Below are 120571 nucleotides of genomic sequence, written 5' to 3' on the forward strand. Positions count from 1 at the left end.
TATTGCAAAATGATAGACTATATATTCTATATCAAACAATAGTGGATTTAAAGTCCCCCTGTAAGTCAATAATTGTATCCCTTAAAACCCATCTTTGATCACCAAAATGACATATTTAAATGTTTTTTCCTTGAAAAAAAAAAAAATCTTCATGCCTTAAAATAGCTTGAATGTAACTCTACACACCCTTGCCTCATTTACTATACACGGTTCTATGAATATGCAAATTAGCCCTGCCTTCACTCACACACACCTGGTTTGATTGGGTAGGTGTTGGGAAGGTAGTTTGTGACGTCAGAAACAATTTCAAACCGCGTTTTTGGTTCACTGCAGTTTTAAGGAGAAAATACTCAGCAATGGTGTCGACTTATGAATTTACACATTTTGTCTTAAAGCATATTAAAAACACCACATAGACATATAAACAACATTTAAAAGCTGGATTTTCACCACAGCGGGACTTTAAGAATAATTTATGCATTATACTGTTTTATTTAATTACTTTTTTTTAGAGTAACTTATCCAACACTATCATGGGTAATGTAGATTTTCACCACAAATTCAGCTGTTAAACGTGATTATATTAAAAATAAGTGGTTGATGGCAACAAAAGCATATGGAATAAATGAACAACCTCAGAAATCACAGTAGGTGTGTCTTTAAAGTTTTTAACCTAACTGTTCCTATATTCGCCATAATCCATGACAATTCTGTAAAACGAGTCCACTCATCCGGTGTTGATTGTTTTCTAGTGAAAGCAATTTTAAAGTGAAATTATTAAATAATTTAAACTCGAATAAATTCCTGTATTTATTTATTTGTTGAAAAGCCACGTAATAAATGACTTGCCATTGTACAATGACTGTAGATTATTTGTCATATATATATTGCTGGCACAGGTTGTATGATCCTGTCTCTCCAGTGAACACCTGTCTGTTTCCATTACACAGGTGTGTGTGTGTGTGTGTGTGCTTCAGAAGCTTCGGTGTGGTGTCTGATGTCCTCTAATGCTGTTTGATGTCACCATCTTTTCACAGTCTCCTTCATTTGGATTCAGGCAGTTGTGCAGCGTGAATACGATACTCCTACTCGGAATACATCCAAGCATAAAAGTGGCGTAGCGCAGTGAAAAAAGGCAGACATTACCATTACAGTCACATCGGCGCCACGTCTCGGTGCTTCGGTACTGTTACAGCGGCTCCTGCGCAAAGATGATTATGTTGTTTATACCATTTAGAACAACTGTGATCCACATTTAAGTGTTCCCAGATCCTTTTGCTTCATGCATTTTTAACCTGCACTTTCTCTTCCGCACAGCGGTGTGATGTGTGAAAAGCCTGCTGTTTTTAGAGAGCCGTTTTTGTTAGGAAATCAAGCTTTTGAGTATTTCAGATGCAGTTATAGCACAAGGGTATTAAAAGCGCTTGTGTTGAGTCAATAATTGAATCCACAGCGCAGGGGTTTCTGTGTAATGTGGAGTTCAAAAGCTTTGTGCAGCTTCCAGCCAAGACTTATTTACACAGCACCTTTTCTTTCATGATAAGAGTCTGGGTCTGGCCAGAGCATATCATCTTACAACACTGTGTGTATTTGTATGATATACGTATATATGTACGTGTGTGTGTGTGTGTGTATATATATATATATATATATATATATATATATATATATATATAAATATATATATATATATATATATATATACATACACACACACACATATGTACATATATACGGAATACCATACAAATACACACAGTTTATGTGTGTGTGTGTAACAATACATAGTAATAAACAGTACTATTTACAAATAATATCCCAAAAAAATTGAAGCAAGTAAAATTGTTTTTTTTTTTATTCAGTTTTGACTAAGAGTCATTATTTTTTAAATCAGAGTCACTATTAAAATCATGATAATTGCAATGTTAGTTAATTTTATATTGCCAACAAAAATATAAATTATTAAATCACAAACAGTGTTCCATTTCAGTCTGTGCATTGTTAGGGTTTTCTCACACACACACACACACACACACACACGGTTTCACTATCTTTGTGGGGACTCTCCATAGACATAATGGTTTTGCATTTTTGCATTTCCAAAAAAACTCATTCTGTATGATTTATAAGCTTGTTTCCTCATTGGGACCTCAATTTAGGGAAAACTTGGCTTTATAAGATGTTTTCACGTACTATGACATCTAATGTTCCCTTCCATGACTTTGACTAAGCAGCTCTCTATTTCCGGCCAGGGATCGAATGCGGAAACGGACACCCAGTGTAGTCGTGTCTATCTCCTCTCTCATACAGCGGCTGCCAGGAAAGCCAAATAATAAGGAAGGAGATCATTGTCTATAATTAATGAACGGCCTCCGATCAATCTACCGAGCTGCTAAAGAACTGAGACAAATGGAAGGCCAATTTTCCAGTGGGTAATGCAGTAATGAATCCTCCTCACTGACAGGAGTATGCTAAAGGATTCTGCATGATGAAATGCTCATTAGTCTAAACTATATAAGAAACTGGATGGAACTGAAATGAGATCTGAGTCAGTGGACAAAATGTCTGTAATTATCGAGTCTTTCTGCAGGTTACATGACACGCCAGTGGATGCTGACGAGTAGGACATCTTTCATTAGTCATTGAATCATGAATTCAACCGATTCGTTCAAAAACACCTCAACTTCAACTGTGTGTTGTTTGAAGACACGACGGTTTTCACATTAGCAATAAAGTGTGAAAACAATATGCTTTCTCAATAAAACAACGAATGGTTTTAGTTTATATATTTTATCAGTGTAACGTATCTGCTAGTTGCGAAGCTTTAAGTCCCCCAGTGATGAAAATTAAGCTTTTTATGTTGTTTATAATTTATGTCTGTGTGGTGTTTTTAATATACTTTAAGACAAACCATGTGTAAATTCATTAGTCGACACCATTGCTGAGTATTTTCTCCTTAAAACTGCAGTGAACCAAAGACAGTCTCAAAAACGCGGTTTGAAATCGCTGGTGTTTCTGATGCACAAACTACCTTGTAACCAATCAGATCAACGTGTGATCGTCAACCAGTGGATCTCTGAGTGAGTGGAGGCGGGGCTCATTTGCATATTCATAGAACCACGTATACTAAATGAGGCAATGGTGAAGAGTTACATTAAAGCTATTTTAAGGCATGAAGGCATAAGGAATATTTTAAATATCTCATTCTGGTGATTAAAGATGAGTTTTAAGGGATACAATTATTGAGTACAGGACTTTAAGTGTTCTGTCCGTCATAAGAACGGGCCAATCTGAGGCAGTAAGTGCATCTCAGTACGTTTATCAACTTACAGATTATAAAGTTTACAGTGGCCAACCAAGTCTCTGTGCTGGTGTGAGTGAGTGGAGGCGGGGCTAATTTGCATATTCATGGTTCTGCGTAAACTAAATAAAACAAGGATGTAGAGCTATTTTAAGGCATGAAGCTGTTTTTTTTCACAGGAAAAAACATAAATATGTCATTTTGGTGATCAATGGTGAGTTTTAAAGGAGACATATCATGCTTTTAAATTGTTCCTTTTTACATACAAATCATACATTTGTAGTCTATATAAAGCGGAACTGCAATGCTTGGGTCTGAATTCCTCATTATTATAGCTCCACAGGACCCTTTTCTACCCCTTTTCTGATGTGCGTCTGAGAGCAACTCGTTTTGGTGCAGTCTCTTTAAATACAATTGAGACACTTCATACCCCACCCACACTCGGTTCAACTCCACCCCGTTCGGCCATTTTTGTAGTTTGATAGCAGAGATATGATTATCTAGCGGGCAGAAAAACTTTTTATTCACACATTATTAACAAAATGTCAACAACGGAAGACTTGTCCAGCCAGCCTTACATGTTCGAGACAGAGCCGGAGCGAGATGAAAATGAAGACGACGAACCTGCAGAACAACGTCTTCATATGGATGTATCGCAATGGTGTGTACTGTATTTACACATGAAACTTTGGTCTTCCGACCTTTTTTATTTTGTTTTGATTTTTTTTTTGATTAATATGTGCGAGGGAGAGAGAGCAAGACAGCGTCTAGTTTGGAGACGGTGAAGTCTTGTTTACACTTTCGCCTGGCTCTGAAGAGAGAGAGTGAGCGCGCGCGCGACCGGGTCTCTCTCTCTGCTCGCTCTTTCAGTTAAACATGCGTCCTGTAACAAGCGCGGCAGTTCATCTACATTAGACGGTGTAATGAAGCGTGTGGGTTACTACATCCAACAACCGAACATTTTAACTTACCCTCTCGTAACTTCTGCATCCTTTAGCTTGGACTACAAAATTGCAGCGAGAAATAAAAATGGCGGATTGCTCGAAGTGTTGGGCCGGAAGTCAATGTCCTTATTTGGCAGTTCCGCTGCAAATACTGTGACGTAATAGTTCAAAAAACGTCATAGATAACAGAAAAATCGGAACAGGTTGAAAAATATGACCAAAACAGAATATAAAGATATCAACGAAGCACCTGAAGAGAATCATTTCATATTTTCTGTACTTCTAAACACTCCAAATATACAACAAAATGCATTTAAGGGCTAAAAAAGTGCATTTGGCATGATATGTCCCCTTTAAGGGATAATTATTGACTACAGGGGGACTTTAATCATTAAACACCAAAAGAAAGAGATGTTTTTCCTGGTGAGCTTGTCAACTATGTTGCATTTAAATTGTTTGCCACTACATACACTGATTAAGTGCTACACTTTAAGTGACTCAGATAGTCAGTGGTTTTTGGGCTGTTTTGCCATACAGTGATTATTTTAAAAGACTTCTAAGAATGTTATTTTTTGCAGATATTTGTGTAAAATTTATCATAAATCTACTTTAATTACATATATAATTATATGCAGGATTTTTTTCCAAAATCAAAAGACAACACATAACTGTACATTTGTTAAACATAAAAAAAAAAAAAAAAAAAAAAATACAGATTGTCTCAAATTAAATGGCTCCTTCCAGCCCTCCATCCCCCATATAAACTACCAAATTAACACAGAACCAGTAACTAAAACCCTGCATTCAAGGTAGGGGAGAAGTAAAGAAAAAAAAAAAGGAATCAGGAAAAATAATAATAAATAAATAAACAATTCTCCAATGTGAATCTTTTCTTATTTCATTAGTTGTTGCTAGGATTTCATTATAGTGCATCCCAACTAACATTAGGAGAACACAACAAGTCTTTAATGTTGTCTAAGAAAGGTTTTGAAGTCTTATGAAGAAATTTGAGGGATCCAGCAAGTGAACATCTCGAGTCTAATACAACAACAGATTTCTTGGATCCACCTATCGTATGATATGGGGGCAATGTGTTTCCATTTAAGAAGAATGGCTCGTCTGAGACACTTTAAGGGAAACAGTAGGGTCTTAAGGGTCTTATAAATAACTGAAATTAAATGTTTCTGACCTGCATTCAAGGTGAGAAATTGATCAAGGGGGATTTCAGAAGGGCGATTGACAAAGTGGGGAAACAACTTTTGAACAAAGTGTCTAACCTGAAAAAAACTAATCAAATGACTACTGGGTAGATTGTATTTAGTAGACAAAAATGATAAAGATGTAAAGACCTCATGCATGTCTTTAAGCGTGACGAGGCCATTGACTGACCAAATGAGGAATGCAGGATCAAAGCAAGATGGAGCCAAAAGGACTCTTCCAAATGGGTGTGTAGATAAAAGCTCAATGCAAACTGAAAGGTTTCCTGAACGGGACCCAGATTTTAATAGAGCTATATTGACAACTGGATTATTTGAGATTTTAGTAAGAGCTAAAGGAAGCTGAGAGCAAATAACAGAATACTAAGTACCTTTGGATGATGCAATCTCTATGTGAGCCCAAGAGGCTGGTTTCAGCGTGGATCGAGCTGTTCCAGTCGAGAATCTGGTTAATATTACAAGCCCAGTAATAAGTCAGGAAGCGCAAGGCCTCCTTTAAATTTAAGAAGTTGAAGATTTCTTTTTTTCTTTCTTCTGAGAAGCACCGGCTTGTTTCCCCATAGAAATGAACGCAAAGTGCCATCAAATTTACACTCTAAAAAATGCTGTGTTGTTTCAGCCCTCGTTTGGGTCAAATATGGAGAAACCCAACCATTGGTTTAAAATTTTCAATTACATTTTTAATCTAACCATTGGGTTTGTCCATATTTGACCCAAACATGGGCTGAAACAACCCAGCATTTTTTTTTAAGTGTAGAAAAAAAAGAAAAGACTCATTAATACAAATTGGAATATGTTGAAAAAGATAAAGGAATTTGGGCAAAATAACCATTTTAACTGGATTAATGTGACCAACAAGGTCCATCCAGACATTTCTACATTTCAACCACGATAAGTGGTTGAAAATTCAGGTTCTGTATTTTTAATGGTCCCTTTAACACATTTTGTTGACTATAAGTAACATTGCACCTGCATGTCTACTAACTCTCATAAGAGTGTTAGTAGAGTATAAGTAGACTGGTAGGGATAGGGTTAAAGTAAGTTGACTTTAATGTAGTTGCAAAGCTACATATAGTCAATAGAATGTCTGTTGGAGGAGCATCATAATAAAGTCTACTAATACTCAACAGAATGTTCAAAAGGGACAAAAAAATTGTTACCAAAAATTCTTAAATTAAATATTATAGGAATTGGTGAATATGCAGATTTTTATTTATTTTTTAAATGTACAATGTAAAAAAAATAAGTACATTGTGTCAAATGATTAATTTAAATGTCAGTAGACCTACATAGTAGTTAAAGGCACTTAATATAAAGTGGGACCCTCTTCTTTTTCTTTTTTTTTACAATGCTGCTTTTTAAAGTCTCAAGGTGTTAATTAATGCAGTCATGCTGGAATCTGTCAGACAAAACACCAGATAATTCTTGTCAGCTCTGTTGATATGCTTTACTGACCCTAATTAGTGTTTGTAATTGTTTGACAATTCCACTGTAGGTTTGTTAGCACACTGTTGCTATGTGCGTTAATCAGCACTAGACCCTCATGACCAGCAGTGGGCAGTCCTACACCGGCTCAGCTGAGCGTGACGTCACACCGAAAACACACATCCATGAACCACAGCAGTGCCTGGAGGCGACGCTGCCAAAGTGTGCACAGTTCAAACCCATTGATTAAAATAGCTTTATTTGTTTTAAAATATACATCAGTTTACAAATTCAGAAAATAAAATCAGTCCAATCATAAGCATGTTTTTTGTTTCAGGGGAAAAATAATCTGCGCATGGTACATCTACACAACCATGGAAGCTTTACATGATCAAGTAAAATTCAAAATACACTCAGGCATGGAGGAACTGAATGGCAAGGGGGAAAAAAAGCACCATGTTGCTACAGTTACACACATACAAGACCAGTAGACACGGTATGTGGAGCATATGCACCAGAAATCTGCCCGAAGAGTTCAGAAGACAGACGGTAAAAATCACACACATCTGAGATTGTGGGAGTCAACACCATCAACATGAAATTGGTTTTTGCACCCTTAGAATATCCCCTCACAATCATGGGAGATTTCCCCACCATGTTAAAGCATCGGGACAGTAAGATTTGGAGTTTCACAGACGTTAATGTCAAAAACAACACAAGAATAAAATTAAAGTAACAGCAAAGAAAACAAAACAGTGTCCGGATTTCTGAGTCGAGTGTTAAATTACACAAGGACTCTACAACACACGAAGCACAACTAAGAACTTGCTTTCGTAATGTTAAACATTTCTGAGTGAAACAGGATATTCAAATCACAAAATGTGGGGCAGAACTTTATTTTATCTATTAGGAATTGATTGGATGGAGAATAGTCGTTCCATAGCTTTTGAGAGCTTGTTGAACCAATGCTTAAACCCGGCCTTAGAAGTGGCCAATGAGAAACTTTATCGTCAGCTTGACATTTTAAATCTTGTTGATGGTTACATGAAAGTTGGTCTACTGATGAATAAAAATGTTCATATATCAGTTCAAAGGAAGGTCTTGAAGGTTAAAGATAACGTGAATCAAATATGTTTTTCCATCACTGAGACGGGACTGGAGTGTTTGTTGGAAGATAACCTTGACTTGTTTTTGTTAATTCTTTAGATTTCTCAGTAAAGATTTTGCATGACTTGAGGGTCACCTTGTATTAAATAACACGTATGCGTGCAATTAAATTTGAGTTATTAAAGTTGCATGAGAGCAGAAGAGAAAGGCCTATTTATACACTCGGTGTATTAGACACATCCTGACCATTGTCACGTCTTTTTTGTATTTATTTGCACAACCTGGGGCCAGCAGTGTAACATCTGACGAGACTGAATTATTTAAGGGCGTCCATTTCCACATGCAAGAACCTGACAGACTGTACTCTGTCTCTTTAAAGCATCACAGAACTATTTTAGAACATGATAAAATATTAATTATTCAGCATGGTCGGTAGTTACACTTCAATTAATCATGGGCTATTAGTGGTACTCCCATATATTGCGAAGCAAGATTGATAACTACATATGAAGACAAGAAGAGTAAGTGTGGACTTGGGAGCCCTTCCTTCTGCCCTTCATGAGGAACGTATAGCTGTGTTCTTCAAGGCCAGGAGTGCTGTGGCAGACCAGCTATGAGGTGAATATATGGTGAACGTGATTTCACCAAGTGCAACATGTTCCTGGATCAACATTTCAATCAACCAATCTCATTATAGGGACAAGTTTACAGTTCATGTCAAGTTTAGGCTTATTAAATCACCTATCATTTCACACAGATTTTTGGGTAGGGTTAGGTTTAGGGATAGGGTTAAAGGATTAGTTCACTTCAGAATTAAAATTTCCTGATCATTTACTCACCCCCACGTCCTCCAAGATATTCACGTCTTTCTTTCTTCAGTCGAAAAGAAATTAAAGGTTTTTAAGGAAAACATTACTGGATTTTTCTCCATATAGTGGACTTCAATGGGGTCCAATGGGTTGAATGTCCAAATTGCAGTTTCAGTGCAGCTTCAAAGTCTCGACACGATCCCAGCCGAGGAATAAGAGTCTTATCTAGCCAAACCATCAGTCATTTTCTAAAATAAAATAAAATCATATATCCTTTTTAACCACAAATGCTCGTCTTGCACATCCACGACTTCACGCATTACTGACGTTGGATAGGTCAGGCGGAAAATGTAGGGTAGGCCGAAAAACTCATTTGCTCCTCCAACTTCAAAATCGTCCTACATCGTTGTTTTACCTTTTATTAATTTTGTAAAGGCCGTTTGACTTATTCTTTGCACGTTCGCTTTGTAAACACTAGGTTGGTACTTCCGCCTACGTCATGCGTGACCTTTCAACGTGATTACGTAACGTGTGGCGCATCACAGCTATAAGACTCTTATTCCTCGGCTGGGATCGTGTAGAGACTTTGAAGCTGCACTGAAACTGCAATTTGGACCTTCAACCCGTTGGACCCCATTGAAGTCCATATATGGAAAAAAATCCTGGATTGTTTTCCTCAAAAACCGTAATTTCTTTTCGACTGAAGAAAGACATAAATATCTTGGATGACATGGGAGTGAGTAAATTATTAGGAAATTTTAATTCTGAAGTGAACTACTCCACTAAGACTAAATATGTTGATCCAGGAACATGTCAAAGCCACGGTGACTGAATATATACAGCAAGCATTCTACAAAAGTCTGACATCTTTCCAGTAATACTGTTAAAATGTAATACATGCTGCTGTACATTCTGACTGGCTGATATGTACATAAATAAAAGACAAACCTAAAAATCATAAGTGCTCAGCATACTCTTAAACATGAAGAACAATGTTGCATATCACCAGTGGGGTAATGTCTCAAGTCAAGGTATTCTGTGTCCAATTACTTAAAAAATACACTGATTTTTAAAAGTACAACACTGCATGACGTACAGTACTTGAGACCCAGGGTGGGATATTGACTGGTCAAGAGACTATAAACTTGTAGGCCTAAATAAAAAGAAGCAAGCAGCACTTAAAAAGGCAACACAGAGTTTTAATCGTCTCTAAAATATATTCATCAAAACAAAAGAATGAGGATGCTTGTAATGGTCGCATCTGAAACTCTTTGAGAAAAGCTGATAAATGTTAAAATGCTATTTGAACGAGGCTTGAAATGAAATGACTGAAATTTAAGACTGGAACACACAGAACAGAAAATAATAACTTGTAGAAAGTATCTGCTGGACAGACTGATCATCCATAAATCAAGAGAATTCAGATTTCCACACACAAAAAAAACACACTAAATGATGGCGGGATGTACATTCCCCTTAAAATACAGCAGTATAATTAGTTAACGAATAATAAGGAACCAAAGAAAATGGATGCTACATAAAAGATTACATTCATTAAGATTAAAACATGGCTTGAAATTAGGGTTTCAAAAACAAAGCAATGTGTTTGTGTCAGTGCCATTCTAACAAACAAAGGCATGCTTGTGGCTGAAATCTGCTTTTTAGCTCACTGTTTTTTTTTCGGTCTATTATATGCAACATTCTGCATTTCAAAGTCAGTAAAGTCATCATTACAGACAGAATGCTTTGCTATGGTTCAGGGTTTTGTGGTGTTTTTAAACAGTACTATATGCATAGTTTTTTTTACATTTTTTTTATATTAATATGCCCTCTGAATGGCAATTTGTGCCATCAATAGCGAGGGGACGCATTTATACACCTCTAAATTGGAGGACATGAAAAACCAATGACACATCCAAATGTTTCAGCCTTAATTGCAAAATATTTTACTCATAAATACTGGCCTTTAAAAAAAGATGAAATCTTTTTCCAGATTAAATCATTAAAAAGCCAGATACAGCACTGTTTGGTTTGCATTTCCATGCAGTGTAATAACTAAAGTGTAATATTGAACGAGATTGTACACCTTCTCATTTCATTTTACGACAGGATTTAGTAACCTGTGCACTTCTTGTACACTTCTGCCAGTGCTTAACTGATTTGCGGGGAGAAATGGGACACTTTAGACCAGCAAAAGACAAATAAATACACCAAAAAAACTAACTCTAAATATTTACTTGAAATCATAATCAGTTTTAAATACCATTAGTCAAACAAAACAGGTCAGAATGAAAATCAGGAAGTATATCCATCATTGAAACGTATATACCGAATACATCAAAATCCTTTCATAAGTCATGTTGTTTATTAAAGTACAAAAACTGTCCTTAGGTTGGATGTTGAAATACAGTGGTAGATCAATGACGAGAGGTAACTGAAAACTTGAGGTGAAGGATCCTCTCAGTTTATGGTGACTAAAAGCAGACTAAAGGAATAAGGTGTTCTTTTAAAGGGTGATGAAGAGCCCCCTCTGTCAGAGCAAGGGTTAGGCACTGAAAATTGACAAGAGAGTCCCATAGATTACATTTAACCTGCTTCAACCAGCAGAATGCCTGACACAGTGGTATCTGTGGCCATTTGGTACTATCCCATCTCCCGCAACAAAGGGATTGTACTGGGATACTGGATAGATATCCTTATCTGGCTAGAAAACTCTCACCCGAGGGCAAAAGCAAAAGTCAAAACATCCATGTCTGCACAGTGCCACAGGGTTCAATCCTAATGCTGCTCAATCTTGTCGCCTCTGAAGGACTCTTTCTCTTACAAAAGTGTGATTGTATGGCTATGTCCTGCTGTTGCCCATTCAATCATGTCGCATCAAGCAGAAGCAAGTCTCGGACTGGTGAAAATCACCTTAAATCAAACTATGACATTCTTGTACGATCCCTGAAGCACTGTCCACTCACTAGCCGGAGTAATTGAAGTTGCAGTCGGTACTTTACCACTGATCCATCAATCCCATAGGTTCAACAGATAAGAGAGATCCATGCCTCAAAGAGAGGACAGAAGAGTTACAATGATGCCTCAGCAGCATGATCTGAGATAACTACAGCAAGGCTGATTCGATCCCTTCCACTCGTCGTGTGCTGCTATGACTAGTGATTGCTAGTAAGACAAAGAGCACTCAAGGTAAAAAAAAAAGCAAAACGAAAAAGAGAAAAATAAGCCTGGAAGTCTCAGTCCAGCAAGTTTCCATGCTCTTGCGCTCTGGTAAGGCTGTCTTTACGGTGCAAGTGATGAACTCCCATCCTCTTGGGACTCTTCAGAGGTCGTGTGGAGCCAGTCCGAGGCGGCTTGTCTGTAAAATCCTCAAGGGCAGCTACAACCTTTGAGCCAATGACAGGTAAGTCCTGGGGAAGGATATCTCGTTCCTCAGCTGAACTCCCTGCTGATCCCGCATCTTCAGCGAACTCTTGATGCTCAGCAGAAACTGGACTGCTCTCAATGGTGACCATGGTGTCTCCACTGGCACCATCATTGTCAAGTGGATCAAGAGCCATCAGTAGGTGTTCACCCTCTTCCTGGGAAAAGTCACCTCCATATTGTGTCTTCTTTGCCCGGAGGTCCGCCATGCTGCTGGTGTCAGTATCCAAACTGGACTCTCTACTTGCTGTCCAGCTCTGGGCCGAGGAACCCTCTTCGCCGTCAGAGTAAGCACCTCTCAGAGCACCGTCTCCTGATTTCCCATTGTGACTTCTTTGGAGATCTTTCACCGTCTCACTGCTGAAGGATGTACGGTTGACAAGCGAGCCGTCTGTAGACGGTGCCATTTTTTCTACAAACATGCGCTGCCAGTTTGCCAATAGATCCTCCTCAGAACTACCAGAACTGGCAAAAGCACTAGGCGGCTGAGGGGGGCTGCTAAAGGGACTCGAATGACTGGAGAGGGTGTCCGTAGCATCCATCTGCGGAGGTGTGCGCTGGTGAGAAGCAAGTCCTCCGCCGGAAGATGAGGAGGTCCCCGACCGCCAACCCCCATCAGATACAGCAGGGCTGTTGGGAACGGTGCGCTGGCGGTCAGCGGCCTCCTCTTCGTTCTGTACAAGACTCAGAGAAATGGCCTGACGTGTAGCATAGGTGCAGTTGGGAAGTGGGCTGTTCTTGGGGATCTTGACTTTGTCATCTGAAGTGAACTCAATAACTTTGCGACCAGGGTAGAGCGGGTTTGGTGGTGGAGGAGCTGGGTAAGGATTCAACTTCTCAAAAGAGGGGGCGGCCCCATCTTCTCCTGTCGGACCATCTAGGCAACCCTGGCTTCGACACATGCCGTTTACATGCTGTTGATCAGAACCAGCACCCGCAGGTGGCCTTGCATGAACAGGACCACCATTCTCATGCCCTCCACCATTATCTTGTGGTCCTGTCATGTCCACGTGCACGAATACATCCTCGGCCACTGGCCGACCTGCACTGCTGCTTGACTGGGCTGAGTTGAGCACCAGGGGCTCGGGCTTCTCAAGAACTCGAGCGATCACCGAAGTGGGCACCACGTCTGCGGGAGTCAGGCTCAGAGTGTCAGGATCCTGGGCTTGAGCTCCCTGAGAGCCCTGAGTCTTGTTAGGCAAGCTGCTCTTCATGTGCTTGTTCACCATGTCCTGTAGCTCATATGGCAACTGCAAAACATTATAGAAATAATAAACACACAGACAAACCAGCGTGACAAGGGATCATTTTCCAGCAGTATCGTTTTCAACCAGTTTTACACAATATATGTTATACATAAAAAGATTAAAACTGATCCTGAAAAAAAAGCCTGGATAATAAGAACTTTATTGTTACTTTGGCTTACTTAGTGTTAATATATTCAACAATATTATTGATCTGTCTGCATTGACACCATTATATGAGAACAGAAATGAGCTGGATGATGACATCACTGTTTGCTCCATATATGAACTAAATTATTAACTTTTTTACAACAAAAATAAACCATCACTGAACTTACTTAAGCTGGACTATGACGCTATGTTCTTTGCATTATTTTCCTGTTATCTCTGTAAAGCTGCTTTGAAACCATTTGTATTGTAAAAAGGGTTATATAGATAAAGGTGACTTGACTTACTATGAACAGGCATTCAAATGGCCTCATTTTGAATAGATGAACAGGGTCAATTCAGTTTCTTGTGATTTTTAAGGACCAACCAAAGTCCTTAAAATATGACTGCATATTTCTTAAGTAGAAATGTAAGAATGTTTACACTGTTTTCCCCATACAATAGAAGCAGCAGTGATTAGGGAAAGTCAAGATCCAAAAAGGACATTAAAGTACCATCAAATAGTCCATACAACATTTTGTCTGTGTTCCAAGAGAGTAAGTTTGGGATAGGTTTGAAATAACAGAAGGATGAGAATCTTCTTTCTTGGGAGAACTATGCCTTTAATCTCGTCTAGTCCAATAACTTTTTACAGACCACATTTGTTGCTCTGAGATCTACGTAGTTTTCCTATAGCACATTTTGTAGATGAATTCTCTCTTGCAAGTAATCTCAAAAGGTGCACTTTCACTAACATGTACTCAATGAACACTTGGATGGGAATTAGATGTTCATTGAGGTCTATCTACCGTACTGCACCAAAGGTTATCTCAGTCATGATCAAGAACAGCAGAAAATAGCATTTTTTCCATTTAAAAAAATGCCCTCGCCCTGGAGCGAGAAAGAAGAATAAAGAGTAAAAAGCTCACCTCAAATTAGATTATTACCGAAGAGGGGAGACAGACAGAGAAAGAGAGAGAGAGACTAAAAGAAAAAAGGCAGGTGATGAGGCCTTTATTTCATTCTATAGTGTGGCACGATTTAACGAAGCCAGTCTAGGTCATTGATTTGTGGGGAAAAAAAAAAAAGGCAGGGAAAATCAGTGATCACACAGCCCTGCTCAGCTTTATGTTGTAACGATCCTGTGGGGCGGCAAATACTCCAAAAACCCTTACTTCCACTGGGTGTGAGGGCACGGGAGAATTGATCTGTCCAGACCCCGCTTCCAAGCATGACCCCTTCATGGCCTTCTAGCTTAGAAATCTACATGACACTCCCTAAATCAATTGTCCCAGGGGGCAGAATGCATGTGTATCCAATGACCACTGAAGCGTCACATGCTCGTGTGGGAAAGTCAGATGATACACAAAGTGCTATAATCCACTGAATGCAAAACAACTTCTTTTCACCCATAGAAAATCAGGACAAACTCAGGTATGTTTACAGACCGGTCAATCTTAGCCAGAAAAATCTTCAGTATTGAATGGACTTTATCCTGTAAGACTAAAGTCTGACTACATGAGACTATATACAAGCTCAGCTGCCTAAAACACACTAAACTAGGGATCCACGATATACCGGCCACCATATCGGTAGCGGCTGATATATGATAATTTATAATGTTATCCTTATCGGCCCGATAAGAAAATTTGGCCGATATATTAAAGCCGATAAATAATGTATTATTTCCTTCAGCTGAGACACTTCAGATGCGCACTGATGTTTTTGAGTTTGTCAAGATGGTTTTGAATTGCTTGAAATTTGATTGAAATCAAAAAGAGAAAAATACAGTTATGTGCAGCATTTGCAGTGCAAGTCTGTCATATAGGCTACATACAATTATAATGAGAACATTATAATTGTGTGCTTGGGACTTTGTTTTGTATTCTCTCAATTTATAAAAAAATTTGGATTTAGATTAATCGGCCAATATATCGGTTATCGGCTTCCAAATGTAAAGAATGCTAATTCTAACCGCTAGGTTATCATATTGGCCAAAATTTTCATATCGGTGCACCCCTACACTAAACATACAAATTGATATACCACTTGAGACTTACATAACCATAATTATATATATTTCATTTAGGTCTGCTCACATCATCTTCAGCTAGTGGCATGCATCTTCCTAAGTTATCCTAACAAAGAGAAGCCACAATTCTCATTTTTGCAGTGACCTACACTTAAAGACTGCATGCAAATTACCATGCATAATTTCCATCTTTAGCTAAAGATAGAGAATTGCTACATGAGAGCTTCTATAATAACTCTCAGTCTGCCAGCACTGGACTGAAGCATAATGGCTCTCAAAGCACTTCTAAAGCTGTGAGAGAATACACAAGTGGCCTGTTTGATGCAATGTAGTGCAGATCAGTTTGACATTCATTTGGAGAATTTTACAAATGGTGCTTTACAAGTGGATGCTTTAAAACAGTGGCTTTATGTTAGAAGTACCAGAATAAAAACAGGTAATGGCTTAGGCTCAACGGAGTCTAAAAATAACCAATGGAATAGTCTGTGGTCTCTGGGCAAGAGGATAATCTGGACAATGAATCAAATATCCTCTAAAAAATACCATGGGTCCCAGTAAATTCACTTTATCACTATAGTTCTCATAGAGAGATCACAATTCAGTCACTGATGTCAATTCAATAAATTAAAAAAGGATGAAGACAGATCCTTTGTGAATTAATTGCTGGCAAGGAGGAAGATACTCTCTCTCTCTCTCTCTCTCTCTCTCTCTCTCTCTCTCTCTCACACACACACACACACACTCAATACGGCAACTGAATTTAATGCCACCTTTTTCAGCATAACCTAAAAGTTTGGACAAATGTAAGTTGAAAGAGATTCTCGAAAGAGAGAGAGACGTTTCAGATAGCGCTCAAACAACGAATTGACTCCTCTTTTGCGTTTCCTTGCCCTTGAATGGACACATAAACACAAAATTATGTCAAAATACCCATCTAGACGCCCGTCTCGGCAAGTATTCTCTCGTTTATGTCATAAGTGAACAGTTGAGAAAGACGTTTTTTTCAGTCCGCACATTCGGTCTTAAGGTGACACCTAATATTCCTACTGTTGTCTGTGTCACTAATATTAATAAAACAACAAAATACAGCTTTAACAAAGATAAAACTAAATTTAATTTCTACAGTGAACAAATAGTGTTATTTTACATTTGGGGTTAATTATTAATTTCTGTACCTGAATACTACTGTTAGACTTTGTAACTTTGTTATTTAGTATTCATCTCTGCTTGTAATTTGTGTATCTGTTCTTATTTTATTACTGACTGTTCATTTGTTTTAAATAATGTGTGAACTTTATCAGTTAGGCTAGTAGTTTTTGATGTAGTATCGAAGAACTTCAAGTGAGCTTTAAGTAATAAATAAAAAGCAAAGTTACACTTTCTTCTAAATCTGCTGTACAGCAGAAACAAACCTTGTTGCATTATTGTCCTGTTATCACTGTAAAGCTGCTTTGAAATAATCTGTATTGCAAAAAGCACTATAAAAATAAAGGTGACTTGGCTTGACTTTTTGATTCAAATTAGACAAATGTACCTTTTTATGTAACTGACTTTTAACTATTAGATGACTAACTAGTAAGTCTAGCCCAAGCAGTTTATGCAACCGGCCACAGACTTAATGCTGTTTGCAATACAGATCAACAAGTACAGACAGAGTGATAGATGTGTTTAATGTGGAGAGCAGGCCGCAGGTGATAATGTCCTGATGTGTTCAATACCCATATGCCCATGAGGTCAAGCCGTCTTATCGTACCTCTCTGTTCTTGTACACACAGAGCTGTCCATCAGCCTGAAATCTGCCCTACTTTCCCCCACGGACAGACACAAAGGCCAAACAGACGGATGTGTCTGGAGCCTGGCACCTTGTCAATACGATGCCTTTTCTCTGCCAGCGAGACCATTCGTATCCAAAGACCATCCGTCAGTCAGTCAGTCAGTCATATTTATTTATAGAGCACATTTAAAAACAACAGCTGGTGGCCAAAGTGCTGTACAAAGTGTCAACAGGTATCCTAATGAGTGAACATAAAACACAAATAAACAATGCACTACAATTTATACCACTAGGCCCACTTATGACCATAGGCAACAGTAAATACGTGGGTTTTAAGCAAAGATTTAAAATCAATGCATGTTGGTGCAGTCTTTATGTAAGATGGCAGATTGTTCCAAAGCCATTGAAAAGGCACGATCTCCTTTCAGTTTTAATCATGTCCTTGGAACAGTCAGCTGTAGACTACTGGTTGACCTAAGTTTTATAAAAGCATTATGGTGGGATGAAAGGAGATCAGAGATGTATGGAGGAGCCAGTCCATGCAATCCCGTATAAGCCAACAACAGTGTTTTGAACTCAATATGATGTTTAACTGGAAGCCAATAGAGAGAGAACAACACTGGCGAAATATGTTCTCTTTCCATGTTCCTGTTAACAATCTTGCAGCAGCATTTTGAACTAGCTGAAGACGTGACAATAGGGACTGTGAGACTCCCAAGAATAGTTCATTACAGTAGTCTAATTTTGATGAAATAAAAGCATGTATCACAGACTCCATGTCTCTGGGTGATAAAAATGCCTTCATTTATTTTAACTGATAAAAGCAACTTCTGACCACACCACTGATCTGTTTGTCGAAAGTCAGAGCAGAGTCAAAAGTAACGCCCAACGTAACATCAGTGTCTCGCAGCACGACGGCCCCAACACACACTTTTCATGCTAAACGCTTCAATAAAGCACATCATGCAGACATGGCTTTTTAATATCCTCTCCCTCTCTCTATTCTTTTGGTCTCTTTCTCTTTATCTCTCTCTCTCTCTGACTATTCCTCTCTGATCCCAGTCTGTAAAATCAGAGGTCCATGTCCATAACAATAAAGTCACTGGGCAATCGTGCACTCTCTCTCTCTCTCTTTCTCGCTCACCAACATCCACGAGTGTCACTGCGGAGTGTAAAACACATTCAGACTCCAACAAGCCCTCTGCGGAAGGGGTACTAGTAGCCAAAAATTAAAATAATGTCATCATTTACTCCTCATGTAATTTCAGTTTTATTCTCTTTCTTCCGAAACACAAAAGATGATGTTGAGCAGAAAGTCTGAGCTGCTCTTTTACATAGAATGAAAGTGGATGGTGTTTTATACCACCAAACTCAAACAATATAAATCATATTCCCAGTCTTCTGAAGCCATATTATAGCTTTGTTTGCGGAATAGACTGAACGTGACGGTATTTTGTTATAATTGAAGGCTAAAAATGTACTGTTTAATGCTATTTTTTTAGTAATTTATTTTTCTTTATTCATTTTCATAATAATTTCATAATGTATTTTGAGTTAGTTGTTTTGAGAGAGTTAGTGGATAGTTTCTTAATATGGAAAGTGGATTGTGCCATGTGTAAGCATGAGGTATACGTTCCATTTTAAACATAAGCAACATGTTTTGCTCCCTTACAAGGAAGTTGTAACTAAGTCCCTCAGTGGTGTATATAAGCTCAGACCTTACTGTACTGACTGAAACATAAAGGCATGAGGGGGTGAGGGAGGAGAAACACAGAGAAACCATTACAGCTGGCATGATGGGGTGAGAGGAGAGAGGACAGAGAAATGGGGAACAGAGAAATCTGTAATGTTTCTCTCCTATGTTTGACGCATGTATAAAAATAATAAATGAGAGATCTCTTGGCAAAATAACTGGTGTAGCTTTCATGATTCAACAATTGGGAAAAGCATGATTTTCAAATCTACAATAATCTTACTCAGAAATCATATTTACATTTCAGGAGAATATACTTAGCAGTGTATTATTGTCCATGTGCACCTGGATGCTTTTTCGCAAACAAAGCTGTTGTATGGCAACACTGTTTACAACAATCAAACGATATGAGATGAGTAAAATGACAGAATTTTCATTTTTGGTGAACGATTCCTTAAAATATGGGAGGGGATGTGCCTTAAAACTAGGTTCTTATGAGGAACAGATCCTATTACTTACATCAGCAAACTTGTGGTTCCTGAAATGCGATTTATTGCACTTCAACAGCTGCACAGCCAAATTACAATCCTGCCGATAGCGCTCCTGCATGAGGACAGAAAACGGATACAAGAAAGTGTCAGGGGAAACAGATATAAGACACATCAAATAAAGAAAAGTCATCAAAGCAAACTTTTTTTGGAATGACACTTTCCTTAAAATTAACAGAAATGCTCAGTTATGAAAGAAGACAGACAGAGTATCAGTCAAAAGTTTGGAAACTTGACTGACTGTATGTTTCACTGATCATTACAAATCTATTGAGCTAAATATACACACACACACACAAAAGCAGCCAACAAGTGTGTCAATAAGAGTCTTCATTTAGCTTTTTTTTTTTCCACTGTGTGATCAATGCTTTCATTTCAATATTTTGATGACTTCATTATTACTCGAACATAGCAGTTCTCAACCTTTAAGACAACAATATCGAAGGCCTCTTAGCCATGGTTCGAATTACGTGGGAGCCTAAAAATCATCAGCACCATTATTTTAAATTACAAATAAAGCACTTTTTCCTTCAGACTACTGTAGCATGACTTAAAAGATAGGACAAGATGCCAAACACATGGATCTCGCGGGATCTCGGATTGTCATCACACTACGGTACATCCTTATGTTTAAATCAAGTGATAAAAGTGCCGCTGCGATCATTGGCGCGGATACTGTGTTTGTTTGTGGCTCGCGCACAGTCTTCACTCGGGCGCGCTTCAATTCGCGTGGAGACTCTCTATTCGTTCCAGTAAAATTACAAAACAAAATGCACACAAACGTGTCTCTGCCTGATATAGAACCACTTATAAACATAATCGGATTTGATAAAAAAAAAAAACTGATATGAGTGCAGATTCGAACCCAGAACCTCTGACACGTTTGGCAAATGTTCTACCACCACTTAATTACACGGTCAAATCTGTCGGATCTATTTCACTCACGTGAAAATTCTCAACAAATTAAACCAAATGTACTATTTAAATTGAATTGTGTTACCAACGCTTTTTTATTAAATTTGTATTATATTTACAAATTTTTATATTTTAATATTACATTATTAAGCTACCGCGCCTGCTCATAGGCTACTTTTTTTTTTTTTTTTAAAGAGGCCCCCACAAAGATGAAATCATAATTCGAACCCTGCTCTTAGCGTTAGTTTGGTTTTCAAAACTTATTTTAATCTGTGGGCGCTCAACTATAATTAAAACACTAATTAAACAGTTTTTTTTTTTATAAACTTATTGTTCTTTTTACATGAATTTACATGACTCTTCCAGTTGTTTGTGATTAATTGGATAATGATTTAAAAAATATTTTTTAGTCAATTTATCCACAATAAAGCTAGGCATAACTAGTAAAATATAGATTCATATATAGATTGTAATATAGATATGTGAATAAAGATGACTTTTCCAGGTCTTGGGCCACCTCATATATTACGGTTTTCAAAGACTATGGGAACACTGGTTTGTGGTTTTTCAAAGGAAACAGCAAGTGAATCGAGGGGTCAATTAAAATAAGTTCTGCATTATTTTAAATAATATAAATTCATCTCAAGGATCCACTGAAAGTTTGCCGAGCCCCCTGGTTGAGAACGACTTCTCTAACATGTAGAGAAATAAATGAATAAATGATAATGAGTAGTTCTGTCCAAACCTTTCACTGAAAATTTGCAAGTAAAACAAGGAAAATGGCACCCAAGGTCGCAGTCTTCAGGATTTATAACTAAAAAAGCTTATTAAGGGGGAAAGAAATTCTCCCGACATTAACCTCTGAGGAATGAGCTATGAATGATGTGTGCTCTCTCTGTATAAGGAGATGAAGCGCTCTGTTTAAACACCGCGAACAGACGGATATCAGTTTCTTCAGTGCTATAATTAGTTCCCTGTGGCACCGTTTCACACATGGGGTGTAATAAAGGCCCATTTCAGAACAACCTGCTTTGTTATTCCTCATGGAGTTACTGTCTTAAAAACCCACTGCCAGAATACAGTCTGCTAATTTACAGTCTGATGTCAATTACTTGAACGCTAACAAATCTCTTAATATAAATAAAGGGCTTTCCCATACAGCCAGTGCCATAGATGGTATTTAAAACAGGCAGTATTTGATGTATAAATGCTGGTCTAGTGCACAGTGTATGAGTGTTGTTGTTTATGTGCAGGAGACTCGTGTTCCCCAGTAAAGCTCCATAAGCCGGACATCATTTCTGTAATCTGACAGTAGACTTCAGTGAAAACTCAGCGCAGATCCTCCTCATGCAACTTTCAATTTTCAGCTCCAGTAGTCATCAATCCCAGCTCTGAAAACTCGAGCCCGAAACGTGCCTCAAACACAAACACACACAAAGCTCTGATATTGCACGTACATTCAGTTCCTCCAGCTTGTCGATAGTATTTTTGGCGTCCACGAGTTTATTTGTGAGCTCCACTATCTCTTGATCCATGGTTTTCTTGTCTCTTTCCACTTTACGGAGCTGTAAGGAGAAAAAGGACATTCATGTAAACTTAAATGTAAAAGGTCTCATGTGAGGTTAAACGTCTCTCTTATAAAACAGTGGCCATTTTAGCCGTTTGATAAAACAAAACAAATTTTCCTTCAGTCCTAATATCATTGCTGACATGGCACCGGCTGCAAAGAAAAAGTCATCCAAAGAGCCCGGGAATGAGGTGCATCCCATGGGAAAACAAAGACGGCAAGGAGTCATAATCACTTTGCTGAATCTCATGGCAAATAAGCATCACAGTCTCTCGACGTGTCGTCTCCTCTGAGTCTCCAGTATTTCTGTCCAATTTTGTCTATCTTTGATAAACCAACTTTTGCTTCCAAACACATATGCTAGTTTTTTTTCTATGTTGATCTTTTGATTTTTTCGTTACAACGACAGTTCACAGTGACCACATCTGTCAGGCTTCAAAAAGATACGACAACATTAAAAGTCTCATCATAGTAGTCCACATACTGTACACTACCATTCAAAACTCTGGGTTAAAGGGATAGTTCACCCAAACATGACCCTCAAATCACCCTCAAGTTGATCCAAACCTGAACGAGTTTCTTTCTTCTGATGAAAACGAAAGAACCAAACAGTTGATGAACCCCATTAACTTCCATTTGGGTGAACTATCCCTTTAACGGTTTTTTTGTGTCTCTTATGCTATATTGTGTATATAGGGGTGTAACGGTACACAGAATTCACGGTCCGGTTTGGGGTCACGGTTCGACACGAGTTAGGTACAACAGGAAAAAGCAACAAATCCCCAATGCTGGGTTTCTTTTCATTTATTTTGAACAGACAGTTGTGCTAGTTGGTCACAGTCAACTACAAAACTGAAAAGCATGTAATAAAAGTACAAAATAAATAGAAAAATGAAAATTGATCACAGATTAGTTTACGTGTGAGAGTTCATTAACATGCGGTTACAATGGCGGAGGCAAAAAGTTCAATATTACGCTTTTTCAAGAAATCCCGGAAAGAGGAGCAAGAAGGAAAAAAAAGAGCCTACTTCACCTTCCCACGAGGAGACCGCGAGAGAAGCACTGAGGCTTCCCATTTACAGGACACGTATGTTTCATCAATGGACTGTAGGAGTGAGACTTCAACGAAACCAATCCGCACAATGCCAAATGTCTCATAACAGCGGAAACAACTTAAAATACTCCGTCATTTATGGTAATAGGACATTATTCAAAACTGTAAATGGTCTATTTTTGTTGTTGTGTACACTCACAATAAAAACAAAACATTGTGCTTTTGTAAAAAAAAACAAAAAAAAACAGGATACTTTCTGCCGTCACGGTTTCCTTTCCGTGAAACTTGTGGAGCGCGTCACGAAAACGAATCGAATCTCAGCGTATACTGTAGGATACTAGCAAGCTCTTCTGCTCTTTTTCCTGTTGTGGCTGTTAGCAAACAGCTTTGCATTACCGCGCGCGCCCTTCTGGACTGTAGTGTGAATCACTTGTGACTGAATGTATTCGTCGTCTGACTGTATGCATCGAACCGTGACCGTTCACGACGAATATATGCACTGTTACACCCCTAGTATATAACAGTTATATTGTGAACAATATCAAAGATGGTTGTTATTCACTGATAATCTTCAGTTTTCAATGGACTGGACTGGAATGAGCGTTGCAGTTTATAAATGCATAATGAAGAGCTTCTTTTTTTCGTAAAATCACATTTCGTCAGATGTATTTCATCGGGACTTGGTGTACACTTGGTACACGTCATATGGAATATTTTGATGGTCACTATGAGCTGTTGTTGAAGATTCTTTGGTAACACTTCACAATAAGGTTTCATTAGTTAGCATGAACTAATAATGAACTGCACTTACACAGCATTTATTAGGGGTTCAAGCACAAAGTGCTGAAACCCTATTGTAATTGTAAGGATTTTTATTATTATTCTTCCGCCGTAAAACGCATCGTGCAGCCCAAACCGTAAGTGCTGGAGACTTGAAACTTTGCCAGATGGTAGTACAAAAATCAAGGAGAGGTTATCAAATTATGACCCCGATTGGCCAATAGGTGGCGCTATAGTAAGCAAAAGTATGAAATCGCTAATAACTCCTAGACGGTTTGTCGTAGACTCAAGTGTCTTATATCACAGTAAGTCCTCGCTCAAGACGGACAAACGTATATCTCCGATTTCATTTCCGGTATGCAATTTTTTCCGCCATTTTGAATTGTCAAAAACCTACTTTTGCAAACTAGTCTGTGTTTTTTCGCCCGATCGGAACGAAACCAGTGCAGAAATGTTCTTTGGAGTCTGAATATCAATAATTATCGGAAAAGTGGAAATTTCCATTCACGGTCGCTAGGGGACGCAAAATTAACGTTGTGGGAGGAGCCTTTTTTACTAAAATGGCTATAACTCGAGAAGTAAATGAGCTGCCTTCACCAATCTCGATACACATGTGTAGGAGGTCAGTCTGGGGTCACACTAAAAAAATCGCGCTGATTGGCCACATGGTGGCGCTATAACACTAAAAAAAACATTTAAACACCTGACTGTTTGTCCGAATTACTTGAAATTTGGTATGCAGTGTCTTTGTCCAAGGTGCCATGTATGTCTATGAGGACGCATCTCAAAAAACATGGCCGCCATCGGCGACTGAAGTTTGACCACCTATTAGACAAGGTTAATGGAGTCCGATCGGAACGAAACTCAGTGGGCATGTTTGGCTCAAGGCCATATAGGTCTGTAAGAATTTTGAAAGAAATCAGCCACTAGTTGGCGCTAACGAGTTTTAAGGCTCTGTAATCATGTGGTGTTACAAATTTCATCAGAAAATGCATATCATTTGATAGATCTCCTCATGCTGAACAACTTTGCCTCTAGAACCATTGCTGTCAATCAAACTGTTCATTAAATATTCGCGAACATGTTAAAAACCTACTTTTGCGAACTAGTCCCTGGTTTTTCGCCCGATCGGAACCAGACCAGTCTAGGACAATTCTCTGGACTCTCTAGATCAATAATTATCGAAAAAAAGTTGAACTTGCATTTGGGTGGCTGTAACAGGGTCATTTAGAAAAGGGGTATGGCAAAATGCACTAAAAAGCATATATATCATTAATAAAAACTTAAAACTTCACAAAAATTGGTCAGCATATGTGACATAACATCATTAACAAGCATGCGAAATTTCATGGAGATCGGACGATAGGTGGCGCTATAACTGTTAAAAAGCTTTAAAACCATATATTTCCTATGGTAAATTGCCTGTATTGGCTGTGAATGGTGTTTTCCATCTATTATGTCAGTGGTTACATACTTGCTAAATAAAACTTAACTTTTGATGCTTTTGTGCTTAAAAACCTTAAAGGCCTTAACAGCTTGAACCCCGATAAATGCTGCTTGCAGCTTTAATTAATCTTTGTTAATGTTAATTTAAACATTTACTAATACTTTATTACAATTTTGTTATCATTAGTTAATGCACTGTGAACTAACATGAACAAACAATGAATCAGCTTTATTTTTATTAACTAACATTAACAAAGATGAACAAATACAGTAACAAATGTATTTCTCATTGTCAGTTCATGTTAGTGAATACATTAATGTTAACAAATGAAACCCTACCGTAAAGCGTTACTGATTCTTTTAGTGTTTCGTGAAAAGAATAACATCATCGAGCTTGCAGGAACGAGAAAGTACTTTCAACATGCATCAGACAGCCAGTGAAGGGACTCGCGGGCCGTCCGACTCCGATTGAGACTGAAGAAAAACACCATGACAAAATACATTTACACACCTAAAACGTCTTCTGTCGGACTTAGTGTTTTTCTAATGGAGGGATGAGTGTCGTCTGAGGACACTACACTCCTGCTGTGATGGCAAAGTCAAAAACGACTGAACAAAAGCTCTTCAAAAAACTTTAAAGAGGACATACTTAGCAGAAGCTTCGCTACTTAAGACACACTTCAGTCCTGTCGGCTCTTGGTTTAAGTGGAGACAGAGACACGGAGAAAAAGCAGAGAGAACTGTGACCCTTAATCAGGAGCTTGGCATGTTCATAACAAAGCAATTATCTTTATAGTCACCGTTTGACGGAAGCGGACAATGTGGACCAATAAAAGAGAGTTGAGGGAAGCCTTTCAGCATGATGCAGTCCACGTGTGTAACTAAGGCAATGAAACAGCCAGTATAAAGCACAGCACATCGGACAGACTAACAGGAGACAGGGACAGAAAGTGTTTTTATCAGTTTAACAGCTGCATTCACACCATCCAAAGCTGTAGTCAAGTGGTCAAAATGCCAACAAAGTGTCAACAGAGAGCTTCAGGTTTCATAAATAAAAGAAAACATCCATTATTTAGGAAATATATGCACGTTTAATATAATATTCCTGTTTGGAACAGCCTAAGCGAAGACATTCCAATTTATCTCGAATCATAGTATTATTTTGATAAACATAGCTGCAAAATTCTCATGTAGCTATTTAGACAATATTGTATTATTTATAGGAATCTCTAAGGAAGATTTTCAGCTGACAGCTGTGTGTGTGAACAAAATAGAGCAAAGAGTAAGGATCCAAAAGTAAAAATCCCATTCATTTTCTCCATACAGAAATAACATTTTAGCTGTAAATGTTTCAATTATGCCGTTTGATTACTAAAATTAAAAAATAAAACCGATTTTTCACAAATAGCTGATTCAGTTAAGAGCCAGATGGTTTGGTCAAGGCTTACAATTTGTTACTGAACTGTTTCTTTAAATGCCTGTGGAGAAAATGAATAGGAAAAATACTTCCGGTGTTAACAAGGCTGAAAAAGTGTGCGGTCACTGTTACAGAACACTTAATGCTAATGCTAATGCTAATGGCCTTATGGGAGAGATTCCATTGCTCACACATAGCCTTTCCATCTTGCCCTTAAAGGGCATAACAATATTATTTGTCATCCACTGATATTTTAGCATATTTTGCAGCTTTTCTTGCAGTGTTCTCCAAGTTGTGCTGTGCATTTTAACCACTGAGTTTAACATTTGGACTGCTGCATGTATCCCAGAATCCCCCTGTCCACATGCACATGGCCACATCTATATCCAGCCATCTACTGCAGGGAGAAAGGAGAGGAGACAGGAAAGAGATGCAATGAGTCAAGGGAATGGGATCCACAGTGATACTTATCAGGAGGACAGAAAGAATAGAATAAATAGAAAGAATGAGAACGCAACTGCATAGACCCAAGTTTGACTGATGGCAGCCTGATGATGATGATGATGATAAAGATGATGAAGATGATGGTGGTGAAATACCCAAGTCACAAGGCAGCATGAGGGGAGAGGAAAGGAGGAAGAAAGAAAGGAAGAGAAAGATTTAATATTGTGTTTATTCTTATAGTTTTTTAGCCTGTTTGTCTGCACATACAAGATGGAGTGCAAATGAGGGAAAGACACAAAGTACAGAGAGGAAAAAAGGAAAAAGATGTGAAAGACACATTATATATGCACACTAAATCACCACTTTTTCATCAGCTATAAATTATTATCCTGTAATTGAACTAAAACTTAAAAAAAACAAAACACAAAATAATTTATATTAGAAGAAAATGTAACTTTAAATTGAGAAATGTTGCCTTGCCATCTAAATAAAATAACTTAAAGTTGAAGTACTAAAAGTATTACTACTAATTAAAACTGAAATAAAAATAAATTAAAGCTAAATAGAAATATTTAAAAACAGTAACACTTTACATTAGGTTGCATATGTTAAAATTAGATAACACAAACAAACATCGGAAACTATTTGTATGGGATTTATTCATCTTAGTTAATAAACATTTCAACATTTACTAACACATTAAACTCAGAAGTTGTATCTGTTAATATAATTTACTAGAGCTAACATGAACAATGAACAGTTATATTTTTATTAACTAACATTAACAAAGATCAATAAATACTGTATCAAATATATTGCTTATTGTCAGTTAATGCATTAACAAAAACGAATAAAAATAACAAAAGCACACAAAATTACTAAAACTTAAATGAAAACTAAAAAAAGAATATATATATATATATATATATATATATATATATATATATATATATATATATATATATATATATATATATATATATATATATATATATATATATAGCCTATATATTACGTACGTATATATAATAGCCTATATATTACGTACGTATATATAATAGCCTATTATTACGTGTGTGTGTATATATACAGCCTATTATTACATGTGTGTGTGTATATACATATAGCCTGTTATTACGTGTGTGTGTCTATATGTATATACACACACACACACACACACATATATATATATATATATATATATATATATATATATATATACACAAATATATACATAAATATATACATATATACACATATATATATATAAAACCACTTCAGCTGAGACAATATTCACTATGTAGAAGAACGAAAACAAAATGTGCACTTCAATGCAAACAAAAGTTCAATCATAGTAAAAATTCTTTTCAATCATTGAATACGCTGTATTAACCAATCAGCAACCAAGAGAAGCTCATTTTATGATGCTCTTTCTGAAATGAGATACATATATATATATATCTAAACCCATTCTTGCTGTGTGTATCTGGAGGGATGAATGCTAACACGGCGCTCTGGATGAGCTGATGTCCTGAGAGCACCTGTGGTGAGAAACGACGAGGTGGAACAGGTCGGCTGGGATAATCCCTGTGAGAGATTACCGAGCAGAACACCACCTGTTTCACCTGTGACTGACAAAGCTTTATGCAGAGCTCATGGATATGAGATCTCACCATGCAGAACTAAGGAAATGAAAATAAATCATCGTGAGCTAATGCCGTCTTTACACGCATGGAGTCATCAGACGTGATTAAGAGCGAGTGTATCATTCTGAACTTTTCCAGTCATGCTAAATTACTAGAGATAATTTTGTAGACCACCTAAGAGAGATCAAATATTCCTAAAATAACTTATTATAGATGCATGTTTGATTAAATTTTCATTTGAGCGAAACTGGAAAAGGGCAGAGTCGAGGGGAAATTTAGATTCATATCGGTTTAAATAAAACATGAAATCCAACAGCAGTTTTCAAAGATATTTTAATAAATGCATCTCACTGAACACATGACGCACTGTTTCTGTGATGCGCAATCACATTTAAATAATCTTTATCTCCCATTCATCCTAATTGAATCACGACGACTGCAGTTTATGACGGTTATTATGATGTATTAGAAGATCCAGTGGGAATTGTTTTATACTCTATGAAGGGAAAGAGGCTTAGGGACAAATCTGTACATTTATTCAATCTTTAGCTTTTGATGTTATTCATTTTTCTCTCTCTCTCTCGATTGTTCTCTGAAAATTACTTTGTCTGTGTTTGGTAGAGCTCTAAAGCACAGAAAAATTTCACCCAAACAAAGATTTTATGGGAAAAAAATCATGCAAAACACGCCGAGTTCTGTCTGCAATATGCCTGACTGATCCACAAATAAATTGCACATTTAACAGCAATGCTTGAAAATCTAAACCATAATCTAATCTAATCCTTAATCCACTTAAAGGAATAGTCAATAAAAAAAATTAATTATCATGTCGATTAAAACCTTTCCTTTTTTCCTATATTTTGTACATTTAAGGTGAATTTAAAAATAATTGGTATATGAAAAAGTATTATACATTTCAAATAAAGGTTTTTATTTGAAATATACGGTTCCATGAAGAACCTTTACCATCCATAGAAACTTTCCATTGCACAAAGGGTTCTTTATAGGGGAAAAATGTTCTTCACACTACGAAATATGGTTCTCTTAAGAACTGTTCACTGAAAGGTTCGTTGGGGAACCAGAAATGTTTCTTCTATGACCTTGCTGCGAAACACCCTTTTAGAGGCCTTATATTTTAAGGGTTAGTTCACCCAAAAATGAAAATTCTGTCATTAATTACTCACCCTCGTGTCGTTCCAAACCCGTAAAACTAAATTAAATCTGTTCTACATATAAAGCGATCGTGCCCTTCAAAAAACTTGGACTAAACCGCTCAATTCATATGGATTCCTTTTACGATCTCTTTATTAACTTTTTAATGCATCAAAGTGGTAGTTGCGTATTATGGAGGTGACAGAAAGTTCTCAGATTTCATCAAAAATATCTTCATTTGTGTTCCGAAGATGAACGAAAGTCTAACGGGTTTGGAACGTCACGAGTGTGAGTAATCACAGAATTTTCATTTTTGGTTGCAATATTCCATAAAACATAAGAATGGGCACTTTTCATGGCGACATTAAAGGTCCCGTATTATGCCCCTTTTCACAAGATGTAAAATAAGTCTCTGATGTCCCCAGAGTGTGTATGTGAAGTTTCAGCTCAAAATACCCAACAGATAATTTTTTACAGCATGTTTAAATTGTCATTTTTTGGGGCTCAGAAAAACGCGCTGTTTTAGTGTGTGCCCTTTAAATGCAAATAAGCTGCTGCTGGACGACCCAGGGGGCGGAGCTTCATGAGCTCGCGCTCAGTCTCTCGGGATAATTTCATCTCACGGAATGATGATAATATCAGAAACTCTCAGTAACGGTGTTCATTTCGAGTCGGACAATAATGCCTACAGAGTCAGAGTGCTGTATAGAGATGAAACAGGTATAGTTTAGTAGTTTAATTACGGTTATTATAACGTATTTGTCATCTGCTTGTATGTATCCATTATTTATTAATAGCCTACAAGTCTGCTGTCTGAATGATGATCAAACATATACTGATGAGTTTAATAAAGTTTATTGTAAATCACACAAAAGATGAAGCGTCAGTTTTACTTCAGAAAATCACCGTAAGAGCTGAGTAAACACAGTAAGTTATAAGAAGTGCGCAAGTACATAAACGAATTTCGGTAGAGTTGAGGGAGCATTCCTGTGGGCGGAGGTTAGTCAAAAAACGGTTCTAGTGACGTCATTAAAGAAGGAAGTAGAGGGATGTAGTCCAAACGAGCCGTTCGATGTAGGCGACTTCTGTTAAATAAAATATCTCGCTTGGCATTGAACTTTGAGCTTTATAATTTTACAGATATTATTTATGCTCTAACAACAACATTACACACTAACTAAAGTTTGAAACATGGGATCACGAAGAACGGGACCTTTAACTGCACTGCAGTGAGATGAAAGCAATGGGAAGAAACAAGGCCAGTGTCTATGATCATCCAAGGCACGATTATTTGCCTATCGCAGCTCCTCTACGAAAGCACGATACAAAAAGAGCATTCAGAAAGAGTTAAAAGTGAGTCAGATTTGGCGAGTAAACAAAGCTCACAGTGGGCTTGTAGCAGGACTGCAACAATTTAAATCACATCGCAAGAATGATGGTGTTTTTATCTCGAGAGCGAATCGAAGCAACACAATCACTGATGCTTGTTTTCCAACAACAATTTTCCCAGTGGAAAATGAACTTCCAGCATGCATGAGTGGCATGAGGAATACTGTTAATTGTTTGTTAGTCCCTGGAGAATGAAGCAAAGTAAAAGGTTCCTCAATTATGGTTCATAATACTTGTGACAAACTGACTGAGCGTGGCGTCATTAGGGCACTCGAAACAATTAAACAGCAATTAAAGACATCAGTGTTTAAGATAAAGGGCTTTCGAAAGGGAAAGTGAAGTGGAGTGTAAAGGTTACCAGGGCGTGAAGTTTCTCCTCCAGGTCTTGATTTGCTCTCTGAGACGCCGTGTAGCTGTTCTGCAGTCTGTAGGGGGAACACAAAACAAGTGTGTGTCACTGTCAGGGTATAAAGCTATATCCTGATGTTATATGATATATCCTGGTATGGTGTGGGATTGATATGGATATGTGGGTATTGACATCAAAGGTCACAGGAAACTGTACAAGATTTCTCTGCCGTGCTGGGAAACGTTACCGCATGTCGCATCGCACACGAGATAACGTTACATCTCTATGATGTACACTAGAGCTCATCTCAGCTGAAGGTGAAGGCAAGCCGAAGAAAACATACACAAGTTATTGCAATAATAAGACCTCATATTTCAACACAGAGTTGTACTGATGTTAAAGTCATCAAATCCTCAAGTGGTCAGAAGAGGAAAAGAAAAAGCACTTGAAAGACATTTTCATCACAAAAAGCCATTAAGCTTATCCTCTGTGCAAGTGTTCTGAACCAAAAAGTGACAGATTTTGTGTTGCATGAAATATATTGCAAATAAAAAGAAAAAGGCATTATTTCTTTTCATTTTAGTACTTCCAACCCATATACAACAGTATCTGGTATAGAACGCCAAAATGTATGTTTGTTTTACCTCACACACTTATGAATGTGCATTTATATTAGGGGTGTAACGGTACACAGAAGTCACAGTTCAGTATGTACCTTGGTTTTGGGGTCACGGTTCGATACAAGTGGACTTCCACGACACAAATCAGCACAATGCCAAATGCTTTTGTCTCTTTATAACAGCGGAAACAACTTAAAAAACTCTGCCATTTATGGTTATAGAGACAAGAGCATTTAAAGAGTAATTATTAGAAATTGCAAAGGGTCTATTTTTGTTAGGGTCCAATTCTCGCTATTAACTATGACAATTGATAGCCAGTAAGGTAGTTGTTAAGTTTAGGTATTGGGAAGGATTCAGGGATGTAGAATATGATCATGCAGAATAAAGCATTAATATGGGCTGTATAAGTACTAATAAACAGCCAATACACTAGTAATATGCATCCTAATAAACAACTAGTTTATAGTGAGAACTGGACCCTAAACTTAAGTGTGACCAAAACAAAACGTGCTTTTGTAAAATCAAGAAAACAAACAGGATACGTTCTTCTGCTGCTTTCTGGAGCGCGTCACAAAAATGAATCGAGACTCTGCGTATAGGCTACTAGCAAGCTCTTGTGTATCATCTGAACACTTTTAAATCATCATATAAGAGTACGGTCTTTGAAAGATACATGAATGAGGGGTTGTGATTTTCACTGATTATTGTTGTCATCATTGTTATTATACTAATTATAGTTATTGTGGTAATGGTAGTGATAATGATTAGTTATTGAAATTTTTATGATATTGATGTTTATTAATATTATTATTAAATACATTATTATTAAATTGATAGTCTATTAATGGTGTAACTGTTATTGTTATACTATTAATTATTAATCCATAGATATTGTAATATCATACAAGGTAGTTAATTGTGTGTGGCAAGGGGGTGGGATTGAATAAGCGCTAGCTTCTTCCCACTCCTTTTTGAACAATGACGCATTTTTTTTTTTTTTCTTATGTTTTTTTATTTTATTTTCTTCTTTTTTTTCTTTTTTTTGTTGTACATATCGATTTGTATCATTTGATTGTTTTTTTTTTTTTTATTTGTATTATTGATCAAATAAACTTTTTCAAAAAAAAAAAAAAAAAAACAAAAAAAAAAAACACTTGTTTTGGGTTGGTGCATAGACCGTCTCTTCTTCTTCTGCTCTTTTTCCTGTTGCGGCTGTTAGCAAACAGTGTTGCATTACCACGCGCCCCCTTCTGGATTGTAACATGAACATGAAATGCTTAATGAAAATGTCACAGCTCGACCTCCGGTGAAACTCTTCTCTCTGGTGATATATGCGGATCTATGGCGCTTTATTACAATTGACTGCAAGCTTGCATTTATTTTTGAGTGCAACGGCCACATTCCACACTCAAAATCCAATCAACTTCAACAACCAATGGATATAAGAAAAAAAAATGGGGTTGGGACTTCAAAAATTCATCACACTTGGATGTATGTCACAAGCCTGACGGCGTCATACTCAGATTCTAGTCAGAATGTGAGTCTGATACTGCTCCATTGGGCTGTGATTAAGGGACGTGTTTTAACCAAACCAGGAAGGAAAATGCCTCTGCACTCAATTGGATAGACCTACAACCAATCAGAGCAACGGAGTAAGTGACGTATGTTCTTCATTCATCTTTCCCGATCGTCAAATGCCTTGATCGCGGTTCTCTGTTCCTCTTTTAAAATTAATGCGCTGTCGACATCTTCTATAACAGACGCGATGGCGGAATCTACACATGATGTTTCATAAACAAAGTTTGGGAGGAGCACGTTCAAATAATCAATCCAATCAACTTGTCATCAAACAATTACCATGTCTACCCTATCAGCATGAGAGGAAGCATATATTTATTCACTGTCAATTCACCTAACATTCCTTGACAGTTTTCAGCATCTCTCCAATCACTCTCGGCTTGTCCTTCCACAGCCTGTAATACGGGGGGAGTACTCTGGGTTCGGGCCGAATACCAAGCCCGGAGCCCTATCCTCGGACAGCACGCCAAATATGCATTTATTCTATCTGACTTATTTGTAAGTGTGAACTCGTGAAATCTCAATTCTCCAGCGGCAGTCATCTTTGTTGTAAACGAATTTAACCCAAGCGCTCTTTGGTGACGTGGATGATTACGTTACTGTTGATCATCTGTCCATCATCGTATAAAGCCCGTCCTGACAATTTGATTGGTCTGAACAATTTTTGTTCGGGCATAATAGCTTCTCAACGGATCGAGTCCAGACTGAACTTCCCGACCTAAAAGATTGTGGGCGGGGCTAAGTTCGGCTGGCATCCAGGCTAGTATGTCACAATACAAAAGAAAAGAACTGTCACTACTTGTTTCATCTCGACTTTAAAGATGCTTAAGCTGACAGCAGAAACTGTTCACTGTGCCCAAATTTGTCCAAAAGTGTTCATCGTTCAATTCTTAGTGAAATCAATACAACATCAGAGCATTTTTTTTCATACTAATTTCACATTGTGCTTTTTGGATACTATATAGTAGATTATGTCCACTTTTATGTGGAAACAAAATGTGATATTTCACCCAAAACGGGTGTTTTCTATTTCTAAAACTACCCTGACCGCTCTTTTCCATATAACTGAAATGATTAGGCATTCTGATGTTATGATACTACTATTTTTTTTCTTTTTTTTTTCAATTTGGAGCTCGGCAGACCCAACCCTTTTTCATTCTATGGAAAAGGGCAGCCAGGATATCCCCCATAAACTTATGTTTATTGCATTAAGGAAGAGAGAAAGTTTTATATGAATCATTTACACAATTTTTTTTCAAAGGTTAAGGGGTATTAAAGACCAAAACTCCAAGAAATGAGCTGTGGGCTACATGGGGTGATGTTGATACCTTTTGATATTATATCTTCATTGAATCAACACTGAGACTGAGCACAAGGCTCAAAGGCTTCTGTTCATAAAACTTTTTGTAGGAAACATCAATTCAAACACAAAATTTATGCTTACAAAAGGTCATCTGGCCTGCATGACACATTTTCTCCAAGTTCTGCCTTTCAGTTTACAGCGGACACCAAGGTCTCAATCACTCTTTCCCTCTTTTGGATCAATACAGTTTCACTGCCTGGCAGATCATAGGGGACTTTCACTGTCTCGCTTCATGACAATTAGAATTTAATCAATTCATTTTAGCAAGCTGTGGTGATTTGCCCTGAGCGCAGTCATAAACTCTAGCTGCAGACGGCCGGTGCTGATGAAATGCAAAATGTGTGCAATTACTTTTGCTTGATGACCTCTCTGAATCACAGAGGAGGGGAAGCTAAATAAATTCGGTAAAACACACGAAATAAATGGGAAACTGAGTAAACAAACAAACATCTATAAGAGCCCCCAGCACCGGGTGCAAATCGCCACAGCACATGTGACAATGTTACAGCGTTAGATCAGAGATCGCATTCAAACGCCCACGCTGCAGAATTACCAACCAATTACGATCCAATTAGGCTATTATCTGCGGAGAGCTGGCATGCAGGTTTCGGATGTGGCAGGCGAGGAAATGGAGCAGCAAATGTGAGCACCACACTTTTCTGATGGAAGGAATGCTGGGTAATTCAATCTCTCTGCCGTCTAAAAGCATATAAGCCGTGGATGCATCCTGATTGGAGATAAAGTGGCATGATTGCAGCCAAATTACACACCGACTCAATCACAAAGCACTGCACTCAGACCATCAGGGGCATATCAGGCCGATATGAGATTAAATAATCAGAATCTGCACTCAGACCTGCTGATCTTAAACTGAACTGATAACAATGTGTCCGAACAAGGTGCGAAGTGACGTCTGCGACTATTTTTCGACTAATAATTTGATTACACGTTATTTTGATAGTCCACTTCAGACATTCTACTAACTATAAGCAACTACATGTCAACTAACTCTCAGTTAGTTCCTTGAGTATTAGTAGACTGTTAGGGTTAGGGTTAGTAGAATAATTTGACATGTAGTTGCAAAGTTATCTATAGTCAGTAGAATGTCTGTTGAGGAGAATCAAAATAAAGTGTTAGCAGATATTAAGCAGACAGTCTACTAATACTCTGATGACTGTCTAAAGTGGACTAATGATCCAGACGTACTTCGTCGGTTAGGATCCTGGGTGTGCTCTTTGATACCAATCTTTCATTTGAAAGTCACGTTTCTAATATCTGTAAAACCGCATTTAATATATATAAATTACGTCATATGCTTTCAATGACAAATGCGGAACAATTAGTTCATGTGTTCATGACCTCAAGGCTAATTATTGTAATGCTATTATGGGTGGTTGCCCTGCACGCTTAATAAACAAACTAAGCTTGTCCAAAACGCAGCAGCTCGAGTTCTTACCAGAACCAGGAAGTATGACCATATTAGCCCTGTTCTGTCAACACTGCATTGGCTCCCTATTAAACATCGTATACATTTTTAAATTTTGCTGATTACTTGCAAAGCACTAAATGGTTTAGCTCCGCAGTACTTGAGCGAGCTCTTAACGCATTATAGTCCTCCACGTCTACTGTAATCTCAAAATTCCGGCCAGTTGATAATACCTAGAATATCAAAATCGACTGCTGGCGGTAGATCCTTCTCCTATTTAGCACCAAAACTTTGGAACAGTCTTCCTAACATTGTCCGGGAAGCAGACATGGCGAATGCCTTCTACGCTAATATTAGTCTTTTTGTTTTTTCCGAGGTTTACTGCAGTCCACCGGATCCAAGCCATATCCTGATCTGATGAAGGACCTGCGCCTGGACCCGACAACAACGCAGTCCTGAAGTGTCAACTAGTCTCTCCCCTGTGAAGGCCCCCTTCTCCTTCCCTTTACCTCTGTACAGATAAAACACTGTCAAAATAATTGCGGTTCGCATGGACACGCGGAAGCGCAAAAAAAATTCTGTATTCTGAATTTTTAAGGCCAGACAAGTCATTTGTTGAGGTCAATTTGTAGAGAAAGACTACACGCCTGCGCACATATATATTCAAACGCACATACCTATAGACTAAACACGTAATGCGCATGTGCACGCCGTCAGCGTTTTCACAGGTTCACGTTTTTGACGTTTGGATGGTAGATGGTAACTTGGTTTGCGTTCTCGAGCCACCAGGCACTGTTGTTATGCTGATGAGCGGGCCGGAGCGTGTTAAGAGTTTTCTGTTAGAACGGTGTCGTGTAAGCGGCCCCTAAGTTAATAACTAATGATCTTTGCAACGGAAGTGAATCAATCAATCAAAACTAACTTTAGCTGGACAATAACTTTAACTATAATTTCCTATTATCACTGTAAAGCTGCTTTGAAACAATCTATATTGTTAAAAGCGCTATATAAATGAAGGTGACTTGACTTTGTTGCATAATTATTATATTTTTTATAATTTATAAACGAGTGCAGATCTTTTTGTTTTTCTATCTAAAGTGGACTATTGAAATAAAGTGTTACCAATATTTTTTTCCAGAGTTTCAAATTTGGCATCACCACCAAAAAGTAATAAATGATTAAAATAAAACAGCAATTTTTTTCGTTGTTTTCGACTCATGTAACCTTGCGTTCAAATAAATAAGGTTATGACACCAACATTTTAGATATCAATGAAATTTCACGATATTTTTATTCTAATTTTGATACCACAACAAAAGCTATAAGCCAAACTAATTTAAATTTCAATATGTATTGATACTGAAATATCTGAAACTGTTCTAATACTCCCATATTGCAGTATCGACTGAATAATTTTTGTAACTTTAATTGAGAGCATTAATATGCATTTACTTTTTAAAATGAAAACTATCTAGTGTTATTTTACATTTGATTACTTTCTTACCTGAATATACTGTTAGACCCTACCTGAAAAACTTAAAGCCATGTTTATTTCATTTGTCTCTTTATTCTATTGTATTTATTTGTGATATTGTTTGCAATTTATTTGTTCTTATTTTATTACTGACTGTTTACTTGTCTTTTTTATGAAAATGTAGTTCAATGATTCAAATTAAGCCTCCCTGTGCTGTGTGTAATAGGGTTGCGCGATATGCTCCATTTTCATATCGTCTTATCGTCAGCCTGTGAGATCGGCGATACACGATATTATCGTGAGGGGGCGGGGCTTACTTATTTGATTATTAACTTGCTTATTTACTCATCAATTTGCTTGTTTTATTACTTCGTTTTAAATGAGAATCTTTTTTCTATTTTGCTAGCAAAGGTGGAGTGTTTATTAATAGGCTAAATCAGGTTATTTCCTGGTATAGTGAGGTAAAAAAAAGATCCTAATCATTCTTGTATCTGACTCGGAGTATTTCAACATGTCAGCGGGAAATTTACGGACACACATTATCCTCTCATGCCGTTACAGATCTGCAGCATTTTGACTGTTTGACGAGATGTGAACACGTTTTAATTTCTTGATTCAAGAAAGAGTCGGAGTCTGCGATATATGTCCTCCTACCAGTGCTCTCTCTGTCTGGATGCACTTCACATGCGCACCGCACTTCAATAACGCAGGTGTTTTAAATGCCAGGAGAAATCAGAGGCAAAAATCTAAAAGTCGATCGGTTATACGCCGACTTAAACTTATGACTTGACTCTGATAAAGGAAAACGGGTTAATCCGTTTACATGACCACATGCATTGTCAGTTTATTCAGCATTATCGAGTTAATAACGTGCATGTAAACGCGCTCAATCCCTGAAAACGAAAGCAGAAACGGACTGAGCTTTCGCTGCATTAACAGCACGTTCTCTCAGAGTCGACGGTGGATAACGGTAGGCTACAGCAACTATCTTAATTTACTGGCTTAATATTTCTCTTGTGGACTTACATTATTGACAGCGAAAAAATTAGAAGAATATTTCTTGTTAAACAAGTTTGAAGTTGCTTGTGATTTTCACAGATGGCAGAGTTTCACAGATGCTTCGTGAACTAAAGACTTTTATTAGGCCTAGGCGGCCTATATCATTTTATTGATATTATTATTATAATTAATATTTTGTAATTGTATTGTTTTTAGTGTTATTCGTGTCATTAAATATTTTGTTAATGTGCTATGGAAACAAAATACTGACGAACAACGATGCCGCGTCTTCATCTAGGCTCTGTATAAAAATTATGCGTCTGTTAAAGCACTCTTGACAATTTGTGAATGGATCACCTTGCAATGAAATTTAGTTTTGGGATGTAGTTTTTGTTTTGTCTGTTTTAAAAACATTTTCTTTGACGAGTCCTAATACGCGCGTGATATGGCGCAAGTGTGGTTATGTGGTGATGTCGCTATGAATTTAGGCAAGGCAAATATAATTGTAGTTCCTAATTAATTTAATAACTATACTAGCTTCATAATAATAATAATGATTTAATACATTAATGGAAAAACGAGCCAATTATCGTATTGATATCGTCAAAGGCATCTGCCATCGGCGATATCTCTGTCTATCGTCGATACACGATACTATCGTCTATCGGCACAACCCTAGTGTGTAAGCTATTGCAACAAAATTATCCAAATTATCAAACAATTATGAAATAAATTATCTGTATGGCGGTATACAGTGAGGAAAATAAGTATTTGAACACCCTGCTATTTTGCAAGTTCTCCCACTTGGAAATCATGGAGGGGTCTGAAATTGTCATCGTAGGTGCATGTCCACTGTGAGAGACATAATCTAAAAAAAAAAATTCAGAAATCACAATATATGATTTTTTAACTATTTATTTGTATGATACAGCTGCAAATAAGTATTTGAACACCTGTCTATCAGCTAGAATTCTGACCCTCAAAGACCTGTTAGTCTGCCTTTAAAATGTCCACCTCCACTCCATTTATTATCCTAAATTAGATGCACCTGTTTGAGGTCGTTAGCTGCATAAAGACACCTGTCCACCCCATACAATCAGTAAGAATCCAACTACTAACATGGCCAAGACCAAAGAGCTGTCCAAAGACACTAGAGACAAAATTGTACACCTCCACAAGGCTGGAAAGGGCTGCGGGGAAATTGCCAAGCAGCTTGGTGAAAAAAGGTCCACTGTTGGAGCAATCATTAGAAAATGGAAGAAGCTAAACATGACTGTCAATCTCCCTCGGACTGGGGCTCCATGCAAGATCTCACCTCGTGGGGTCTCAATGATCCTAAGAAAGGTGAGAAATCAGCCCAGAACTACACGGGAGGAGCTGGTCATTGACCTGAAAAGAGCTGGGACCACCGTTTCCAAGGTTACTGTTGGTAATACACTAAGACGTCATGGTTTGAAATCATGCATGGCACGGAAGGTTCCCCTGCTTAAACCAGCACATGTCAAGGCCCGTCTTAAGTTTGCCAATGACCATTTGGATGATCCAGAGGAGTCATGGGAGAAAGTGATGTGGTCAGATGAGACCAAAATAGAACTTTTTGGTCATAATTCCACTAAACGTGTTTGGAGGAAGAAGAATGATGAGTACCATCCCAAGAACACCATCCCTACTGTGAAGCATGGGGGTGGTAGCATCATGCTTTGGGGGTGTTTTTCTGCACATGGGACAGGGCGACTGCACTGTATTAAGGAGAGGATGACCGGGGCCATTTTGGGGAACAACCTCCTTCCCTCAGTTAGAGCATTGAAGATGGGTTGAGGCTGGGTCTTCCAACATGACAATGACCCGAAGCACACAGCCAGGATAACCAAGGAGTGGCTCTGTAAGAAGCATATCAAGGTTCTGGTGTGGCCTAGCCAGTCTCCAGACCTAAACCCAATAGAGAATCTTTGGAGGGAGCTCAAACTCCGTGTTTCTCAGAGACAGCCCAGAAACCTGACTGATCTAGAGAAGATCTGTGTGGAGGAGTGGGCCAAAATCCCTCCTGCAGTGTGTGCAAACCTGGTGAAAAACTACAGGAAATGTTTGACCTCTGTAACTGCAAACAAAGGCTACTGTACCAAATATTAACATTGATTTTCTCAGGTGTTCAAATACTTATTTGCAGCTGTATCATACAAATAAATAGTAAAAAAATCATACATTGTGATTTCTGGATTTTTTTTTTTTAGATTATGTCTCTCACAGTGGACATGCACCTACGATGACAATTTCAGACCCCTCCATGATTTCGAAGTAGAGGAACTTGCAAAATAGCAGGGTGTTCAAATACTTATTTTCCTCACTGTATATGGCAGTTTTTCCCATAGTATCGAAAGTGGTGTCGAATTATAGATATTTTTCAAGATCCTAAAAGCAACCAAATTTTTCATAAGCAGCAAAACGCTGAACATTCATGTTAGTGTGAACAGGCCTTAAAAAAAGGAAAAGATGTGACCATAATTAGTGCACACAATTCCAAAGAAAAAAAAGTTTGTCTTCATAATCATTCTTCAAAATCTATAGTGTTCTGTACTATATTTCACCATTGTTCACACGGAAATCAGCCTGTCTGCATGTCAGAAGCAACAGTCTAGCCAATTAAAACAGTTACACAGTAACAGAGATGAACTGGCCAATACAGTGCCACTGAATCCTCACACAAACACTGCAAAACAGCCTCACAGCGAGCCTGTGCTCATTAAAATCAGGCACTGTTCTCCTCCTTTACCTGTAATGAAAATAACACATTACAGTCACTTACGGGTCTCAAATGCAGTCCTTAATTAGCCGGCAAAAACTCAAGGCATTCATCAGACAATAAAGCTGTTTGATTGCCGGTAAAACCTTTTTTTTTTTTTTTTTTTTTTTTTTGAAGACTACGCTGTCAGGCACAGTGTTTTTTTTTTTTTTACGGTACGGCAGAGCAACATTTTTTGAGCAAATTTAATTAACATATTAGCAATAATTCAAACCAAAAATTTTTGGTTGACTGACAACTTAAACAAATACAACAATTCACAATTACATTGCTGTGGCCTACTCAGATTGAATAACCAAAAGTTGAATTAAGAACAGTTTCTAGAAAATGTTGAACCAAATGACTTTCATGCTGTTTGGCTCCGTTAATAATATTCATGTATTATGCGAGTTGTGAACTTGCTGTCTGAAATGTGAGAAAAAATCCTGAAAGAATTGTTAATGGAATCATTATGTGGAATTGGAACCAAAAAATTAAAAAAAATGTGATTCGCCTTGTGTGAGGCGTAAACTGTGTTGCCCTTCGAAATCCCACATGACAACAAAGGAGGTTCTCCTTATGTTTTATATATGTGGTTGACATCTAGGTAAGTTTGCAGTCCCCTCGTCCTCCCTGACCAGCATGCTTTGCATTGCCAAACCTGCTGCTCTTTGTAGTGACCCTGCAGGGGTCCTGTAACTCTACAGCCGCCAGTCAGTGGATTAAAGTGATGCCTGCCAGCTTCATACAGCTATAAAGAGTTCATTAATTTGGCTGCTTTGATCATAATCATTAAAAATGGATTGCAGTCCATTGCATGTCTCGTCTCATCTCTCTCCCTCATCTACGCCTGCAACTTCAGAAAGAAAGATATTTTATCCACCTCTTTCCTGAACATGGATGATTCATAATGGAAGACTGTTGTCATTTTGCAGTCAGTGAAAATAAAGTGTTAGGGACCTAAGATTTCCACGATGCCAAAAACATGGACGGAATACAAATGGAATTTAAAATATAACGTGGAATGTGTTACGGAAAATGTTGGATGAATAAATCTAAAGTAGGGCTGCACACTTAATCGAATCGCGATATGGAATCATCAAAATAACTTGTAATTGTGGCAAATATACTTCATAAAGCAGAATGCACACCTCGAAGTAATATAATAATAACAATACCAATAACGATAAAATCTGTATTAAATATATAAAAAGAAAGAACAGAACCTCTGCTTTAAAAAAATTATTTAAAAAAACGTTTTATTCTAGCTTCATGCATTCTTTTCTTTTTTATCAACACTTGAATGTGGGTAAGCTTTATTAAAAAAAGCAAAAATTTTTGCAAAAAGCTGAGAAAATCACATTGTCGTCAAAGGCTACATTCAGATCGGATTCAGAATGTATAAATATATATAAATATATATATAAAAAAAAAAATAGAAATATTTATATTAAAAAATATATATACATATATACATATACACATATATACATATACACATATATATATAAGGGATGACCCCGAATAGTCGAACATTCGATGCTTCGATTGGAGGAGCCTGATTCGACTACCGATCTCACGGTCGAATCTTTGCAGAGGTGTTATCATGCCACTTTGGCTATATGAGGGCGCTCAATGTCTGATTTCACATAGAACTATCGTTTTTTTGGCGCAAGGATTTAAATCTTTAACAATGTCTGGGATAAGAAAAGCTAAAGTGTGGATGTACACCATCAGGAAGGATATTCTCCAAGGCTGGATTTAGCATCAGGAAAACCATGATCGCACTTCTGCCGGCCAAGTTGGTTTTCCACGGGATATTCTAAAATGCTTAACGTGAAAAAAGCTTTTAAAACGCTTAAAAGGCACTTTAACGTGGCTTAATTAATGTACACAGTACACACTTTATTAAGAAACCATACTATGTGCAGATAAGCAGATGAACCCAGAATATGAACGCAATACGTTCCTCCTATAGTAAAGCGTTTTCTTTACATAATTTGATATTTTAATTTAACTATTTTAGGAGATTAAGTCGTTAAACGTTTTTCACGTTAAGTGTTTTAGAATGTATTTTATCCGCGTGCACAATTGGAAAAGACTCCAACAGACACAGACAGAGTGAAAGACTGGATTTGTTCTCTCGATCAGGTAGGGTACAAGTGATTTCAAAACTTTTCAGCCGGTTCTAATTAGATTTTTGGATGCTGTGAACATTTTTAGCTAAAAAGACTGCCACTCCAGTTTAGCATTTATTGTTGTTTCTGCAGTTAAAAAGACAAAGTTGAGGGTTATCTAATCAAACTATTTGTGGCTTGTGCTTTGAATATATGTTCCCCTGCACATTAGGCATTTTGCACACATTTGCTCATCTTGTGACTTGATTCTGATTTATTTCGTTTTGTATTTTTATTTATTAGAAAGGTATATTCTGTTCTAATTTAATTTAGTAATTAACTGTTTATTTTTTCGGTGCATCGATGTTGTGCTGTACTTAGAGCTTGCTCGCACAGGTAATTTAGCCGATTTAATTTGATTTGCATGTGAAATGTAAATCCTGTCTGCAGTGTGGCCTTTCTGGAGTTATTTATGTTATTTCTTAGTTTTATTGATCCAAAATGTTTTTATACATTTTCTTCTATATCTTTGTGTGATTTTCTGTACATCGCGGCTTTGAAATGTTAAAGCCCCGCCCCCAGCCCCACACACATGATTCGACTATTAGTCGACTATAGGCAAGACTTGACGATTCTGATTCGACTATGAAAATCCATAGTCGGGGACACCCCTACTATATATATATATATATATATATATATATATATATAGATAGATAAATAAATAAATGTATATAGATAAATATCTGAACTTTCAGATAGTTCAGATTTGCAGTGTGCAAGTAGCTTCTACCATAATTTTTAAAGAAAACAGGGGAAACCTGGCAAATGAGTTTATTTTAGAAACCTGTGGTCACATGATCAGTGCCACACACAGGCCCTATAGACCAGCCAGGGCCACATGTTACCAAGAAGGTTACCAAAATTATAATTAATAAATAAATAATGTATATACTTAAGGAAATACTAGGGCTGTCAAGAGATTAACCAGCAGCCAATTATCAGCTACACACTTTATTTTAAATAATTCACTACCCTTCAAAATAAGTTTCCTATGTTCATACTAAGGCTGCATTTATTTGATAAAAAATACTGTAAAAATAGTCAAATTGTGAAATGTAGAACAATGTTTTTTTATTTGAATATTTTTTTTAAAAAGTAATGTATTCCATGTAATGCAAAGCTGAATTTTCAGCATCATTACTCCAGTCTTCAGTGTCACATGATCCTTCAGAAATCATTCTAATATGCAGATTTGCTGCTCAAGAAACATTTATGATTATCATTATCATTGTTGAAAACAGTTGTGCTGCTTAATGTTTGTGGAAACTGAGGTGTTCTTTATCAGGATTCTTTGATGAATACAAAGTTCAAAAGTTTTTTGTAACAACGCAAGTCTTTACAATAGCTATGTTTCCATCCACACGTTTTTATCCGAATTAAGTGATATCGAATGAAAAATGCCTTATGGAAACAGTAAAATTCGATTGAATTTCATGAATATCGACTCAAATGAAATGCGTTCGGTCTCATCGGATTTTATCTTGATCGATATACGGCTTATGCGATAAACGCTGATGGAAACGTTATTTGTATAAATCCATTGTCTAGCAAAACTTTGTTCGCAAATGTTTGCTTGAATGTTGTGCGATTCAGTGCGAAAATGAATGGAAACACCTTAAAATGTCTCAAATCAATTTGATATACCAATTTGATCGTGACGTCATTACGCACAGGTTTTTATTCGCTTTAAAGCCGTTGGATGGAAACACACTTTCACCAGCTTTATTCGCATGAGTTTTTTTTTACCGAACTTCAGATAATTCGATTGACAAGTGGATGGAAACTTAGCTTGTGACTTTCGATTGAAACTGAATGCATTCTTACTGAATAAAAGTATTCATTTCTTTAAAAAACAAACAAACAAACAAACAGTGGGACAAACAAGTGGGAGTGCGAGTACACCGCATGACTAACCTTCTGAACTTGTCTCTCATTTTCTCCAGGTCGTCTCTGGTTCGCCCCAACTCGGCCTGCATGTAATGTCGACTGGTTTCGAACTCCGTCTCCATGGCCTCCATCTTATGAGTGGTCTGGGACAGCCGGCGCCGGATGTCTTCATTCTGCTGCTGCAGGATCCTGAAAAATAAGCCAGAGCAATGAAAGACATGACAAACGCAAGCCATTGACATGAGAAACAGTTAGTCAGATAGAGTTCACACCACTCTACAGCATTCTCATGCATTTCAACGCTTCTCATTTCACTACACTAGCGTAAAAGACTCTTTAATATCCATACTGAAGACTGTTCATCATCCACATCACCTTGCCATGCCCAGGAAAGCATTTGTGTGCACATTACGGATGCGTATCTCACATTTCCTCTCAACACTTGGTATTCTTTCAACAGATATCTCTGTCATGTTTGGTATCATTTTACAGCTCAAATGTAATGACCACGGTAGAGATACAACTATCATTTGAATACGCATTAAGGAGAGGCCGTCTCGGTCTCTCCCACATCATGAGCATCTCATTCGTGTTCATATTTAGAGTCATAAATGGTGTGTTAACGCATTTCACCAGGTTTGACATCAATGATGCCAAAAGGCACTAGTGAAGCATGTGTCAGAACCGTTTGCATCATGCATGATTCATATGGGTGATTTTTTATGACAATTTTATGGTGCTTTGTGGATCTCAGCACCACGCAACCTCTTTCACTGTGGCATTTTATTTTTAACTTGCGTTGTTTAATAAATAATTTCACTTAAGTGTTGAAGGATGATCCCTGAAGTTGTCCTCTGCCATAGAAGTCAACGTTTTACACAATCAGGCGATCTGAACTTTCAAGCTAAATCATCATTTCCGATGAACGCTTAAAGAAATCATTTTCTGTTGGACAAGGAGATTTTATATATGAACAACAACTTTAATGGAGTCAGATTAATTTTACATGAGAGAAATAAATAATTAAACAATGCATGTCATCGTTCAGCTGCTCTTTTTGTATTTGGTTGAAAATAGCAGCTGTAATTTCCAGCCATACTTCATATATGACTTCACTTTTAATCTTTTGCTGCCAACAATCCAGAATATGTACACCATTACTGTCGATTTACAATCTTAAAATAATTATAGTTAACTTTAAATATTCTTTAATTGATGTAAACTACTGTTTAAAAGTTTGGGGTCGGTAAGATGTAATATATATAGTCACATAGTGTTAAATAATATAATCAAGATACATCATAATATCAGATACAAACTTAAAAGGGTTTTAAAGTATCAAAATATCTTAAAATAATAACAACCATAATAGAATAGATTATAAAATCAGGCATCAGATAAAACAAAAATAATAAAAAAAACTGTTTCATTGCCTGTAAATCATATTTATGCCTGATGCCTGTTCTAACTGGACTGTATATAAGTACTTGAATACTCTATTAGTCCTGTTCATTCTTTACAGTCATGCCAATAAAGCTAAAAGCTAAAGCTTGTTGACTAAGGCCCTGTTTCCACCTGGTTTTAAGGCTCAATTTGGTCGATCGGATCACAAGTGGACGACACTAAATACAGGTGTAAACGGGGTCTAAAACGTTTTGAGCTCACATTTCTCCAGCGGCAGCCATCTTTGTTGTAAACGAATTCAACCCAAGCGCTCTTTGGTGACGTGGATGATTACGTTAATGTTGATCATCTGTCCATCATCGTATAAAGCCCGTCCTGACAATTTGATTGGTCCGAACAGCTCTGGTTCGAGCATAGTTGCTCCACAACGGATCAAGTCCAGACCGAACTTCCCGACCTCAAATGTTGTGGGCGGGGCTAAGTTCGGCTGCCATCCAGGCTGACTTCCAGAGGTAGTCGAAAACACATTCGACCGGATTGCTTTCAGTGTAAACGCTCATGTGATCAAATGTGTTGAAACAGCCACAAAAGACCTACTCTGAGCCTACTAAACTAATGCGTGAACATTATGGGAAGCGCACTAGCCTGACGGGATTTAAACTTTATCGGCTGAAGACCCAAGTTTAGTTTGAAGAGGAAAAACATACCAAGCACAATGTTCTCTCACCATTCCTGATTTCTAACACACACTCACAGCATTCGGCTGGTCTTGCGGCTGTCAGAGCAGAAACTAAAGCTGATTTTTCATGTCATATGTAAATATTCATATGTAAATTGCGTGAGCTTATTTCGTCCATTAGATCAAAAGATTTGAAAAAGCCCATACATTTACCCACCCATAGACCCTCCCCTCGAATAAATCAGGACAGAAGTGGATGAAATGGACAAAAGAGACGGATTAAAACACCGGGTGTAACCGGGAATGTGTCTCACTCGTCTACTCGTGATCCGATCGACCAAAACGCATCTTAAATACCAGGTGTAAACAGGGCCTAAGAAAGAAAAAGTGCAAAACTAAGAAGATGGCCAATAAACAGAACACCCCACAGACTCCGTCACAGGACTCCAGGTGCACCTCAGCTATGAGAGCTTTCACATCCTACATCCAATGTACAGCGAGAAGGTGTCAAACACATGATGATGCTTCCGCCAAGACTCCTGACACCTGCCAATTACTCCAAAGAAAAACACATCCACAACACTTAAGCAATCGGAAGGTGTTGAAATGTGGCTAGGGGAGGCTGAAGCATGTTTCCCAAACCTAATGCAAGGAAAACTACAGTACATGTGTGCAAAACACTTAACAATCCTGAGCCGGATGACTAAAAGGCTCTCTGAGGCACAGCAATAGGCTAAATGTTGAGCCAGAGCGAGTTAAGGTTTAGTCATGCAGGTGTGTGAATGTGTGATTAGGAGCAGTACAGGAGTGTGTGTGTGTGTGTGTGTGTGTGTGTGTGTGTGTGTGTGTGTGTGTGTGTGTGTGTGTGTGTGCAGCTGTAGTGAAGCAGAACACATCTGCTGTGTACCAGCAGTCACACGTCTGCCGTCTCATCTCTATACCCACACAAACATCATGTGTTACTTCTCATTTTTTGTTTATTGTTATGTATGTGTATAGGGGAATAACTGTGTATATTATTTCACCATCCTATATTAATTGTTAAAAAGGACCTATTATGCTTTTTTACATGTTCATCTTTCTTTAGTGTGTAATGTTGCTGTTGGGGCATGAATAAGGTCTGCAATGTTACGAAGCACAAAGTTATTCTTTGTATCTGTGGTCTGGAGTTTTCTTCCGGTAACGGAAACGTCACAATATCCATGGATCCATTTAAAAAAATCAAGATATAATTGAATTAATCTCTATTCATGCAAGCTGTAGATTATTAGTAATCTGACAGCATCTTCTATCAAATTAATTGGCGTAATTACACCAAGAAAAGCACCAACTTGATAACAGACAACAAAGTGTCAATAAGCCACAGAGCTAATCACAGCATCAACTCTTACAATTAAACCTGTTCTCATAACAATTCTATCAAGTGCTTAAATGAAGAACAAAATGAAGAATCTTATCAGGACCAGCTAAAGCCTGAGATAACTTCCTGACGCCTGAACGCACAAAAGAGTCATTAAACTGGTGAAGGATAGGAGTTTAGACAAGATCGACCAATCAGGGCAGTTAGCCTCAGTCTGACCGCAAGATTCAAACACACTCAGACACTTTACAAGCCTGAGCCACGACTGACTAACAGGGTGGTCCTGTACAGTGAACGTACAATAATTAAACAGTTTCTCCCATAAAGGCCCTTTGTTTGACATTTGGCCGATTGGTTGGCACGTTCAGACGAGATGCTCAAGGTTTGTTTGAATCCCTATAATCCCGAGTATGAGCCAGTGATCAAATCCGACCAGCTAGACTTGAGTCCTAATGCGGAGATGATTAAAACACTATTTATTACAACCAAATCTGTCCCTTTCACTACATGTTGTCATGTGGACAACTATTTAGTAATTATTCTGATTTGAAGAGGACCTATTATCTATTTTTACATGTTCAACTTTCTTTAGTTGTAAGCATGAAAAATGTCCGTGATGTTTCAAAGTACAACGTCTCTCCAGCAGGAGTTATTCTCTAAATCAGTGTGATTCAGTGTGATTAAATTGTTTCTGAACTCCCTGAAACGCCTCCATTGCAGTCGCGAGTTTTCTTCCGAGAATGAACACGGCACCATATTACTCATTTAAAGTCCTGGCCAAGGCATATGCAAAAAAGGGGCAGGGCCTGGTTGAGTTAGTTAGTAGCGCGTTGAAACTCGTAGTTATGGTAAGGGGCTTGACATTTCCAAAACACACTTGAAGCGGTTGACCAATCACAAGACACTGGTCCAGTCGACCAATCAGAGCACATTTAACTTTTCACATTTAACTTTCACAAATTCTACAATTTGCATTTTTACCATTGCTTTCTAAACTTTAGTCAACAAGAAGTTAATCTCAGAAAAATGTACGAATTGTGGTTGCATGATTGTTTTTGCATGAGGTCAATGTGTACAATGCAACAAAAAATCTGTGCTGACTAATTATCGTCTAGATACAAGTGGTGCACCAAAATTACGGCAACCGAAAATGAAAAATCATTTAAAATTCAAAATCAGACTGAAAAAGTGGTTAATTCTCGGTTCTCGGATGATGTGTTTATAGACATTTTGCATGCAATGTAGGTAAAGCTACAATAGGTAAACATTTTAGTGACTGTTTCAATATTTCAAAACATCTTTTGGTGCATTACTATAAGATACTGTTGTGTCTTCAATTGACGGCCAAAAAAGAAAAAAAGAAAAAGGCATTCCTAATAAAAAATAACAGCTGATGAAATGGTTAAATGCTTCCCAAGAGAAGAGAAGAAACACTAAAAAGCGGTGGCAAAAAAAGAACCAGTGTCGCAAGTCTCCATCGCTGTGTCATCAGAGAGGGAGTGATAGTAGACGGACTCGTGGGAATCGAACTACACACAGCATCTCAAGCGCTACACAACACACGAATGAGGCATTGTAACATCCAACAGCTCACAGACATCAAATCTTTCATTGACAGACTTTGGAGATTCCCTAAGAATATGCAACACCTTTTCTAGTTTCTTTCCCAGTTCAGAGTGAAGGAAGCATAGGGCATGGCACTCACAACACACGTCCGGACCAATCCTCAAACCTGCCAACGCGACACTGCTGAAAGCAACAGGACCATCAATGATTCATGCTATAGACCTAGATGGGGGCAGGGGTTTTAAGCTATAAATGTAACTCTTTTTAGTAGCAAATCGCCTGTTCGCAGGCCCATGTTAGAGCACAAATGGAGCAAAAGAAGAAAGTAGCTAAATGTAAAAAGCACAAAGAGACCGTGCGCATGTGCTTTTAAGAGACGTGCCACACATTCCCAAAGCACTTCTGAACACTTGCTGAAAGAAAACGCGTGAAACCATCCAGCCTTCTACGATTTGCTTAATTGTTTTCATTATTCATGACATGAAAGATGCTAAATTAAATGTGTGAGACACACACGCATTGTGGGTTTTTGTGTGCAAACCCTAACATCTGTTTAGAAAATCCTCCACTTTATTTGATTGACAAGGACCGCCACATACAGCTTCCAGTGTGATAAGGGTTCCTTCAATTGTCGGTCACACATTTCTGAATGTGCATATGTTGCTTTCAGGCATGCAGCAAAGAGGCTTTATCTCTTTCAAGGTTAGCAAAGACATTCTCAACCATGAGCCAAGTAGTTAGCGGGGAAAAAGCACAGAAAAAAAAAACAGATCTTGCAAAGAGAAATTAGTAAGGATGCACATACAGTATATTAACTAGAAGATAACTTCAATATAATGAATGTATCAGGTAACTAAAGTATTACATATATATACATCTATTCTAATCTACTGCATGGTAAAATGTTTCAATGTAATGCTTGCATTCAGCAAGGATGCATTAAATTGATCAAAACTCTTAGAAAACATTTCCATTTCAGATGAATGCTGTTCTTTCCAACTTTCCATTCATCAAAGAATCCAGAAAATTGCATCACAACTGTTTTCAACACTGATAATCAGAAATGTTTCTTGAGCAGCAAATCATCATATTAGAATGATTTCTGAAGGATCATGTGACACTAAAGATTGGAGTAATGATGCTGAAAATTCAGCTTTGATGACAGGAATAAATTAGATTTAAAATATATTGAAATAAAAAAAAACAGTCAGTCATTTTAAATTGTAATAATATTTCACATTATTACTGTTTTTACTGTACGGTTGATCAAATAAATGCAGCTTTGCTGAGCATAAGAGACTTGTTTCAAAGCATAAAAAAATCCATTTCCATTTGAATTTAAAACTTCTAGACTGGTCACTTCATGAAGATATATGGACAGTCGAATAGTTAAAAACATTAGTCAATGTTTTGGTCTTTGTCAAACAGTTTTAATTGCATGACTGCAGTGCACTTGCTCTATGTGATGACAGCAGAAAGAAAACGGCTCCATCCACATAAAACATCTCAGTGAAATTGCCAAATTGGATTATTTTAATATGAAAATAAAGTGAAACTGGAGAGTGTTTATATAGAGTGTTCACATAGAAACCAATATTCTTGTAAATGGCTCCTGAAATGAATGGAAATGTCAGCAGAGGCTGACAGGAACTATGAGTGACTGGGACATGACCCCATGAATCTCGCAATGGAGATATGCAAAGCTTCATTTCTCACCAGCATCACCATTACAAAGCATCTCTCTCCAATCATCAGTGTTATAAATTAATAACATTTTGATTTATAATATTTATAGTTATTTATTGTCAGTATTGACATGTTAAAATGAAATGATCAACAATCATATACTTTTATATCAGTGCACCCATAGAAAAATCATATGTGCACATGCTCTTTTTTAGCAAATCCAACAGACCAGAAAAAGCCCTTTCAGTCACATTCAGACTGAACATTTCTTAGACTTGGACTGGAAGTTCCTCTTCCAGAAAACTGTCGATTGCAAACATCTCATTCAACACAAAAAAAGAATTAAAAAAATGTATATCACAAAATTGTTCAATTGGAGCTGCACTATTCTGGATGAACTGAGAACCACAATTGTTTTGTTGTGGTTTCAGATAGAGATTCTACTATGATTCTGAACAGACAGCTAAATAAAATAACGCACATTTCTAGAGGTTCTGACAAAATATTGCTGCAGTCTATACAATTTAATTAAATGTTTAATTAATTAGAATGAATATTAAAAAAAATTTGATTGGATGATACAATGGCTCATTTAAAGACTTCACTTGTTTCATTGCTGAATGAATCAGCGTTTTTTTAACGAATCTCTTAAATTAATTATTCAATTAAAATACTTTGTCACTTGCCTGTTACACTTGTGACAATGTAATGATACAATCGTTATTTGAAGTGCCATGTTACTTTCAAAAGGTGATTTGCTCTATTTTGATTGCTATTGTAGACATCAGTGTTTTTATCTGAAATATAAACTTTTATCCCAGTACTTCTGTGATAATTTGAATTATTGTAAGGCGGAAATAACTATACGTGTGGTTGAAAAGACTGTTTGTGAAGCTGTTTCATACCTAAACATGACACCAGCTCTCTTTGGGCCAGCAGCGTGAACACAGATCTGAATGTTGCGGTGTGTTTTGTCAAAGGTTTAATAGACACAGAAGACTTGTTGTCATTTAGGAATAAGATCGTGTGTGTGTTTGAATTGAGATGGCATCTTTTAACGATTAATCGTGCAGCTCTAAGTTCAATCAAATGTAAAAATCAACTACTTTACGCAATATTTGTCAATGCCATGTATTTTTATTCTTATTGCATTATCTTAGCAACATGCTAACTGAAATTATTCTGCATTTTATTATGTGTGCAAACATGACTGCTCGACACGTGCACTAGAAAGTTTCATTCTTGTCCGGTGTCTGTACCATTTCTCTCCGGAAATTATGACCAATAAAATGTCTTTGTACTTGTTTAAACGAGCACTCACAAAGGTTATATAACAAAGAAATTCAAACCGTACGTGCGAGCTGATTGAGCGTACATTGTATACGCGTTTAAAAAATCTGTCTATGCACGTACAGTAAACACAAACTACACTGATGATAAAATTTATGTCACACACACTGCACACATACGCTAGTGCAGGGGTATTCATTTAAAGTTCCAAGTCTCTGTATTTCCTTCCTAACGGAGGTCTGGACAATACCTTTTTGGAACAGTTATACATTTCCATTGGGGCAGCCGTAGTAATTTGTAAAAGAAAAAACCCTAAACACTCAAAATAGTCATCAAAGAGGAGAATCTTGGGCCCAGAGAGCCAAAGCAGTGATGTCTAACAATTTTTACCAATATTTACCAAGAAAAGTAAATATTTCTCATAACTGGATATTAATATAAAAGGTTAGATCAGATGTATTTATTTATTAATTCAATTTTGACACCTATGTGTCTGTCACATAGAAGACCTTGGGACTGAGAATACATATTGGGGGTGCAGGTTTACCTCTTAAGAAAAATATGGACCATTTTTAGACTTTGCTCAAAGTAATAAACTTCTAAAAACAAACAACGTGCATAATCTGATAAGCAAAAGTCTCATCATGAGCACAAAATAAACTAGTCATTTCAGATTTTTTTTTGTCTTCCCTTGCCATCTCTAAATAATTTAAATGCTCTTAATATGCTGATTACTGAATGACAGATAAAAATAATTGTATTTGCTGCATTGTCATTTTCTGCAGCGTTTTAGCAAAAGTATCTATTTTTCATATTATGTCCCGCGGTCCGGATGGAGCTACGCCCGCCATTTGAATACCACTGGTTTAGTGAATGCGTTAAAAAAAAAGGAAGTATACTTTGGGCTTTAGTGGGCAGTGTATTTTTAACAGAACCCTTGTGTGAAGAGGAGCCCAGTTAAAGTATGAAGTAAAGAGCTCATTGCAACTATAAATCCGAGGTCTCAGAGTGTCAGTCTCTTGCGTGTCAAATGCATGTAGATTGCTGGAGAACTCTAAAGAGTAAATAATAGACTCACAATGCTTTTTTTGTGATTTAACTATAGCCCACATTGGCTGGAGATTTCCACCCTGAGGGAGGTGAAAACACATGATGGAGAAACCCATCTTCAGACTACATCCACCGTTCACAGCTCTCTCCACCCATTAAACAGACAACTAGGCCAATCAATACAAGCGCCTGCCTGACCATGTCCTGCATGCTTCCGCTCGGCACCACGAGTGAGATGATGAAGGGAACACAACGAGTCTGTTAGCCAATACTACATGTGATGTGAGTAATCTAGCATGGGTCGCAATGGTGAAACTGAGCAATTTTCGGTTACACTTTATTTTAAGGTGTCATTGTTACAATGTAATTATAGATTTAAGTATTGAGTAATTAATTAGGTAAAAACGACCCACTGGTAGGATTAGGATTTGGTTGAAGGTTAGTTGCATGTAATTATGCATAATTTACTGTTATTACTATGGTAAGTACATGTAACATATGTAACAAGGACACTGTAAAATAAAGTGTTACCCAATTTTCTTATACTGTGCCTTAGCTGTTAAGACAGTTCACAGTGTGAAACCCTTTCTGAAAACCTGTGCCTTTAAATTCATCCCTTTTAGTGCACTGTGACCGCAAATATTGCATTGTTTTTAGGCATATGGCCTTAAAAGCGACGTTTGCATTCTGCTTGATTCTATTCTATAAAATTTTCATTTAGGTAACCAATTAGTTGACTTTAAAAAGAAAAAAAATTGCTTTGCAAATCCCAAGAGATTTCTGATTAGCACAACCTTTGTGCCGATGTTGAGGAGACTTAAACAGCTTTAAAATTTAGAATAACTTTTAAGCTATACCAGATCTAACGATGCTGCCTTTATAGCGTTAGTTCCAGTGGGAGAAAAGCAGCAACAAAGGGAACACAGAACAGTAAGAGAACATGAAAGCTAATGCAGTGCATGGGGGAAAAAGTGGAGCAGAGGTATTGGGAGTCCCTGAGTTGAAAGCAGAACCTCGTCACTAGTCATGTGCACCTGCTTTTTGGTTTTGGAGCCTAGAAGCCTTGGAATCCCTGTAAGCCTGGAAAGAAGGCGAGATGTCTCTGATCAAAGTGGGTTCAACCTAGTACTCCAGTGAGAACCTGAGGTGTAGTAGTCTTTAAAATGTGGGCACTCTCTCTTATCGCAAGACATCACGGCCAACAGCTTGTCATTCTGACAGTCACCCAGTTACCCCCATAAACCAGGGACTCAACCTAAGCCTTCTGGAATTTCTAGGCTACTCAGCAAGTTATCTCATACAGGCGTCTTCTCACATGATTGGCTCTTGTCCAACCATGCCATTCAACGCAAAGAGCCAATGAATGATCAGCTTTAGGGTCAGATTAGGTGGTTAATGCCACCTAACACTTGAACACTTCAGTGCATTGTAATAAATTATACAAGGCTACTGGTCAAATGCAAATCTATTATTGAGTATTGAAACGAAGAATTATACACTGCCAATCAACAGACTGACAATGTTATAACAATGACAATTTCTGCAACATTTTTGAAAGAATAAAAATTAAAACATTACAATGAGGACAAAAAAATAAACTTACTTGATCCTGTCGGCATCTGATAAGGACTCCTGTAAGAAAGAGCATTCATTTAGTATGTGCAAACTGAATATCCTCTTAAACATAAAAAAATCTGAGAAATCAGAGAGAGATGTATATTACAATCAATATTTCACATATCCTTAATACCCACACTGCTGTATATTTCTCTTTTATACCAAGAGGGCAAACATAACATTTCCTCAAGACTTGAATGTGAACTGATCTTATGTGTGGCTGTAAAACAATAATCTTTAAATGTCAAAGCATCCTAAAACAATGTTTTACATTATTGCACATATAGGAACATACAGTACAGTAAATAAATTAAAATGAGACCTACATTGTGGCATGTATCAATGCAATATTACAGCTTTATTTATGACCTGTATGTGTTAGATAATTCATCTCATAATTTCAATAAGAAGCAAGTGACGCAGGGGAAGAATTTGACATCATACTCGGTGCCTTCAGCCAAACAGGTCAATATGCACATGGCCTAGAGAAGCTATGAAATTGGTCTGACATCCTGTTTTTTTTCCTGCCAGCTAAATGTCCACCATATCCCACAGAGCAGAAAATGGCAATTTGTCTAATGTAGAGAAAGGTTGTAAACAATGCTGTTTGTTTAAAGACAAATTATGTATTTTGTTGTTGATGGATGAAAATCTCTGACAAATAAAACTGCACAAAACAAAAGTTCATGAAACATGAACTGGTTCTGGTGATGGGGGTTTTAATAAACGCTCATATTTAGAGCAAAATATCCTTAGGAAACACCAGAACAGTGAGATGAGAATACTAGCCATGGATGGCATTGATACAATAAAGGAAAAGATCAGCCAAAAATTTTTGAAAAAGTGAATTAGCCCTTAAGTCGTTCTAAACCTGTATGGCTTTCTATTGTGGAATACAAAACACTATCTGAGCTGCTCATTTATAGTTTCTTCAATGCAAGAGTGGATTGTATAGTATATTATATGTCTATATATGTCTATATTATATGTCTATATATATTATATATATATATAGTATGTTAGGTGGGGATAAAGTCAAAGAAATGTTGTCAATAACGTACCTTGATCTGTGATAATATAGAAAAGGCAGTCACTTGTGATAAAGGTGTTTTCTCACCCTCCACAATAATGGTGGGAATCTCAACCTTTGGCAGCCCTGATTTATCCATATTGTCCTTTTTCAGGGCTTTGCTCTCTACATGGGGCAACTGGTGGAGTTGAGGCTGGTGTTGAACCCCCCGTGGAGCCCTGTCATCCCCTTCAGAATCATTTCTGCCCCCCACCTGACTGTAAATTGGGCCTTCGCCTTTAGGACGGGCCCCTTCCCGATGGGGATCTGCATGTTGCTTTCCTGACCCTCTTTCTGGACTGTCCGCTGCCATGTGCCGTATCTTGGGTCTTGCCTCCTTTGATTTTCTGCCGGCTCTGCTATGCCGGGAAGCCCATTCATCCCAGGGTCTGCACCGCTCTTGCTTTGTGTCATGATGGTCCTTGAATTCATACTGTTGGGGATTGATGTGGCGTTTGGTTTGGTTCACATTTAAAGACATTGTTGAATCGGGAAGGTTCCCGCCCAGCAACTTTAGATTGGCAGGGGTCATCACCTGGTAGGTGATTTCATCCAGAAATTGGGAAAATTTTACCTTTTCCTCAAGAAGCTGCACCTTCCAATTCGGTGGCATAGAACTGGGAGATGTAGATGATGTGGAAGTAGCACGTCCAGTGGGAGAGACCCGTACGCCCTTTTCCCTGTCCAAGGACATGCTTTTGGGTTTCCGGCTACGTCCACGACTTTGCTTCTGGCCTAGCATCTCTGCCGACTTAGACTTACGCAGACTATCGGAAGAGTACCCTCCCAACTGATGAGAGTGCTTGAGGATGCCCTTGGGTGGATGGGCATCCATCACAAATGCCACATGTGGTGGAGACTGTTCTTCCCTGGGTACAAATATCTCCGCTTTCTCATTGAAGACTAAAGAGCGCTCGGCACTCCTGCTGGAGAGTGACGGGGAAGTGCCTCGAATGTAATGCTGGTAGTCTTCCGAGGAGGAGAGATCGTCGTCAGCAGAGAGTGCCAGTAGGTCATCACTACGACTGATAAAGCGATTCATTCTTTGTTGCCGGAGATGCTTGGGAGGAAGTCTCATACCGAGAGAACCGTGGCTGAAGATTCGTGGTGGAGGGAGGACACTAAGATCCAAACTAGACAGGCTCGAGACATCCAGCTCGCTGTCAGATGACCATACGGGTCTTTCAGGGCATTGTGGGTAAGGGCCTGTAAATCGTGTACGCTGCAAAATAGGTGCATGATTTCGGGGGAAAATTACCTGGCAGGGGTCAGGCTGGGATGACGAACCAGGGTTGGCGGATGGCAAGGCACTCCCACTAACATCCTCTCGAAATACTGGAACAGAGTGGCGAGTCTCGCGGTGCTGCGGAGGTGCCTTTCGGTACGGTTTCCGGGCGGGAGCAGCACTCGTCATTCTGGTAGATCAGTGTGTTTCCATACACTGTCCGTTAGTCCTGCCGAGAGAGAAGCGTGAGAATCCGAAGTAGCAGTAGCCTTCAACCCTGTCCTGTGCAAAAAAGACTGTCCCTATCCTCTCTCTCTCTAATGTGCCTCCCTGACTCTTCCTCTCTAAGCGGCAACGTCAAAAAAGCAGTTTGAATCAATAGGCTTTGATCAGCACCACTGGGCAGTTAAACACAACAACCAATAAAAAACAGCTATGGATGTAAAAGACAGCATGAGTTGATACAGGGAAAATGAGGGGCAAAAAAGCCTCAAAACAACCACCAAACATCAGTCTACTGTGAAATAAGGTGTTTATCATAATCTGTGTAGTAAATTGAGGAAAGATGAGAATGGGAGAGGAAAGACAAAAAGAGATACTGGATACAGGGTGTTTTAGAAACAAATATAGAGGCATGAGGGAGGGAGGGGAAAACGTGGACTTGTTTTAAAGCGGCTGATTGATTATATGTTGGAGTGTGTTTCCAATAGACAAACTGTTAAACCAATGCCTGCATGACTCTTATTGATCACAGGAAGCTATGTATAGAATTGGAAAAGTGGGTGTGCAGTTGGGATCCAATCACTAACAGAGGCATATAGGGCTGACCAACGGTATATTCACTGTCATTCAAAATCAGTTTCACTTTAAAATACTCAAATTCAATTCAAACAATACTAGTATTCCCTAAAGGAGTTATGCAAATTTGTACTACATAGACGAACTTTGCAATTGGAATCCCATCCTATTTTTCAACACAAGATATTGAAATAATTACCAACTGTTATTTGGTTGTTCCCAGGCTGCTAAAAATGTCTCATTTCCATACAATTTTAACTCATTTATTTACTTTGATAGAATACCATAACTAAAGCAAAATTTCTTATTGCACTGTTTGGCAAATCTTCATTACACTTTCTGTGTAAAACAACAGTTTATATTGAACAGCTTTTATTAATAATAGTTGATAATAGCTCCTGCCTGAAGTACTGCTAGTATCTGATATAAAAAGAATAAGAAATTAACAAAGGTGCGGATCACAAACTGCTCAGTTTAGCCACTATAGTAAAAACTAGAGATCTCAATCCTGTACAAATGAGCACATGTTTTAAGTTATCCAATGTTAATATTTGTAAATGTTGTTTAGAAATCTAATCCCGTTCAAACAGTGCTAAAGTTATCCAGCAACACCATTAGATTGTAAGATGAACCCAGTGTGATCCTGCTAACGCACAGAGCTGCCAAAAACGTCTGCTGCAAAACAAGCTTCTGTTTAAGCACTTGCAGAAAGTAGGTTAATAAAAATCCTTACCCTGTAGGTCCAATTTTCACATATTTGACCATTCGATATAATCTTGACATGTGGTTGCTTGAGGCACTATACACAAAACAACTTTGTGGGCGAGTAAGTTTGAGCCGCTCAAAGAAAGTAAAGTTTTAGATCACTTCCTTTTGCATCATCACTGCAACCTGCATTGGCTCCCTGTAGTCAGAGCACTACACGAGTGCATAACACATAATAGCAGGCCGTGGTTAGCACTCAGATTCTCTCCACTGCTTCCTGGGTCACACCTTCCCCTGCAGGAGGGCTTTCTTCATTGGTGTGGCTATTTTTAAAGTTCATGACTGGTAAAATGGGAAAAATGAAGGGAGAATTGGCTGGTGTGTCACAGTGTGGTGCCACTGAGAAATCAATGGTGTTCCCTGCGCATGCTGCTAATGTGCTGCGGGGCACAGGCTGGGACACACATATATACACACACGCGCACGTGAGGGGGTCACTGCCAAAATGTGCCACTTATTGGCAGACTGATTTTCCCTCTTGACGTCATCCTCTACCCACAATGCAAAAACACACCAGGCCTACACAGACAAACACAGCAAGCTGAACTAAATGTGTTTGTAAAAGCCGACTCAAAAGACTTTGAATTTAATCAGCAATCCAATCTGAACTGATTAAGTTTCACACAAAGTTCAACAAGATCTTATCCTCTTATCTGAACAGGTATCTTATCACTCAGTCTGTCAAATGTTGGGTCTTAAAGTCCCCCTGTGGTGAAAATCAAGTTTTTAATGTTGATTATATGGGGTGTCTATCAGCGGATCCCTAATGCCTGGTTCAGATTACACGATTTTAGCACGATTTTGGCACGATCCGTTTGACGTAGGGTGTCGTGGGGATTCGTAGATGACAATGGGTCATCTCCATTGTCATCTCCTCCATCTCCACTCATCTCCTCCACGACGGGTTCCGTCAAGAGTGTGTGTGTGTGTGTGTGTGTGTGTGTGTGTGTGAGAGAGAGAGTGTGAGTGAGTGAGTGAATGAGTGAGCGAGAGAGTGTGAATGTGTGTGTGTGTGTGCGCAAGTGAGTGAGTGAGTGAGTGAGTGAGTGTGTGTGTGTGTGTGTGTGTGTGTGTGTGTGTGTGTGTGTGTGTGTGTGTGTGTGTGTGTGTGTGTGTGTGTGTGTGTGTGTGTGTGTGTGTGTGTGTGTGTGTGTGTGTGAGACGGCATGCGATGACTGGTCGGAAAGCAACGTATAGTGACATATTTCTTGTCCACGACAAGACAATATTTTAGGAGTCAAAATCACGTAAATGTGACACAGTGACTATCGTAACAGACAAAAAAATTGTGTAATCTGAACCATGCATTATATATCCGCTGATAGACACCACTTTCAAACTCTCCAGTGTTTAATGGTGTAAGCGCTCGATGAAAAGCGTCAAAGATGTCACTGTAGCCTTTCACAGACATATATGTTGAGCGCGTGAACACAATGGCCAATCAGAGGCGTTTAAGAATCCGTTCAACAGCGCTCAAAACGCTAGAGGGAAATGCTGGTATCGTCACAAAATTTTTGTACCAACTTGTTACCGAATTCGATACTTTTGACAACTCTACTACCTTGTAACCAATCCCGTGAATGTGCCGGCGAGCTTTAGCATATCATTAACAGCGAACTAGCAGGGGAGTCTCGAATGCCAGGTTGTCCCGGTATATTGTTCCGTTGATATGAAAAATCAGGTTGATTTAGCAATATAGCGGGTGTGTGATGATTGCGATGTTATGATGAAATATATGCCTTCCTCCACTGATGTTCTGAGTTGTTCAAAGCGTTTGTAAGGATACTGGTTTTCAGAAGGCAGCTGTCTGACTCTGAGATGGCGAACGGGAACATAGTTTGTGTAACATTAGCAACACATTATTAGCAGTTTGATAACATAGTCAAGCAAAAGGCTAATCATATTAATTACCGTTATGTGTCTGACGTTGTAAAGAACGATACCATTGAGTCCTCAGTAAGTTGGCCGAGTAGTTCTCTGAGCTGGTGTGAGTGAGTGGAGGCGGGGCATTCAAAACGACTTTTTCACAGACTACTAAACAATTCAGAGAGAAAGAATTGTTTCTAATAGGGCTGGGCGATAAATGTTAAAGTTTATATAAATTTGTATTAAATCAAAACACAGAATCCCCCCAAAATTAAATGGAAACACAGAATTTAAAATGGATGTCATGGGGCCCTAAATTAAAAGGTATCTACTCTGTGGAGTTTACACATTTACATTCATTCTCAACGTCTAACAAATATGTGGAATGTCATATGATACGGAAAAAAATATTGCGCTAATGTTTTTGGCCATATCGCAAAGCTCTAATTGTAAGACGGAATAATACAACTGCGTTTTGGGAGATTCTGGCAACTTGTCCTTTTTAAAACAGCTAAATCCAGATTAAAGGTTTCCTTGTTCCTTCTAAATTTTACAAGCGTTTAGGGCAAAATGCCTGAAGCTTTTGTTGCTAGTCACGCAAGGGCTGAAAAAAACAAAGCCTCAAAGATCTAATAGGAAATTTCTGAGGGGCAAAAAGCTGAGTCAGGACAACACTCCTCAATTGCTTCTTGAGATTTAAAACCAAATTGCATGTCATGGGACAGCTGTTGGTAACAGGCCTACACATATTTTCAAAGATTCCAACCATCACCTGTGATACTAACAGGTACACAACTGCTGTTCAAAGGAAAAACCGTGACCAAACTATGCCTGACGATGTGTCTCATTTTAACCAAACATGCTCCCAGATGTGTGTGGAACTTCTCGCACCACTTGATTGTGCACTAGAAGGTGTCTGTTGCTGTCTAAGGGTGATTTCTACTCTTTCAGAAGCTAATTAAAGCTGCTTTCAGACGGTTTTAAACATCGCACACCTTAAAAGGCCTCACAGCTGAGCCTTCTATTTGTCATGCCTGAACTAATGACTGTGGCTGAGGGTTACAGCTTTATGTGAACAGAAGGGATGGAATTACAGCACATACTGACCTTCACACCATCACATGCCCACACAGATGCTGCATAGCTTCATTTCAGAGGAATCTGACATTGTACAGGCAGATGTACGCTTAATTAAGCTGCTTTAATTAAACCTTCCTCGTCACCACAGATAAATCAGGTCTCTAAGTGCTCCAACTGTGCATTTTGATATAAAAAAAAAATGATGTATTAATATATTTATTATTAATTTGGTAGCAATGTAAAATTAACCTGTTTTTTTTTTTGGGGGGGGGGGGGGGTTGCCACTGTTTTCTAAAGATGCTAACATTCTCATATAAAGTTGTTAGACGAGAGATCACACTTTTTTTCCCGCGTTTGCCACGCATTGAATATGCATGCAATATTCAGTGTTGTCAAATTAAATAACACCAGAATAATCCTCACATACTATACATAAAGTGATTATCTGATATGTAGGCAGCTCCACATTGCTAAATTTGATCATGCTGTGTGACTTTCAGAGATTCATATTGTAACTATGTTCCAGTCAAATATTTATGATACTTTTCAGAGTGTGAGCTGCTGCTGTATGTAGTTTTAACCCATATTCAATACAAAATAAGTATTAATTAATTACTTTAGACAACTGTTGCAATTTTGCCGGATTTTTACTGGATGCCAAAAAGTAGAAAAAATACTTTTGACATTTTGGATGGAAGCTTGTTTCTGCCACAGAATAAAAAATAAAAAGGTAATTGCGCCATTTTATCTCACAATTCAGACTTTTTTTTCTCAGAATTGCATGATATGAACACGCAATTGCGAGTTATAAAGTCTTTTAAAAAGTCAAACTTTGCGACTTTATATTACGCAATGCTGACTTTTTTTCTTGCAATTCTGACTTTATATAATGCAATTTCGAGTTAATATCTCACAATTCTGACTTTATAACTCGCAATTGTGAGTTTAAATTTCGCAATTCTGTCAGAATAAATAATAATGGGAAAAAAAGTCACAATTGTGAGATGTAAACAATTGTGAGATAAAAAGTCAATTATCTTTTAAAACGTTTTAGTCTGAGGTGGAAACGAGCTTTGTTAATTCTGACATTATTTGTCATGCTTAAAAACAACAGTGTTTAATATTTTTCACAAAGCATGAGAAGTCTGGATTGCATAAGTTTGGATAGTCAGACAACAGGACATTCTGCAGTCTGCATTGTTTTGTGAAGTGGCCACTGAGCCAACGTGACGCCCATTTCTGGCACCCCACACACTTCAGCTTACCGTTGATTCAGACAGAGATCATTCTCAGTTCCCTGATGACTTGCATATCAGATGATACAGACCTAGTAAAACAGCCTGGTTAAATAAACTCAGCTTTTTAGAGAGGACAAGCAGAATGTGTCATCCTGTGAGCCATGAGCTGTGTTGGGATTTGGTCTTGGTCTAGTTTTTGTACCTTGCCAGGTTTAAAAATCATGAAACACGAAATGGTGTTCACAACCCATTATAATTCCATAGCAACAAAATGAACACTGCAACAATAGTACAATATTAATTAATGTATTATTAATGTACATTAATAATTAAAAATTATGTGATAAACTAATAGTAATTAAAATAAATATTTAAGAATAATATGAATTTAACTTATTATTATTATTAGTCGTCGTCGTCGTAGTAGTAGTATCCAACTAGTGTGTGTGTGTGTGTGAGAGAGAAAAAGTAGCACATGTATTTTAACATGGACAATAATCAAATATGAACTTAAAACTGTCTAGAAGTATTTCAGTCCTGGCTAAAGCGAAGCACATTCTGGATTACAGATCACTCTACATTTTGTATTGTTCACTGGTGGTCACATATCAAAATTTTCATTATTTTTACAGTCTAAAGCATTAAAACTACTTGATCTGGTTGAATTTCATACACCTATAATTATGTTCAAGGCTAGAAACAATTTATTGCCTGGCAATATACAGAAAAGGTTTCTTGAAAGAGAGGGGGGCTACGATTTAAGGGGAATGTCAAATTTGAAGACTCCCAGTTTTCGAACTACTAGGAAAAGTTTCTGTTTATCTGTCAGTGGCGTTAAATTGTGGAATAAACTAAATAATGAGTTAAAGCAATGTTCAAACATATTACATTTTAAAAAGATGTGCAAAGAAATTATATTCCAGAGGTACAAAGAAATACAGTGCTAACAATAACCTGAGCTTATATTGAATAATTACTATAGTATGTGTATAAATATTGCTGTGTAGGTGTAATATATGTATGTGAATAGAACTTTTGATTATATATTTTCATTGATTATAGATTTATTATCTCTGCAGATTTATTATTTTGTAGCCATTGCCTTAAATATAGTAGTAGGGGTATAAAGGGGTAGGAGTACATATGTTTTACTTCTTCCTACTCCCTTTGTACATGTAAATAGAGGTTTCTTTTAAGTATTGGAAAGTATGGAGTTTTATTTTGTTGATTTTTATTTCTTTTTTTAATTGTATTTACAAGTTCAAAATAAAAGATATCAAATCAAATCAAATCAACTACAGTTTAGTAGTCATTTTACAAAAATATCCGACAGCTCAACGCCACTACTGACTAATCAGAACCAAGTATTTCAGAACCAAGCTCCGCAATAAGACCAGGAATGTGTTGTGTGTATTGAAAAAGTAAAAAGGGGTAATTTTGACTATGACCTTAAACCGTTAAGGCTCTGACAAGATGAAATCGAAGAATGAACTGGTGCGAGTCATTTCCAACAAAATCAGGCCAAGTTTGAAACTTTCCAGAAAAGTTCACTGGTTGGTTAAACACCTTCAAACTACCATTGGTCCGTGGCGAATGCGCAGTAGGTGGGTGTGGCTCTGAGGCTCCGCCTTCTTTGACATGGAAATCTTCTCCAGTTCAGTCCGTCGAGGTCAGGCGTCCGTGAGTGAAACATGAACACACTGGAGGAGCTGCTTTATAGTAGAAAATGAAGATGTACTTCTGATGAAATGAGCCTGACACTGTTTTTTCATGTTTAATACTGTAAAGCTGCTTGCTTTTAAACTATCTATTGTATAAAGTGTATAAATAAACGTGACGTGACTTGACTTGAGAGCCGAATTGCAAAGCTTGTGCAAACATATCTATATCGCTACATCAGATGCTTTCTTAACTGCTGTTTTCTCACCACTGTCATTTTTGTGTGTTTATTTTGTTATTGAGAGGAAAGGCGTGCAGCACATATTTACATATTCAACTAAAGACTGCTCTCAGCTAACAGTATATCGCTGGTCATATTTCAAACTTCTTTTTCCTCCTAAGGGAAGAATGAAAAATAACTTGGCTGTGAGTATATCGGGGCCTTCAGGTAGAGTAACAGACAGCAAAGTGTGAAAGACAGACAGAGAGAGTTCATGGGAAAAGAGAAAAAACATCAGTTTTGTTGAGGAAAAAAACATTTCCTTCCTGGAACAGCCAATCTCAGTAAATCTCTTTCATCATGCCTGAACTGATGACTGTAAGAGAACATCATGAGACACAACTGTGTATCAAAGAGAGCTCTGTAGAGACGTGTCATCTTCCAATTAGAGCTATTTCTGGAGGCCGATTGTCAGCAACGCAAGACAAGGATGCACAAACACGGCAAATTATTCAGATTGTGTGTTTTCATACCCGAAACTGGAGTTGGTTTCATTCAGTGGTGTCCTCATTCACAGGTTCTCAGGCCCAGAGCGTCTCTGAAACACACATTTGCTTGGGTTACTGAAATGCGATTTGTCACAGTTTTGCAACATGATCTATGAAGAGAAAGAAATTTACTGTTGAGTAAAAATGTTACTGAAAATGACTGTTGAGATATTGATACAAAATGCAAAACACAAAGTATTTTATTTGTAACTGCTCTAAAATGAATTCAAAAGGTTTTCTTTAATCTTCAATCAGGTGAACCCCTTGTTACAGCCCTTCCAGTCAATCAGATTTAAACATTTATTTGCAAAAAGTGAAATCTAGAGGGGAAAATTGATTAAATCACAGTTTTACATTTATTTATTGAAACGGACAGTTTGAACTGATTGGAAGAAATAAATCTCTAATGCTGTTTTTTGCTACAGAAACACTATTTAAAACATTTCATGCATAATCCTGAAACATTCCTGAAAGATAGTGAAAAACAGCATGAGTAGAAATCGGGATGGTACATGTAAAACATCACATTAGCATCTGGTTTATAAATTCACAAACTTTGTAAACTCCAAGTGAACTCCTGCTTTGTTTTTGGTTTGCCACGAAACACACAAGTTATATTAATATTAATAATATCAGTCGACACGTTCACTCAGAAATCACCTCATTCAGTCACAATTGTTCTTCTTTGCCTAATTAACACGGAGACTGCTCATTAGCCGCGTTTCCACAGGCCTCCTCACTCACACTTACACAGTAGAATAATGAACTCCTGCACGCCACACACACGGTGTGCAAGGAGGAACGACATGAGAGTCATTACAGCAAATTACTGTATAGAGTGTCAGGTCACTGAAAAAAGGGACAATTTGGTTATATATTATGGAAGGTAAAGCCTGTAGATAGAATGATAACTGGCACATTCCCAGGGTAAAAAGCAATAATATAAGTTTAGATAAAGGACACTGCACCATAGTAGTTTTTGTTTTTGTTATCAAATATTACAATAAAAGGAAGTACAACATGGAATTTAGGCAATGTGCCCTTTTCCTTACATAACAGAATAAAATGTTCAAACGGCACTGGGCTCTCTCTGTTTGCCCAACACTGAGGAAAGAAAACACGAACTCACAACTGACCTGATTTAGTTTCTTAAAATAACTCATTTTGGAAGAATATATTGAATGATCTGTTCAGATTATCAGTGAGTAACAACTTTCTACTTCAAAATTTCACACTTAATTCAATGTGTAACTTGGAGTTTCTATTAATATTCATAGTTTAGTACATGAAACGGGCAGAAATCTTATTTCTCCATTTTTATTTGTTTTTCATAAATCATTACTATCGGTCACACTTTACATGTGTCTGTGGATTTTGCAAATATTTAACCAACGAAAAAAGGGCTTGTGACTGAACCTCGTAATTCCATTGGATCCTCAAACTGTCAGTCAAACTTCATAACTCCGCCCACCTCTATCGTGAATGAAATGCCGCACAAATTCTGGACCGTTGGCAATGTAAGGGTAAATAAAGAACGGTAGTGTGAATAAGTACAGCGCTTTCTTTACTATATATAAAGACTACTGTTTTATGTATTTGAGGAGCGGAGAAGAGAATCTGGTCAGAAGAGCATTGGTCGTCGAGTCACAGTCAATACTGTCTGAAATGTGCAGCACTTCGTCTTTAACATGAGATATTGACCAAATGACAGAAAAAAACTAAGCGCGCACATAGCCACAGTAAACTTTATAATCTGTAAGTTGATGAAAACGTACTGAGATGCACTTGCTGCCTCAGATTCGCCCGTTCTAATGACGGACAGAACACTTAAAGTCCTGTACTCAATAATTGTATCCCTTAAAACTCATCTTTGATTATCAAAATGAGATATTTAAAAGATTTTCCTAGAAAAAAATGTCTTCATGCCTTAACATATCTTGAATGTAACTCTACACCCTTGCCTCATTTAGAATACACGGTTCTATGAATATGCATATGAGCCCCGCCTCCACTCACTCAGCTCAGCTCAGAGATCCACTCGTTGACGCTCACACGTTGATCTGATTGGTTACAAGGTAGTTTGTGACGTCAGGATCACTTTGGTTCACTGCAGATTTAAAGGTCCCGTTCTTCGTGATCCCATGTTTCAAACTTTAGTTAGTGTGTAATGTTGTTGTTAGAGTATAAATAATATCTGTAAAATTATAAAGCTCAAAGTTCAATACCAAGCGAGATATTTTATTTAACAGAAGTCGCCTACAACGAACGGCTCGTTTGGACTACATCCCTCTACTTCCTTCTTTAATGACGTCAGTAGAACCGTTTTTTGACTAACCTCCGCCCACAGGAATGCTCCCTCAACTCTACAGAAATTCGTTTATGTACTTGCGCACTTCTTATAACTTACTGTGTTTACTCAGCTCTTACGGTGATTTTCTGAAGTAAAACTGACGCTTCATCTTTTGTGTGATGTACAATAAACTTTATTAAACTCATCAGTATATGTTTGATCATCATTCGGACCTGGTCCGAAACAGCACACTTGTAGGCTATTAATAAATAATGGATACATACAAGCAGATGACAAATACGTTATAATAACCGTAATTAAACTACTAAACTATACCTGTTCCATCTCTATACAGCACTCTGACTCTGTAGGCATTATTGTCCGAGTCGAAACGAACACCGTTACTGAGAGTTTCTGATATTATCATCATTCCGTGAGATGAAATTATCCTGAGAGACTGAGCGCGAGCTCATGAAGCTCCGCCCCCTGGGTCGTCCAGCAGCAGCTTATTTGCATTTAAAGGGCACACACTAAAAAATGATCTGTTGGGCATTTTGAGCTGAAACTTCACATACACACTCTGGGGACATCAGAGACTTATTTTACATCTTGTGAAAGGGTGCATAATACGGGACCTTTAAGGATAAAATACTCAGCAATGGTGTCGACTTATGAATTTACACATGGTTTGTCTTAAAGCATATTAAAAACACCACATAGACATATAAACAACATTAAAAGCTTGATTTTCACCACAGGGGGACTTTAAGTACGCAATTCGCTGGTCAAACCTCGTAACTCCATTTAAGCTTGATTAGGTAAAATGTTAATAATGTAATGACACATTCAAGAGTCTGCAACATTATAAATGTTGAAGGCACAGTGTTTAATTATTTAAAATAATCCCCCCCCCCCCCCGTATTTATTTATTTATTTTATTATGATATTTTCGCTTCCAATATTATAATGAAGGTTTGGTCCGTTTACCCCTACTGGCTAATTCAGTTAAACACATTTTGCTTGAGCATTTATTACTTCTGCAGTTTTGCTCTTCCAAATTCATTGTGAATTTATTAAAAAGAGCAAAAGACTATTACTGTAGAAGACAGCATATCCTGTCTTGAATCTTCACAATCTCAGGGTTTAAAAAATGTGCCTTAAAACTTGCTGTGTATGACTTTATAACATTTAAATGTTTTGCATTTGACACTTCCACTGCGTATATTATCAGTATGTGAATAGTGAACTCATGACCTTGGCACGGTGCCATGCCCTACCCACGAAACACTGCTGCAATGCCAAAACATTCCCAATGTAATTACATTCATCAAGGAGACTGTAAATTACCCCTGGAGATGTGTTCAAGTGTTAGCTGGAAAACATTTGCTCTCCCTGACCTGAAAGCATGCAATATTAAAGTACTGTTATAAAGGTGTTTATTCTTTTCCAGCATTCAGAGTCGTCTGATGTGGACGAGATATGGCTGAGAATATCAAACTAGAGGCCTGTGGCAGTCAGCCATTCATGACCGTCAGCTTCTGCTGTGATACTGAGACCCATTCACCTCCACTTCCCTCAAACACTCGCGCTTTATCTTCTCCTAAGAGACAAGGACAACCGCTGAACAAAACAGCTCTTGTGTGTCATCATGGCTCAGAACACTATTATGTTTATTAATAAATGACCCTGGTCTTATTGTGTACTAAAGTTCAAAGTACTCTCAAGAAAGAGTTTGTTTTCATAACTGTTCATTAAAAATGAAAAACACTCTGTCCCTGTCTTGGAAAAAAAATTCTGTTGACGTAACCTAGGCTGTAGGGAAGTAAAATATTAACCGATAACGTCACGGCATAACATGTTTTTAGCCCTTCACAATCCAGTGTAATCTTGTCCTGCCCTTAATTATATCCACAGGTAAACATGTCAACCTTGATGCTAACTGAAATTAAATGGCTTTTAACAGCACAAAAACATGTTATATTGTACACTACTGTGCAAAAGTTTGAGGTCAGTAAGATTTTTTTTTAATTAAGAAATGAATACTTTTATTAAGCAAGGATGATTTGATGATTTCTCAAATAAAATCTTTTGAATTTTCTATTATAATCCTGAATAATGTATCAAGGTTTCAGTGGCGGCTGCTGGTCTTTCAAAGAGGGGAAGCTCATTTTCGGCCTACATCATAAAAAATTTATTTATCCATTTATTTATACGAAAATTCTACGTTCCTTTTCAAGAAAATGCTCTGTGACCCTGTCGTACCAACTAGGCGTCTTTTCCAGTGGCTTGACCAGTGTCCTCTCAATGGCCAGCAGAGCTAGGTATAATTGTATAAATGTAATAATATAATAATATAATAAAGGTATAAATAATAATATAATAAAGTATAATAATACTACTACTAATACATTTTGTTTCAATTATTTTAATAATTATTTTTCAATTATTACTAATAATAAAATAAAAAAATATAATAAGTAATAATATAATAAAAGGTATAAATGTATAATTGTGTGAAATGTATTATTAAAATTGGCTAGCAATTTCGACAAGCAAATACCAAGAAATAGTTTGCAGCAGTTTGTCTTTCGACTACACTTGCACAATCCGCGATGGGAATGAGCTCGAACAGCTTCAGCATCAGCGACTTTTTATTGTATGAAATTGCTGTCAATCAAAAGGAGACGCAGCCTTTCGACAGACTCTCCAATCATCACGCAGAAGCCCAGAGTCCAGGCCAGCCCACTCCTCATTCACTCCAGAGACGCTGAGCGTCCGTGGGCGGGACATAATCGCAGCATTTATCCAATGACCGTCTAGTTTCGAAGCGCTGACAAAAACTGTTCAAAGCAGCCCCATTGAAGTCACTGACGCTGGGCTTCAACAGGGAAATGCACTGGGACGCTACGGGAATGTATGAGAAGGAAATCGAGTCAGCCGACCTGCTTTATGTAACTGATTCTGAACGAACTTGTCTTTGAGATGAACGTTTTCTAACGCATTTTTAGTCAATAAAATGTCAACACAATAGTACATATTTGACCATTCATTTTTTGATATTATAGGGGAAGCCGAACTTCCCTTGGAGTCTTAAAGAAATCCCCACTGCAAGGTTTCCACAAAAATATGAAGCAGCACAAAAGTTTTCAACAAAAATCATAAATGTTTCTTGAGCATCAAAATCATATTAGAATGATTTCTGAAGGATCATGTGACACTGAAGACTGGAGTAATGATGCTGAAAAATCAGCTTTGATCACAGGAATAAATTACATTTTAAAATATATTACAGCTTTGTGTAGCCTTCTTTCAAAAACACTTTAAATCTTGCAGAGTCCCGACCCAAACTTTTGAACAGCAATGTAAATGAACATGCCCACTTTTGACAACAGAAGAACAAATAGAGAAACACAAGCCTGCCATTCGTAGTTGGCAGGATAACCCTCGATACAGCAGTCAAGCATTCACTATCACTGTGCAAAAACACGGACGGTAGATCAAATGATTCAGGGATCGTTATTCAGGCCAACAGATGATTCAGTTTGCTCATCGACTGCTGCAACACTCAGTAAATGAGAAATTGAGTGATGAGTAGAAGAGAAAAATGACAATTTGCCTTGTAGCCCAAATTTTAAGTGTGCTGAAAGCAATGGCCTCTGAGAAATGTTACGAGGTCCTATGACCATATGCCGAAACGTATTCTCTATATCTGCAGAATGGATTTAACTCGAGCAAAAGCTGATTCAATATCCGACACCTTCAGCCCACTGTCCAGATGACGGGTGTAAAGTGAGTGTCAGATCTGTAAGATTTCCATTCAGTCTGCAGTCTTATCATTCATAGTGTAATTTGCTTGTCTTGGAGCATGGATTGGGGACTACAGATGTTGGTCTTTGGACAGTTCTTCTTGGCCTGGCGCCTCCTGTTGCGTGACTAGCAGAGATGATGAATCAATCAGGTCTAGACTAGCAGAATATTCAATGATACTCTCCTCTACCTGTTCTTTCAATAGATAGCCTCATTAAATCTCTCTAACAAATGTCAAATAACACTTGAGGCAACTGTATTGACTAGTAGGGAATATTTCAGCATCTCGCACATCGAGTCAAAGAGCAGAAGCTGATGCTGGATGCATATCAGGTCAAGTCAAGTCATCTTCATTTATATAGCGCTTTTAACAATGTAGATTGTTTCAAAGCAGCTTTACAGAGATACACGTATAATTTAAGGTAACAGAGATTGTTTTGGCTTTATAGCGGTTCTTTAATAAAGTTATTTTCCAGCTAAAGTTAGTTTTGATTGATTCGCTTCCGTCGCAACGATCATTTGTTATGAAATTAGGGGCCGCTAAGACGTTATCAATGCTTCAGCGTTTAAAACAGCTTATTGTTAAATTCTGTGTGAACATTAGAAGCCACATAAATATGTCTGCTCTGATCTGCCAACATGAAAGATAAAAAAAAACATTATAAAACCTAGTGTCAGAGACGGCAATCCTACTTCAGTTCAGTAGACGGTGTCAATCAGGAGTGTTTTCTGTGGCCACGCACAAACGTTCAGTTGTTTCCAACGATGTGATTCATAGCACAATGAATCATTTTTCTCACCTGACCCCATGGGCTCTATCATGTTATGGACTAAAGTCCTAAATGTGTCATAAAAATCTAGGAATGTACTAGAACAGGGGTCTCAAACTACAGCCTTGCAGTTACATAACGCTCACTGAGTGTTAATAGTTTATCCTTAAAACCAAAATTTACTTTATGCATTTCGCTTTAGCCTTCAATGTTATGTTATTATGTTACTTACAGGAAATTGTCATTAGAGAAAAACACAAATGTTAGAGCACAAAACAGGAAATGATGAATGATTGCTCTTGCTCTAGATAAGGCGGGACATAAATTGGGCAAATGGCTGTTCACAATTACTTGTGCTGTTCACATTGTTCCTCTGTTGCTATAAATATGATGGTTTATTTGTGCTCTCTTTTGTCTGAAACAGAGCTGTTATTGAGCATCCACTGTGATTATGTGCTATAAATATACCATTCAGTCCAAATATTCCAGTCAATCTACTTAAATTAATTACAGTTAACCTACTTAATGTCTATGAACAACAGCATCTGTGCCATGTACAAAAAAAAAAACATACACATACATACATATATACATAAATACGATACACAAACATGACGGTTCGGTACAGCAGGGGGGATACACCTTTTTTTCTTTTAAACAAATGTGTCTGTATTTAAATAAATCCAATTATAATAAAAAAAACATTCTAAAGGATAAAAAAAAAAAACTATCTTAGTTAATGTTGTAAAATATATAGGGAGCCCATACTTACAAATTACAATAATATTAGAGGTTACAATTAACAACAGAGGCCAAATTATTAAATTCAGTTGCTATTTATTTTTAGATATAATAATAATAATCACTCAAATAAAATCATGACACATTTTTTAAACATTAAATAATCAAGACATATATATATATGTAGATATATAGGTATAGATATATAGGTATAGATATATTTCTCTAGTGAACTAACCTGCTGTCGACACTAAATGCCTGAGGTAAATGTAATGCTCTGTGAGAAATTATTCTCAAGCTGTTTTTATTGATTTCTTTCAGTAGTGAAAACAATTATTGAGAAGATATGTTGAGATGTAAACATATCGATGGATCATCTCTTCTTCTGCGATTTCTACTTGTAGCAAACAGTGTTGCATTACCGCGTGCGCCCCCTTCTGGACTGGAGTGTGGATCACCTGTGACGCATCACCACGCATTGAACCGTGATGTCTGTAAGGTACGGGACGAATACATGTACCGTTACAGCTCTAATATACATACATACATACATACACATACTCACCGGCCACTTTATTAGGTATACCTGTTCAACTACTTGTTAACGCAAATATTTAATCAGCCAATCACATGACAGCAACTCAATGCATTTAGGAATGTAGACACGATCAGTACGATCTGCTGAAGTTCAAACTGAGCATCAGAATGGAGAAGAAAGGTGATTTAAGTGACTTTGAACGTGGGATGGATGTTGGTGCCAGACAGGCTGGTCTGAGTATTTCCAAAAATGCGGATCTACTGGGATTTTAACAACCGTCACGATTGGGACTGAACTATAATATGTTGATTGTCTGGCGAGTTGGATGATGTGATGTATGATCCATGTGTGACTTTGATACAGTTCACATACTGACACAGAGAAAGACGGAGGGGTGATTCAGGCCTAGTTCACATGAAAACACACTATGAAGTGCTGTCAAGAGCATGCAGGTGTCCAAACCAACAGGTGTCGATATAACCCTAACCGTAAAGCAATGTTAGCCAATCAGAAGCCTGAAAAAAAAGGTTATTACCGGCTCTGGTAGGCTAACAATGTGTTGTCATAAGCGGTGTCCTGCGTAGTATTGCATTCTGACGCCTCTGTTCCACAATATAATGGGAGAACTGTGCATGTATCTGTATACATGTGATAATCCCTGTTAGCACAGTTATTAGCGGCAATATTTTGGCTACGTCCGGCATTGCACAGACTCGCCTCATGTAAACAAAAGAGAAAATCTTCACCCTGGAAGGAGTTTTCAAAAAAGTTTGGTTTCAGTGACCGGATACTGCGTTTGAGTGTGAACGAACGGCCAAACGGCACAGAAAAATCTGCGGTTTTGAAAATACCCGTGTTTGTGTGGGACAGGGCCTCAGTTTACCTGACTGTAACTGCCATTCAGAGGCTAAAGCATTGAGTGAGAGACAAAACATTAAAAAAAAGAAAAAACACCCAGAAAGGCTTGGAGCTTAGCTCTTCATTATTAACAAGCACCTGAGCTGGGCGTTCGGTTCTACTGGCTCAGGCTCACTGTTGTTCAGGCCTGCAGTGAATAATTCAACACATCAAAGGTTCATATATCTCTGTTTTTGCACACACACAAAAAAAGTCTTGTTTTTTAGGAACTTGAAGAGGGGTGAATATTATAACTCGGTTCAGTATAGCAGGTCTTATACCACTTGTTGAGTCAGACTAGCTCACACTTCACTCTTTCTCACTCTTTATGGAGAATAATTATATATAGAAAATACAGACAAATCTGCCTTTGGACAAAGATCCGGAGTAATATCTGACTATATATCACCTAGGGACCATAAATATTAATAAAAAATAATTTTGAAGTTCAAATTTTATATATAATTTACATACAAATACATAAATTACCTTTTCAAAAAGTAATATTAACAGTTTTTCTGCAGTATTGGTGGTAGCAAGAGGAGACTCAAATTTGATTCTTGCGTTGGACCCAGTAATGTTATGGGCAACAGTCCGAAATGTTAAAAAAAAAAAAAAAAAGTCTAGGATGACCTCCTACACCAGGGGTCTCAAACTACTGGCCCGCGTTTCATTCGGCCTCTCGAGTGTTAATAGTGTTGACTTTAACTAAAGTTGACTTTATGCATTTTGGTTTAGCCTTTAATGTTATGTTATGTTATGTTATGTTATAGCTTCCTTATAGGGTTAATAAAGAGCATAAATATGCAACATAACAAAACAAAAAAACATTTCCCAAATTATTAGAGAAAAACACAAATGTAAGAGCACCAAACAGGAAAGAACTCAAATGATGAATGTTTGCTCTTGCTCTAGATAAGGAGGGATGTAAAATAAATTGGCTAAATGATACAGTTTACAATTACTTGTATTGATCACGTCTTTCCTCTGTTGCTGTAAATATGGTGGTTTATTAGTGCTCTCTTGTGTCGCTGAATAAGAGGAATGATCTGCAAGCGCACTCAGACCTTGCGAATATGGCTGTTAACTGTCAAAATTTCATTTATATCATTCTGCGAGGTAATGTACACTCAATTATGTTTTAAGTGACTGTAAACATTCCATTTTAACTTGTAATATGTATTCTTTTTAAATAAAAACTGTATTCAATAGTACGGAGAGACCTTTGCAAAAATAAAAAAATACATACTTCCGAGAAACTTTTGCGTGCGCACAAGAATTTTTTTTGCTTGCTCACGCATTATAATTTCGTAAATTAGTTTATGTATACTATAACCTATTTCTTTTGAGCATCTCTGCCATCGTACTAGGAAGAAAAGAAGTGCATGGATGTGCATGAATTAATAGAGATCTATTTGGTCAAAAATTGGCTTTCATAAGGGCAGTACTTTTAATATCAAGGCCTTACGTCCACTTTCATGCATCCTCTGTGGCGACCAAGAAACCGGGCTGCGAAATGGTCTTCTGGCACAACACGGCTATGTACATTGTCCTATTTGCCAAGTTCAAGGGGCCATTAAAAAAAAGATCGGTACAGTAAAAACTGCTCAAAATTTGCCTTTGCTTAGGGCAGTTCGTCTGCTCAAGAGCTGTTAAAAATGAATGAAGTCAGTCAGCATTTCTCCTCCATCTGTAAGGATTTTTTAATTGTCCATTAGAGTTTTATATGGGACAATATAAATATACTGCCCTAACAAAATTCTAAGTTTAAGGACTTTTTTACTGTTCCAACCATTTTTAATGAACCATTAAACTTAGCATAAAGGACAATGTACAAAGCTGTATTGAGCCATGAGGACATTTCGCAGTGTGGTTTCTCGACTTCCACAGAGGATGCGGTAAACCGGGCATTAGGCCTTGATATTACAGGTATTGCCCCAACAAAAGCCAAATTTGCCTTTTTTACTGTGCCAATCTTTTTTATGAACCCGTAATCCATGCTCTTGTTTTCTAGTAAGATGGCAGAGTAAATCTAATCTACTATAGATTATAGTAGGGCTGCACAATTAATCGAATTTCTAATAGCGATTACAATTACGGATGCCACGATTACGTAATTGTTCAAAGCCGTGATAAAAATCCACTTTCATTCTTCTGTGTGCTTATGAGCTGTGTTTGGAGCATGTTATGTTGTGAGAGGCTTATCACGACTACTTCAGATAACCCAGTACCATAGGAACTACCAGTGACGTTAGTGTACGCTGATTGGTCGAACACACGCGAAACACTGGCACCCGCCATTTTTAAAAAAGCTATGTAAACTCACAGATTGTAGCCTACATATTTACTCCACAAACTAACTCTACGAACGTGATAAACAGTGATAGATGGACCTCTCAACCTTTATGCGGAGGAGAAAATCCATCGCAACTTTGAGGGGACCAAGCCAAACCTCAGCTAGCGACATTGGACATCTAAACGTCACAACAAAAAGCATTGCTTACATCACTTCAGAGTTCCTACTGGTGTGCGAATGCAACCAGGAAAACGGCCATCGGGAACCATCAGTTCTCGGGGAAACCCCTGGTGGCCTGTTCCTATAACTATCCGGTAGCCTGGAAATCCAGACCTAAATCTGAAAGATGAATGGTCTGGCGTCGACTAATGAAAATCGGCCAGCTCGAGGGGCGGCACCAAGCATGCATTTGAAAATCTCACTGCACGCAATTGGATAACACTACGACCAATCACAACAATAAACCCCATACGCTTAGCTACCAGCAGAGCTAACTGGTAGATTATACTCTTACCGTATCCGGTCGGCAAAACAGCAAAAACGTCCTTCTTGCAAAGGAACGATTCGAGCGCCGTCTTCTGTTCCTCTTTTAGATAAAAAGCCAAGTCTAACCCGTTCATTGTAGCGGCCAAAGCCGTTTCAAACAACTGGTGTTCATCCATAGCCAATGTTTACTAATGACTTTGACGTCACAGCGCTGTCGTCATCTCGCCTCTGGCCCGCCTATATCAGATAACCCGATGTGATTGGTGCAGCTCAGATCGAGGGGCATATTTAATGAGCATCATTACTCGACACCAGAGTAACTCGCTGAGCAAATTCAACTTGGATTACCAGGGTAACTACCCCGTGCAAAAGCCCGTATTATTATACCATGCATTTTTTTTAACCTTTTTTTTATTTAAAGAAGAAACCAAACCAATGTATAGTTGACATTTGAGGCTTAATGTTATAGAAAAGTAATAAAAGTTTTTCAGGAAGAGTTTTTAGCTTGTTTTATTTTTTATTTTTATATATATATAAAAATATGGCATGCAGTCGCTTCAAACAATGGTATAAAGCTATTTAAAACCTCGTAATTAATGATCGCAATTATAATTTCAAGGGAATAATCGACAATTATGATTTTTGTCATAATCGTGCAGCCCTAGGTTATAGTATACACAAACTAGAAATTGTAACCTGTGAGCACATTAAAAAAATCCCCTTTCGCACATGAACATTTTCTTGTGCGCACATGAAAGTCTATGTATATTTTTTATTTTTTGCAAAGGTCCCAGATGGTCCCAAAATTTAGCACCGGGTGATGTTCAAGGCAAATTAGTATGAAACACCATTAATTATTACTCTTAGAGCAAATGGCCAATTCATTACGCAAAAGCTCCAATGTTAAAACATCTCAATGAGGAACACTACAAAATAGATTACAGAAATAAATCCCGGCTCATAAGAACAGACGAGAACAAAAACCTGACAACTTATCAGCAGTTAATGCACAGCATTATAGAGATAAAGTACAAATGATTTATTTCCAGGAAACTACTTGTATTAATTACAGCTGTTCGGCAAGATCAGATACAGAAAATGTAGTTACATTGAGAATCACAAGAGACACAGACACATAAAGTTACAGAACAGCATCAAAATACCGCTTGGCATCGCCCCTCACCTCAAGTGTGCATGTTGCATTCTCCAGAGTCATCGCCCCAAGTGGGTCCACCGGTCGCCAAGGAAACTCAATCTAGCTCTCGTCTCGCTCCTCTTCCTCCCGCTCCTCCTCCCCCGTTCAGCATGTGAACCTCAGGGCTATCAATGACCTGAAACAAAAGCAGGTGGATGGAAAAACACGAGCGTCATTGGCGGCAGAGCAGTTCGCTGCCAATCATCCAGGCCCGGGATTAAGTGTCAGCGAAGACACGGCCTGTGGGACGGCTGGAGCGTGTCTCAAATGAACGTCTGCCTGACTGCTTTGCATTCACACTCACTGATTCGCTCACTATAAGCGCAGGCATAAAGCAGTTAGATGCTAATTGAGGTGTGTTCCATCAGGAGAAAGTGTCTTGATTAATGGATGTGAAGGACAGCTCTGCGGAAAGCTGGATATTCCCCTGACACTGCACACCAAACAAACTGCCTGGCACATGACGGGACTCAGTGAAGCTTGGGGGGGGGGGGAACTGCAAGAACAAGCAGAGAGCGAGAGCTTAAACGTATGTGATGGCGACTCGAGACCACTCTGAAAGTGTTTCTTTGCAGCAAGTTCTTGTGTAAGCAGATCTGCCCTAAAGATTATCCTGCAGAGTTTGAGACAGGTGAATTCCCCATCAAGAGATTCTTTTCTGGTTAAATTTTATTCTTAAAGTTCTTCCTGTTTGACATTAAAGACCATATGTGTGAATATAAGCCTTAATTAAATCTATTCCTCATAGTAAGCATCAAGCCCTGCGCGGTTTGTTCCTAAGCAGAAAAATTCAGGAGTGCGTTAAAAAAAACATAATATTTATAAACTTCACAAAGATCAGGAGGGAGATAAATATGCATCTACCACATATTACAATATATAAACAACAAAGTAAACAATGTCATAATTAGAATGGGCAAAAGCACTGTATTTTGACTTGCAACACTTTTCCTTTAATGAAATCATCGCCTTTTGATGTTTAATAATCACATTAAGCTGTACCGTGATTCCTGTTTTTCCATCCTCAAATTTAGGACCTCTTAAAATGATCATTAAGAGGTTTGTAATGCCATTTAAAGTGCTTCTATTATGCTTTTTCAGAAATTACTTTTCATGCAGTGTGTAATATAGCTGTCTGAATGTAAAAAGTCTGCAAAGCTTCAAAGATCAAAGTAGATAAATGGATTAATTGTCTCCCAAAAGAAAGAACCGATTCTGAATTGCCTGAAACGAGTCGTCAGTAATTCCAGTCTCACTTCCTGCTGAACCCATGTAGGTTTGTAACAAATTTGCATAATGCCAGTCTAGGCTCTTTATTGGCTGCCCACAAACAATGTTTGTTTATTCAATTGTTTACTCCATGTTAGCGTCAAGGCTATTTACATGGCAAACACAAGGTCAATATCACAATCCATAACATTTTAATTATCATATAAAACATTTCAACTTGACATAAGATAGAGAATCTAAAATGCATTCAGGTGATGCATTCTTAAATATCCCATGTAAACATGTTTCTGAATAAAAGCATTTTCTAGTAGTATCATAAAAATTACAGTCCAACAGAATACGTTTGACAGTCAAGGGAACTTAACACGAGACACATAAAGGAGGAACTTCGCCCATCAAAAGAAACCCATGAGTAAGTCTTGAGTGACCCAGTCGGCCCTGCGAACAACTACTACTTGGTTCATGTTGACGTTGTTAAGACACCGTATTCTGCGCTGCAACAGCAAGTTCGCTTTGCTGCACTTCAAAAGGAGGAGGATTTGAGCTGGAATTGATATGCAAAACTGACGTCATCGTTACTGTTTATATCACAGTTTATCAAGTGCTGAGGAAGATCCGGAGCTGATCCGTTTCTTTTCCGACGTGCGACCAATTACAACAGCCTGGGCCATTCGACCAATCAGAGTAGAGTCGGCTCTTGGAGTGGGGATTGAAAGTGGGGATTAGAGAGACTTTAGAGTCCTTTACCGTTTAGACACTGAGAAAAGAGCTGATGCTGCAAAGCATATTATAAAAAGTGTTTTTAACCTTGGATGCATGTAAACCTATTGTAGGAGACCTCCAAAATAAAAATATCATAATTTTTTATGACATTTTATAAAACTGATTTTTTTCACACCTGCCTGAAATTTAAGTAACCCTGAACAGGTTGATTATCTGGTTCATGTGTGTTTGATTGGGGTTGGAGGATGGTATCTCTCCGGGAGAAGAGTTGGAGACCCCCGGTTTAAATCAGATCAGAGATCAGAAACAAAAGTACGATAGGCTTATGGGACGAGCAGAATCGAACTCTCATCTCCTGCATGAGCGCCAGTGCCTTACTGTTAGGTAGGGCTGGGGTAAACGATTATTTATTAAACGATTAGTCGGGCGATTATTTTATCGATTAGTCGACTAATCTAACGACTAATTTGAATTAATTATCCTGTCTGTTATTCGCATATCTCTCGAACCGTTACTCCGATGGATTTCAAACTCGACAGCTGTCTGGGCACGAGTAAGTGCAGTGCCAAGTTTGACGTTGTTTGGATGAGAAATGCAAAAGATATTGTTAAATATATCACTAAAAGAAGCACTTAGAAGGTTGTGGTTTAAAAAAAATAAACATTCTGACATAAACACACTGTCAGCTACAATGTTTACTTCTGAATAATATAGTATAAACGTGATAAATCCATTTTGATTAATTTGAGTAAAAAATGTGTTTTCTTTACCAAGAAAGTGGCAAGATGAAAACCACTATTTTCTGTTTCAAACTTTCACATAGCATCTTTAGGTTATAATAACATAAATAATTCAAATCCAGATTTTGATTTTCAAAGATTTATTATAAAAACAGATTATTTTTTCCCAAAAATGCAATAAATTCATGACACATTTTTTTTTTTAAATGCAATTAATCCATTGAATCAATATAAAAGTTATTTTTCATATTGAAACTGTTGAAAATACACAACAAAGTAAGTTGATCCACATGACAGCCTCTGAACTCGGTCAATACTAATCTTATACAGACACGTACTGGACTAAACATAGGCTACATTCAATCAGCCATCGCTAAGAAATACCTTCTGAAATTTTTTGACGGCGATCAGCTGTAAAATGGCTTGGTCCTGCTCGGTTTTCGTTGACTTTGAGTACAAGAATTTAAAGTTTTTAAAAAGATCCACTGGGGTTCACGTGTCAGCATTCGACATAAGTTTGACGCTGTCGTGTGAGAACAAGCAACAGTCGGCATTTCTCTTCCTCCCGCGTGCCTCATCTTCTTAATCTCCTCACGTAAATGATTAGATTTCGATGGCTTACGTTTCTTCCCTACGGCAGAAATCACCACAGGTTCATCAATGCCGTCAAATGTATAAATTTTTTTGTTTGTTTGTTGATCAAAAAGTGCAAAGTAGATAAGGAAAACTAGGATGCCGGGTGTATTCAAAGCGCCACCGTTACTGTTTACAATGCGTGAAATGGTGCGCTGTGATTGGTTGAGCGGATTTATCACATTCTGCAGAGAAAGGAGACTGGCGTTTGTCGCGGTTTGGAAAGAAAGGGAGAAAACATGACAGAATAATACGGCGGGCGGTGTGTGTGTGGCGAGCTGTACCTCCGGGAATGGTACAAAAAAAAAAAAAAAAAAAAAAAAAAGAAGCGTCGACGCAAAAAATATGACGTCGACGTAATTTTGACGTCGACGCGTCGACGTCATCGACGCACCGCTACAGCACTACTGTTAGGCCACGGCTTTAAAAGGTTCAGACTTTTAAATATGCATAAAATTACATTAACAAACTGAACGTAATCTAATCCACTTACTCTACTTCGAGAAGAGAAGCCGGCTGACCACATCGAACAGAAAACTGCAAGAGCAATAAAACCCCAAGAAAATCAATTACATGGCTGTTTTAGCAAAGCAAGATCGCTGTTCTGTATTCCTGTATAGTTCCATTGGAAAACAAGATAAGGAGAAACACTTAACAGACGTCGCAAGAGACCGTCTCAAAGACAACAGCCGGTTTCCCAGGCCCATCACCGTGATTGATGTCAATGAAGACACCCAATGTACGCTTTAACCAAGAACGTACGAAATAAACAAAAGACCTAGATTTCGTCCAGTCACACATTATTTAGTACTGGCTGAAGAAATCTTAAGTAACTCAAGAGCTGTAAAAGCGGCTCCAAGCTCAAAAGGCCTTTCAAAACTCTTCCCATTCTTCACTTAAAGACTAGACGCCCATGCTGGGCAGGCTTGCACTTTGGCTAATGGTGTCTGGCTTTTGACTAGCATGAAAGCACTGGAATTAGATTAAGGCGTAAAACTTACCATTATGTTAAGAGGACCACTGCACAGCAGGATGAAACATGACGGGAACATCTCTAGCATTATAAGCGAATCATACTGACAAACCAATAGAAAGGTATTTTCTAGGGCTGTCAATTTAATGTGCTAATTTAGCGTGAACACTTAGAGAAAGTAATGTGATGAATTTATTCAATTAATCATGCCACCCGATACGATTCAAGCTAGAAGTACCACCTTCATGTGAACTGCCAGATAAATTGGTTTTGTGGACTGTCAGTCTGTGATAGATACTTAGCATTTGTTAAGTGAATTAAAACAAACAATATATGATTTATGAAGCAACTTTTTGTAACGTATTCAATGTTTTTTATCAGCCAAATGTAGATTAATGTGTGAACTTGCAATTAATTCAATAAATTAATCGCCGTGTCATTGTTAACCGAATTGTTAATTCAATTAGCCTAACTTTAATCCACCAACAGCCCGAGTATTTTGTTAATCAAGAGCTCAAAACATAGAGACAGCAGAGAACAGCACGTGTTAATGGTCCTCTAGACAGCTGTGGATGAGACCAGCTTTGAAAGCTTTGCTAGAGATGTGTTTGATTACAGGAACAATGAACGCAGAGCTACTGACAGCAAGACATTCGGGCGGCAGATAAAGGGAACATTTAATAACACTGCATTGAGAGGTGGACGTATTGTGATTGTGTCACGCCTCTGAATCACCAGCCGCCACGTCATTTTACATCATAAAGCCCATACGGAAATTGAATGGATCAGTTGTGATTCAAGGTTGTTTCTAACCCTTCACAATATGCAAAAAAGCATGACGCCCGGCACAGAGCAAATTCAGAATGCGATCATCATCCTGCATTATGATGCCAAGGGTTCAACCCTTTCATCTTTCAACTTTTCTTTTTTGTCGACTGCCCTGAGCTAATGCGCTGAAGAGTCTGAGTTTTCGCCTCAGTAATAATCCAGCAATCTCACTTGCTGAAACCCGCAATCTCACCATAATGAAGTGGAGTGGTAAGTGTACCTTTGACAAATCAAATTTGCTGTAATGGTATGATCGAACGGGCCAAGGTGACATATTCGTGGGAAGTAATCAGGTGGGGGACTTTTTTTTTTTTTTAACTTGCAAGAACAAAAGGAAAAGGTCTGAACATCAACCTTGGATCACAACTGCACATTTGAGGCACATTTCAACGTGCCAAACATGACAAAAGAAAAGGTGGAATCTAAAAGCTAAAGGTGGAATCTCTTTGTAGAATGACAGAAATGAACAAGAAAAGATACAGGAATGAGGCATGAATAAGTTACTGCATACAGTATATTTTCATGTAGCCAGAATTTTGACTTTCAGCATAAAGTCTGGTCCACATTATAGCTTATTCTGGTCAAAAACTACCCAATTTTGTTCAGTGATGCTTACTTTAAAGGGGTGATGAACTGAGAAATCAAATTTTCCTTGAGCTTTTGACATATAAGAGGTCATCATACTATAAGAATATCCTGTAAGTTTCAGAACTGAAAACGTCCTTGTTAGTCCAATAAAAGCTGTTATTGACACCAGGCACAGCGAACGACAGGTTTTTTAAAGTGGGGATCTATGACGTCAAAGGGTATCAAATACCGCCTCCGCAGAAGAAGATCAACGCCTACTTCAAAACTGCCTGTTTAGCCCCGCCCACCGATTCGCGCATTACATGAAACTCATTATAATATGCAAAACTGTTATCCAATCATAGCAGTGGGTGTTTACTTCCAAGTCTTCAATGCGGCACGCCCATAAAAACCGAGCGTTTCAGGAGCTAGGCTCAAAACCAGGGTAGAAAATAGCCTATTACTTATTCATTTTGATTTTTTTGAATGTAAAAACCAAGCGAACGTCATAAGTTGACCTCAGACATCAATATAAAAAAATTAATAAAGCCAGTTCATGACCCCTTTAACAGTGTAATGTTGGTCTTTTAGTAGAGAGTTTATCGGAAAAAGTTGATACAGAGATAAAAACTGAATTAATAAAACATAAATCAAATAACTGAACAGCAGTGCCGGCCCATCATGATCGTTTGTTCAGACAGCGGAGAAATTAGCAGGAATGTGTATGATAAGCATTTAAGTCCGTCCAAATGTAATAAGTGGATCAATTACAAAAAATAAATAAAAATCTTCTAAAAATCTCACTGTCAAGGTCTTTGGATGTCATCTTTGTCTTCATGTTGGCTCCAGATAGAGAATGAGAATGTTACGTCATGCGTTTCACTCAGCATTGTGGGAAGGCACCACCATATTAGGTGGTTACGCTATCCGTCACCATGGTTACTTCGACAGTGAGACCGAGAGAAATAGCGACTGAGAGAGAAAGAGCAGCTTGATATTCGTTTGCATTTTTGCGATACGGTTGAATAAATGGAGAAATAGGAAGCGAAAGGAAAGGGGCTCTATCGGGAGAGACAAAATAACAACGTCAGGCCGCATTATTTAGAGAAACTGCTTGGCATCAACAACATGGACCCGTACGACCTGCAGCTACAGAATGGATGAAAGCCCCAGAAGCACTACCACCTTTCACACACCCTGACATAGTCAATTACCTGGTTTATGGTATCAGTGCCTACACAATGCACGAGTTCAGAAGCTTTACGTCAATAGAAGCTTATGAACATTTCTGATGTGGCTTGGTGAAACTTACAAACCCACAAACCTGTAAACTGCGAGAGCTCAGTCATACGAGAGGTTTCACGCGTCATTTATACGTGGAAATAAATCTGACATGAATTGGATACGTGCATTTGCACTTGCCGTGTAAGCGGACAGATCGGACATTCCCCTGTCAATGCGTCATTGAAAAAAAGTGTCTTTTTGAAACAGTTCGCGGTACAGATATATCTATAAAAAATTAAACAACTCTAGTTGACTAACAGAGTATTCATTTTGTTCATTTGTGTTAAATAAAAAGCGATCTGGCGTTGTTATTTGTCTCTCCCGATAGAGCCCGTTTCCTTTCGCTTCCTCCTCCTATCTTCATATCTTCCCAAGAAACTGCGGCGTATCGCTAAAATATGAACAAATACTAAGCTGCGCTCTCTCTCTTTCGCTATTTGTCTCGGTCTCACTGTAACCATGGCAACAGATAGCGTGACCACCTAATATGGCGGCGCCTTTCCAGAATGCAACGCTGTGTGAAAAGATAATGATGTAACCAAGCGGCAACCTCCCTCTCTCTTGAAACCAACACTGAAGTGAATTAAACGGCAATTCATCAACTGGCCGCTTGAGGCTGGCTGCAAAAGTGAGTCAAATCTGCATCTCCCCCATGTTAAAATGTTTAAAAAAAAAACATGTTTACAGCCTGGAGCAAAAAGTGGCTTTGGTCTATACAGCTAATTCTGCCCTTCATGACAACCGTGAGGGGGTGAATGTTTTTATAACTCATCCGTTTAAATTATATTAAGCCTTAAATTTCTGTATAATTAAGGGCGTCCACTTTTGAGTGACAGGTGGATTCCCGCTGCAGTGGTCATTAGTCATCATTAGCCGTTTGTCTGTGTCTGTTAGCCGTCACGTTACCTCAGCTCATTGTCTGACTGTAAAAATAAATAAATTCGGGAGTGACGCGCTGCCAAGATGGCGACGGTCGGCTACGCCCACTTTAGGCTTCAAAAACGGTCTTCAGAAACCTACGGGTGACGTCACGGACACTACGTCCATATTTTTTTACAGTCTATGGACGTAACTCCTCATTCTCTATTGTTTTGAAAAACGTTTATACCATTTTTTTTTTTTTACGTTTTATTAAATTTAAAAACTCAAAATGGCATGTGGTGTAAAAGTTTCCATTAAATGAAGTTAGCTACATTGAAAACAGATGGGCGGTCATGCAGCTTCCCGATCGGGTGAAGTTTGGTGTGTTTTGTCCTCAAAATGATAAAAGTGCACATATACCTTTTATGGGGAGTATTTTAACTTAAGTGTTGCAACTTAGCCATGCTTGTTTTCTCTTTTCAGTCTTTTGCATAAAATGCAAGGCATATTGCGCTGTATATGGACATTAATTTCAGATTTGCTGGTGCTCAAAACATGTACTTTCTAGGAATTTCTACAGTTATACTAGAAGTCTACTACTATATAGAAATTTCATGTCGGCGCATTATTTAAGCAGACTTTTCTTTTCCGATGAGCATTAGTGGTACATACATGGAGCGTTCACATGGGCCATGAGCAATTAAGCTCTGTACATGCATAAAGCACAATATTGAGCACAGCGCCAGTGATAACGACATATATTTTTGGCTTTTTTTCAAATTTCGGTGCACCCCTAGATAAAAACAAGTACAATACACAGTAGTGTTGTCAAAACAGCGCTCAAAATCCTGGAGGGAAATGCTGGTATCGTAAAAAAAAAAAAAAAAAATATTATTTCTTTTGACAACACTAATACACAGTACTATCAGTGGGTTTCTAGTTTACTAGCTACTAGTACTAAGTGCCTCAAACAAAACTCTGAAGATTTGATGCCACTAACTTGGACAAATTTGACAAATCCAGAGCTTAGCTCTTCCTCAAAAGCGTTCATTGTATCCGCCTTCTTTTGCAACGCGGAAGTAAGCTGTTTTCTTTGAAAATGTGAGACTTCTGATTCATTAGCCACTATAGGAAAATAACTGGAAGAATACAAAGTGCTGTAAACCGTAAAATAATTTGTGCTAAAAAAAACCACTTTGTTTATGATTATGACAATACATTAAAATAATATGGTAAGAAATATCAGTTTTCAATACCTAATGGCAGGAATTGCAAAAAAGCTGGCCAATCAGGTTGGATCCGGTGAATTTTGGAAAGCACTCCCCAGTTTTCTGTGTAATACGCATCAGACAGTCAGTGAACGAACAAAGGCAGATTTGAAAAAGTCATCTTGATGAACTAATCTAGAATCAACAGTTATGTTGATCTCTTCTGTGAGCATTGTCTACACAAAGACAGCTTCCCCCACAAAGGCCTAAATCCTGAATCTCTGTTGATCAGCATGTAATCCCATCAGCCCCTCTGCTCCTCGGACGCTGGCAAACACAGCACTGGTCACATGGGCTCCGGGTCAGGGATGAATGAAGTGCACGCAAACAAACAGAGCTGAGTCACAGCGGAGTCGTTTGTGTGACGGGTTGAGTTGTGTCAGTGGTTGGGTCTGGAAGCTGTCAGCTCAATGTGTAGCAAACGATGATCCTGAGGTCGCTCTTGCTGACCTGCAGACTGAGCATGTGGACACGGGCATCTGTCTCCCAACAGAATCTGACAAACCAGACCGGAATGAATTAAGTCATCTTGACGTTTCCGACACGGCTCGTGTGTCCTCAACTCCCCTATTCTGACCTGGACTCTCCTGTAGCCTTCCAAAGGTTTCTTAACCCTTCAACAAATACAGTATCGTATTTGATGTGCACATTTCCAAGGCCTCTAAATTATCAAAACTTTGCTCAAAACCTGTTGTACACAATCTAATACATGCCATCTATCATCTCACCTTCAATTATATAGCGCTTTTAACAATATAGATTGTTTACAAGATTGTTAATTGTTAAATTAAAGGGCTTTTAGTATATTTGCAAAAATGTCATATTTGACATACATATGTCAAATGCCAATGTCACACATGTGACACGTGTCGTTTTGTTGTGAAACCTTTACTGATTTTTATAAAGCATAAGAATAAATTCTATATAAGATATTTTTTTTAGTAATATTTCAAGATACACGCTTACTTGTCTGAAAGAACTTAAGTTTACTTTATCCATCTTTTTTTTTTTTTTTTTTTTTTTTAAATCCTGTTAACCCTTTCCCGTTTTTTTTATTTTACGGTTTTCTGTGTTTTCACTGTTCACTGGGCGCTATGACACATCTTCTGAAAGAGAACTGAATCTCCTGATCAAAACACAGGCAAAAAAGGAGCAGAAACAAGCTATAAAAGCAATGCGTATGCATGTTGTAGTCTTTGGGAAAATTTTTTTTATATTTTAATGAAACTTACCCACATTCAAGTGTTGATAATAAAAAAAGAAGATACAAAAGAAGAGAATGTGTTCTTTAAATTGCATGTTCAGATATTCATACAACAAAATATTCCAGGGACCATGAAAGTTTTGTGAAAATTATCAAAAATGCTGGCGGTGGCTGGCAACTTTTTTTTAAGAAAAAGCTGGTGGGAAAAGAGTTAAAATGCAAGTATCAAATAGGCTATGATCCATCAGACATTTGAGGAACGTGTACTTGTTCCTCTCTCAATCGTCATTGAATTGCATTGCATTATAGGTTTTGCCCTCCAATGAAAGTTACAGAGCTTTGACCATAAAAGCAAGCATTTAAACATCATCTTACTAACGATCTACATCTAAACATTACGACCAGCAACAGAAAATTGTCAAAAAGTATGATAGTATTACCCTGTTTTTTTGGATAATACAGTATTACCAAGACTGTTTATATGCAGTATTACTGTATAACTGTGGAGTACCATGTAAATAACATGGTGCATGAACATGGAAATCATTCAGTACCATGGTATAAGTACCTTAACAGTAACCGCCCATCAGTGGAGGAAAACCTCTAACGTTAATAGTTTGTTTTCCTCTCAATGGCAAAAGTCACAAACCGAAATCCAACTAAAAAGAAACTGTTACTAAAATTTTCACACTCAAAACTAGTGTTTGTCATGTTGAAATGAAAAACTAGTATGAAAGGCACAAATATATATTGGTGCAATGAATCAAAAACCGATTACCATGGAAACTATTACCACGGAGACAGGTGCATTTAATTACTCCTGTCTGATTCATTTTGTTTGTGGAGGAAATTAAAAATAAATGAAACTTTAAAGCAGTTTGCAATTCACAAAAGCATTCTGATGAGTGTGTCGTGCATTTACTTTCTAATGCAATTATTTTCTTTGTGTTGTTCATCTGATTGAGCTCCAGTCTCATAATTGCACGAGATGACAACGGTTTAATTGTTTAATGAATGATTTGGAGCAGCACATTTCTAGATATTGCATGTGCAAGTTTTCACATTCTAAGACAAAACTGTCAATCCCCAACAAGTGTACAGCTTTTCTGCTGTATTCTAACTTTGCATTGAAAAAAACCTATTTGATTCCTGTAAAATAACAGAAATTGCTTTCATTAAACATTATAGTATAATAAAGAACAACTTAATTCTCAATATTATATAACACAATATATTCCCCAAAAAGGACGGTTTGTAACCTGAATGTGAATGTTACGTTCAAAATAAAGCCTCTGCAATGCAATTACGGCACAGGTCACACTAACATATAAACGAATGTCATGTAGATGATCAAAGTGTTAGAACTTTTTTAAAGTTTGCAGCTCTATACTTCACATCTGTACAGTTTTCAGTTGGACGAGCAGCAGAAGGCGGATGTAGTTTTGCCTCAGCATTGCCATCAGCAGCATTTTCCCATTTTACAATATGGCACACATGTGAAGAGCCACTGACAAAGGTTTCCCTTTTTCTTTTTCTTTTTTTTTCTTTTTTTTATGGGCTTTGGTACACAATCATTTAATGATCCCTGAAAAGGTATTCATTTCTTTATTTTTTTAAACCTGTACTGACCCAAAACATTTGAATGGTATTGTACAATTGTCTGAAACGGTTACACACATCAGTGGCCGGATGTAATCAGTGTCATATTTTTCTCTCAGACAACAAAACCGCAATTGTATCATTAAATGCCTTAAGAATAAATATAGCCATTCATCTATAAAACATGTTTATATGGAAAAGTGTGATCACATAAGAAAAAAAGCAACATGCAGTTTTATCAAAGCAACTATTTTGATCATGAGTTTAAAGGAATAGTTCACCTAAAAATGAAAATGATCCAATCTGGATTATATTAAATAATACAAACCTGGCTCTTCCCAGCTTTGTAATGGCACTGAATAGTGCCGTGTTTTTAAAGCTCCAAAAAGAGCATCCATCCATCATAAAAGTAATGCATACGACAAAAGAAGAAGAAAGTCATATACACCAAGGATGGATTGAGGGTGAGTAGATTATGGGTTAATTATAGATTATCATTTTCATATTTGGGTGAACTATTCCTTTAACTGTGGATTATTGCTTTATTTAGCTAAATAAAAAAGCCAGATTATCCAACTAATATTTCCATGAACATTTTTCAATACATTATATCGACTACCAGCCTAAAAATAATGCTTACCAATATTCTGAAATCTTAAATAGTGGTTCTCAAACCGGGGGGGCCTTGAGTTATAAACGGGAGGCAAGGCTATAGAGATAGTGTACAGTCAGCAGATCGTTATGTAAATTAAACCTCTTCAGGGTGATACACCCACTGCGAAATTATCCCACTTATTATACGGCTATTTAGATATAATTGAACAAAATATTAATTTGATTACCTCAAAATGACTCGCTTGAGCGGACTGTTATAAGTTGTAGCGGTTGTTGACATGGAATAACAGACCACTATATGACGCGATTGAAGAATCTGAATGGAGTATTGCAGGGAGCCCTGTAAATATATAAATAAATGATGTATGGTTCTGCACTAAGCATGGACCAGTTTGTGAAAGGACTGCCAATGCCAGGTAAACGTAAAGCAGATGATGAATCTACTTCAAACGTCACTACTATCAAAACAAAGACAAGAAAGCATGACTAGGCATATCTTGCCCTCGGATTTACCAGTACAATGGTGGGTGATGAAAAGAAACCACAGTGTGTTGTGTGTCTCAAAATATTAACTTCTGACAGTATGAAGCCGAACAAGTTCAGACGCCACTTAGAGACTTTACATCACAAAGAGAAGCCCATTAAAGTTAAGTTGTAGAACTGTATCCTATATTATATTATTTTCCCAGTAAGGTCATGTCTGAGAGTCTTTATGTGGATGCATGCAGATATTTTTCTCTACAAAAAAGGGGCCCAGCAGAAAAAGTTTGGCAACCATCGTTAAAGACAACAAAAGAATAAATCCATAGATTGTGCTCAAATTTTGCTCTCACTGACGAGGTTTTTCTGCTCATATTACATGTGCAATTGAGGAAAAACTCCAAAGTAACCATACATGTACGGATACTACTGTTAGAAGTTGGAAAGTAGGATTAGATTACACCTTGTGAAGCAGTCATCAGCAGGGCTGTTGTTTACAGGATACACCTACAAGTTCTTGAAGATCACTGTGGCATGGGTTTCATGTGGCATGGGCTAGAAAAAAATGCACCACCCTTTTAACAGGGTCATATGATGCTTTATTATGTTTTCCTGTCCCTTTAGTGTACAATGTAGGGGTGGGTGTTATGATTAAAATCTTATTTCATGATAACAACAGTTATTTTTTTGCTTTAAATAAGCTTAACTATTAAAATGTCATACTTCTTGTCACCAATTTCAATATCACAAAAAAACTAATACTAGCCTAAGTAAAAAAAACTAAAAAAAAACTCTCAAGCTTACAGAAAACAAGTAAACAGTGAGTGATAAAAATAAGATCAAAAAAACTAATTACAAGCAAAAGGACAACAAACTACAATAGAACAAAGACACAAATGAAATAGACCTACCTGAAAAACTTCAAACACTAGAAATAATAAATAAATAAATGATATAAAGTAATCAAATTTATAAAAAACTCTGCAGTCTTCACTGTGTAAATTAAATCTACTTTTAGTGAATTGTCTAAACTCTTCAAATCATCTAAATCAACAACGTATGTTAGACCCTATACCGACTAAGCTACAGAAAGAGATGCTTCCAGAGGTCAAAGATCCTCTTCTTAATATCATTAATTCATCTTTGTCACTAGGATATGTCCTAGAGAATTAGTCAATTACAGGCTGATCTCGAATCTACCCTTTTTGTCAAAGATACTAGAAAAAGCAGTATCCTCACAACTATGTTCCTTCTTAGAAAGAAATTGTATCTGCAAGGATTTTCAGTCCGGATTTAGACCGTACCATAGTACTGAGACTGCTCTGATTTGCTCTTATCATCCGATCGTGGTTGTATCTCTATTTGAGTTACTTGATCTTAGTGCTGCATTTGACACTATTGACCACAACATACTTGTAAATAGATTAAAAAATTATGTTGCCATTAGTGGAATTGCACTAGCATGGTTTAAATCATACTTCTCTGACCGTTATCAGCTTGTAGCAGTAAAAGAAATGTCGATCACAAGTTCAGTATGGCGTACCACAAGGCTCAGTACTAGGACCGTTGCTGTTCACTCTGTACATGTTTCCCTTGGGAGATATTATTAGGAAGCATGGCATTCGTTTTCACTGTTATGCTGATGATACGCAGCTCTACATCTCTTCGCGCCCCGATGAAACTTACCAATTCAAGAAATTAACGGAATGCTTAGCTGATATAAAAATTTGGATGACTGGTAATTTCCTATTACTTAATTCTGAAAAAAAACCAGAGATTCTAATGATTGGACCAAAAACCTCCGTACATACTAACCTAGAATACTGTCTAACAATTGATGGCTGCTCTGTCAAGTCTTCGTCGTCGGTTAGGAACCTGGGTGTGCTCTTTGATACCAATCTTTCATTTGAAAGCCACGTTTCTAGCATCTGTAAAACCGCATTCTTCCATATTAAAAATATATCTAAATTACGACATATGCTTTCAATGAAAAATGCGGAACAGTTAGTTCATGCGTTCATGACCTCAAGGCTAGATTATTGTAATGCTATTATGGGTGGTTGCCCTGCACGCTTAATAAACAAACTACAGCTGGTCCAAAACACAGCAGCTCGAGTTCTTACTAGAACCAGGAAGTATGACCATATCAGCCCCGTTCTGTCAACACTGCATTGGCTCCCTATTAAACATTGTATAAGTTTTAAAATATTGCTGATTACTTGCAAAGCACTAAATGGTTTAGCTCCCCAGTACTTGAGCGAGCTCTTAACACATTATAGTCCTTCACGTCTTCACGCCAGTTGATAATACTAGAATATCAAAATCGACTGCTGGCGGTCGATCCTTTTCCTATTTAGCACCTAAACTCTGGAACAGTCTTCCTGACATTGTCCGGGAAGCAGACACACTCTGTCAGTTTAAATCTAGACTAAAAACACATCTCTTTAATCTGGCATATACATAGAAAATTATACATTCCTATTATTCAATAGGATCAGTTAAATGATTATTAGGCTGCATAAATTAGGTCAGCCGGAACCGGGAACACTTCCTATAACACCCGATGTACTTGTTACATCATGAGAAGAATGGCATCTACGCTAATGTTAGTCTTTCTGCTTATTCCGAGGTTTACTGTAATCAGCTGGATTCAGGCCGTATCCAGATTAGATGGTGGACCTGCGCCTAGACACGACCACAACGCATCCCTGAAGTGTCAGCAGAGATTGTGTCAACTAGACTCTCCCCTGTGAAGGCCTCATCGACACGACAGCCATCGGCACTGATCCTCAACAAACTCGTCTCCATACCGGCGTGACTCCGACCTCCAACCAGATGGAACTGGATAAATATTCTCAATGTTCTGATCCAATCTGACTTCTGACCAGTAATGCTGTCTGAATCATAATCATACACTGTTCGATCATTGGCCAGAGGAGAACTGCTAAGTGACTCTTTAGCGAGAACAAAACATCTTCAAACTATTCACTACATCCAAAGGTTTAAACCACCAGTGAGGAGCAGTGAGAATTATGGCTGACTATATTAATGCCAAACCAAAGTCCATTCAGAAACCGACTCCTTTCAAATCGTTGGTTACCCAGAACCTGTAGAGCACAGAACAGTCACGCATTATCAGCACTTGACCTTGGCATTATCATTTATTCTAATAGTAAATCAAACCCTGAATAAGGAATGTCTGCATAATTCACAATTTTCCTTTTAAAGGTCATTGAAAGTCTGACAACAAAACCCGCTGTCATCGCCAACTTAATTTCATTGTTTTTCTGCTCTCTCTCTTTATTGAGCTGGGCTATATGCATGCAAATTTAAGAGAGTAGCTGGAAGATTGAGGGAACAAAACACAGGGACTTGTTTAGAGTTTCTTATTTTTTCACCTACAAACGGTATATTGTCTATTATCATGAATTTCCCTTCACCGTTTCATTTATGGATTAATCCTACATTTCTATAAAAACAGTAATGCGTGTATGGGTGAATCTCTCTCTATCTATCTATCTATCTATCTATCTATCTATCTATCTATCTATCTATCTATCTATCTATCTATCTATCTATCTATCTATCTATCAGGGCTGGGAATCACTACTACTACTACTACTACTACTAAACACATGGTTATACTCTGGTACTTTTTTGTAAGTCACATATGTCCAGCTGTCAGTAAAACACACAGTACTCTGCAGTTTAACTCTGAGATCCAGCTTTGCTGTGTGTCTATGACAGTGTGTCTGTGTGTGTGGCGACTCTCGGCTCTGCGTCAGTTAATGAAACTGAAGGGGTCTAATTAAATGAGTAACACCCTCTATTAATTTTGATCTTGCTCTTCACACTCACCTAAACAATACAAAGCACTTTAACAGAACTCTCATCCCCTCTCCATGCGCTCTCACAACGGTGCTTTACTAGAGCAAAAAAGCCACACTTCACTAAAAAAATACAATGACATATCCTCACATCAACCCAAAAGCACGGACGACATGTTAGAAAAACCAAAACACACACTCGAGGGAAAAAAGCTCCCCTCTAACTAAAAAACAAATAGAGAATGCCTTCATTAAAATATACATTATATTATACTACACAGTGGGATCCAAAGCCCTGTTTACACCTGGTATTAAGATGTGTTTTGGTCGATCGGATCACGAGTGGACGACACTAAATACAGGTTCAAACAGGTTCTAAAACGTTTTGAGCTTGTCCACTTTTAACCACTTCCAGAGGTAGTTGAAAACGCATTTGACCGGATTGCTTTCGTAGTGTAAACGCTCATGTGATCAAATGTGTTGAAACAGCCACAAAAGACCGTCTACTCTGCGCCTACTGGCCTAATGCGTGAACATTATGGAAACCGCACTAGCCTGACGGGATTCAAACTTTATCAGCTGAAGACCCAAGTTTGGTTTGAAGAGGAAAAACATACCAAGCACAATCTTCTCTCACCATTCCTGATTCCTAACACACACTCACAGCGTTCGGCTGGTCTTGTGGCTGTCAGAGCCGAAACTAAAGCTGATGTTTATCTGTTTTCGGTCCGGTCGCATTCATATGTAAATTGCGTGAGCTTATTTCGTACATTAGATCGAAAAATCTGAAAAAAACACATTTACCCGCCCATAGACCCTCTCCTCGAAGAAATCAGGACAGAAGTGGTTGAAAGTGGACAAAAGAGACGGATTAAAACGCCGGGTGTAAACAGGAATGCGTCTCCCTCGTCCACTTGTGATCCGATCGACCAAAACACATTTTAATACCAGGTGTAAACAGGTCCCAAAAGTTTATACACACACTCAACCTCCACCACAGTCAGTCGACAGCAACAGGCCTTCCCCCTCTTTAACCATACCTCTGCTTTCACAGACTCATTTCAAAGGCTGTTTGCATTGCACCTCTGCCCATTCTCTCCTGTTTGACCCAGCAGGGCTCGTGAGTGGGCTGTGCAATTACACAGCAGGGGAAGACATCATAAATAGCTGAGAGACATGGAGCCAATAAGAAAAGAAAAAATCCTATTTTCATTTCCATCAGCTCCAGACCAAACTGCTGTTGCATGTGCTGTCTTTATCCATGCCTCGAGAAACAAAGCAGAGCCCGGAAAACCATCGGCAACAAAGAGATGGATTCAGATCCAGGGCCTGGAAAAAATGCACTAGTGAGGAAAGAGAAAAAAGCAGCATTTGGTTCATTTATTTTGAAATGAACCAAATAGGTGGGGCAGCCCCCGACTAAAGGTTTTCTAGTCGACTAGGAGTCGTTCTTTTATGTCATTACTCTACTAGTCGCACGTTTATGATATTAATTTAACTACTTAAATAAATACCGTGGGGTTGAGGCATCAGAAAATGGTTTGAATTTCAGGGCTGAGAGATAATACTATATGTACAAATTTTCTACATTACAGAGAAATACTAAACCATAAAAATAAGCCTTTAAAAAGTAAATTAAGCGCTCAAGCGCACCGGCAAAAGTAATGATTATAACCGTGTTGGAAAAAAAACAGAAAGGAGATTTATTAATAAACTAGTGTTTTCTGAGTCGAAAACTCAGAACTTCTCTGACTCTCATCTCTACAGTATATAGTGGATGCGTATTGCACATGACTCTCATCTCTACAGTATATAGTGGATGCGTATTGCACATGACTCTCATCTCTACAGTATATAGTGGATGCGTATTGCACATGACTCTCATCTCTACAGTATATAGTGGATGCGTATTGCACATGACTCTCATCTCTACAGTATATAGTGGATGCGTATTGCACATGACTCTCATCTCTACAGTATATAGTGGATGCGTATTGCACATGACTCTCATCTCTACAGTATATAGTGGATGCGTATTGCACATGACTCTCATCTCTACAGTATATAGTGGATGCGTATTGCACATGACTCTCATCTCTACAGTACATAGTGGATGCGTATTGCACATGACTCTCATCTCTACAGTATATAGTGGATGCGTATTGCACATGACTCTCATCTCTACAGTATATAGTGGATGCGTATTGCACATTTAGTCAATCATGTCATGCAGCAAGAGCTGTATAATTTAACTTCCACACAAACACTTGGATATCCAATGCGCCTAATAATAGTACATCTAGGATAACATTGATGTTAGAGCCATGTAAAGTGGCTAAAGCTACTACTTGCATGTTTCAAATGATAAGCCATAATTGATGTCAATGAATGAAAGGCAAACGTTTAAATTTCCTAAAACTTGGTCAACTACACCTCTAAACTAACATTTAGTCGACTATTAGGGGGCAGCCCTAGAAATCAGTGAGCTGATACAGCCTTGCTTCTGAAAGACATAAGAAAAACTGTGTGCATTTGTGTGTGACGTCTTCAATTTGACATCCACAGCACTAACCCTGGCTCCAAGAGCCTCAAGTGACATCTCAAGTCAAGTGTTGAGACTTCATAAACGGTGAAAGTAAATCATTGCTCACCAGCTCCTTAACTTATACTGACATTCCACATCTCAAAGTAAGCTTTTCGTTTAAAATATATATATATATATTCTAAGGGGAGCAGAGAAAGCGATGGGTAAAGATGGAGGGAGAGAGAGAAAAAGAGGGAACAGGCAAATGCTGAGACGCCTGCATGAGGACCACAACTCTGGGAGTTTGTTGCAGTAGTTTTTCAGATTGTAACTAGGAAAATTGAAACATGGATTAATATAAATAAAATAACTAATTAGATAACGATTTACAATCATATATTATGATTTTTTTCCTTCCCAAAATGTTGCATTGATACTTCAGATTGGTGATTCTCAATCATGCAGACGGGGCCCATCAGGGCCCTTGCAAACTTCCAAAGGGGGTCGCAAGAATTTAAATCAATAAATTATTACTATATTAAAATAATTTAAATCTAAATTAAAATGCTAAAAAATAAATAAAAAATAAAATACATCACCCCAAACAAAGCAGCTTTGTTATCATTCTAAAAAAAGTTGTATAAATTAACAGCAATGTATTATGAACAACTTATTAAATAGCCAAGATTAATAAATACAAAACTTATTCATTTTTAGTTAATGATGTTAATGAATTCTGGACTGTAGAGTAGCTACTTTTTTACACACCTTCATATTAGGGCTTAGACGACAAGTCATTTTTAGTAGTTGACTAATCACCAGGCAGTCATTAAAAAAAAAAAAAAAAAAAAATATTTAGAATGAGCTTTTTTATATTTTTAGTTTTCATGGTAATTTTTGTTTTATTTTTGGTCATTTTATCATGTGCTTTTGTCATGTCATTGTATTCATTTTTTTAATATTGCTATTTATTTTTCAGTTTTATTTTTATTTTATTTTTTTGTTAATAATTTAAGTGCTTCAACTTAATTTCAGTATATTGCCATGGTAACATTCCTAATTTTCAACTAATATTTATATTGTAGTTTATTTCAGCTTTATTTCAATTAACAGAAATATTATTAGTTTGTCAACGATAATAACCCATACACCATGCTTTTTTCTAATTAATATACACACCCAACACATTGACTAGCTCTTCTTGACCTATTCCATGTATATAAAAATAAATAAAAAAAAACAGCAGGTGGAAATGTGGTGTACGTTTTGTTTGAAAGAACCATATGAGTAATCCATTATAAAGTCAAAGCGCTCTGCAGTTACTACAGGAAAAATATTGAGCTCCTAAATGTCAAAGTAAGAACTTTGTCTAATTAACATAGCCCACCTGTAATTACATGAGTGACTTTAAAGCTCTGCAGATATGAAATGGCTTAGAAAGCCAATAAATGAATATGGAATTAAAATATGTGGATGTCAGAGACATTTGACTATAACACAACAGTTGACATTCTCCGCCCCAGCGCCGGCTGATTAACCTGTCTGCATGCGAGCGCACGTCATCCGACTTAATCGCTGCACTATATTGAGGTCTGCTGATACATTATAAATGTCAGTGTTGATACCGGACCACTGACTTTCCAAATTATACTAATGAGAGATTGAGCATAATGCAGGTCTGTCGATGACTCCTCGTCAAATTAAGTGTTTTTCGGTCGAATATCAATAATGTTTTACATTCGGTGTGTTCAGATGACCACAACTCACCTTCCGTGAGTCGATAATGTGACCACACACAGATCGCAAAGCACTCTGGGAGTTTTCCTTACTTTAGGTTAAAGGGCACTTTAACCCTAGTTTAAGAAACGGTTCACACTTGAAACCTTCAAAGCATCTCTCACATCGAAATGACATGAAGAAATGCTTAAGTTAAGTTTGCAGTTTAATTACCACAACTTTTCCCATTTAATTTCCAGCAAAATGACAATAGGTCACACTTTACATTAGGTGGCCATTTGATATACTTATTACATGTAATATACATATATGTTGGTGCATTGTAATAACATTTAAAGTACTTTAATTTAATTGACATTTGTAGTTACACTCCTAATCATAACCCAACCCTTATAATCATAACACTAAACCTTCCCTTACTCGTTAACATAGCCATACCTCAAATGCATTAGCAGTAAATGTGATTACAGATTACAGTTGACAAATTATTAGTGTAAAGTATAAAGATAATTAAATGATAAAAAAATCTTTAATGATGGCTGATAATCGATATGGCACCAAGATATCTCGCATCCCTAGCGAACCCGAAAGAAATAAAGAGTGAACTCAAGTGGGGCTTGACATTAACTGGCCAAATGCGGGTGGATTTCAGCAGTGGCGTGTAACGCAGTCACAGTTGAATTTAATATCGTAGTCTTTTAAAAAGGCATCTAAAATAATAAACTAAGTGCAATGTAGTGTTGTCAATATATATACACACTCATATATATACACACATATCTCTCTCTCTCATCTCTCCGACAGCAAGTGACACACAAACCCGCCTCCACTCACTCACTCACTCACGATTGATATTGTTGGTGTTACAAGGGCTTGGATTTCAGCGTGGGATTGCGCGTATTGTGCATTATTTTATTCATTCCCACAGATTTTGTGCTCACACACTCAAAGTTTGCACACATAAAGCCACCTCTTCAGTACTAAATTGAGTTCTTTTTTGCTGCTAATTGCACTTAAACAGTCAAATACACACAAAATAATTTCAAAATGTCGGTCTTGGCAAGTAGCAGTTGTGTTTTAAGTGAATGTAAACAATTGAGAAAGAAAACGCATGTGTAACAGCATAATGGATCCGTGCGTCAGGTCGTAAAGCGACAGCAGGGACATTAGGCTGCTGTCACTTTAAGACCTGACAAAGTTACCTAGTAACTTTGGAAAACTACTAGCAAAAAATGTTATGTCAAGCCCTGGAACTAAGTATGCACAAGCGTGAAACAAGGAACAAAATAAAACGGGATTGGGTTAAACCAAATGGATGGTATTAACAACTTTAACTGTTAAAAACTCATGAGTCTTTTCCCTACTGTTCATAGCCTGTTTAAGCCAGATAGAGTGCTCATTAACACATACGTTTTGTACAGGGAAATTCCAGGGAGCGCAGATCGCCGAGATCCCGCCAGGGAGAACGCAAGAGAGGATGAACTGCACTGCCTTCAAGAGTCAGCGTGAAATGCAGAGACAAGCCAAGAACGACAACAGATGGAGACTCCCATGCATGTGTGAAGACACGTTTCTCTTATATTAGCCTGTCTAACTTACAAACCTCAGCGCTTTCCCTCTTCATCTGTCTCTCTGCACCGCTGGATGAGGCAGGCAAAATCGGTTTCCAGGAGCTATTCAACAGATGTTCCCACAGTCTGCATCTCAAAGACACTGAGAGGCAACACAGGACAAGCCACACAGCATTAGCCTACTAGTTTAATTAGAAAGGGCTCTCAGTGAGCTCGAAGCAAGACACTGACATAGAGAATTATTATCCTGAAAGGATAAAGGTAGAAAAGAAAGAGCATGATGAAAAGAAAATGTGACAAACTGTTTTCCAGGTTGACGCACCAGCAGTCAGGAACAAGACAGCTGCAGTATGGTTTGTTCAGGGCCGGCGGAGGCGATGGGCAAACTGGGCAAATGTCCAGGGCGCCAGACTCTAGAGGGCGCCGGCGCCGCACCATGACAAACATGAGCGTCTCAAACTTTGCGATCGACGATATATTTACATGCAACCAAATAAGCCATCATGTAAACACCTTAATCGATCCAAATGAGCTCTATCCAGATGAAATTTCGATCGGATTGAAAGGGGTGGTTTATTCCTTTTCTAATAAGATCGAGAGAACATGTAAACACTTGATCGGATTGAAAACCGAAACTGAAAGCACTGCACATGCGCAATGACGCAGAAATGGCGTAATGACATATGACGTCATATAAATGAGTGTCCCGTCACTCTGAAATTCTCCTATCACTCAGCGTCTGTGAAGTGGAGCAGGACAACGTCCCGCCAGTCCTGGTTTCGGATTCTCATCCACAGACGACAGGGAGGGTCATTTTCACTGCGTGATGAATATAAGCAGCACGCCACAACGGTTCATATGCTCATTGTCTCCAAATTATGACCAGAGATGGATATTAAGTCTGCTGTTTAAAACAAATAAAGAACCAATGTTATGCGCAAACAGTGGGAAACTCTGTATATTTTGTGCACATCAACACGATCACTTTAGTGTTCATGTAAACGCTTACGTTTGGATTCATCAATCGAAATTAATTCAGTCCGACTGAAACAAAAGGTGCGCATTTAAACATAGCCAGTGTCATAAAATTTCGGTCGCAAATTGGATTACTCCAATATAATTGAAGAGTTTGCAGCAGCCAAAGCAAGAAAGGTCCTCTTTTAAATGGTGAGGCAACTGTATTAATTACACCTGTCTTAAGTCAACAGTACGGGTTGATATGGGATAAATTGCCTTTTTTACTTAAAAACGTATTCTTAAAAAACATAAGGGGCTGCATATTCCTATTTTGCCCAGAGCGCTGGACTGTCTTCCCCCAGCCCTGGGTTTGATCAGAGTTTCGGGAAAAACTACAGCATACAGAAGCTAGAGACACCGAGGTGTGTGAAGCAAAGCTGAAAAGAGAACATCCAATGAAAGGTCTGTTTTCTCAATATTTTTGCGTGTTTATTTTGTTATTGCGAGGAAAGCACACAGCACATATTTACATATTCATCTAATCGCCAATCTCAGCAGAGCGGGCGCCGTCAGATGTTCGCTAATAGTATATCACTGATTCGTTTTAAACAAAGAAAGAAAAAGAACTTTGCTGTGAGAAAATTAGGGCCTTAAAGGTGAACTAAGTAACTTTTTTACCTTAACTGAACAGCTTCGGAGTCATTGGAATGGTTATATTACTTATTTCGGGTTGAATGGTGGTCGTTTCGCACCCCCCTGGTGCCCGTGAGCGGAAAATCCGCACTTGCAACTTTGAGCCGGCGGGCCGCCGGCGGGCCGCCGGCCGCCGCGTCAGGAAGTATCGCGTGATATCAGTTCTCGCGATGTAAACAATTGCTTTACGGCCAAAAGAAATCTGCTCAAATACTGTCATTATTGCGCTCCCTCACGCTGTCCGAACCCGAATGAAGAAGACATTTTAAAGAATGTCCCATCTGCTTTGATGTCGTTGATCTACTAGCCTCTGGTGTCTGAGAATCGCCAACAAGTTTTTACAACAGTGTTGTCAAATATATATTCCGAAGCTGTGGGGGGAGCTCTAGAGAGAAACCTGCGAGCAAAAAGCGAGAATACATCGAAGAAATCCCGAAGCTACTGAGTGCTGCTTTAAGGCTTCATGGTCCAAAATAAGGTGTTAGAACGTGTGACAGTAACTCAGTAAGTTTAAAACAGACATGATCTTATTATAAGGAAATACCAACCTTTACGGTTCTATCATTGGAGAAGGTGTAGCGGTCAACTTAAATCACGTGTGCCTTGATAAGCAATTACATTATACACTTGACATCATTTAATTTCTGTCAGAGTTGTAAAACAATGAATCACTGTTGGCGGATACCACAGAAGTAACTAGGGATGGGACGGTATGAAAATTTTATATCACGATTATAGTGACCAAAATTATCGCGATTATCAATATTATCACGGTTTTGTTAAAACGAGATGAAAGTTTTTCAAAAAGAGTTGATGATCACACTGAAGACATTTCAAGAAGTTTAATATTTGAAAATCAACAAACAACAAATAAAACAAGCAGCTCTATGCACTTTTTAAAGCAAGATTCTATTATGTGGTATTTCCTTCCTTATAATGACGGTCGTCAATAGCAATGCATTATAACACCGCGCACATCCATTGTAACGGCCGCCTAGTGTTAAGTAGTGTTCATGACATGAATGTTGATGTGCCTTTAAGATAACTTCTTCTATGGCGTACGTTATTGTATGCATGCTGGTTTTATGTGAGCGCGCACGCACACAGTGAGAGTGAGATTGCTCGCGCAAAGAGGAAGATGACCTCTACTGCTGACCGTTGTTTTATTATAATGTGTTTACTTCCACTTTGATTTGTAGCGTGTTTTAGAGTGTTTTATTTTCCCTTTTAACATTCGCTCTTCGACATGTATGTGAAGTGTGCGCTTAACAGAGAAAACATCTATAAAAGTCTCGTGGAACTAACAGTTCATTTGCACTGTCTTGTATCTGGGTAACGTTAGTATTCAAACTCTCTGACAGACGTTACGTTACACCATGATCACAATGGACGCGCTCTCTCGTTTCATTCAAATACAACTTGCCGTCTTGTGTCTCCGTTTTTAATTGTATTTTAAAATTAAATCAGAGTTGATTTATTGTTTACAGAGTTTGATAATATTGTTGTGATGATCATCTTGTCTGAACGATTGTTTTGTACGCTGTAATGGATTTATAAACAGGTAAGATTTAAAACATTAATCTCAATTCAATGTCCCCGTAATTATGTGCTAAAAAAAATCGGTGTAATAAGTGTATAATGAATATAAATTATTATCCCTTAAATGTCACATAGTCTTGTTTGAACTTGTTCGTTCGTCTTTGGCTCAAAGCCACTTGCTGCGAACTTTTCTTTGCGGAAGCTTCACGTTTATTTCAAGTGATTGATATAAAATAGTTCAACTTAAAACAACATTTTATGCCCAATTATTTCCTAGTAGTTTTGGTATTGAGGTCAAAGTTAACTTGCCTTGCGTTCGCTATACAACAGTGGGTAATGGTCACACAAGACGACTCGGCTACTTTCTTGTGCATGTTAGAGCTGACAGGGTGACCATCCTCGATTAAGTTTCCCTCAGGATTTTTGTTAAAGCCAAAATATGACCACACCTCAGAATTGGTTCTCTTAAAAGGCAGAAAAATCTCCCGAGCACGGTCACTGCCTTCCGCAATTCCTTCTTGAATAAAAAAAAACAACAACATTGCGTGCTGCGCCTGCATCAGACTGTTGCTGGCTGAACAGGATCTAAAATCGCGATAATCAAACACGGTTTTAATGATAATTAAATTTTAAACGATATTACTAACCGTCAGTGCATTTTATCGTGGTTTATAGTGAAACCGGTAATCGTCCCATCCCTAGAAGTAACGTAATCTGAATCATACCTGTCTCAAAATTGTCTTTGTCTTCTCTTAAAAAACAGCAATATTGTCAATGTAAAATAGATCAATACAAATGAAATGATTAATAGCAAACATGATGAAGGTTACCAGTTAGGGAGTCGATTCGTTAAATAATCAGACGTTCCCCCACAAAAGCAGTTTATTTTACATAGTGAAGCTTCTCCTCCACTGGCATCCATTCAAATAAACGGCCTTGTATTTATCCGTTTTTTTGGCCAATCTCGTAGGCTTGCCTTAAAGTGACTTTTGTTCAAACTAAACAGAGTTTGTGTTGGCATGTTCCTAAGCTGGCAACCCTAAATAAGCATAAAAAAGCACACAAGAACAGTATATTTTAATGACATTCCAACTAGGATGGATAGAGCACATTGTCACATTGCATTCAAGGATTGCTTTCTATGCCAAGGATACATGCAATCCTGAGAATGTGGTTACCTCAGAAGTGAGCTTCCTTAGTGAATGGAAACCAAGCCTGCATTTCCCAGAAGTTTTATTGATTTATATGCATCTATTTATACAAAGCCTTTCAGAGTGTGACATGAGAGAAGACATGCTTCAAGGATGATGAAAAGTGTTGTGATGAAAAACATTTCATGACAAACATCGATCTCTCTACTAGATTTGAGTGGTTGAACTCAGTTGGCCTTTATTATGAACCTCCTGACTTTAGGAGTAGTCAGGCATGAGGGCAGGACTGCGGGAGGCATCCCGATTCACCAGTGTATCCCTGCGGATCTAAACACCTCCTGCAGAAGCCTTAATTTCAGCAGTAATACATGAGTGTCCATTCTACGATATCCAAAAAAATTCTCATGAAGGAAGCAGATGAAGTGTGTAGCCTAATTTATGTGCCACTCGCAGAACCAAGCGGAAATGCAATCTGTTTGTTTGAGCGAACCAACTGTGCCAGACATGAAAGCATTAGCAGTTAACATTAGCAAACAATAGTAACAGTTACAGCTGAAAAGTAGAGTGAAAAGTCGATTATGAAAATGTAGCTTTCCCGGAAATCGATTCAAACATGCTTCTTCCTATAGTCTTGTGCATGACGTTTTTCTTTCAGCAACCATGATGGAAAACAGCCGAGGAAGCAAGACACTGTCAAATCTGGACAGTCTCAGCCATGTCATGTTAGTCCCAGAAGAGCTCATGTATGAATGCAGACAGAGCTCAGGGGCAAGTGTGAGTGGTTTCCGGTGTCTGAATCAAGATCCTTCCGAAGTGGGAGGGCAATTTAGTCTCAAAGCAACTCTCTCACAATCTGGGAAGCTCAGTGGGCTTCTGTGCTAAGGCATGTAACTACAAATCCCATTCCAGAAGCCGCAGTTCTGACTACACTGACCCTCTTTCACCAGTGCTACAATATCACCAACCAACTCCAGGAGTCATGGGAGTCATGGGAGAAATTTAATTTACCATCGCTTCATATAGAAATCACCTCTGAAAATACCTGAGAGACGCCAGAGAATATTGGACATGGACACCTCTAATCCGGAATGGGGCTCTTTCATTTATTGCTTTTCGATGGTTTTGTTTATTTCCATACCTGCGGGCCAAAGCCAGCGCATTACCATAACTCAATATTCCGTCACAAATTCAATGGGATTTCGAATGCTCAAAGCATAGAGAAAACGGCAAGAAATCACACTTAAGTCATATATTTTATTGATGCAGATGCTGACTCCGTAACAAGGGATTGTGAGAAATCCATCCTTAAGAGGCAGAAAGGTCTCATCCTCTTCTCTGCACAGAAACGTTATGATCCTGCAAAGTTTCTGAAGTCAAAGTTTTATTAAAAGAGTAAACTGAAAACTTGCTTAAAATAGATTCAATGCCTCTGCACCAGAAAGAAACCAACAAAAAAAATCTTAACACAAACACTTGAACTAGTGTAAGATGTAAATTACATAAATGTGGGTGGGTACATGCCTTCGCAAAACTCCCCACCACAATGCAAAGATATATAGGATGCTTGCCAAGGGTGGTTGCTTATTGGTTCAAGTCAAATAAATCAACATTCATGTCTCTAGGTATGGCTACGATCCCTCCTTCAATGTAAGTATGGGGCTTTTATGCCTGTTTTCCTGTCAAACACTTTTGAGATGCACTGATTTTAAAATCGTGACCGATAACTACTTGGCCAATTACCAATAAAAGGAAAACATTACACTATTTTGTCTATCAAGACAACATTTATTTGTGTAAAGTTTCATATAATACACTTTGTTTCAAAGCAGGTACACAGAAACAAACAGGAAAATTGTTGCAAAATGATTTCCACTGTAAAGCAGATCTACAAAATTGTCATTAAGCTCAATTTAGTTCAATAACAGTGTCAATTTTGCAAAGTTCATCAATTACAAAACAAATTCAATTCAGCTATAAAGCAGCTCTACAGAAGACCGTGTCATTGTCCAGCTCAAATTAGTTTAATGTTGATTCAATAACTGTCAATGTTTCAAAGTTCATCAAGCACTTTTAAAGCAGCTCTACAAAAGACAACAGTATCATCATCCAGCTCAATTCAGTGAAATGTTTGTTCTCATCCAACAGTGTCAGTGTTTTATACCCCAACTGAGCAACCCAAAGGTGACAGCGACAGGCACTCCATCAGCGGTTGCATAATCCAATGTTTTTCTCTTGGTAAAATAATTAAATACTTACTAAAAACAAAATGAAATCTTTATCAAATACAGCAAGGCTCGACAACACAGACTGCCCAGTGCCAGCGTGAACAACGCTCGGGACAATTGACAGAACTGTTAGCCAATAGTCGTTTGCTTAAATTATTAAGTATCGGCTAGAGCTGCACAATTAATCGTTAAAAGATTGTAATCTCGATTCAAACACCCACGCAATCTTAACCCTGAATGACAACGATTCCGCTATGTCTATTACGCCGGTTTCACACTGCAAGTGAAGTCGCTGCCTATGTTAATGAATGAGAGGGTCGGCCGTCACACTTCCGATGTGAACGCTCTCATTCATTGATACAGGCAGCGACAAAACACGTGCTATTCACGCTCGCAGTGTGAAATTGTTTAAACCAAAAGACTTCAGAGACTTTGGTTGAACTTTAAAAGTACGATCGTCACACTACAACATTCAAATTTGCGTTCGCCCTGCCGCTGATCCGGAGAGAGCAGCTGCCATGTAAATGTACGGTATGAAACTGACATGTTAAAAAATGTAGGGTTAGAGGATTTTGTTTTTTCTTAGAAGGGCAATATTACATACATTCCTGCTGCTCGCATTAGAAACCACCAGTAATTGCTATGCGTTGTTGTAATGGGACCTCCAGCTGCTAGCACTGGGTTGGTCGGAGGACAGATTAAAGCTGAGGCGGCTCTTTCAGTTCCTCTGAGTGATTTCATTTTCTACTGCTGTGGGCTGGGGGTGTGTCCACACAGGCGTGTTATCCAATCAGCACGACTGCCAGGAACCACTCGAGCCTGAGTCAACCTTGGAAACGCTCATAATAATCTTCAGGCAACGGGCAAAATAGGCTAAACGTCATTGTTTGCTCACCCTCATGTAGCCTAGTTCTCTGAATCTATTGATTTTTTTCTTTCATCAAACATAATAGGAGAAATTCGGAAGAAACATGCACTTAATCATCTTATATATTCTTCTCTTTTCTTATTTATTTTCTTATTTTTAAATCCTTTTTGTGTAAAACACTATATGAAATGACTTGCCTAATGTGCAAGCTCATGTTGTCCATTCAGTGAAAGCATAGCTAGCTTGTTTTTTTACCGTCATGCTTCAAAAGAACCAATGAACGCTATACAATGTACAGTATACTTCAAGTCATCTGCAATGTTTCAATATAAAGAAGTAAATATGATGCAGTTGTTTGTTTTTTTCTTAAATATTTTCATGTTTAAGTGAACTATTCCGGTTAACAGTGTTCTGACACAAATCTGAACTCCAGGCACTTTGTTTAGTGTAGGTGTCAACTACAAGTCAACTTCATGTTTCTTTATAAGAAGAGGAAACAGAAAACTGTCATACTAATGAAAATGCCAATACTCAACGGTGTCAGCTGGATAAGTTAAGACGCAAGACGTAACATAAGCTCCAGGGCAACGCTGACAGAAATAGGCCATTCTGTCCATGCATGTGAACTAAATACGATCTCATATAAAGGTATCCAAACCACTATGACCTTTCAGTGAATGACAAGGCTTACAAAACCCAACTCCTAAAGGGTAATTTGTAGTTCTCAGGAACAAGAGATATTAATTACAGCTCAATGAAAATGTCCATTGGGGACAAAAATAGTAAAAGTGCTGATGTCTGGAGGAAAAAACAAGTGAGATACTGAAGAAAGGACAGGAAGAGGAAAGGCAGTTTCTGCAATGGGACTTTTCACAATGCCGCAAAAGCAACCAACATCACGATTTGGATTCCTTACATGCTATAGCTGAAATTTTGTCAGCTGAAAGTAACAACTTTAAATACTATAGTAATGTACCAACTGAGAGGGTTCCCTGTATAGTTTACTTAAGAACTGAAGTACTTAAGAAAAATAAACATGTACTGTACCAGATATATATGCAAAAGAATCAACATAGAATTAAATCAAATCAAGAGCGTTTGAATAAATAAAAAAAACGTGAACTGTCCCTTTAACAATGCATAATAATCAAGCTGGAAGACATGTAATGCTGTAGACATGCAAACAGAACTGCTGAAATATGGAGCGTTATGAAATGTCCTTGATCACCAGAGGCACTCTTCTGATGAAATGACATCAGGATGTTTGGATGAAGTGCAGGAAAAGACAATTATATTAAATAGATCAGCTTGGATCTGATGTTGTCTGGAGGTCTACGGGACTCTTTATGACCCCAGTGGTGAAGCATTGGTGAAGCTACAGCCACCTGCCATTGTGAGATCTGGAGCGCTAAGCTCTTTCTAGCAGCTGGTGTGTGTGTGTGTGTGTGTGTGTGTGTGTGTAGTGTAGTGTAGTCAGGCCTAATGTGCGCTGAGGATTACTGCTCCCGGCTTCTCTTAACACCGCGGGCAAAAACAAGTGCAGGTAAGAGAATAAACAGGAGAGGAAGAACAGGAACATGACGAAGACTTGAGCTCCCTGGAAAGCCAGTTGTCCGCGTAAAGAACAGTCTGACTTCATGGACACTGTATATTGGGCTTCCATGTGACTTCTGAAAGCTGCAGAAATATAATAGTGGCAGAAATCTAGATATAGTTTGACAACAAAGTTATAAGAAACATGTTTTCTTCCTAGTGTATGAAACATTTCCAATGATGCTCCTAATCACCTAATCATACAGAGAAATAGGGGTGTAAATACTTGGTTTATTAAGGATTCGATAAAGATTTTTTAACCCTCTGGTGCTATTCGGCCATTTTTGATCGAATAAGTTTACGTTTTGTTTTTTTTAGAATTTTTTACTTAATGGTACGAAAGTTGGTAAATGTTTTGGCACTCGCTGTGTGAAAAAAAAAAAAAAAAATCATGGACGTGATTTGAAAAGGTTAGTCCTAAGTGGTTCTGAAAAAAAATAGTCACACTTGTGTTGCTCGAGGTCAAAAATGAGGAAACTAATTTCATCAAGTGGAAACTTTTGGTACTGCGCCCAAACAAAATCTTACTGAAAGCTTTTTTTTTTTTCTCGCATCAGTTTTAGATTAAACGTGTTTTGGAAAATATAGATTTCATATAAAAAAAAAATTCATATAAAGATTTTCATATAAAAAAGTATTTTTGTTATAACCGTAAAATTCTATAACTTTTTTTTGCATTTTTCACAACAATAAACGTAAAATGGTGAACTGCAGATACATTTTCTGTAAAGCTACTTTGAAACGATATATTGAGAAAAGCGCTACACAAATAAATCATTCTTTAAGGTTGAGCAGGTACAGAAAAAGCTCATTTAAGGCAGAGGAATTTAATTTCAGAGTGAATTTCGGAATTGAAAACATGTACACGCCGGTACTGACCTTTACGAGACATTTCAGCTGCTCATTTGGTCATTATGAGCAAATGGGTGATTTCATTACCTTTAAGCGAGATTCTCCAAGCACTGTTTGAAAATTGATGAAGGTAGAGAACAGAAAGTGCTGTGAAAGAGGCAGACGGAGGAAAGCATCAGTAACCTGTGTCTGTGGCACTGAGAAAAGGTGCAGGCTATGTTGCAGGTCATGGATAATTGGATTCAAGCAACAAACATAAAAACAGACTTGACAGGCTGACAATGGGAGCAAGCGAGCGCAGGGTAAATTTGCACAAGAACTGAGGAGCGTTCCTCCAGCATGGGAGCTCGGCCAAGCAAAGGAATGTTTCCACACAATCCTCACGACTCTCACTCCCTCCCGTTCAAAAAAAGAGTTGAGCGAATTCCAGAGGAGCTTCCAAAACACTGCAACATGTAGGTCGTTTCTTGGCACAAAAAGTCCTTGCAAAGTATTACAAAGAATAACATACTTACTACCATGACCATACACAACCTTTGTGTTTTTGAAATAACATTGATGAAAGATCGTTCACGCAGGTTGGAATGAGATTACAGCGAACACCAAAACCAGCTAAGAATTTGTGCAGTCTAAAAATGTAGATACGCAAATGCCTTGGCAATTTCTGAGGAAAATCACTGTGCATCTTTCCAATACAGTGAAAACAACTCTTCAGCTTATCTTAATAAACCCGTTCAAATGTTTGCTTTAAAAATGACTGTCTGGTAGCTTTCCCGAGTGAAAGGCTGTGCAGTGTGTGGCCAAACGCTGATGAATAGAGTGTATCTGAAATTCTAAACCAATTTTGACAGCCAAGGTCATCTTCAACAGCTGTATTTAAAGCAGAAGCAAAAAACTAAACAAAAAAAAAACAGATGATTCCTGCCCTGATCAGAGTATGTGTGTTGACAGGAACAATCTGGCCATTCTGGCCAAAAAAATTTAATTATTTTGACAAATATTATTGATTTGAACTGATATTATGTGATATTGCTGCTGCTTATATCAGGGCAAAAAAAAAAATTTAAAAGCATATATTAAAAGAAAATTATGAATTGTAGCAAAATACTATCAATGTGACCAAACAATGCATTTTAGTAAAAAAACCATAGGCCTAATCAAAGTTATTTAACCCATGATGATGGTCACTGCATACCTGCCAACCTTGCAAAAAGGTTGTATTGTATGGGCGGTTTGGACGACGACACACATGCATTATATAATTGCATTGCATATAATGTGTGCTGGTTAACTAGTCTAAAATTAAGAAACCCCTAGAACACATAAATAAAATAAAATAAAAACAAAAACATAGGAACATTTTCCAATATCCTAATATGATACTAAATAGCACAGGGAAAAGGGCTTCAGTTTGTGACGTGCTGTCTTCGCGTTTGAACATTGCACATTTTAAACAGGACACGCATTAGCTGAATAAATGTTAGCCAATACAAACATATTTATAGAAAACAGTTGACAAGAATAGACAGGAATCCAATAATAGCATAACGAATCACTTATTCTAAAAATAATATAAAGTATAAGTTCCGAATCCGACATATAATGAGGGCTGTGTTAACAGTAAAACGTCCGTCATTTTTACGAATTTTAAAAGCAGGGATGGATAATACAAAATGCTTTTTAACAGAAAAAAAAAACAAGCAGGAACAAAATTCAAACTTAGCCCGTCAATTTTCATTTTACAATGATCTTCTCTCTCTGTGCGCGCGCGCGTCCGTGTTTGTGAGAGAGCTCGCGCAGCACTGATACAACGGTACTTAATCCATAAGTAACTAACGCGCTCGTTTTCATACAAAATAAATATGTAACATAATTAGGTACTTTAGTTATAATTAACACAATAACGTAACACATGAAGGCTACGTTTCTCAACACTGAGAATGAATGAATGCGCTTATCAGTAGGCTACTAATCCACAAATCACAGCACTTTCATAATCACTAAACCATAGCGATTTCAAGATTTATTGTTCAGCATTACTTGAGCATTTTATTATTTGCACTTGCATTTGACTGAATGATGTCTTCTTCTTTTCTGAGTAACCATGAATAACTTAACGGAGTATTTTAAGATAATCCATGCGATCTGTGTGTGATCATCGAATCCATAAGATTAAGTTAACTCAACAATCAACTTTCCACATCGACCCCAGGCCGTTTACCTTCAGGAGTCAGAAGTACCGTACTGTCCTCGCTTATGAAATAAGTCAGACGGCGGAAGGGGGATCGAGCGGGAATCTTTATTGGTGTCTCTTTTTAATGATAGGCCTTACGCATTTGTCAATCATCCCCGCTTGCTATTTGGGGAATGAACCCAGCGCTATGATTGGTTGAACTTTTCTTCTTTTGCTGTAGCTTGATTTGAGGACAGCGCGTGCACAGAGATGTCACCAGGTTTTTGCGTAGTTTAGAGTGACAAATCGTACCGGCGTACTTTGAAGTCAAAATGCGTATCCGCTACGCAAAATGCGTACAGGTTGGCAGGTCTGTCACTGTACACCTTTTTTCCAAAACAGTCCTAAGAAAACCTCAGTGAAACCACAGAAAGCCCCTGATCATTACGGCTTACTTAATGGAAGACGACTCTACGGCATCCATCGTCCAACAATTACCTGACTCTCAGACACCTTTTTTCCCAATTAAACACTCCAGACTGCACAAAACCTCTATCTCTTCAGCTAAGCCCAGCTACACGCAGCGGTACTTGACAGAGTAATCTTTCAACAAATCCCTCCCCAAACATTTTCACACTGGCTGTTTCCTAATTGATAAAGCTCCACGGGGGGTGCGCTACCATATGACACCACCTAGCACAAATCCACCAGTCAATGGCTGCCTTAAAGAGTCCGCACACACCAGCGGTGTGTGTGTGTGAGGTGCTAACAGAGGCGGATGAGAGAGAAAGCAGAATAATACTATGGCCCAGATGATGTTTTCAAGTGTACCAACAACATACATGGGAGAGGAGGTCACTGACCTTTCACCCCTGTATCTACTGCATCAGCACAGTTGAGTTTATTGAATAGCCCATGATAGTTCGATCGGACATCAATATAAGCACCTGTAATCCAACATCAGCTGCAATAACGCAGTAATAATGCACAGACATTCCGGCGGACCAAATATATTTGGCCGAAACTGCAAAATAACTGAAAAAATAGTTTTGACCTAAACCATTAGAGCTTCAATAATGATGAGTTTTGACCATGTCAGTGTCTACTTCATGCACACAACAGAAAGTAAAAACATCAGCAGTGTGGACGCATATCACAGTGAACAAAAATCAAGGGCAGGTCACGTTAGTCGAGCTCGCATCAGTGACTCTCAGCTGATCCGTGTCAACCTATAGGAATACGACGCCTATCACTGTATACATATATAAGCTCCTTCAGTATTATCAGCAGATATCGCGTTTCTCAGGAGCGAATTACTCTCCTCCCTCCCCAGCTCCTCCTCTCTCAGTCAGGGTTCCCCTTTGAATCAGAAAAAATTCTCAAAACATGTTGTACTTTAAAAATCTTGAATTAATGATATCTGCAATACATTCACGTTGGTTCTGTTTACCCTAATTGCTCTTATTCATGTTAGACTGCATGGATGCGCAGGGAGTTCTTGCCCAGAACAGAACCATATCGCCAATCCAAACTGTATGCTAATTGTCAATCGTATTCGACGATAGTGGTCCTGACAGAGCAAATATGTCAAATTTGTTCGGCTAAAATATATAGGTGGTTCGTTGCAGAAGATCTTTACTACAACCGGCTTAATTTATCACCTGCGAACGCGACACTCTAAACCAGTGGTGTTCAAATGGCTCCGGTTCTGGACCTCAGCTTAGTCCCATCCGGACCGCGGGACATAATTGCACCATTTACCGTTTTCTACAGTTTAAAGTGAGCAGAGCATCAAAACAACGAAGCAGTTCACACCACAAGCGCTCAGGGTCGTTAACGGCAATGATCTTTAGGCGCAACATCTATTATTTTTATTCATTTTTTTCATTTTCGGCTAAATGAAAACTTTAGTGTCAGAAAAACAATATTTTCAGTGCATCACAACAGTAACAACGCCAACATTTATATTTTGGAGCCATAACGCCAATAATCAGTTACTCGGGATTGACTAGCTGAAATTTGCAATAAACTGAATTACTTATTTACATTGAATTAGTAAGTGGTACAATCCCAATAAAAGACCAAACATTTAGCCCTAATGAGCAACATGTTCAGCTCTTTACAAACGCGCACTTTACTAATTGTTTATCGACAAAACCCATCTGTAAGTAATGGCTGAGGCATGTATGACTTATCAACTCACTTTAAGTGCACTCAATAAAAAAGGGAGGAGGTATGGGAGCAGCTAGGCTGTCATATCAAGCAAGCATTACACACTGAAACACTGCAGTTTATTCAACCTCCCCTGAGAGGCATCCAACACAGAGTCTTCGTCTCACACTAGTGAGCTGCCTAGCCTACACTAACAAAAAGAGGACCAAAAGTACCATGGTACTCTCTGAGGTACTTTGCAAAATGAAGAGTCTTGTCCATTCACTTCTGTGCACAGTATGCCCAGCGATGAATAACCAAGACACAACCCTACACTGCCCGAAACATGCTGTCTCAGGCAGCTCACTAGGTTTGAGACAGTGCCAGAGAAGTCAATGACATTAGGATGCTGGTCTACTTTACACAAAGCCTTATAGCAACACTACAGCTGAAATAGGTCTGTGCATTACATTAAAAACCGCAAGGAAAACTGAACATTATTGCATACAGACGACCCCTAAAGACTTAATTTACTGGAAATCCAGTTGTAAGTTAACTTTTAACTGCATACAAATTCAAGTCAGATGCTCGTACAACTCGACTAAATAAACCATTTATTAGGCTACTTTTAATAAATAAGGAAATATGAACTTCAATTGGATTTCTTAAATGGCACAGATAAATACACATTTTTATAACTTTTTTTAGAATATTTAAAGATTACTCACAAAAAAATACAGATTAAAAATCGAATTTGAGATTACGATTTGTGATTTTTCACAATTATTGTGCACTCACTCACATATTGATATTATTGTCAAATGTGTTGCCATGTAAATATGCTACAGACATACATCCGCCATAAAATAAAATAATGCACCGTTTTGCTCCGTTACTTTTCGTTCTCTGTTTTTTAACACATTATTGTATGCACGGAAAAAAGGTTTGCATCGGTTAACATTATGCTTAAGTCTACATGTGAATGCAAAGCTCTCTAGTTTCAATTCATTTTAATGTTTAGGCCTAGGCTATGTAATGGAAAACGTGTTTTGACCGTTATAGGTCAAACTACCTTAAAGGGTCAAGCAAGTGCATTTAAGCTTCCGTTTACCATATTTGCTGATCAATGTTTGTGTGAACAAAAGCCTAACTTAAATTTGCTCATCAGATAAAGCGATCGTGTCTCTTCAGAAGACTTATGATAGAAGATTATTTTATGATCTTTATTTATAAACACTGCGAAACATTTAGAAGATGTCTTATGGGTTTGGAGCTACAATTAATTTTTGGGTGCACTATCCCTTTAAAATAACAAAGTAAACAATTTAAGCCAGAAATACGTTTCTAATAAAACATCATACTTAGGTTGGTTGTGTTGCAAAAGACATTCAAATGAGTTAAAAGTAGAACCCAAGTGGACGAAAAGGAGAAATATTTTTAACTGTTATAACTTAAAATATGATTATTTATGGTATTCATCCATTCACCTGAAATGGTATTTGTTTACAAAGCCTTTAATGAAATCATAGAATTTATCATACGAGTCCATGTTCCATGTGAATAAATTATTTCTTCCTAAGGTGTGTGTGTGTGTGTGTGTAAGCGACATTAACAAGCAAGCGAAATTAACAAAATAGACAATTAAATCGTTAAACGCAATTATTTGTACGACAATTAATGGTGAAGCAAGATGTCAGGATCGTGACAGCCGGAGGGTTGGTAAATAACCGCAGGTTTGGTTTCTCAAGCGTCTGTTACCTGTTCTGTGTCCATGATGGACTCCACGAGTTATTTCAGCACAAACTCAGAGTATTCGTCGAAATATGGCATCGTTTTTTCTTCCCAGTAGCATTCCACGAAGTTATACTATTTCATGTCAGGACACGTGAATAAAATGTTAATCCCCATCGGTTTAGGACATAATCACCAGCATAGATCACCCCGCTAAACGGTCGAGTATTAAAGAAGACCGCGTAACAGGATCGGTTGCACAACCGGATCTGCTAGTAATAATATAAGTATAACGTTATCTGTGATAAGAACACAAAAATGCATTTAAGAATTAAATATCTGTGTATTTAAATCACGAACCATGTGAATGGAGGAGACACATTACACAGACAACATTGCCGAAGGGTTATTCGCCTGCCAATGGCCATGACACACTACACCGAATAATAATAATTCGCGTAAAACACCTGACATCGACACTTTTCAGATTAGTAACCTTCTCTAATCTGCTAATCGATCAGTGCCCTGAGGATATGTTGATCGAGAAGCATTTCACAGGTCTGATTTGATGTTGAGATTAAACACAGCACTGGGTGTGTTTATCAGTTCATCTCAACGGTGACTGGCCGCATATCAACAACATTATAAAAATAAGATTTGATAGTACATGACCAAAATGAACTACTGTTACGAAGGTATACATTCATGAACTTCTTACCTGCCACTGGTGATTTTCCGCAGTTAACCCCAGAGTTTGGTGTAGATCAGTATAGACTTCTTGCTCAAACTGAATAAACTTTGCCCGCTTTTCCTTCTTCTTTCTCCTCGCTGGCTAACACACACACACATACACACTTGCTAACGGCACTGAAATGTCTCCACTCGCGCCGTCACTAGCGATCGCCGATCCCGCGTCCTCTCGCCGGGATCTCTCGTTGAGGAGTTGAAGTGTTACCGGGGATCGCAGGTGTGGATATCAGCTCTTCCAGATTTCAGATAAAGTTTATCTCCATCTTCTCCCGTTCAGCGCCATCTTTCCCGCGGGGCACGCCGGGTAATCCTCAGGAATCCCGACGCGACGCGACACGTTCGCTGATCGTCCTCCTGGAGTGCTGGAATGCTGCTGGGATCAGAGAAGAGGAGAGCGATGTTACTCAGTTAAGGGAACATACACTTAGAGATCTCGGGTCTATGATCTAGTTTTCAAAAGTTGATACAGGCAGTTGCAAATAAAATAATGGTAGGCTAAATGTGGGTTTTTTTTGTTTTTGTTTTACTTAATCTAATAATTTTACTTTCATAATATCTGTAATGTTGGTACCATAGTAGGCTAACATATAGACACACTCCAGTGTATCAAGAAAATAGCCTGATAGGCCTACCATAACAAACTAGCAGTCAAATGGGCTGCCAAATACTAACCCTATAGCTCGATTGCTGCTGTCTGAGGTCAAACACGCCCCCCTCATTAGCATACGGACAAAGAAATGTATAAATAAATAAATGTAGAAATAAATAAATGTAGAAATAAATAAATGTGATAAATGTAGACATGAAAATATATATATACATGAATAAATGTGGAAATAAATAAAAGTGGAAATAAATAAATGTATAAATGTATAATAAAAAATAAAAATAAATGTGTGAAAAAATACAATTATACATAAATAAGGAAATAAAAGTACTTTTTTACTTTTTTTGT

At 38.0% G+C, this 120571-nt stretch overlaps 1 protein-coding gene across 2 annotated transcripts; it reads right to left on the minus strand.

The window, feature by feature from the left end:
• Nucleotides 1-9983: 9983 nt before the first annotated feature.
• Nucleotides 9984-120005, minus strand: tjap1 (tight junction associated protein 1 (peripheral)). 2 transcript variants are annotated; one of them, XM_084093402.1, is made up of 11 exons: nucleotides 119585-120005; nucleotides 80258-80405; nucleotides 67235-67299; nucleotides 59109-59304; nucleotides 56768-56796; nucleotides 46157-46318; nucleotides 31833-31899; nucleotides 27362-27391; nucleotides 22037-22144; nucleotides 19636-19719; nucleotides 9984-13476 (listed from the first exon to the last, which is right to left on the minus strand). In XM_084093402.1, exons 4-11 carry the CDS (start codon nucleotides 59262-59264, stop codon nucleotides 12040-12042), a joined length of 2073 nt encoding a protein of 690 aa, XP_083949528.1. In that variant the 5' UTR covers nucleotides 59265-59304; nucleotides 67235-67299; nucleotides 80258-80405; nucleotides 119585-120005; the 3' UTR covers nucleotides 9984-12039. The 2 variants fall into 2 exon arrangements, with proteins under 2 accessions (XP_083949528.1, XP_083949529.1); XM_084093403.1 differs by lacking the exon at nucleotides 27362-27391.
• Nucleotides 120006-120571: the final 566 nt, after the last annotated feature.

Source organism: Abramis brama (genome assembly GCF_963993115.1).
Source record: "Abramis brama genome assembly, chromosome: 19".
Taxonomy (NCBI): Eukaryota; Metazoa; Chordata; class Actinopteri; order Cypriniformes; family Leuciscidae; genus Abramis; species Abramis brama.

Coding starts and splice junctions, on each gene's coding strand:
- tjap1 (XM_084093402.1), bottom strand. CDS start 59,264: ATGACGAGTGCTGCTCCCGCCCGGAAACCGTACCGAAAGGCACCTCCG. Junction 56,797..59,108: donor CCCAGCCTGACCCCTGCCAG/GTAATTTTCCCC, acceptor TCTTTCTTACAG/GAGTCCTTATCAGATGCCGA. Junction 13,477..19,635: donor GGAACCACAAGTTTGCTGAT/GTAAGTAATAGG, acceptor AATGTTTTGCAG/TTGCCATATGAGCTACAGGA.